Source organism: Phoenix dactylifera, chromosome 6, assembly GCF_009389715.1.
Source record: "Phoenix dactylifera cultivar Barhee BC4 chromosome 6, palm_55x_up_171113_PBpolish2nd_filt_p, whole genome shotgun sequence".
In the NCBI taxonomy this organism is placed as follows: Eukaryota; Viridiplantae; Streptophyta; class Magnoliopsida; order Arecales; family Arecaceae; genus Phoenix; species Phoenix dactylifera.
Window position 1 is genome coordinate 3,277,276 of NC_052397.1, and position 116,125 is coordinate 3,393,400.

Here is a 116,125-nt window from a genome sequence, read left to right on the forward strand (position 1 = left end):
TGAATTCGGTTCATGACACGGCCGTGTTATCGCCAAGTTAAGCATACAATAACACGCAGCCACTTTAAAACTTCAAATTGTAAACAACTATATTCATGAAAGTCATTAAATGTTCATGTATTAAAATGCATATAAAGCTTCTAAAAACAATATCTACATTTAACATTCGTCTTTTCCATAACCCTGGAGCATGTTACGCTCCTTGTTCCTATCATCTCCTATTCATCTGTAAAAACATAAATAAAATGGTGTGAGCTATAAAGCCCAGTAAGTAAACAAACATAATCTTATCGGATCAAGCATAATATTCTTCATACTAGTGCATTATTTTAAGAAACTAAAGGTTGTAATAAAGTAAACACTTTATACAACATATAATCAAACCAGACTTAAAACTTGTCTTTATTCCATGCTTTGAAATCCATACTCATCATTATTCATGCTTTGAATCTGTGCTGTCATTATTCATGTTTTGAAATCTGTGCTAGTAATAAAGTAAACATTTCATATAATCCAACTAGTCATAAACTATGCAAGTCCATTTATGCAACTTCATAAATATGATTATGCATCATAAAACTTTTGTCATTATTCCATACTTTGAAATTCATACTCTCAGATGGTAGTGTAGCTATGGCCGCTCTTATTCCCACGGCAAGGCCTTTACCACTGCAGGGTCATCTTCCAGTTACTATTATCCACTGACGGGGGTCGTAAAGCCAAGTTACTTTTACCCACTGGTGGGGGTCATATGCCTAGTTACTGTTACCCACTGGCGGGGGTCATACATAGCGATCTGAGAGTTCTTAAAACATATCATGCTTTTCATAAATCTTTTCTCATAGATCCATTGGAAAGTGAATAATGGCATCATGCTAATAAAACTCATGATCATGCTGAAAACTTTATTTTTCCATGCATCTTTCTACATCATCATAATCATGTGTACATAACATAATAATAATAATAATGATGGATGCTATGTATCCAAAATCATGTAATCATTTGCTAACACATGCTTGATCCTAATTTTGTGAAAACATAAATAATCATATACAATTTTATAATCGAGTAATCACAAGTATTTAATAAAACATAAGATTATATCAGGTACTTTTTCCACAATTCTTATACATAATTCCAATTGCATAAATAATACCTTTTCATCTTATATAACGCGATACATGATCCATAATAAGATTAAGACAGGTTACTTACTTTAATTTGCTCACCAAATGCCAATTCTCCAATACCTAGCAAGATCATTAAATTACATGTCACTTGCACATTTAATTTCTATTTATTTATAATCTTAAAGTCATTTACAACCCATCCATAGGATTCAATTTCATTTTCGGGTCCATAGCCCAATTTAATTTCTGGTTCAGGCCCATGGCCCAATTTAATTTCTGGTTCTGGTCTAATCTACTTCCTGGTTCGGATTTGATTAAATTCCTGGTTCAGGTCTGGTTCACCTTCTGGTTCGGGTTTGACCCAATTGCTCTCTGGTTTAGGTCAGGGCCCACTTGCATTTAGGCCCAAAGTTTAATTGGGTTCTGGATCAGGCCCTTGGCCTGATTCAATTACTGGGCCCATTTGTATTCAGGCCCAGAAATACAATTAGTTAATATATAATTAAACCGTATCATTTTTAATTAATTTAAAGGGAACCTAGCCTCAAAATATATTCAATTTAGTCCCTATATTAAAATTTGAGCTCTTCAAGCCCAGTTAGTTTTGGTTTTAGGAACACTAGGCTTGAATCAGGGCCCAGCCCGGCTTCAAGCTTCTAAAGCCAAGTTTATTTGAAGCCCACTTCGGAATCAAGCCCATTTCGGCCCACAACCATTTTTTATTTATTTTTTCTTTCTTCTTTTCTTCTTTTTCTTTTTCTTTTCTTTTTCTTTTCTTTTTCTTTTCTTTCTTCTTTTCCTTTTTCTTTCTTCTCCTCCCTTCCCGAACCTTCTCTTCCTTTCTTTCTTCTTCCCTTCCCGATCTCCTCTTCCTCTTCTCCTCTTCTCCCATGAAACTAGGAGGTGAGCTCGGAAGGCACTCGGGAGGCGGTCGGCCCGAAACCGGCGGTGCTGCAGCCAACCGGCGGCGGCCGTGGTTCCACCTGCAGCAGCCACGGCCCAATCGGGAGCTCTCCTCCTCCACCTCCGGTGGAGGAGATGGAGCACGGCCACCCGTCGCAGAGCGGCAGAATCGGCCGAAGCCGGTGATGCACGCCGACACCTGCGGTCGGCGCAACGGTGTCACGACGGCCACAACGGGAAGATCCCCCTTCGGCTCGTCTGCTCCGACCACCTCCGGTCTAGGTCAAGCCGGTTTCACCCATGGAACCGGACTTGCACGAGCCGAGGACCCTCCCCATGAATCGAGAGGTAGGTTCATCTTTGGATTTTTAGATCTAGGGTTTTAATGGAAAGGGGAAGCCACTGTTGAGTGGAGGGGAAGGTTCTTCAACATGGGCCATCAATGGTTTTCGGTCAACCGATTCAGTGCCGGATGAATGCCGCCCATGATGAGATCTTCCCCTCTACTACATCATCTCCCTACCCATCTTTCACTATTAACCATCTCCTAGCTAGGTTAGATCTAGCTTAACAGCATGTAAATGGAGAAGTTAGAAGTTTACCTAGCTCCGAGGAGCCGTGAAATGTTTCCGGCAAGCTCCTATGTCTGCTCCGGCGGCACAATATGGTGGCGAGTTGGAGATCCTCCCCCCTCCGGCGCCACTGCTCTCGGTCCGGCTCCTTGCACAGAAGAAAGAGAGTAAGGGAGGTAAGAAGGTGATCAATGGAGTCCCCTACAGCAGACTCCAGGGCTTTTATAAGCCTCCATCCACCTCAGAGGGGTGGGAGACCGCGGCTGTTAGGCAGTTTTAACTGCCTCAACAGCTGCCGCTCTCCACCGCCTTATTCCTGAAATCACCCGATGGACCGCCGACTTTGGTCCATGCCGGTCCATCTGGTTCGGGGTTTACAGTCTCTAATGGGTCAGATTATTTTTGCCATACTGGCATACTGCTAACATCATAATTAGCTATAGACTTGGCAGGCTGATTAGCTTGACCATATTATTGATACAAAATCCTTGTAACATGAGGGTTAGGGGTACAACAATGATATTATAGAATAAGATGTTAAATTTCTTTTACCTAATCTCCTTTTCTTTTTTTGTTTCATCTTTAATAAAATATGCAGTGGTCACCTTCACCATTTTAATTAAGAAAAAATAAAGCTAGGACAAGAGAAAGCACGACCAAGAATAAATGTGGATGTGATTCGAATCCAAGTTACTTGTAACAACATGCACTGACTTTACCAACTGACTTGATAGGCTTTTTTTTTTTTTTTTGCCTGACATATTACAAGAAGAGGAAAACAAGAGTGAGGAATTTTAAGCATAAATAGGAGATCACCTATTCATAATCTAATGTTTTTTTATGTGGCCAAAGATGAGACGAAAGATTTTAACATCATGTGCCCAAATTAATGGCATTCAATTTTGGAACCGAACTGTAACAAAAGAAGGATTCATCTTTCTTCATGAGAAACTGCCATTGATCATCCACCATACAGATCTCAAAGCACTTCTGACTCTATAATTCATTCTTCATCATAGATATCAAAACTAGCAGTTGATGATCCAATGGTGGATTCATGTGAAGAAAAATAAACCGTTCTTTCATGCAAAAGATGCACCCCTGTCTCTGTAATTTTAGGACTTTTCTTTCTTCACCCTTCAAACTAATGTCAAATTTAAATTGCAAAACTCTAGCAGATGACAAATTAATGAGCACCGTGCACTCTCCTTTGTAGATGAAATCTTTGGTCACAAACTTGATCAAAATGCAGGATAGAATATTGTCGTTGAGCTTTTCATTTCCAAGGTCCCATGGATTGGCCCTTGTCCTACTCGAGTGGAATTGTAGAAATATATGTACAAATGGAAAATGAGGGCATCGACAACAGGACGAGCATTTATTTAAACAAGTTCCAACTTTGTCTGGATGCGACATAGGGGGGACGGCCCCAAATCTAACTAATTTGACAAAAAAAACCTACTTCCGGACAAGGATGTCTAACTAATTTGGCTTCAAAAATAGCTTCAAATGCTTGTTAGACATGGACCAAATCGTAATCCCAACACCAAGTCCCGAATGCAAGTATGATCCTAACTTGGCCCAATGTACCCATCAAAAACCATGAGTTCAAGAAAAGAAAAGAAAAAGACAGTGCTCCATATTTTTTTTCTTTATCGCTGTTCCAAAAAATGTCGAAGAATGGTAGTCCTAATATATATATATATATTATTTGGTACAACGGTTGTTTATACTATTTTAATATGAGTACAACCAACAAAATTAAGAGATAAAAAATGACAAAGCAATGAGGAAGAGACTCCATAGTGTGTCCAAAGGATCTCCATGAAATTAATACTAAGCAGCAGAAGAGGCGACCGTGCTTATATATTTTTTAACCTAACCATCTAAAAATCTAAATTTTTAAACTGGATCTTAGCAAAACAAAAAAAAAAAAGAAAAGAGCAAAGAAGAAAAATATAAAAGAAAAGGAATCTTCCTATAGTTCGAGCCCATGACAGCATTTGTTGCATGATTATAAAATTTCCAACGGCCTCCTCAACTACCTCACCATTGGAATAAGTCCTTTGTTGGTTGGAAGCAGAGCACTCAAGTAGTTGAAAAGTCGGAAAGGTACGTGAACTTGTAACCAATAAGTCCTTTGGCAACGTAGGTTATTGGTATAGAAGTACCATTGTAACATTGTAATAATCACAGTTATAAACTTTGGTAGAGGGAGATAGATTCTAAGATATATCATGCAAGAGTTAGATGTTTCATTCGCCAAAACAGCCAATTTACCTTCGGATCGCTTCGAATCCAAGAGTCCAAGGACATGCGCTCTTTTTGCCCTAGCCGTAGGGGTAGGCAACTATTAAATGTCGCTTGTGGAGACCCCTCCGGTTGTGGTGAGAAACTTCCCATTCTTTATTAGAAAATAGAGAATAATTACGGAGGGTGGGTTGAGAAAAGAATTGAGGAGGTAGGAACACCTGGGGAGACGATAGCCTATTGGAGATGATCCTATTACCGTTTCGAGATTTAGCCGGTCAAAGATCAGCCACATGGTGAAAGAGTAAATGATCTCGTATGAGGACCTGTACGGATATGTGTTTAGTTTCATATCGGTTATTCACTGGGCACATCTTGAGTAATTATACAGGATCAAGAAATCCAAATAATACATTATCGCTAGCCATTTTGGATGAGGTCTTGGGTTATTATAAATGGTATCAGAGCGAACTCAGACCATAGCCTACATGGACTAGGAGATACTGTAGCACGAGTTCATAGAGGCTGACCACGGATAGATCGTGGTGCTTAGATTTGAATGGATTTGAACCCTTAACCCGACGAGAACGTTAGGACTCGAACGAGGAAAGTATGTGAGAATCCGTGCGGACGTGTGTTTAATCCCATATCGGTTATCTGCCGAGAAGATTTTGGATACATATATATAGAACTAAGCAACCCCAAAAATATTTTCCAGCTAGCTATTTTGGGTGAGGACTTGAGTTGTTACACCTTGCGAGAAGAAACCGAGGCTTTTCTTTTCAAGAATATCTTTGCATTTCTTTCATGCCAAATATGCTGCATAAGAGCCATAAATAGTTGGTCCCAAATTACTCGAGGGAAGGAACAATTGAAGAAGAGGCGAGCAGCAGATTAGAATAGAACACTGACATAGGAGGCAACCAGGACTAACCCTCCATCCTTTTCTTCAAAGTTCCCTTAGTGTGAAGCTTTATCTTCAGATCCAGCCACAAACATTTTGACCTTCTCTGGACTAGAGCTTTCCATATTATCTTGTAGAACTTCCACACTGGCATTATGTCAGATGAATTGTATGGATGAACAGAGGAAAGTACCCCTATAGCTGATCCATCTAAGGTATATCAAAAGGAAGAAAGAGGCCCATTAAAATAGACGTGATCTTTGGTTCCAGAATGAAGCAATCTTTGGATGTCTCCAAAGAACAAGTTTGGGAAAAGAGGCAAGAGGAATCAGACCAAGCCATACATCCTCCCAGAATCTAATTCCCTCACCATTTCCCAATTTGAAAGACGTGCAATTCCAGGAACCCATTCATGCTCTCACACGCATGCCAAGCATGCACCACGAATACTAGTAGGCTGCATTGATTTGTCTACTCCATAATATCTAATTTACCAAGCAATGGATACCTCCATCTCATCCTCAAATTAAAGAGGAACCAAGCTCTTGCCCAATTGCTTGGTGTAACTTAAGGTTGGCAGAGCCATATTTGAAACCAAAATTAAAACAAGGTTAGGCAGGTAATTTCCGCATCCCGGCGGGCGAGATGAGGTTTGGGCTAGCTGGCTCAAACTATACTTAACATGAACCGATATATCATGTCTCAATGTCGCATGATCATGACTCATTGCCAACATAATTTGATAAAATCTGAAACCTTACCAAAGCAACCCTAAATTCAAATGCAACATGGTTATATTTATAGATTAATGTTATAATAACTCATTTATGTGTACATGTGGGCAACTCTAAGTAAATATGCAACATTGTTATATTTGTCGATTAATGTTATAATAAATTATTTATGTGTACATGCGGGCAACCCTAAGTTAACATGCAACATGGTTAATTAATTACATGGCCTAATTGCATAGCCAAAGCTAAGGTGGCTTGGATTGTGACTCGAGGGGCGGACCCAAAGTGTTAAATATCGAAAACACGAACCCAAGCACGAGACCATCCCCTTGCTATTGCTTAGAGGCCTCCCGCAGGCGGTGACCCGACCCACCCTTCTTCTTTCCAATCTGGCATCCGGGGTCTCAAAAAATTCTCTTCCGTCCTTCTGCCCTCAAAGCCCCGCGATTGAGACGTGAGCCACCCGTTCGACGGAAGTCCGGCCGGCGGCGCGCGGCGGAGGAGGCGGCGGAGATGGTGTCGTTCCTGAGGGCGCTGCTGTACGGGGCGGGGGGTGTGGTGGTGGTGGGGGTGGCGACGCTGGTGGCGTTCCAGGAGAAGCTCGTCTACGTGCCGGTGCTCCCGGGACTCCCCCGGTCCTACCCCATGACCCCCGCCCGCCTTCGTCTGGATTATGAGGACGTCTGGATCCGCTCCTCCGACGGCGTCCGCCTCCACTCCTGGTTCGTCAAGCACGATCCCCCAGTACGAGGTGCGACTTTAGCTTCTCGAACGATCTAGGGTTAGGGTTCTTGGTATTCTTCTTTGCTTAAGGTTTTCTTATTCATTTTCTTTGCGTCCGCTTTGAATTGCTTGATTCTTGTTGGGTTTTCAGTTTCTCTTTCGTGGAAGTAAAGAAAGTCTCATTCTTCTTTCGTGGAAGCTTTGAATTGCTCGACTCTTTTTCTATGTGATCCCCGTTTTGGGGACGGAGCAAAGATTTGAGAGTATCTCTGATGTTCATATTTGCGTTGGTTTATTCTTCCGGACTGCTAGGTTTTTCTTGTGTGTGTTTATTACTAGTTTCTAAAAAGGATTACTTTTGCTTTCAGTTTGACCCTCTTTAGTTGTTAATTATGCACGTTGGGGCTGATTTGAGTTTAAATTCTGGTAAGGTTCGGAATGTTAGAATTTGGATGCTGTTCGTTCTCTCTGTGTTGTTTCTCCCGATAAAACTAATACCAACGTATGTTTATCCTAATGCTCATTTACTAATTCGAATAACACATACTTAAATGTATCTGTTATTCTTCCCCCATTAGCCATTGCTGGATGCTTGGCGCCGTATCACTGTTGTGGTCACTTTTAGCTCAAAACAAATCAACTATCAGGATTGATTGGATGGCAATTATACATGGAGAGCCTATTCAGTGTTATAACAATTCCCGCCCCCCAACACCACCCAAAAAGAAAAGAACAAACAAAAAGAAAAGTACTGTTAAACTGATTGACATTATCTTTCATCTGGTAGATTTATGCAGTTTCTCTGGAATCACATTATCATTTTTATTTTGGCCCAGTTACCAGTTTGTATTGTGACAGGCACTCAGCCATTCGCGTTAAAATACCGACCGATAAAATTAGTTCTTTCTGAAATATCGGCCTATTCAATTTTGATAACTTATGCAGGATATCTTAATGTCCTTTTGGCTATCTTAATTTTTTTAATGCTACATATTAAAGACAATTCCTTGAATCATATTTGAACTATTTATTACTATATTAAAAACAATATCTAGATCATTTTGTACCTGCTGAGGTATCTAAATACCTTGGTCCTTTTCAAACTTCTTCAATTTTCCAGCTTGACAAAGATAAATTGATACCTCAGTTCATTTTCGTATTGTTTACTCACCAGATAACTGAGATCAAAAAACCTTTATCATGTTATGAATAATCTTTTACTAAATTTCTTAATACCTTCCTGTATGGTTTGGGTTTCTGTCTCCATCCATGTGTTTGTTGCAATTAAATCCTTCTCTTAGTTTTATGACTATCTTCACTTAATTACCGATGTGCTGCTTGACAAAAAGGTTTCAGCCCTGTGGATTGTTACCGGACCGCAAACTGCCCTCACATGGGACACATCATCAAAATTTTATCTATAGTTATTTCTAGTCAGGTATCTAAAGGCAAAGGAGAAGAGCAGCATGGACTAATGTCTTGGTAATTTTGATTATTATCAATTCAAGGCTTATTGTGATCTAAAAAAATGGCGATCACCAACAGTGCACTGAGTCTAATGAATCTAATTTATCTAGCAAAAGAAGATGGAACGAACATATAAGAGTGCTATACACCCTACTTATAAGGTTTACAGGTTGACAAAATGTCCCCCTTAGGTAGAAGGCATGGAAGGTATTTAAAAAAAGAAAGTTTAATAATTATTTTTTATACAAAATCTATATAAATGCATGATATACCGGAAACATGAATTGTGCAGTCCCAAAAGGCAAAGTTCCTAATTCAATTTATCATAAACAAGCGCTGCTAAACTTAGCAATATTTTTTACTCCACAAATTATCTAATTGAACCTTGCAAGGGCTTGTGCAAACTTGACCTTTATATTAATCAGAAAATTCAATTAGACCTGCAGGCTAATCCTTGTAAGTAATCTCATAGGCTTCTCGACCAAAGTACCTCAACTAAAGGAAACTGTAAAGCATGTTTGTTATCCAGCTAGGAGTTTCGTCGCTCAATTTCTCAATGTGATTGTTAGATGGGATCACAGCTTAATTTATTATATCTGATGTGATTTGAATTTGTTTGGAGAAGAAGATATACAGTAGGAGACGAAATATCGACTCACTAGAGAGCTTAACATTCATAGGAAGTGGTTTGGGAGGTTAAAGGGTTCTCCTCATGGGGAAGGTACAGGAAAATAAAGTTCTGTGCAAACAAGAGACAGCCTTCCATGTTGAGAAAGACAGTGTGGACAGCACCACCACCACAAAGGTATGAACCTGTACCTCTCCCAAGTGGAGAGGGATGCCAACCAGTTGAGGTAAGACTGGTTAGCAATAATCCTGTTTCTTCCATCTAAATTAATCTCATATTGTAGGACCATATATGTAGACACCAGGACAGCTTTAAAATTCCATCTTACTTGAGTGAGTTTCCTAACTTGACACATTACTGACTATGAGCTGTTACTTATAAGGGCAACTTCGCTTCCACTGCACAAACCTTTTCCACAAGTTTGATGGTATAAATCACAAACTAGCCATCCTATCCCTTTATTTACTTTGCACATGATGGACAATACTCAGCATTGTATCTTTTTTGATTCCTCCAGATGATGTTAATCTCCAATTCTCCTTATTAGCTTGTCACTTTGGTATGTTATACAGCATGGAGATCACCTGCCCCTGGACCATCATATTTTCGTTTGATTTTTTTCAACAAAGATTAAATATTTTTTTTTGGATGATGGCTACGGGTTTCTTTGGGTTTGTGTGGTCTGTGATCTTCATATTTCATGCCAATCCTTAGTTACACTCAATATACTACTGTTTGTCAGTTGTTTTCTCAGTTTGTTGCTAACAAACAGAAATAGGTAATAAAATTTACTTGGTTGATCTATTTTTCCAGTTTGGTGAGTGTGAAGTCATACCATTTTTGGCTATTGTTTACCTTTAACTCTTATAATTATTAAGTTTCTGAATGTGTATTTAGTATGAAAGAATGATAGATTTGATATAAGTTGTTATTCTTATGTGTACTAATTCTAAGTTTCTAATGGACATGTCACAAGTTAGAGCTAGTCTACTAAATATTGCCTGTCATCTGGAACTTGTTTAAACAAATTTCCAGTCTTTAATCAGGTAATCCCCTCTCCCCAATATCCCTGCACACACACACAGAAGACATCTTGTCCCTAATTTTATGATACATCAGTTACCGTCAAAGTTGAATGGATGACTCAATTTCCTTAACCACCATTTTTTTGGAGATCTCTGTGATTTATATCTTTTAGTGCACAGTTTACAACAACGGTATCATTATTATTGCAGGTCCAACGATTCTCTTCTTCCAAGAAAATGCTGGCAGTATCCTAACTTGTACTTTTCTACGAGAATCTATTTTATACTAAGGATGTTAAATTTACTGGAATTAGTTTCTATCGAGGACCTTTATCCAGCTTTGTAGATATTGCTCACCGTCTTGAATTTGTCCGTGTGATGATGCAGAGACTGCATTGCAATGTGTTTATGCTTTCTTATAGAGGGTATGCTTCTTCTACAGGAATTGATTAGTTCAACTTGTTGCTTTTGGTATTTATACCTTCATGGTCTTTATGCATGTCTAGAAAATTTAGTGATTTTCAAATGTTTGTGTTTGCACAATAGGTATGGGGAAAGTGATGGTTACCCATCTCAGCATGGTATTATAAAGGACGCTCAGGTTAGCTGATATTCTTCATAATTTTCTTTTGTCTCATTCTGTATCTGGCTGTATCTATTCTAACCACTCAGTCCCCTTACCTTGCTTACCCCATTGACTAGGCAGCACTAGATCATCTAACTCAGAGGAATGATATCGATGCATCCAGAATAGTTGTTTTTGGGAGATCTTTAGGAGGTGCAGTTGGAACGGTGCTTGCAAAAAATAATCCTGATAAGGTGTGCCATTACAACCATATTTCCTTTTTGCATGTATCTTTGACATCCTGATTCTGGAGGTTGCAGAATATCTATTTGAACTGGTCCAAAACTATCACATTGGTATTATTGCCTACTTTTTCTTTCTCTGTTTTCTGCTGTATCCACCTTTCTGTTTCTTTTGTATGGTATACGCATCTTTTATATATATGAATGTTGTCAAAACATTATGCTGTCGAAACTTGCACTAGGGTTTCCTCCCTTTGAACCATTTTGCAATACCAAGGTTTGACTCGTAGACATTCTCTTCATGATGGGACAAGACTTTGGTAGTTTTCACAGGGAACCACCCAAATTGGACTCTATTGATCCTCAGTTTTAAGCATATGAAATGGAGCAAAAGGACCAGCTATCTCTCTTTTTCTGCTTTGGAAAAAGTGATATTTTCATCGAATGACAAGTTGTTTGGGCATTGAATAAGGTGACTGATTAACAGGTAGTTTTAGTATTTTAATATGCTAATGTTCAGAATTGGTTATAGTGAACAGATTGTACCAGAAAATCTGGTCATTTTTTAGTTCGTACTTCATACTGATATTCCATTTGTAATTCAACTTTTAGATTTTCCTCATTCTTACAAACTGATTGCAGTCGAGTCAGAGTTTATATGCTTTGCTTAAATTGTTACCCATATTGGTCACAGCTTTTAGTACTTTGGCAGGTTTCTGCTATCATATTGGAGAATACTTTCACCTCTATATTGGACATGGCTGGTATTATGATGCCCTTCCTAAAATGGTTCATAGGTGGCAGTGCGTCAAGAGGTCCAAAGGTTCTCAATTGTCTTGTAAGCTCACCATGGAGTACCATTGATATCATTGGGCTGGTGAGACTTCATATTCGTGCAAAATTTTCTTGAATAGGCATTTTATGAGCTTTTGTTTTTAATGGGAATCTTCTTCCTTTACATGCCTCAGTGCTCATTTACTGATTTGCTTGGAATGATGCAACTTTGACATCTTATGTCTGAATCAATTGACTCCTCATTTAATACTTGAAAACATGAAATGCTGTCTAGTAGCCATAATCTGACACCCATACATGTAAATCTTGTTATATCATTGTAGAGCCCTCTTAGCCATTCTTTTTCTACTGTTTGTTTCTATACAGGGTCATAATCTTTTCAAAATGAAGTTTTGTTCATTTAAATCCTTGGTCCAAATCTGATCTGTTCCTCATCTAGGCTAGCTCTAGACTCACTAGATTTCGAGCCATCTAGATCACAAGAAAAAAAGGTTGTCCCATTGTGAGGATTTGCATATAAATCACACTTACCAATTTTCTGTTAGAATTACTAGGTTAGATATAATTCTTGCTCTCAGGAATCTGAAGTTGCTGAATTGTAACATTTTTTCCATGGTTTTCTTGAATTTGCAACATGTTCAAATGCTCAGCTGAACAAATCCATTCAAGTAACTTCTAGAAGATTTGCAGATTTTTGGAAATTGTTGATTAGAAAATGCTAGGATTCTGGCCATTGTTCAATGCAGTTTCTACTTTCTTGAAGCAGAAGTATATAATCAAAGAAAGTTCTTTGAATCTTTCACTGAGGCTGGAATTTAGTTGGGCTAGGTTGGGTTTCTATGCAGCATGGACCCGCATGAAAAAAATTTGGGCTTTGGGTAGGTCTAGGCCCAAAATTTCTTTCAAATTCTGGCTAAGCCTGAACTCGAGTTCAACCTGAAGCACAATTGGCTAGCTCAGATCTAGGCCCTAGTTTCTCCTGCGGCCTATGCGGGCTACAATGCAAAACGAGAGAGAGATGGGAATAGAGAGTGTGGAGAAAGAAGACAATGGAGGGATAGATTAGGAGGTAGAGGGGGGGAAGATAGATTCGGAGGGGGAGCGAGAGGAAAGAGATTGTGAGGGAGAGAGAGAGGAGATAGGAAGAGATAGATTGGGAGAGAGAGAGAGAGAGAGCGGGATGAGAGATTGTGAGCGAGAAAGGAGATCGAGAAAGAGAAATCGGGAGGGATTACAAAGAGAGAGGAACGAGAGGGGAGAGAGATTGGTTGGGAGAGAGGGGAGAGAGATTGGTTGGGAGAGAGATGGGAGAGGGGAGAGAATTTAGAGGGCAGATAGATCAGGTAAGAGAGAGAAGAGAGGGGGAGAGAGATCGGGAGGGAGAGGAGGAGAGAGACATCACGTAGGGAGAGAGAGAAGAGAGGGGGAGAGAGATTGGGGGGAGAGGAGGATAGAGACATCAGGTGGGGGAGAGAGAAGAGAGAGACTGGGTGGGAGAGAGGAGAGAGAACATAGAGGGGAGAGAGAGCAGAGAGGTGGGTTGGCTCAGACAGGTCCATTGTTAGGCTCAAGCTTTAGACCTGATTAGTCCAATCATCGGCCAAAGCTACCTATAATTTATTTGAGCCTTATTTTTAGGCCCGAGCCTGACTTGAACAGTCTCAGGCTTCACGTGAGATTTATATGACATGAGTAGCCGTTTCTAACAAAAAAAAAAGGTAGTCTCGGGCTTGGTCCAAGGCTCGATGTGAAGCTGGCTTGGCTTGATGGGCCTTGGGCCATCTTGAACCCATTTCCAGCCCTATCTTCTATAGGTGGATAGGAACATTTTACCGGTAGGTCCAGAATGACATGCTTCTTACTTCAATTGATATGTTTTCATACTAGTTCCTCAAGTTCAAGGTTTCCAATAAAAGAAGATCCAATTAAAAAATAACTTTGGCGCTTGACCTGAGAGCCATAACTATTTGACCTGAACCTGCATTCATTAACTAACAAGCTAAAGTAACTCCAGACTTCAACAAATGAGTTTTTGTAGAGTATAGTTAAATGTTGTATCGCCATTTAGCAGTCAAAATAATAAATTATGTGTAAATACTGACCTGTATGGAAAATTTGTGTTTTTTATACTAAATGAACCTATAGAATGCACCTTAACTGTGCATGATATCGGTACCAACATATGGTGTTTTTTGTCACCCCTAGGAGTGACCCATTCGGGTGTCCAAGGCTGTCTCTCAAAAGCCAGGATGGGTAAAGGGAGGATTCAGGCTTAGGGTGCATGCAATGCTACATATTCTCCTACTGATTTTTTTTCTTTAATTTTATTCTCTCTTTCAGTGAAGTTCAAATAAAGGATAGATCAAATGTACATCAAGGTCTCTTTGTTGCCAATCTCATAGCAATTGGCCATTGGATTTTGTGTAGGTGATCATAATTGATGCCTGATCATTTTGAAAGGCTAGCCATTGGAATTAGACACTAACTACACAACACGTAACTGTCAGGGAACCACTAAGCTAGCTCAGAAGAGAGCGGCATCCAACTATGGCTGGTATAACTCAGAAAAACCACTCAGTGCTGGTAATGGCAATTAATCTTGACCTGGCCAGCCTGCACCTGATGGTTGACTGCTGGTTTTAATAGGCAATCTACAAACTTTGGATATATCTTTCATGAGGATAGAAGCTCACACTGTTGCCAGAGTTGTGGCTTGTTAGGTGGAAATGGTAATATAAATTAAGCTTACCATTTGTAGCTTGCATTCTTATTAGAGCAACTTCCTCCGAGCCTTTTCAGGAAGGGTTTTGTTCGTCCTCTGGAGTGCTTCGGATGTTTCTGAGAATTGCGATTTTTGCCCCTTTTTTATTGTGTTCTATGTTCTATTTTCCTAATGTTTTGTCCGTCATGCAGATCAAACAACCTATGCTGTTCCTATCTGGGTTGCAAGATGAGTTAGTTCCTCCATCTCATATGCAGATGCTGTATTCTAAGGCAGTAGAACATAATAGAAATTGTAGATTTGTTGATTTTCCAACTGGCATGCACATGGACACTTGGTTTTCTGGTGGAGATCGGTATTGGAGAAATATTCAGTTATTCTTGGATCAGTATGTTCCAGAGATACAGCAATGCAAATCAAGCTGCAAAGTCGATGACGATGACGATGACAATGGTAAAAATCTGTCCTGTTAGTTCTTCTAACATTTTGAGTTGTCATGTTCCATACTTGTGTGTACAATGGAATCAACTCAACTCTAGTTGACTAGTGTGTTAAATCACATACATACAAATTGTCATGCCGTTTATTTTATGTGCACATACAGATGCATGCATACATATGATCAAAGCTAATAGATTAGAAACTTGGGGAAGTTCATACTTGATAATTCATGGTGTTGTATGTTTGGTATGACAGTTGTTTTCTATTCAGATTTGTCAGTTGCATAGTCACTCATGCCTTGTGACCTTGAAAATATGGAATTTAATATTTTATCTTCTCCAGATTTGCAATGACATTATGCATGCCCTTTTAGATACTGCAGCATGATGATCCACAGCATTCTCTTAAGGCAGAGCCTGCCTTTTTCAAACCATGCCTATCATATATATCTGATGCTGCAGCAGTTAAATCTATCAATGGGAGTGACAACCAGTCTCAATGTGCAGCGCATTCAGTCAAATTTGCTAGTCTTTCCCAGTGCAACGTCCAGAAGATGCCAAAGATGTAAATTTGTCTAACTGGTTCCATTATAGTGACACACATTCTCTATATGAAATAAGATGAAAAGATTGATGTTCTTGAGATGAATGTATTTCTAACTCGGTAGTTACACAGGTTAGATATTTATACATAGTCTACAGGGTCAATTATTTCTGGCGTTGTGATTGCTTTTCTTTTTCTTTTGCATTCAACATAATTTGTAAAATTACCTAATATCTTGATTGTTAAAAAAATAATAGTTTTGCAAATATGTGATGCTTGAGCATACAAAGTTCTTGTATCATATACTTCTCTATGTTTTTTCCCCTTTCTGGTTCTGCCAAGCTTTATACTGGAGAGCATCTCGAATCTTTTACGACCGAATTGGAAGAATCAGGTGGGTAAAAGTTAATTAGGCATCTTTCAGCACATAATAGTCTTACATGGCGTTGGAACACTGCTTTGGCCAACTGGTCCTTAACCACGTTTGCTTATATAGCTGATTTATGTCTGAAATTATATTGCTAAGCTACTCTGGTTTTCCTCAGGAACATGTTCTAGCAATCTTGATTTAGATGAGTTGGAACTTCTTCCTGAATTTCTTTTCTCGGTAGGAACTCCGCTTGCTGATTAAACATCCTTGCAATGTATGTGCCAAAAAAAATTTCCTTACAATGCATGCAACCATAACTAAATAACAAGGTCTTGGTTACATGAATATCTCCTAGTAATAGACCTCAAAACCGTTACTTAGAATTAACAGGAAAGCTTGGTCTGTTCTTTGCCAAATTCGATCAGAAATGATTATTATAATGGGCATAATTAGTTGTTCCAATCTAAAGCTACATGTGATAACAACAAAATAACAGTTTGTTTCACTGCCGCTATTTATGCAATAGCTTTTTAATTTTTCGTCTTACAAATGGACATTTAAATAATTAATGAATCAAGAAAGTTCTGTAGAAGAATCCTCTTCCTTTCCATTTTTCACTTTTCCTTTTTATCTTTTTTGAAAAATAATTTGATCTGAATTTTCTTATCGACCTACATGTTATTCTATTATAGCAGTAATGATTACATGGGAATAATTGTAGAGAAGTGTCTTTTTTTTTTTTTGCGAAAATAAAAGTAGGATAGATTTTTTGTTGCAAGATTCCCATGAATAAGTTATAGCTAAGGGAGAAACATAAGGTCTGCTAATTCAAAGGAATCCCTTTTAATAGGTTGCCTGCATCAAAACCTATTTGATTCAAGTGCCAGGCTAACTCAGATATGTTTGGAACCCTCTGATTAACATACTTAAGAACAAGCTTGAGGGATGGAAGTTAGAAAGCACTCTCTCCATCCAGGTTAGAGTTGCATTAACCAAGTTTGGGCTGATATCTTATCAACACCAAGGAGCAATCTGCTGATCAGAAAAAAGTTGCATTTGATTGCTTGGGGGGTCATGTGCTCTTCTTATAATGATGGTGGTGTTGGTTTGCAAAGCTTGCAAATCAAATACCGTGTGCTTTCGTGGGTCATGCTGTGCTGCCATCAAGGTGGTTCTCACGCCTCAGTGTCGTTTCCCATGGTTCATGGCAGGGATATGAACTCCTGAAGGCTGCTCCACAATTTGGAGAGCCATCTTCTAGCAACCTCCTCATTAATTGGCAACGGTAAGCAAATAAATATATAACAATTCAGGACCTCATCCAAAATGGCTAGCAGAAATATATTATTTGGATTTCTTGATTCTGTATAACTACCTAAGGTCTATCCAGTAAAAAATCGATTTGGAACTAAATACATACTTGCACGGGTCCTCATAAAATATTTTCGCTTAACCTTGGTTCTCCTCGATACCAACTAATCTCTGGCCTGTGCCTTTCAACATCGAAGAAATTGATGACAATCTCAGAGTGGGATAATGGAAAGATTCTTGCTACTCTGACATTGCTTCTTTAAATCATATGGCACCAGCTCTCCCATTACTAGCTCCACCTGATATGCTTGAATGGGGTCAGCCACAAAAAAATCAGTTGAAGGATGGCACCAATTGCTCTCTCATGGTGAGCCTCCTTCTCTGTCTCTGCATATACATCTTCACACACACACACACACACATGCATACATGATGAATTTTCATGGATCTGGAAGTGTAAGGTGTAAAGTAGCTCCGTGGGATCGTTTCTTTTGGTTGATGATAGAAGATTACTCCGAGGATATTAATCATTTTGGATCACGTTGAGAATATTAATCATGTGATCTTTGCGTATCCATTTGCTAGATTTTTTCAACCTCTCTTATTAGATGGATGCTCCTCCACCTGTAAGTCTTCTAAAATCAACTTCCGTGGTGCCGACTCTACTCACAGTACCAGGTTTGGGGTTGTTTATTAGAAATAATGAAGGTCAGATGATATTTGTAATGTCCAAACATTTGACTCATTTTTTCTGTACCTCGGACTGAGTTGCAGGCTGCTTGGAAAAAGGGCTCACTGCGACGTTTTATACTTCTCATCCTGCAGCTATAAGCTTGGAGAGAGAGACTGATTAATAATTCTTCTCCTTTATGGTATTTCCAAGCTTTTTTATTTTTTTTTGAGGCAATAATACCGGGCTTCATGAGAATATAAATAATAATAGAAACTTGCCTCCTTTCTAATAAAAATAAATATTCCTTCTCCCCAAATGAGCGATGAAACAGAGGAAACCGCACACGTGTCCGGTCGCTTCTTGGGGCCGTTCCACAGGAAGGAAATTAAAGAAACCCTAAAACCGGCGGTTACCCCACGCCCGCCCCGGACTCGTCCCCTCAAGTATCCAATCCAGTTTATTCCCTCCCTTTCGAACCCCCATCAAGCCTATGTACCAACGAAAGAAAAAGAAAAAAAAAACCCTCTCGAGTCCGCCCCTCCTCCCCGAGCCGCCTCTCTCTCTCTCTCTCTCTCTCTCTCTCTCTCTCTCTACGGCGTCAAAGTGTATAGTTATTTTTTCTTCGCATCTTTCCCTCCCTTAAAAAATAAAAAATACTGTCTCTCTCTCTTTCTCCTCTCCCACCTCGAATTCCTCTAATTTCCTATTATTTTGCTCTCAATCTTCTCGCTATCTCTCGAATTCTGTCTTCGTTTTTGTCTTTGGAACTGGGGAATGGACGGGGGATCGGCGCCGTACAACCCGAAGACGGTGGAAGAGGTCTTCCGGGACTTCAAGGGCCGGAGGGCCGGGATGGTCAAAGCCCTCACCACCGGTGAGCACAAATCTTCCACTTCGTCTTTTCTTAGGACTTTTCGAGAGAAAAAAAAAGATGCCATTTTGGTTCGTTTTTGCTGATTTTTCGTCGATTTAATGGTTTTTTTTCGGTCTGGGGTGATGCAGATGTGGAGGATTTCTACCAACAGTGCGACCCTGGTGAGAAATTTGCATTTTTTTGTGTTTTTTTTTTCATTTTTGCCTTCCCCCCGTTGTTTGTTGTCCTTGCATGTGTGGGTTCTGGTACTTCTTTTTTATTGCCGTATTTGTTTGTTCTTTTGAGTTTTAGTATATTTTATGTAATTGTTTTCTGTTTAGTTTTTGTGCTTTGATGTTTTTTGTTTTGGGAAAAAGGTGCAGGAAGTTTTATAGGGCCCATTTGTGCAAACCTGTACTGTTTTCTGCGGAGATAATTTAACTTCTAGAAACGTTGTTACTGGGAAATTACAGTTACCTTGATAAGTGCGAACTATTTTAGGCTCTCGGTAGTGCTAATAGCAAGGAATTCTAATGAGGGATTTCCTAGGGTTGCGGTAGTTATAGATTGCCGTTGTTTTATGTTGGAGGTTTGAAATTTATGGCCAGGTTTAAATGGTAAACGTTATGTGGTTTCTAAATGCAATGAAACATTTCCACCACTTGTTTTTCCTTCCTGTGATGTCTACGTGCTAAATTTTAGTAGAAGCCTGCTGATTAGATATGTATAAGCAATAGCGTGCGTGAGTTTTTTCTCCTTTTTGAATATGTACTTATTTTTATTTCATTCTTATGAACTGCTCATTTCTTGTACTTTTTTGCCAGACAAGGTTACAATGTCAAAGAAAGTAACATTAGAAAAGTGGAATATATCACTTCTACCTGCACTTTATATAGACATACTCATATACACTAGTTAATCTAGTGCCACACCGGCCCTGAGGCATGCAATTGTGCCTTTTTCTTTCTAAAATTATTGATTGCCTACACATGTATCAGGAAACATAGTGGTGTTCTGAACCTTTGAAAATTGAAAGAACCCCTTACGTACATATGTATGTGTGCATACACGCAGATAATAAGAAGCAGTAGAAACTAATTACTGAAGTGATGAAAATTAGTATAGCAAAAAGAAGAACAAAGAAGAGTAAGGATACAAAAGATAAGGAGGAAGGAAGATGGAAAGAGATATCAGCATTGTTATTACAAGCTGTAATGATAGTTTATGAATTTTAATGTATAAATACTTGTCAAGCATGTGAAACAAAGAAAAAGTCGCATGCAACACTCATGAGGAATTGCAAGTGACATACTGAAGACAACTAAGGATTATGTGATGTCAGGTCTGTGTGGCCCTTATGGCTTGGTCCATGCACATGTTGCAATGGCAATGACAATGCAAAAAGGCAGGTAATTTTTCTTACTTTCCCCTAGAGACTTCAGTATCATTTATGCCCGCAAAACCAAGGTTTTCATTCTGGCCAAGATCTTGAACCATATCAGTTTTGGATGCCTACCAATACAATCATACAAAATCTTGGCCCTCATTATCTTGGCTGCTATAGATTATTGATTTATCCTGATATGTCAACCAATATGATATAAATATTTTGGTTGAGATTTTGTACTTCTATTTTATAGCTTTATTTGAACAACTTAGTGATTGGCCTATTCTAAAGAAAAAAAGATCCAACACTAAAGTGAATGCTTTAAACTGATGATTAATCTAGATTTTACTAAATTTGCTGATATTTCATATTATCTTGGTTTTGATAATATCGGCTGAAATCTTATAATATGCTGGTCCTTTCCATAATTTCCCTACTTACCGTTTCAGGTTAGATAAACCAAGATCTGGGTTCATCTTGGTATGGCCACCCACCATGGCGTCTGTGATCTCAATAATTACCAACCTTGCCTAAAACAATGAGCAAAACAAATAGCCTGGAGTATTACAAGACCTATAACTAACAAAATTAATTGAATTCCCAAAATTCTAGTCAATTTAATTTCTGTCTTTCCATAGATCACTGGATTTGTTATTGGTTGTTTAGGGTTACTTCTAGGCCATTCCAATCATGTGGCTTTATACTTTGTCATGGGAGTTTTAAGACATGCAAGCATGTTTACTTTAGGTGAACTTAGCTATCGAGTCTTTAGTAGGAAGTGCTCAAATCAGTTCTACTTTTGGAATATTAGGTTCAAGAATGCTTAAGATCATCATTATTGAATTTATGCTATTTTTTTGTTCATAGAATGAAATAGAAACATAATGAAATGGGAATGAAAGATACGTAATTGGATCTGCCATTCCTATTCCATTTTTTGGGAATGAATGAGGGATTGCATAGGAAAGGACTGATAATTCCATTTAATTATTCAATTAGGTTTATTAATCTATTGAATATATCCTTAACCAAAGAATATAATCAAATTTAGGGTAATGATTGTCTGAATTGTTTTGGAGGCCTTCATTATCTTATACATTATACATACTAGAGTCTTCCACATGCACATATGTTTTTTTTATTTTTTATTTTTGTATGCTGAGCTAGGTGAGGCTAGGGATGGAGAAATTTTTTGCTTTTTGAAAATGAGTGAGAGGAGTTTGTGGGAAACAGAGCATGCATGAGGTTTTCTACTCTTTTTTTTGTGCATGGTGGGGAGGGGTTAATATATGTTAAAAAAAAAAAAGAAATTCAGTTTTGTAGGGGAGGGTATGCGTGTGTATTTTTTAATTTCTTCTCTTTTTTTTTGGGGGGGGGGGGGGGGGCACGGTGAGAAGAATGGGTTGGAAACTGAGGGGAGCCCTTGAACTGTGAAGGCCTCGGACACTGAGAGAGGAATTTTTTTAACTTTTAGTGGTGTGGTAGGGCCCTGAAAAGATATATGTGAGCCCCATTTTGTGGAGATGGTAAAGTCTCACACCCAAATTCACCCTTTATGAAGCCCGCTGTTGAGAAGCATTTAGAATGAACTGAAAAAAATGAAGCCCTGAGGCAAAAGCTGCAAGAAGCAAGCCTCAAAGGCTTTCCTGTTATAGACAGTACTTTTAAATGACAACCATTAGTATATTATAATGGTCATTATTTTTAAATGACAACCATTAGGATATTCTAATGGCCATTATTTTACATTTTCACTTTTCATCCTAATAGCATCGGCTTTTTTAGATTCAATTGTTAATTAAAGTATTAATTTCCATGTTATTCCATGAAATTTTTTAAATTATTCATATCAAATATGCCATTTGTTCCCATTTTATACAACAAATGCTAGTAGTTAGTTCATACCATCAATATCATTCATTCTTGTTCTTATTTCAGTAATGTTCCTTCCATTTAAGAGTGGAAACACAATTCCTCTATTTGAGGGAATGGTGATTCTAAGCAATTGTGACTACTGGAATGGGGCTAATGCTGGAATTTCCATTCCATTCTAGCTCTCATTCTATGATTCAGATATAGGGATGGTTTTCAAAGTCTTATGTATTTGACTCTTTTAAGGTGCCATTTCATTAAGTTTTCCCTCTTAATCTCATTTCCCAAACTACTGAAAACCTCAAACTAATGTTAGATCCCTAAGCATGTTACTAAATTTCAGTTGAATCTCTAAAATTACAAAATATTTCAGATTTAGCTGATGTCGATATAAAGCTGGGGCCATTCTAGGAGTTTGTGCTAAAAGTGTCTTATGCAGCCTAACTCATTGTACATATGTCTATTTATATTAATTTGTTTGTCATTTCTTTCTCCCATTTTTTTGATGTTGGAAATAATGTTAAATTTAGATTTTGTGAGTTTTTGATAAGATTTGCAATGTTTTGTTTCAAATATAACTAAAGGAAAGTAGACATGTTACATTGGTATGGCCATCTGAAAGCCCAAATGTCATATGCATTTGGATTGCAATATCTTGGATTGTCATTAAACACTAAAATGAAAAATTGCACTCTAAACATGGTTTTTTTTTGTTATAATTTTTTTAAACAATTTTTTGATTGTCTAGGTACAAAACAATAAAAAACTTAGTTAACTTAGATATGCTTCAGAATCTTATGTTACAATGTTTTCAACGAAATATTGATATAGGTCTATGGAGATGCCACCTAGTTCTTTTGTGATATTTTAACGAAGTTCTGGAAAATGTTTCTGTTGACCAAAATTTAAAGGGTTTCCAATGGAAATTTTCCCATCTTGAGAGTTTTTGAGAGGTAATATAGGAAAATTTTGAGCATCAATTGTTGATATTTTTTCTTCAATATTCTTCATTGTGTTTGATAAATTTGTAAATTGTCCATTTATATCTTGATGATAATGATTTTGTTTCATGTAATATCCAATATGCCCTTTATCTTGCTTCACTTTGGTGTTAACTACCCTGATATTTTTGTTTAAATACAACATTTGAATGATGAGCTGAGGAACACTATCATTTAATATGGCAGGCACCTCAAGACATGGAAGAGGCAAAGATCCTTGTTAAAGCCAAATTAGCTTATTTTACTGAAATGTTCTTGTTTACATATTTTTGTGGTGCTTTAAATATAGTAATTTGTAATTGTAAGTAATCATTGCTGGGGCATGAAGCAGCTTGCCTGTTCTGTTTTTGCCACTTTACTAATATATGTGTATGCACAAATTACTTTGACCATTGCCATGTTACATAAGATTACCGTAAACCGTGATATTCTGTCCATTCTGAGTAAAATCATGCAGTTTCATACTTTCATATATAGTAACAAGTTGTTTCACATGCCCCAATGATTTACCGAGTTATTTATTTATTGACCAAGCAGATTGCTAGCATTATAGTTTTATAAGATAGATTTTTATGGTTGTGCTTCTCATCTAAACGAGTCTTGTTGCAGAAAAGGAAAATTTATGCCTCTATGGATTTCCCAATGAGCACTGGGAGGTTAATTTGCCTGCGGAAGAGGTACCTCCGGAGCTCCCAGAGCCTGTCTTGGGCATTAACTTTGCGAGGGATGGAATGCAAGAGAAAGATTGGTTGTCTCTGGTCGCTGTACACAGTGATGCGTGGTTACTTTCTGTTGCATTTTATTTTGGTGCTAGATTTGGATTTGATAAAGCTGACAGGTGATTAATAGAATCATGCTTGGTGGAGAGATTTATTGTAATGACTTCTTATGTTCACTTTTTACCAAGGTTTTAAAACTGGCACCGGAGGGCATACCAGTTTTTTGAAAAACTGGTAGGATACCATGTATCAACAGATGGTGCAGGACTGCATCCTGTGCCAGCACACTATGTACCCGTGCCCCTTTTTTGCTGGACTGGTATGGTACCAGACTACCAGCCATAGTGTCCTGTTCCGGTGGTTGTTAAAACCTTGCTTTTTACCAATTTTATATGTCCATTAGATTTTTTATTAATGTTCTTGTCTTCATTTTTTCCTTTACGCACCTCTTCTGGTTAGATGCTTAAAAGTCGAAAAGTTTCATCTGTGTATTGCTTACATGGTGTACCGTATTGAAATTTGTGACCCTTTTCCTACTTAGGTTGACCGTGTGATTATCTTTTGGTTTACTGTTTAATATTTCATATGTATGATTTCTTCCATCCTGTCACAGCAGCTTGCAAGTTGCATGCTGGATGTCAGTTTCCTTAATATGAGTGCTGATTTTTGCTATAATAATGATGCTATAATAATGTCCTCATGGCTTATGTAATAGTATCATTCTGTACAAGGTGTCAAGGTAGGTAGAATGGAAGTTTTCCAGGACATCTTTATTGGAGACCTGCAGATAGACTACTAACAAGGAAGGAAACCCAGAAAAAGAAACAAATATAAAAAAATTGTTGCAGCTGTTTGGTTGCTTAATTCCTTCTTGGATTAGAGTTGATGCTTGCCTGAGGCTTCTATTATGATAATAATATTCCCCAGCTGCCGGACCATCTATTTCATAAATCTGCTCTTCTTTTGGTAAATACTAAGTTACTAACCATCCATGCCTGCCACACACAAAGTTCATTCTTTTAATAGTTAAATATATTTTTATATTCAAGATTTATTTTATTATGAAGAGATTTTTACCCTGAAAAGGGGGAGGGGTGTTCCAGTTGCAGTTTTTCACTAATTTATGACATATGCAAATCATGGTTAACTTTCTTTAGCAATGCTAGAGCTTTTTTTTTTAAGCTCTCTTTTGCAGATTTAATTGGATCAAGTGATGAAAAGATATGTGTTTTTATGCTAAGTATTGCTTGAAGCTAATGAAGCAATCTTTAGTTTTTTTTCTTAAACATTCTAGAAAGTCAGATAATGTAGGTCTTCAAGAAAAACACTTGCTTTGCGCAGTTCAAGCAAATAATAAAAATGTTTTATGATTTTTTATCATTCCTATCTTCAAGTTATGGTTACAAAATACTTGCCAGCAGATATTCTTACAAACTCTGCATCTACACACGTAATATTTTGGTGATATGATGGGAATATATGTTTGTAATTTATTTTATTTGTTTAATAGGTCGGATTCATTAGTCAGTAGTTTGGTACGGCACTTAAATATGTCAGTGTTGTTTATGTTATATACTTTGCAGTGCTCAGTGGTTTGGTAGCTGGTAGTGTACTCTAATATTTTGTTTTGCTATAGTTCTTATTCTGGCATTCAGGTCTCAACATCTGATTGCTATGGAGTACAGATAGATGCACATACATGTGTCTGCTTGTTTATGTGAACAGTGTCATTTAGAGGTCTGCACATATGGTATTTAAAGAGGATATTAATGAACATAATAAATAACTGGAAAACTCTTTTTTTGCTTGAGATTGATATGCTAATATACTCCTATCCCCCCCCCCCCCCCCCAAAAAAAAAAAAAAAAAAAAACCAATATATGTATGTATGTATGTATGTGCTGATATTCAAGTAGTGCTTGCAATTTTTGAACAAAATTTACGCATTACGTATGTAATTTTTTAAATGCATATTAACAATATTTGTATGTTACAGAAATAGAGTATTTGCTATAAATATTGAGCAGTCAGTGGTATCGATTATGTCTCACAGTGTTCTGTGATCAGCTTATGCTCAGAGGTTCAAGAAAGTTTACAGGGCTTGGGCAGGTATTATTGGATAACAATAATGGCTAGGCAATGAAAAGGGCCCAAGCAGGTTTCTCTTCCGATTTGAATGCTGTACCTGCACTGTCTGAATAGAGAAAGATGTAAAATAACAAAGATTGCTGACAAGTTCTTAGAGATGACCGTGCTAAAATTAATGTATCATGTGTGGTAATAAGAGGATGGATTGTGATTGAATTGTGTAGGTTATACGAAGCTTAGGTGTTGCTCGAAACTACAGAATATAGAACTGACTGCGATGGTACGTGCATGCACTTAAGAGAGAAGGCCCAATATGGACATGGATGTGGGTCTTTTCTTGAAGAATCTTGATGAATCAGCAATATGGAGGGGAAGAATGAAGATCTAATTGAAGTTTAAAGCCTGACTGAAAGCTTTGGTGAAGGATTGAACTTGATTGTTGATAGGACTTGATGATTTGTTGATATTTCATATAAATAGGATTTAATTCTCCCCTTGGAACTAGGTTATGAGATTTGGTTGGATATCCTTTATTTACTATTATTTCATAAAACTAATTTGGTCAGAAACTTGGAATAGTATGCGACCATTAACCAAACGGTCCTGATGACAAATTATCAAAGAAATAAGTAAAATGTAGTTATATGAGGTATAGCATTATAAAAGTAATTTCTTCTGGAACCTGACTAGACTGTGAAATTTGATGTAAGTGATGTTTGTGTCAAACTTGCTAGCTCGCATTGCTATTTCTGAATTGATATAGTTATGCATGATTTGATAATTAACTTCGCTTTTCCAATATTTTTGGTTTCTTCTTATTTCTATTCCTCTAGAGCATGCTCATCTTATCTTGTTACATTTTTCTGATGAAATCAAGTAATGGCAGATTCCAACCTTTAATTTTATGGCACTCCAGTAAGTTTCTGTTGGTATTTATGATGCAGGAAGCGCCTGTTTGGCTTGATTAACGAACTGCCTACCATATACGAAGTTGTGAATGGGAAGAGCAGAGTGAAAACATCGGGTACCAACCACAGCAGCAAAAAATCCAAGTCAAACTCTAAAGTGGTAAAGAAGTTTTCGGTCCTCCTCTCGATGGTTTGACCAAACTTTGTGATTGGTCTTGCATGTTTGTCACCGTCTCCTTATATGGGAAAAAACTAACTTCTCTAAGCCAAAGGTTTAATTGGTTATATGGTATTAGGTGACAATTTTTTTGTGCCCTAAAACAGAATAGCTTTTCTCATAAGTTTCACAATTGTTCAGTTTAGACATGTTTTTTATGCAGATTTTGATAAGGGGGAAATATTGATTGATTTTTATTCACGAATATATGTTTGCATATCTGTTCTTGCTCATTAAATCTTCTGATAATTTGTGGGAGCCCAGTAATCTATATTGAGTGGAGACAAACCCCAGGGTGGTGAGTAAATCACATTTTTCTGCAGAATTAAATGGGCATGCAACTCTTCTTCTAGATTGGCCACATCATCATCCCGGCAGATTAGTATGATTATATGGGATTGTAGTTTCGAGTACCCTCTTTTTTCTTTTCTTTCCTACAAGGTATCCCTTTTTAATGAACGAAGGCTCACAGCATGCATATGCCAACTGTTTTTTGAAAATTATATGGGAATTATGACCTTCATGTCATCTTGATGGGGTGCCAATCCACTCATGGGCCCATTATCTACGTGAAGGATGGAAATTTGCTACTTCCATCCAACATATCATTCATCTGCATTGATCTATGTTTGCTTGCGGTCAAATTACTATCTTCCACTTTCTCTTTTTGATCACCTCCGCCCTTTGTGTTGTCCGACTATAAAGCAGCGCACATCAGAGTCCCAGGCCAAGTATCCAAAGGGGCAGCCAAAGGAAGAAGATGAAGGTCTGGACGAGGAAGATGAAGAGGAGCATGGAGAGACCTTGTGTGGTGCATGCGGGGATAACAATGGATCAGATGAGTTCTGGATCTGCTGTGACATATGCGAACAGTGGTTTCATGGCAAATGCGTCAAGATTACCCCTGCTAGAGCTGAGCACATCAAGCAGTACAAGTGCCCATCATGCAGCAATAAGAGAGCTCGCCCCTCCTGAGAGGTTTGCTGCAAGGTCCTCATCCGTGCATCTTGGTGGGGGCTGCACTCGATGCCGAATTTGCTGTTAGTTTATAGGAAAAAGTGGTTCATCTTGTAAACTAACTCGTGTTAGAATCCTCTTTTTTAATGCCGTGCACTCTTACATTTAGAACACTTCTGCTGGATGTAGAATGATCTATCTTTAGCTGTCATCATATTTATCTGCTTTACCGTAGGTATCATCATTCCCCAGTGGTTAATGGATGCTGTTTTCTTTTGTCGATTTTTCTTATAAGAAGACTGTTCCCATTCTTATGGTTTGTTGTTGGTTTCAGGTCCAATTATCTTGGGACCTGAGGTCCGGACAGTAATTTTATTTATATAGTTGTTTTCATTGCTTCATGGCGTGTCACTGATGGATAAAGGTCGAAAGAGCAGGTTTGGTTCGTGCTGAATTGGTGTTAAAAATTTAAGATTCGGGTCTCTGATTCCATATAAATAATTTTACGGCTTTGATCACTGGAGATGATTAGGAAAAGGAGATGCGCCTCTAATGTGGCATTCACTGCACTCCAACTCCACTGCGAGGGTTTTGTGGATGGATTCCTGCCTACCCAAGTGAAAATGATGGCATTGATTACTTGAGTGGATTGTTAAATGTATTCCTGCCTGCCTGTTCTCGTTGCCCAGTATCGCCCATTATCCTCATAGTTTCCTGTACAGATAGATGCAGGTCTACATGAGTTTGATAGAACTTTTTCAATTACACCGAGATTAATTAGATGTTGGGGTGATGCAGAGATGCAATTTTGGACATGCATGTTTGTTGGGTTTAACGCTGGAATTATATTTGCTTCACCAAGTTTGATGGACTTTTAAGTTTTAAGGTTTTTTTTTTTTTTTTAGCAGTTGTTGGACTAATTGCAGCTGTTATCTTATTCTGTATCTAATGTTCAAAACATAAATAACTGCAGGGTGGGCAAAGGAAATAGAAACCTCATCAATTGCAGGTTGCTGAATCCAGGCATAATCACAAAATCAGGCATATGGGACAACTTGACTGGGAGCAAAGATTTGAAGTTTCAAGAAATAAAAAGACCATCTAGATAATAAACATTACTGAATAAAAACACAAATGACTGCAATTTTAATAATTATTAGGGTCAGTCTATGATGCACTTGATTATATTTAGTCCCACTATGCGTCTTTTAAAAAGAAAATCAGCATCATCGATTAAAAATTTAAAAACGTTCATTTTGAATGTTCTGCTTCTATGTATCAAGCATGTATGTTTCCAACGAATAGCAGCCATATATGCGGTAAGCTAAAATATGTTTACATTATATAATTAGAAATCTAAACCGTTAGTCTTGATTTAAATAGTTTAAAATATACAAATCAAATCGCTGATTTGAATGCTTTCAGACAATAGATCAAATGAAGTCATGATATCATACCATTCAAATTGTTTTTTTTTTTTTTTTTCGATTCAATGCATAGGTAAAAAACCTCAAAATTGCATAATTTCTTGTCCTAGCATTTTCACAACTACCACTGCTACGAGTGCTACTATTATTACCATAACCATTGGGCGTACTCACATCAGATATTGGACCCAAATTTGAGAGGAGAGGTTCTATATCTTGAAATTGCACTCTTATACTAGGGAGTTTCCTCAGCAGTCATGCCAAGTGAGACGAGTTTTTGTAATTTTTATAATCAAACCTCAGAATCTCGGTCCCTCGTATGAAATAATTCAATTAGATTTTGATACAATCTCGCAGAAGGGTCGGTGCTTCCGATCACAAACCCACCTACAATTAGATCGGTTATCATCTTCTGAGTAGAAAAAGGCTGAAGCATGCAAGTCTTTCATTCTATTAGGTAGAATTTAATTCTTTCATTCATCACGCTGACTAAGCCCACTTCCATTTCCCAGTTCTCCGCCCCTCTGCCCATCTCTTATAATTTGGTCCACCTCTACAGCGAGCACGATCGATGACCTGGATCCTATTGACGAATCTTGGAGGCAGAAGGCTATCTTTCGAACGCAGACATAGAATCTAAGAAAATATACTGTCGCCCTCTTGGTTCCAAGAACACATCCCATCTGTCCTAATATGATTACATGATGCAACATACGAGCGGATGAGACGACTTCAAGATGGCAACATGAACGAGAGGTCGCATGCCTGCGTGGAAATTTTTCATCATGCGATATGAGGATAGCATTGCCTTAGTAAATTGGGAGGAAACTTCCGATCTAAATTGTCAACAAAGCGAGGACAGGAAGATGGTGAAAGTGATAAGGTTCTTTTCATCAGAACTTTTCCTTCCCTTGGAAAGAGGGCAGAGGGGACCTGCGGAGGCTGGATGCCATGTTTTGACACAATGTGGAGAGGAGTGATGGTATTAGGAACAGTCATAGCTGTAGTAAAGTAGTGATGCTGATAGGGGAGTTGCTGTAGGCTGATTACGATCAGGGTGATCGGTAAAGATGAGGGATGGTAATCGTTGTTGTGGAATCCGTGACCGAGGCTGGAGCTCGGGTCTAATAGCTCTGAGGTCAGTGAAAAATGAACTATATGGGTCGACCGATGTGTGGAATAACCGGTCTTCTTCGAAAATGACCTACAAAAAGTCCGCTTGCTGGAAATTTTTCGGTAGGGGACTCTCTAATATCTAAGTCGGAATGGTCAAGCAACAGTGTAGAAAGAAGAAATTTTTATAAAGTAGAGTCTTTGAAAAAACTTACTTAAGGACCTTCGAATTATTTCTTAATTTATATAGAGTAGTCAATCGATCCGTTACCTGATTTGGCGCGATGTGCCTTTATTCGCTAGATAACAGCCAGTTGCACATTTATAACGAGGAAAACGTTCCACATGAGCAGTATATCGAAGTGATCACGCTAATCGTGCAACGTTGTCATAATTGCTAGTTTTTATTAGCACGTGCAGATTGGCTCCTCGGTTTTTGCCGAAGTTGTTCACCTCGGTTTATACCGAGGTGACGAAGGTCCGTCTAATTTGAGATCGAGATGTCCAATATTTCCTCCATAGGAAACATGTAATGATAAAATTGATATAATATCGAGTAATTAAAGATGCTAAGTAGTTAATTTTGCATAATGCTTGTGATATAATTACAGCACAAAAAATATAATTATTGCTTGAATATAACCTTTTGATATCCTTGAATGGTTGCAGCTCAACCTCCTAGTCTGGTCACAATATGCCAGCTTCCTTCTTATACATGAATTTGTAAGAATAGATGAATTACTCAATGAAAAGGTTCGATTGAGGTAGTTGGCCTTGCAAGCAATAAGGCATACACAAAAGAAGCATGTCTAAAGGGGATTACCGAAATTAGTGACAAAAAAAAAAAAGACAATGACTTATATCAAGTTAATGCCGTCATAATCTTTGAATTAAACACATTAAGACTTGGCATATTCAATGCATGCCATAGAACCGACGAGGAGGAGGATTTCAAGAATGATTCTTACGTTATTGGTCAGAATATCTGATAAATGACTGTAATCCAACTAACAAAAATATAAATTGCATGGTAAGTATGATATGTAAGTAATCATTTTTCTTAACTTTTTTCTACTATGTTTCTTGATCAATACGCTCCTAAAGCAGGACGCCTCTATTCTATTCTATTATATAACGCCAACTCCTTATCGAGCCATATCTAACTGCCTCTATCTTCCAACTCCTATTTTCTTATGTGTTGCTTTATATTTAATTGTAGGGTTTTTAGCATGTATACTCTTCAAAATATACAAAATTGTATGAATATTTTCGTAAATTGCTATTTACATGTATATCCTGATAAAATACTTATTTTGCATGTATACCCTTTTTTTTCTTTTTTTTTTTATATATGTACCCATACCATTTAATGCTGTTAAAAAATAAATGATTTAAATTTGAAATGACTGAAATATTCTTACAGGTAGACACATAAAACAAAATTATAAGGATACATATGCAAATAACAACTTTGCAAGAATATTCATGTAATTACGTATATTTAGAAGGGTATAGAGTTAACAAAATTTAATAAAAAATGATCAAAATTCAGTAAAGATAATTCAGTTGTTCTTAATAAAAAAAGTGGTAAAAAAATTAATATTATCATGTCATATGATCTCATGTTAATATCAACCTTTATAGAATGAATCATGTTGCTTTTACGAAATTTTTGCCTAAAAAACAAACATCAACTCAACATTTATAAATTACTAAAAAATATTGTACAAATCTAAGCATCTATAACTAATTTAAATCTTTTAAAAATAATAAAGAACATACAGATGTCATAGATTCAATAACGGTAATTATATCAAAAGTAAATGGAGAATAGCATTATCAAAATGATAACCTAATATTCCAACTTGATCGAGTCATGATCTTTATGAAAAAAATTGATAATGTGATTCAATCTTTTTTTGACTTGTCGATCCAACTAAATCATAAAAGACTTAGCAAGTTCTAGCCGAGTTTTATTTTTTTAAGTAATTTTTTTTTGAATATATACCCTTCTAAATATAAAAAAATTGTATGAATACTCTCGTAAAATTACTATTTATGTATATACTCTTTTTAACATTTTTTTCCTAGATCTATCCTTAAGGGTATTTCAGTTATTTTAGTTTTAAGCCATTTATTATTTTACGAAGTCAGACGGTACAGGTACATATACAAAAAAAGAAAAAAAAATACATACAATTAATATTTTTTTAAAATATTTTGCAATCTTATATAGAAAGGTATACATGTTAAAAAAAAATAGAATTTCAATCCATCCTCACATATTGTTACATATTTATTTTGACCAAGCCTATCATTTTGTCAAAACAATAAGACTGCTTATGCATGCACCAGCCATGCTTACTTATAATTAATGTTTTTATATCTTAAAAAGAGAAGTTTTAAATACGACTGAATTTTTCACTAAAACAAGATGGCCTCATAAGAACATGTGAGCTTTGATCTCAAGAACTAGAGATGCCCTAATTATCATTAACAAATGGATTTCTTTAAAGTATAGTTAATGATGTTCGTTTCTCGCCTTGGAGCTTGCAACACGGAAACAAGAACGGAAGAACCTCTAGCTTTCGCGAATTCTGGAAGCCCACGTGGCAAACTCTGCCCGCTGCCGCCTCCTGCCACAGCCATTGATTGCCCACGTGAAGCCCTGCAATCTATGGGCATCCCTTTTCTCAAGGACCACCAATCCAACGGCTACTGTTCGTCCTACCCACCCACCGTGATGAGCCACAGCCCACCGTTAATCCCACCCCCTCCCTTTTACGTGGGCGCCACCTGCCCACTGATATATATAAAGCATCACACTTTTCGCACACCGAGTGCCACTCAAAAACCGTACCCCAATAAAAGCACCCGTCTTTGTCAACCAAAACCTCATTAACGGCGTTTACAAAAGACTCCGCTGAAACCCTGACCTGAATATCCATTTCGTGTGTGGGTTAATTGCTGGGTGCGTACTTTGGGTGTTCATATAATTAAACGTTTAAACTGGAAGTGCCGGTAACCGAGGGTACGGATACCACATAGATATGGGGCTCGGCGCCGCGGTGCAGGTAATTGCTCTCACCGCCTTCGCTCCCCGACCGCAAACGGCCCACAGACACGTCTCCTTCAAACTCCTCGCTTACCGGTGGAACGAATCTATAAAAGTGCAAAAAGCCCCCTGCGATCCTGAAAAATCTCTACTCTCCCTCGCGCCCTATCCGCCAAGCCGTTCCCTTGTCTTTCTTCTTCCATCATTCTCCCTTTTCTTCGTCTCCTCTTCTGCTCCTCCCAAACCCTCACACTAGATCTGGAGTTCCGCGGCGGGTATGGCGGCACCGGGGGATGAGCACACCGGCGTCGGGTACTCCTCCCGAGAGACGCTCCATTCGCTTCTTCTTCGGTTCTGAATTGCTCCTTTCACGGCGAGATCGCGGAAAAAGGGATTTTTTTTTCTTTTTTTTTTTTTGTTAGGGTAGAATAGTGTATATAGAGAGATGATTAGGGTTAGGATTTAGTTGGGAATTGTATAGATGGAGGAGAGGTTGAAGGTATAATATAATAGGTAGGAAGGAAGACAGAGACATGAGTTTGGGGGCGGAGGAGGAAAGCGGGGCGGCGGCGGAGATCCACCTTCCAGCGGAGGTGAACTGGGAGATGCTGGACAAGTCGAGGTTTTTTGTCCTCGGAGCGGCGCTGTTCTCAGGCGTATCGGCGGCCCTGTACCCCGCGGTAGTCCTGAAGACGCGGCTCCAGGTGACGCACCCGCCACCGTCGTGCCTCCGGGCTGCGGGGGCGATCCTCCGGCACGAGGGTCTCCGGGGGTTCTACAAAGGGTTCGCGACGTCGCTCACGGGGACCATCCCCGCTCGGGCTCTATATATGAGCGCGCTGGAGGTGACCAAGAGCGCCGTCGGCACCGCCACGGTCCAGCTCGGGGTCCCCGAGCCGGCGGCGACGGCGGCCGCCTCAGCGGTCGCGGGGCTCAGCGCGGCAGTGGCCGCCCAGGTGGTGTGGACCCCGATCGACGTGGTGAGCCAGCGCCTTATGGTCCAGGGCGGCGGCGGCGCCGCGAGGTACCTCGGCGGGGTGGACGCCTTCAAGAAGATCCTCGCATCGGACGGCCTCCGCGGCCTCTACCGGGGCTTCGGCATGTCGATCCTCACCTACGCCCCCTCCAATGCCGTCTGGTGGGCGTCCTATTCCGTCTCGCAGCGGCTCATCTGGGGCGGGATCAGCTACTACGCCGGCGGCATCCGTCGCCTCTCCACGGCGGCGGCGGACGGCCGCGGACGCGGAGGCGGGGGAGGGGCGTTGAGGCCGGACTACGGGACTGTGGTGGCGGTGCAGGGCGTGAGCGCGGCGTTGGCCGGGGGAGCGGCAGCGGTGGTGACGATGCCGCTGGACACGATCAAGACGAGGATGCAGGTGATCGACGGAGGGGACGGGGGGAGGGTGACGATCGGACGGACAGTAAAGAGACTACTGAGAGAAGGTGGTTGGGGGGCGTGCTATAGAGGTTTGGGGCCGAGGTGGGCTTCGATGTCGCTGTCGGCGACCACCATGATTACTACATACGAGTTCTTGAAGCGGCTCTCAGCCAAGGATGGATCCATTTGAGAGGCATGGATATGGAAAATGTAAAAAAAAAAAGGCCAGGTTTTGCAATTTTTCCCCGTATATTTTCTCTTATATATATATATTGTATATTGGTTTTTTTTCTTCCCTTTTTTTCTCCCGTTTAGATAGAGAAAATGGGAGATGAAAAAAAATATCACGGATGTAATTCCCCTTGCATGATGTTTCAATGGAATCTAATCCAATCTATGTTTTCTGCTAATTTTTTGGGGCGACTAATTTATTTGGAAATTCATGGGTTTGTGACTGGTTGGTGAGAATGGATAAGAAAGGTGATGATGATAGTTTGAATAAAGAGAAAATCTAGGATGAAACGAAACAAATTGGCACTGTTTGAGCTGCAAACGTGTGTCAGTGCTTTTTCAGCTTGAATGCTTTTAATGGAGTCTGTCCATTGGGAGCAAATTGGTGATTTTGGGCGTTTGGGAAGTGAGTGTACAAATGGAGGCTCTCTGTCTTTTTTTTTTAATTTTTTGGTGCTGCAGGCTCTCGTAGATCTCTTTTTGTCTTCTGAAGCTTTGATGGGCTTCAGAGCAGATAAAAATTGGGAAGGTGATGGGGGAGAGAGAAGGTTGGTGGAGGGAAAGACAGGAATCTATTCTGTGGATCTTGTCTCCGTTAGTGTTTCGGTTAAATTACCAGAATTACTTGCCATCATAAAAGAACCGACTTGAAAGGAAAGGGTGCAGAGCATAATCCCACGTCAGCATCAAAACCTTATCTACTTGGAATTATCTACGCCAGATTCTTATACAGCTGTTTTGTTTTCATATGTAGTATGTTCTAGCGGCTGCAATGTATGAAACTTAACTATACAAATATTAGATGATTTTGGTTGTTGAAAAAGTGAAAGAAAATAAAAATAATTAGGATGAAGCAATTGAGTTCATAGATTCGCCAGCAACTATTTAGGATGAAGCAATTGCGTGCAAGTTGAGGATCACGCAATTTAGAGGACCAGGGGATGCTCCGTTGTCATGGGAAGACTGTATGCTCTGACTCTCATATTGAACCTGTCTTCTGACTTTTACTTTACTGGCCATAAGTAAAATAAGAAATTATTAGATGGACTAGATACATCATGAATCTAGAATAAAAATTATTCTAAGCGAGTTTATTTTATCTTAGGGTGAAATTATTAGCTAGATTCATTTCTCCATGATTCAATAAATCTAGTCCACCTAATAATTTTTCGAGTAAAATCGACTACAGATGATTTACAGGCATGATTGTTCGAGTGATTAGATATGATCTAAAATCTCGAAACAACTTAGTATCCATTCTTACTCTTTGCATCTTCAGGTCATACCATGCCATAGATGTGTATGTTAAAAAAATTAAAATTATACAATTTTTTTTTTGGAAGTTTAGACATTGTAGGTCATACCATGCCATGGATGATATGTGCTTGTAACTAATATAGAAAATATTTTATTTTATTTTATTCCCTTTTTCTCGTGAATCTATTCATGCTCCAAGCAAACTTTTCTTTCTTTCTTTTTTTATTTTATTTTTTTGCCCTCAATGCTCCAAATCCCAAGTCCTTGGGAGAACTAGGAATCGATTCTCCGAATCACCCACAGAGCTTCATGATCTATGAACAGTATCCATGTGGGCCAACCTTCTGCGCACAATTGTTTTAGCCCGACCATTTCGGATTGGGTTTGGTAGCGGTGGGGGCAATGACGTGTCCCGTCGGCGTGGGATTGTTTTTGTTATCTTTAGCCCTACCCCACGCTCCATCACAATTCCAAGGGGTATACCGTAGTATTATCCAAACAAATTCAGGTTATCGGATCCAAAAAAAATTAATTTCCTCTGCACCCTCTTCCCCGCTAACCTATACGGTATATCCGGCTCTTAATTCTTGCAAGTACTTGGTGTCAGATAACAAGTAATCCCACGAATCCAGCTGAAACTATGGGTGGTTTCCCATTTCAAAACTAGGGCTCTTTTAGGCTCTATCTCAACTATAAAAGTGGGATGGGGTCCATCTAACAGGAGGCCGTCCACGGATGGCTTTGTCTAGATAGCGGGCGCTGCTCACTAGGGATTGTCTGCTGGCCGATTTTCTTTTATATCGACAGTTCGTACTAATCTCATGTAAGCACAACCAGTTGAATTTTAAAAAAATAGGCTACACAGTAATAGAGGAACAAAAGCATATTTAGTCTAGAAAAATTCTGCTGAATGACGGATAGCAAAAGAGGTAACTCAATTAGTAGTAAAGAATGAAAAATAAAAGAAGTGTAATATGAGGGCTTTTTAGGGGATCACTCATTCTAATACTATTTCTGTCCAAATACGTTTAAGGGCTCGTTTGGTTCGCGAAAAAAGAAGGGAAAAAAGTGTGGTCAACGGAAAAGTAATGAGATGTTTTTTATTTGGTTGGAGTTTTCGGGCTCGTTTGGTCCGCGAGAAGCATTTTTCCTCCTACGGATATGATTCCTGGGAAACAAATTCCTAGGAAGAGAATGCCCGGTAAAGTACTTTTGGCATGTTTGGTTGACCATGGAAAATTGACAAATTTCCAAAGTGCTTATGTTTGGTTGACCATTCACTTTCCTAAAAAAGTTATGTATAATTTCTATTATGCCCTTAATAAAAATTAGGTCTTTAATGCCTCTTTAATGCTTCTTTAATGCTGAAGGGCATTTTTGAAAAAAAATAAAAATAAAGTGATTCCCACCTCATGGGAAATCATTGGAAAGACTTTCTCATGAAGGGCTCGTTTGGTTCGCGGGAAGCATTTTCCTTCCTAGGAATATGATTCCTGGGAAACAAATTCCTAGGAAGAGGATGCCTAGGAAAGTACTTTTGGCATGTTTGGTTGACCATGGGAAAGTGACAAATTTACAAGGTGCTTATGTTTGGTTGGCCATCCACTTTCCTAGGAAAGTTATATATAATTCCTATTATGCCCTTAATAAAAATTAGGTTTTTAATGCCTCTTTAATGCTTCTTTAATGCTGAAGGGACTTTTTGGGAAAAAGTAAAAATGGAGTGATTCCCACCTCATGGGAAAGTAACTTTTCCATGTTTCTCATGGGAAAGACTTTCCCATGAAATGTGGGAATCACATTCCCATGGGAATACAACTTTCCCTTCTCTCTCATTTGAAAACTCCAACCAAACAAGAGGCATCTCATTACTTTCCCGTTGACCACACTTTCCCCCCTTCTTTTCCCGCGAACCAAACGAGCCCGAAATGTGTAAATCATATTCCCATGGGAATACAACTTTCCCATCTCTCTTTTTTGAAAACTCCAACCAAACAAGAGGCATCTCATTACTTTCCCGTTAACCACACTTTCTCTTCTTCTTTTTCCGCGAACCAAACGAGCCCGAACAAAGGAGAGAGACGGAAAAGTTGTATTCCAATGGGAATATGATTCCCACATTTCATGGGAAAGTTATTTTTCCATGAGGCAGGATTCATTCTATTTTTACTTTTTTCCAAAAAGATCCTTCAACATTAAAGAAGTATTAAAGAGGCATTAAAGACCTAATTTTTATTAAGGGCATAATAGGAATTATATATAACTTTTCCAAAAAAGTGGATGGCCAACCAAACATAAGCATTTTGGAAATTTGTTACTTTTTCATGGTCAATCAAACATGCCAAAAGTATTTTTATAGGTATTCTCTTTCTGAAAATTTGTTTTTCATGATTCATATTTCTAAGAGTTAAAATATTTTCTGCGAACCAAACGAACCATAAATGTAAAGTTCTAATTGGATCTGGTGCAGACTTTCTGCGGCCTTTCGGTGCCGGAGAAAACCATTAGATTGTTAAAACAGGATAGGGTATTTGGCATTGGATAATTTGGATTGAGTGAGAACACGGCAACCAATCGCGTCGTTATGGATGGGACTGGTGACGTTTCTTTTGGAAACTTGTGTGACTGAAACGTGTGGGTTGTTTCCAAGTTAAAAAGGGGGTCCATTATTGAAAAAGAATTGGTGGTTTGTGGGCCCATGTGATGCTACATTCCATTCATGTTTGCTTGTGAGGCTGAGCCCACACAAAGTCATCATAAATAAATCTACCCAAGAAGAAACTTACGTATTAATGTTTATTATTTTCTTACCGTTTCTTTTGTGAACCAATTGAGAAGTTATGGAAACATTTGGTATATTTATATTTGTTGCTTTTATTTTTAGAATTGCAAAAGAAAGAACAATAAGACTGAGAAATATTGTTTGGTTACACCTTTTTAATTTTCTGTTGCTATTTGTAAGATTTTAAAACAAGACCAGAGAATAATTGGAAAAAATTGGCAACACCACTACATATGGCCTATATATCATAGAAGGCTTAATGAACTAAGATTTGCTGCAAATGGGATCACATCATTGATGAATTGAGGCAAGTGAAATATGCAACTTTGTATTTGCTCGAAAAGAAAAAAAAAAAAGGAACACTCGGGCATGCTCCTTTTTTTTTTATAATTTTGAACTACATGGCGAATTATATCATAATTACAAACAAATATACTCTGAACAATTGAAAAATCATCATCTTGTTTTTTTCGCCTTTTACCAATTGCTTTGCTAAATTTTTTTTGTGAACGAATAATTCAAAATTATCACTAATTTATAATTTATTTAAAATAGATTCACTATTTATTTTGACTGATTTGATTTAATTTTATACTGGAGTAAAAAGATGACCTTATTTTAGGCTGGATCAACAGCGCATCCAACGTGAACACGCCCACACCCTAACCTAACTTGATGTTACACTATTAGCCTTTTTGACCAAGCAAGTTAATGTGGAATAATTTGCTCTTCCATATCCATTTGTTTGATGAGTCACAATCTCATGTCGTTATCCTATCCCACCTTTTGTTTAATCTAATATCCGGCCTTAATCTAATCTTGATGGTGCAATTTGCAATATACAAGTGGCTAAATTAGAAAGTATTGCCTTCGTCGGCAAACCCAATTTAAATTGTATCCAAGTTCGAAGGCATGAAACCGATATAGATCCAGTTTAGTGTCCCCAGGATTTGTTTAATTAGAGATTGTTTTAGGGTTGGACCTATCAGTGGTTTGGCTGGACATTGGTGATGCTTAAAGACATGGTTATTTTGCTCGGCCTTTCGGAATTCAAAGACTACTCTGATTTTATTATACGTTGAAAGGGTAAATGTCTCTTATGGCACAAAATAGTCATAAGCAACTTGCCTTTCCCATTAATTTGGAGTCCACTTCGCAGCCTGCCTCCCCATGGCTTACCACCGAATCCCGTATCCAAAATAAAATGTCTTAAATCACCTGCTATTGACTTATCCTGATTTAATATGATGAAATTGTATACGTGAAAGCTTGTTGAAGGTTAATTAGGTTGATAAGCTAACCGATAACACATACAAGTAGAACGATTGCTCATTTCTTATTCATTACGTTTGCAGCTTTGGAAGAATACATGCATCTATGTAATATAATGCACGCATAGCTTTCTTTAAAAGATAATTTGGATATAATAATGGAATCTGTTGCTGAATTTGTTGACAATTGCTTAAGTGACATGCAGCAAATGCGTCACACAAGTACTGTAAGTGAACCTTTATGATTATTTTCTTTCTTCTGTTGGGGTTAGAATTACAGCAATACAAATTGGCCATAAAATCATAAGTAGGCCAAACACTTACAGCCAGCCTGCAAGGCAGGATCTCATATTCCATGTGGGAACTCGCATGCATGCAATAGTGTTTCTTCTTGATCGTCTTTCTTTGTCAAATGGGTAAGGCATCGCTATAAGGTGTGGCGACTATGGTGTTTGATGTATGAATTCTGCCCTGACTGCCAAGAAGCTACTACTCTTGCAGCTGGTCTAGAAAAAGATCGAGGATTTTGTTCTTTTTTTTCAACTACCAAAATATTCTATAACATTTTTTTTTTCTATGTTTTTGAGGTATGCAACGACATAATCTTCATTTTGATAAAAACAATATAGTGCTGGATATGTCTGTATCTGGACCAGCCAAGTCTTTAGGCAGACCTTAGAATATATTTTTGGCCTGTGAGGCCTAGCTTTAGCTCTAGAAAACATTTGTTGGAATTTAACATGGTGGCCTGGCCTGAACACGGACTAAAACTTAGGACCTACGTAGCTGTTCTAAGCCATGCTTCGCATTACCCATTTTGAGAGATCAGGAAACTCTGTGGGGAATTTATGGTGACACACTAACTTTGATTGAGGTTCATTATTGCTAGGATAAAAACTCATGGTTTGCCAACAATAAATATATTAAACTCTCCATCATCGAGACCTTAGATCTCACTAGCTACAGGCTAAGCGTTATACTTAAATTTGATGCATTGTATGGTCACTTGTTTCAAAGAGCTGACAAAAACTATCTTTATCTATTGCTGAGCAAAGTGCAACTCTAGCACAAAGAGTGAGTTTCTTTTTAGATAAAATGGAAAAAAAAGAAAAATTCGCCATATATATTGCTCTTCTTTGTACATAAATTTGTGTGTGTATTTGATGATATAAATTGAGACATTGGGCCGTTCCAGAGATAATATAAGCACATGAAACATGTTCAAGAGGTATAAGATTAAGACTTTTGAAGCAAAGATGCATGACATTAGCCAAATCTCCTGCAGTTGGCAGCTGGTTTTGAAGGTATCAGCAATCCACAACGAGTGTCTGCATTCTCCAAGCGATGATGACCATGTCTTGTTCGATAAATTGAAGATGAGACTGTCACTCGCAAGTATGCATCCTACTATTGGCTGCAGTCTTGAAATCTTGGCATAATGTTCGGGCGTCGACATGAAGGAACGGATGGAAGAGATTAACTTAAATCGTCATCCTAAAACCAGTCTTTGGATTCTCCAAGTGATGACCTCACCTAGATCGACAATGTGGAGTGAGATGAGACAATCACTTACAAAGTATCACCTTTTGCATTCTACCATCAGGAAAAAATATATTGAAAGACGACAGGCTTCGGGTGACTCAATCTCAACATGAGAATTGAGCATGTATGTCATTATACTTGTAATTACATGATTCTGTATATCATCAAGATTATAAAGAATATTACATTCAAAACTTGAATAAGAAATACTAGAAAAATCTTTTCAATATAAAAGGAAAGAATCTCTAATGTTGCTATAAACGTTACATAATCGTAGAAGATTTGCCAGATTTGGAGAATCATTTATGATCTCTTGTAATCATAGAGGATTTGTCCGATTACTTACCAAGTTGATGAAGATCTAGAGATTCATTTCGACTCTTTATAGCCCTAGAGGATTTGGTTGGCTTATTAACAAGTTGATGAAAGATTTGAGGATCAAATTGATTTAGACACTCAGTTTAATCCTTTGTATCATTATTGTAAGACCCATGCGGGCATGTATTTAGTTCCACATTGGTTATTTGCTGGATAGATCTTGGGTACTTATACAGGATCAAGAAATCCATATAATACCTTACGACTAGCCATTTGAGTGAGGTTTTGGATTATAATTTTGATCTCTCTCCCGCACGCATAATGATCGGGCTTCAAAATGAAGAGATGAGACTTGCCCGTCATACCACAAGCCTAATTGTGGTATAAGGATTTGATTTGAGCTTAATTGAGCTGAACATGAGTTGTTTACAAGCAAATTTGAATGAATTGCCAGCCTAATGTGGAACTAATGACCTCCGTCAAAACCTGTCTCGTCTTCTCTCGGTCTTCCCACACGTGCAGTCTATCACGCAGATAAGCGTGCCAAGCCAGCAGTCCAAACAGACCAAAGTATTTTATATGCACATCTTGGGAGCTGAGCCTTGACCTGGCGAAGAGAGGTAGGGAGACAAGAAGGACTCCTTTATCAATAGGTTGCTGTCCCATTAAATGGTGATCAGTAGACCTCAGTTTTGTCTCCTACTGTACTTCAAATTCCTCAACTGCGTCTCACTAAACAATTTACCAGAACCCAGATCACATTTACGTTAGTCAACGTGTCTAATATTTCTATTCGTTCTTAATTTCCCATCCACCATTTATGGGGATGGGTGGCACAAATGTAACTAGGGAGAACAGCAATACAATCCTAATTCCGATCCTTCTTGGACGCAAACACCATTTACCCAAACTAAATGTAGTCTAGCCAATCCTCTTATTTCTAGCTACTTCAATAGTGCAGTCTATCTTAATTACTAATGCGTGATTGTGACCGTAACGAACCTGTTCCACCTCGTAATACGACCATGCTATCGAGGGATATAGTCTATGATAACACGAAGCCAACAATTACATTTAGCTTTCAAAACTATCTTAAATAAAAATATAATAAATAATAATCTCAAAAATACTTGTAAGAACTAGTTGTGATAGTTGATGTTTGTAATCTTGTCCTTTATCGAGAATCTTTCCATAGTGTTAAATCATGAATGCCAGCTCTCACCTATTCGTCTTCTGCGGTGATTTTATTTTTACTATTTGTTTCTTCTCTCTTTTGGTTGAATGAGTAGGAAATTTCAGTTCTGTTCCTAGACTTTGGGTCGCATTGATTTAGTAGCGGATAAAGAATGGAGTTAGGATAAAATGAAATGCTATATTGGTTCAGCTTACTCATGAGAGAGAGTTTATTGGGTGTGAACGCGACAAAGAGGCTGATGACTCTATTCAAAAGTGTAAATGGTTGGTGAGAATTGTCTGTCAAAGATCTCTGGAGTCTTGGTGGAGAAAGATCCTACAGTCAGAGCAGATAGCAATTTGTAATCAGATTGACTGAAAATCTTACCTAGATTGTCTATTGGCATGGTGCAATTTAGGTCTTCTATGAAGTAAAAATTGAGTTCATGCTGCAAGCTCATCTGCAATACATGATGGACTTTTAGATTTACACACGCTATCGGATGCTTAACAATACACTAAAAGCCAAAAGGTTATCATGAAGTACCTATGAGTCTCAAAGTTTGCTGCATATTTTAGATAGGCTCGGAGTGGAAACTAGGTTTCAAAGCCAAGCAGACTTTGGACTGTGCCATATTAAACCCCGCAAAAATGGAGTTTAAAGAAAGTTAAAGAAGGAACTGCTGTCAGATCTCTAGTACCATGTGAGAATGGAGGCATGGTGATGAAGATGGTAGGGTAAAATGAGGAAGAAGATAGAACAGGTTATGCACACATAAGATCATTTGAGGTTATGAACTATGAAGCCAAATGCGAACAACTTAAACTCTTTGGCGAGGAACTTATGCCCAAACCGTAAGCTAATCAAACTTTGGGACCTAAAACCTTAATCCAAATGAGATGAGTGGGCCACGGTTCTGAGTTCTGAGCGCAAGCTCACCAAATATTTTGCCAGCACAATTAACTCCATTCCTACCAAAGTAAAAAATAATAATTCCATTGTTGCCATAAACCACATGGCGTGTAGAAAGCCAGCTGGGAACAGAACCATAGTCCACGCTGGTGAGGCCAACCCCATTAAAGTTTTTCACCCGCTTCAATGGGCAAAAGCCACCACCCTCTAAAGTAAAGGCCCATCCTCCTGGAGTCCAATTCTAATATAGAATTCCACGCTCTCCCACACTTACTATTTTCCCATTAAGGGAGTAATACCTCTGTCTCTCTCTCTCTCTCTCTCTCACACACACACGCACGCACGCACGCACACGCACGCACACACAATTACATTCCCCAATGCCCTTCTACACGACTACACGTCGCCTGGCTCTATTTTCATAAGGTTCCGTTTTGGGCTCCTACGTCTGCAAGTCCAAAGCCCCATGGCGGGGCCTCCTTTATGTGCACCCTGCCAAAACAACAATGGACCACTTTAAAGGCCACCGGACTCTTTCTCGTAAGCCCTCTGTGGTCACACTATAAAGGGCGCCCGAGAGGGTGGCTTGGTTCCCTCACACAGCAAGCATGGGTCCCTGGGGCTCCCTTCTTGTCCTACTCTCTCTGTTCCTCCTCCCCTCGCCATCCCTCGGGAACTTAGGCCATCATTTTCCTCCATGGGATTTACCCTTTTTGCTGCCCTACCACCGTAGATCGCCGCCGCCGCCGCCGCCGCCGCCTAATGCTTTTTTTTGGTGAAAACGGCAATTCATATTGCTCTAACCAGAATACATCCTGCCGAGTCAAAAGAAATAAAGAGTACAAAGGGGGCGGGAGCTCTGCTATGGATGTCCACAAGAACTCCCCGGAATGTCGTGCAACATAGGAGGCGACCCAGTCTGCAGCCCTGTTCGCCTCCCGAAAAGCATGTACAACCTGATGCTCGCCTAGCTCAGCAACCAGCTTGCGGGTATCGCAAATGAGTGGGTGGCCATCCCCATACCGGTCTGCACTCCGAATCCACTCGATCACCGTCGATGAATCTCCCTCAATGTACACCCGCTCAGCACCGAGCACCCGTCTCGTATAGGTAATCCCCTCCCAGGCAGCTCGAAGCTCTGCCCCAACTACCGTAAGGCCTGGTATATGACGGCCCCCCGCTGCAACCAAGCTGCCACGGTGGTCTCTGATCACAAAACCAACCCCTCCAGACCTCCCATCTGCCGCCACACTGCCATCAAAATTCATCTTGAGAAAACTAGGGGGTGGGGGCACCCAAGAGACAAAAACAAATCTGAGCGCTGTAATAGCGAAACGAGTGCCCCAGATGTCCCCGGCCGTCCCAAGAGAACCCGTAGCAGCGCATGAGATCACCTCTCTAGCCTGAAGCACTGCACTAACCACCACCAACCTCGGCGAGGACCTCCTGCCATCAAACAAAACCGCATTCCTGTCCAACCAAATGTGGTAGGCCAGATATGCTCTGAGAACCCCTGCCTCCACTGAACTAGGCTGCCGGAAAGAATCTCTCACCAGCTGCAGCAGATCCTGTACCGACACAACCGACCGGGGAAGAGGGACTGGTGACCTCCTCCAAATCTCCCTAGCCCTGGGACACTGCAAAAGAACGTGCCCAATAGTCTCCTCACTGACCGTACACACCTCGCAGCACTGCAAGATCCGCATGCCCCGCCGGACTAGCACACTCCTAGTTGGAAGGCAGCCCCAGGCCACCTTCCAAAAAAAGAGCGCCACCCGCGGATGGATCCGCATCCTCCAAATCCACCCTCCCTCTATCTGCCGAGCTGACTCTCCCCTGAACAAAGCCTGTAGATCTCTGGCGCGCACCTGCGATCGCCCCGTCGGTGCCCACACTAACCTGTCAAGCTCCCCTCTAATCGGCACCGGGAGGGCTAGAACCATCTCCGCCAAATGCACCCCAAAGACCTCCCTAATCATCTCCTCCCTCCATCGGCCCTCCTCTGAGATCATCAGGTCACTAACCGTGTGGCCCGCCAATCGTCCCGAATCCACCAAGGTCGGCAGACGGCTGAGCGGCTGTGCAGTCACCCAGCAATCCTCCAACACATCAATAGAATGACCGTCACCAATAGCCCATCTGATCTCCTGAAGGACCAGCATAGCCCTGGCACACATCTCCTTCCACACCGAAGAATGATAGCGAGTGGCTCTCACACCAGGCACCAACACCCCATACTTCGCCCTCATCAACGAGGACCACATACTGCTAGGCTCCAGAACAAATCTCGCGACATGTCGGGCAGCCAACACCTCTCGCCTAGCCAACAAGGACTGCACACCCAGGCCCCCAAACCTGGTGGGCTGACACACCACCTCCCATGCTAACAAATGGATGCCACCTCTGCCTCCATGCCTTCCCCATATGAAGTTTCTAAGAAGCTGCTCAATGGGCCTCAAAACCGACACTGGAATGAAACAATTGGAAAGTAAATATATGGGGATCGAAGAGAGAACGGACCGTACCAAAGTAATCCTGCCCATCATAGACAGCGAGTGCATCTGCCAGCCCTCCAACCTCTGCCTGATGCTGAGCTCAAGTGAACAGCAGTCCCTACCTCGCAGCCGTCGGCCTGAGATCGGGACTCCCAGATATCTCATAGTGCCATCCTGCTCACCCACCCCTAATATCTCCATAATGGAAAGCCTCACCGTCCGTTTGGTCTTCGGACTGAAACAAACTGCTGACTTAGAAAAATTCACCCGCTGGCCAGATGCATCACAATAATCTCGAAGAATCCTGGCAATGACCCGGGCGTCCTGCCGCGACGACCGGGCTAGCAACAGACAATCGTCAGCAAACAGTAAGTGGAAAATCGGGGGGGCACCAACCGCTGGCCTGTACACCTCCAACTCCTGGGCAATCACCGCCTGACGCAATGCTCTAGACAGAGCATCCGCACAGATAATAAATAGCAGGGGTGATAGGGGACATCCCTGTCGCAGCCCTCCCGAAGGCTCGAAGAAACCAGATGGCGTGCCATTTACCAGGATGGCAAATGACGGAGCCCTAACACATCCCATGATCCACTGAATCCATACATCATGAAATCCGAACCCCAGCAGAGACTGATGCACAAAATCCCAACGCATCCTATCGTAGGCCCTCTCCATATCAAGCTTGACACCCATCAAGCTCCTCCTCATCGTGGCCCTACCGAGATCAAACATAAACTCCTGTGCAATGAGAACATTATCGGAAATACTGCGCCCACCAATAAAAGCCCCCTGCTCAGGACTGATCAATCTCGGAAGGATCTCCCTCAACCTAACGGCAAGTATCTTCGCCGTAGCCTTGTACAAGGTGGTGCACAGGCTAATCGGACGAAAATGACCCGGCTCAAAAGCATCCTGCCGCCGTCTAATGCTTATAGTCCACCAAAGCCTCCAAAAACACCATCAAATATGTGCAAGTCTCCACCACCGCCGCCGGAGTACAAGCCACCCATATATAAGTCTCCACCACCTTCCAAGTATCCACCGCTGCCGCCCAAGCCATACAAGCCTCCACTAGCGCCACCTCTAATATATAAGCCACCACCACCAAAATATAAACCTTTGCCTCCAAAGCCCTACAAATCTCCTCCACCACCACCACCTCCAAAATACAAGCCACCACCGCCAAAATATAAACCTTTGCCTCCGAAGACATGCAAGCCTCCATCTACGCCACTTCCAACATATAAATAAGCCGCCATCACCAAATTACAAACCTTTGCCTCCGAAGCCATACAAGCCTCCACCACCGCCACCACCTTCAAAATATAAACCTTCACCACCGAAGCAGTACAAGTCTCAACCACCTCCAGAATACAAGCCACCACTACCACATTATAAACCTTCACCGTCGAAGCCATGCAAGCCTGCATCACCACCACCGAAGCCATACAAGCCACCATTGGCGCCACCACCACCACGACCAAAAAATAAACCTTTGCCGCCGAAGCCAAACAAGCCCCCATCACCACCACCAAATCCATACAAACCACCACTTCCACCATTACCACCAAAGTATAAGCCTCTACCGCCAAAACCATACAAGCCCGGACCACCCCAGCTTCCAAAATACAAGCCGCCGCCACCACCTGCACCAGCATCAACAGTGCATAAACCTCGACCGCCACCCAAGCAAATGCCCTCGCCAAAATACAAGCCACCACCTGCACGTAAGACCCCGGTGCCCCTACACAAGCCCGGCTACAAGCCTCCGCCACCGCCATATCAACCATATCCTGCTTACGAATATATTTCGCCGCCCCCACCAGGAGAGCCAACAACAGACCGGGAGCCGCTGCCACCTTACTATCCTGAACCAGGAGTGCACAAGTGATCTGGAATTCGCACGACCAAGGGATTCTTTACGGGCATCTACTCTTGAGCTCTCTCTCCCTCAGCAGTCATGCTGAGAGAAACTAGTCATGTTAAAGTCCAGTCAAGAAGCATGCAACTAGATCTTTTAATCATTACGTGTTCGATTTGTGATGAAATGAAGCACTTGAAACATGCGAGCAGCTCTATTTAAATAAAAACAATAGCGAGCAAATCCTGCGCCAGTTCAAACTCCTCTCCATGGCATTCTTGCCGATCAAAAAACGCGCTCACAGTTACGCAACCGTGAACAAGCATACATGCGCGCACACAATTTTGACCATCTACTGAATCCTGTTGGCATCCTCTTGACCGCTGAAAACGTGATCGCATCGTTGCTACCAAGCCAAGAGGGATAGGGTGTGCTGATAACAATAACCTGAGTTCGAATCTTGCCCCCTATCCACCTGAAAAGTGGTTCAGGCTTTAAGGTCGTTCGCTCTGACAAACTTCATTTCAGATCGATGATCTCATGTTCCCTTTCATCGGCTAAACTCCTTCGAGCACCATGAAATTTCTCCATATTTATTTTTATAATGCAGCACGCGAGCGTATCTCAAGACCTCTCACAGATAAACCACGTAGCTGCAATACATGCACTGTTTAAACAATGAATGTCACAAGATAAATACCGTAATTTGGTTGATCTGACTCAACCTTGCAACCAAATCGAACGGACATAACAAATAATATTACAGAAGATTAAGAGTCTCCTGCTAAAGTTCTTAAGTTTCTTTCAGTGTCATTGAAAGATGAGTGGAATGTAATAATTTACAATTTCATGACATTCCTGATGGCATGCACCTGTCCCAGGCAACTGCAGAAGTTATTGAATCCTATGGGGCACAAAATCTTCATCCATGTGCCATAAGAAAAGTGGTGATTCAACCCAACTGTAGGCTTCGGGTTGGCAACTCTTTGGTGGAGGTCCATGGAAACCACTGGAGGATGAGCCAAGGCTGTACTAGAAATTCCTCCCTTTATATTGCATTTCCTGTAGCATTAAGATGGTAAGCCAAGCTCAACATGAGATGGAATAACTAAACAAAAAAAATCAAACAATAAAGAGAAGGAATGATGAGGTCATAATCACAACAATGTAACAGCATAAATATACATGACTTTTTCAATTAACATCATTCTTTCTTTCATACATCGGAATTAAGATCATGGAAGAATGAATAGCTGAAGTCGGCACTTGGGAGTGCAATGATTTAGAGTTCTCATGCCGAAGTATAAAAGAAGTGTAATATTATACGGGTAAAAATCAATGGACAACCAAACATGGAAGTTTATTTCTATGGAAATCGAGTAAATAAATCTTGCAGACAGCCAAAGACGATAATGTATCTAATGATTGAATAAATACATGATTGCAAGCAAAGTTATATATTTATTTAAGCTCTTTATTGCATTCCTTCTGAAGCAAAACATTATGATTGGCTGCACACAAATGGCTTCAAGTTCTCAACCAAGCATTCTCTTCAAAATTCACAAGACATTAAACAATCACACAGATGTTTACTTCCTGTCAAGACAGCAACACAAATTTTTGCGAACAATTAAGGGTCTTTCTTAAGAATCTGAAGTGAGATTGCAAGATTAGAGGATCAACCAGCTAACCAGTTCATACTAGGTTTACCAAACTCGTCCACAAGGACATGTTAACAGATGCCCGCAGGGCAAACAAAAAGAACGATGTATTTTACTCCAATTAAGAAGTAAAATATGATCTCAGCCACCGCACATAATTTTGTCATCTTGCTCATAAGTTTATAAGCAGCATTGCTCCTTGGTTTACCTATTTTCTGTGGCATCTGTTAATGATCATTTTTTGCATTATATTAGTCTCACAATTTAATGATCAAGATTGGTCTAGTTAATCAATTGCATTTGTATTGCATCATGTGACAGAACATGTAAGTTGTCTCTTTCTTGTGTCATAGCATGATCAAGTTCAATCTATGTTAGGTATGGCTGTTATTGAATCCAAAATTATTATAGTAAAGCTAAAGCAGCCTTCAGGATCTCAAGATACAGTTCTTAAAAGACAGTGGCTTTTATAAGAGTCAGAAATAATCAAATAACACAAGTTTGATGTCTAAACCCAAGCTCATATCTGAAAACTATTGCATAATTTTATAAATAAAGTGGAAATCTTGAAGACGTCTTGAATTATTCAAGTTTTATGCCTCCATGATTGGATCACAGACATAATCTTATAATGGTAACCAACCTTGAAACTTCCCGATCATGTGCAGAAGAGCCTAGAGGTTGACTGCTGATTGACCATGACCAAAGACTGGTCATGCACACTTAGGAATTCAAAGAAACACTGAGGAATAAAATAAGTGGATTGCCAAGTTGCTCATAATTTTCGAACAAACATAAACCGCCTCATTAACTTGAAAATATTGCAACAAAGTGAAAGACTGGCAATCTGGACACTACTCAGTAGCTGTTAGCTTTAGATGTAAGAATTTCATCATGAGACTAGATTCCTCATGATCTTTCTAATTATAATCACTTACCACCATCGGAACAGTTATTGACTTTTAACCAATAGACCTTAGATTGATAGATTAAAAAAATTTGATGATCTTCAGCAAGTGGGTTTTTTTCCCAGAATATATACAAAAGATAGATCATAGAACCTTCATCAACCATGTCTAGTTTGATCAGGTCATAAACTAAAATTTAGTGCGAACAATCAAACCTTGATATCATCAATAACTTAACCCAAATTTTAATTATATTGTGACTCTTCCAAGGTACCAAAACATTCACCATATCACTGGTGGAGATGGGAACCATTAAAAGATTTGGTTCATTTCTTGATATTCTTGTATTTTTAAAATATTTTTATATTGGTATTTTTTAGGTTGGTTTTAGAATCTTGTTTTAAGTCGGGTTGCAGCACAACAATCCTCCTTTAGGTATATATAGTGCTGAAGTTGTCACAAAGTTAATAGGATTTTACTTTAGCAAATTTAAGTACAAGGTTTAATAGGTTTGCATTTTATAGAGAAGGCATTCGATGTCCATGTGGAGATTGGCTACTAAGTGGATATTTGGAAGTAAACACTACAGTGTACCTGTAAAAAGCATCATGAAGAAGCTATAAAAGGATCCCATGGCTTGCCACTAAAAGGCATTGAATTTGGTTTTTATTGAAAAACAAAATCTTTTGGCCACGTTTGGACCTCCTAATTTCCCTCTTCCTGATGTCTTGATCTCTACTAACAATATCATACCCTACACACACTATTTACAGAATTTCAGTTATAGATCAATTATGGACTGTTGTTTAGTCTTAAACCCTTCAAACACTATTCCTCCAATCCTCCCATCCGAAAAACCCTATGTCAGATTTATTTGACCTCTTGTTTTCCCTTAATATCAAAAATTGACCACTGAGGCTCCTATATGGAGGTTCAGCAAAACAAAGAACATAGCCCTGATTTAATCCTATTCCAAGGTCAATGCACTACAGGACATCCCTGACTGGTCCTACATCGCTTCATGTCTGAAACTCATCCACATTTGAATAGTTTGCCCTAATCCATGTGTCAAACAATGGCCTTGCTACTTTGATACCAAATTGATGTAGACCTTCATGATCAAGAACACAAATGAGACTCAATATATTCTTATTCAGATCTTCAAAAAAGAAAAACACATGATCATATGGATAAGACTGAATCAGCAAAATACATCACCAGTATGAGTCTACAAGTCCAAGAAAAAAACTAGATCTAGCCACAGCTCCCACACAGGAAAAAAAGAAGATAATCAAAAAAAAAACTGAAATTCAATTGAATGTAATCCATCTCTTGTGGGAATGGCCTTACAACCCACATAAAACCCTCAAGAAAACTTGAAGCCATGAGAAACCTTGACAAAGCCCTTAAAATGAATAATCCTATCCATCAAAATGAACTTAATAAATATGCATATTCAACTCTTTGTGGCACCTCCTTCTAACTAGATAACTTCAATCAAATGGACCTCTGAAATGCGTCACATTGAGACAACCTGAAATCATACATTACAAAATCGAAGTACACTCCTAGGTGTAAGCTTACGGCCCCAAACGAAAATATGGCTATGCTTAGCACCAAAAATAAACTATTCAAATTAAAATCTAGATATAAAGGCTCGTCCATCTCTTCGCAAAACAAGTTTCAGGCTAAAAAAATGATTACAGAAGAAGAACGATCCCTATTGGTTTTTAAATTTATTCTCTTCAACAAATGAGAAGCTCACATCATATGTCTAAATGATGTGCATTTCTTTAAAGATAAAATTGCCCATATACAAATAGATATTAAAATGAATTTTTATGTATGTATGTATATAATAAATTTCAAAAGTTTCAAGGATAGAGATATAGTTCTAGACAACTAGATTATCAAGTAATAGATTTTTTTCACATAAAAATGATAAGGTGCTGCACTGTATTATAGAGAAGCATTTTGCAGATCTTCCCCTACCAACATTCCTTGCTGGAAACATCTGCAAGCACCAACCTGGCAATGACATAATTTGGCAGTTCTAAGACGCTAACAGTAATGTGTTTTATCGTATCATTTGTTCCTGAATAACGATGAGGAAATTACCTAGGTGACAACGTTGAAGATGATTTAACCTCAGTCTAGTGCATTGACCAAAATTAAACATTTTGAACAAAACATTGCGAGTTTTGCAAGGACTAAACCAGAATAATCAGTCAATCTAGAAAAGGTTGTTTTCTCAAGAATTGACCAACGTCACTGAACCATTTTAAGAGTCTGGTAAAGCATAGTCAGGCATAGCAAAACTAAAATAAAATTTCATTATCAAATTCACCTATAACTAAATTGACTTAGAAATCACTGGAGCACTGAAGATTGACACTATAAGAGTAATGAAATTCAACGAAGCTCAAAAACCTAGTTTTTACATTATCAGCTTTTTTCTAATACTGTACAGATCATCAATTATTTATCAATTAGTTATAAGACAGATGGAACAGTCCAGCATTATTTGATTAAAGTTGATCTGATTAAGTCCTAGAAACTTAAAAAATACACCTTACTTGCAAGGCCTACACAAGTCCAACAGAAATCATAATGCATGTTGAAATTTAAGCACCAATTGTCAACTAAGGATGAAGACATAGTAAGATATCAGGTGATCTAACTTGTAACAACAATCTCAATTATTTTTAGGTTACAGGAAAGATTGTCACAAAACCTAAAGATTATAATATTTCTTAGGCATAAAGAGCTCGAAAAGGAATATGTTAGTGTGCATATCTTGGTCATTTGGATAGCCATGTTTAGTTTAATTGTTCAACATTAGGTATATAATAAATAAACAAATGATCAAGATTTTGTAGGAAACATAACATCTTTTTGAATACATCAATTTTCAAAGAAGTGATAATCCAATCAATAAAAACTGAGAATATTCTAGGTAAGATCTCAAAAATTCCATAAGAAAATAAAACTATATAGCATTATTATCAAGTCTAAGCTACATTATACATTTCTAGCAGTCCTTAGCATAGTTCAAAAACTCAACTTCAAATTCAGCTGAGTTTGGTTGGCTCAAAGATTTAGCCGATTTCTCGATAAATCTTGAATGTCAATACTTGATAATAAATTAATAATGTGAAAAATACATATAATATTGTAATGAAACACTAATTGTGTGTATGTATAAACTGCAAATGCAAACATGTAGGCATAGTCCCCGGTAGGGGAAAATGGATGCGAGAAGCAATACTTAAGCAAGAATTTTAAAAAAATTTCGAAAACAAAAAACAATATAATTATATGAAATATATGAATAACATTGAATATTATAGGAAAACAACAATGAAGCTAATATGCAATCATTTATATTGGCTGGGCCTAAATAAATGCCAATATTGACAGGTTGTTAACGATGGAGTTTGACCAATAATCCCTTATTTTCACTAAAAAAAATGTTTCTCACTTTTTCCCCCATGAAACAAAGAAATGTTCATAAATGACATATGGGAATATGTTTAATTTATCATATCTCATCTTATCATATATAATGTGAGAAAGGCTTTGTAGCAGGACTCCCCAGCATTTTCCTTTCTTGTTAGAGCGATCATGATCTAAAAAGGTCGAATTTTTCACTACTTAAAGGAACTCATCATGAAAAGGTCATTGCTAATTTGGATATTTTACTATTTTAGTAATATTATTCCTATTGGGTAAGCAGAGAAAGAATCCATGGCAGCCCGTCTCCTCAGCTCCGAACAAGAGGACAGACAGGAGAAGGCTATAAGTGCCTCGTTTCCTTCCGCTCATCCCCTCTAATATAGACACCCCTTTATGTAAATACTCCTCTTTACATTCACTCCCTTAGAAATCATAAAGCAAAGTTTGTAAACTAAAAGATGAAGTTTATTATCAAACCAGGTCCTAATGATCATGTTTGATGGGATTACAACCTTCCATCTAACACTCCTGCCATTTTAACAAACATCAAAAATCTTGGTATTAGTGTCATTTTCAAGGGAGTAGGGTCATCACTGTCATCCTCCCCTTTCTCTCTAGGATTGCAACACAAGACAGTTGGTATCCACAGAGGCTGCTGATTAGAAAGGGATTTGGGCGAGTGGATTGGCAAAGGTGGACTGTAGCACCACAAAGCGGTGAAACAACCACCAAAAATAATAGTGAGCTGTGGCAGCAACCTCTCTCTCTCTCTGTGCAATAGTAAACAGCTCGTTGCGATCACCTTTTTTTTTATTTGTGAGAGATGGCAACCAGTGGGCACAATAAAAATGGGTTAATATATCTAGAACTGTCAATTGGCTAGATCGGAGCTAGAACCAAAACCAGTCTAGGGTTTAAAACACAGGCCTAAGTGTGACCTACCCCAAACCAAGCCTGTGGGTACCATGTCTGAGCTCAACTTGACTCAGTGTTTTCTTGGACCAAGCAAATCTTCAACTGGGCAATTATTCATTTTCTACCAAAATCCCAGCCCAGGCCCATTTCTGAAATTAATCAAGTTTTCTAAAAGTAGGGGCGAGTTGGGCTCCCAGTTAAAAATTCTAGCTTGAGGCCAGGAGCCAGATTTTTCCAGGTTACGTCTTTGTGCTGCTAGGGCAAGCCCAGCCCATTGACAGCCCCAAATATATTGCCTCAAACCCAATTTAATGGAACAATCTGAGCCAAGTTTCACCTTATCCCAAAACAATACTGGGATTGAAAGTTCTATGTACATCATGTCCAGCATTGAGCCGAATCTTACCAAGTCAACTTGGCAGACTTTTGAGTCCACTCGGCGAGTTTGTGGACAATAAGCCTTTAGCTACATCCTCACCCACATCATATAAGTCATATTAAAATTACAATTCTAGAAAAGCAAGCCTCAAAATTGCTTTGTATGAGCATTTCCTTTTATAATACTTTAAATATCGAATATGTAAATACCTAAGCAGCTGTTTGAATTTTGAAATTCTATAAGGCAAGCAGTTTTAGCATTATTCATCCAGAAAAGGGGGAAAAAGGAGTCACTTTTCTTTTTCCACATGGAAAGATACAAACATAAAGCTTAACTAGGAAACTATGAAGAACTCACCTTGTGACAACATCTAACTTCCTACTTATCAAATATTAATGTTAATTTATTTTCAGAACTGAAATTTTGCAAAAAGAAAATTAGTATTACATGCATTACAAAATAGTGTTTTACTATGAAAATAATTCACTAGAAGGAGACACTAATAGTGGTAAGAACAAGAGGGAAAAAGACATATAGATAGCTCACAGGTGGATAAGTTGGCATGTAATAAACTGGCCGAGGCTGCCCAAGAATCATCTGCTGTCCATACTGCAAAAGATGATAATGATGATATCAGTATAACTGCTCATACATCAGGCAGGTGAATCAAAATCACGAAGTTGCACCCTGATACACAAATTCTACATATATTACACAAATTTAAAGATATGCAGATCGCATACCAAAGGGCCATTTGGATGGATATATGCCTGGGGAGATTGCATTGGTGCAGCCTGTGGATTGTAAACAACAGGCTGCTGTGCACCAAATGATGGTCCGATCTACAACAATTGTTCCATGTTAATAAGGGATCTTGATGTGATAGAAATTTAAAACTGTAATACAAGCTACAACCAGAGACAAATTTGACACGGCAATAAAAGATATAAAAAAACTACAAATAGCAATAACTGTTCTGAACTTCTAATTGAAGGGAATGCAAGAAGAAAATAAATCATTCCCCATGAAACTCTGCAAGAAGACACTGACATCCAATGTTTATTTTGGAAAATTAGTAGCTCACAGCAACAATAACTAGGGTGCAAATGTAACCTATTGGTACCCATCCTGTTGAGCGCCAAATCAGTATCAGTTGAGTGGAAATTCTGGAAGAACAATATCCTTCTTTAAAAATTTAAAAAAAAAACTTTGACAAGCAGGAAATAAAGAGCTTATGGAGGCATAGTGGAAAAATAGTTCAATAATTCAACTTATGAATTTTCCTTAAGTTTTAGATGGCCAATCTGGCAAGCCTCTGGTGCAAGCTCCAAACAAGTCGCAAGCAGATATAATGACCAAATTTAGTTAATACTTTCCCTTTCCATAGCAGAAATTTATAGTATAACATGATAAACATCATATTTGTACAATGCATATTCAACAACATCATGACTAATTGAGCGTTCCACTCCCAGTTATAAGAATACAAATTACTCGTACTAATTTGAGACATCACATGATGTATAGCAGTTTTCGACTTACTGAAACAGTGCAAACCTTACTGAGAGTCGCCAGTCATTGTCTATATAGTGTCGGGTATGACTATATATTGGCTTGTGCAAACAACAGTGCATAGCAAAAATTATGAAGATATTGTTACTTGTGCATACATTAACCCTTTTCTCCTGGCTGACAATAAGAAACTAAACTAGATAGCACTGCACCATCATGAATTGCTGTCCACTAACAACATGAGAAACAAATCAGATTTGTAGTATATCTATGTCAAACAAACAAAATTTGACTAGACTGATGATCTGAACTGGTAAATGGCCATTTCTTTTCCACACATTTTTGGCTAAAATTAATATATGATGGTATCAGCAACCTAGTATTAATCCCAATAACAGGCATTTAAACAAATTTCAACTGATGCAAGCATCATTTGAAGCAGGAATTGGAAATACAACTCAGAATATGAGTAACCTTTATTCAATAACACTGTTGAAAGCAGAGAAATAAGTTTTGCAAAAAAGCATCAGCTTCGTACCAATCAACAATGTTATAAAAAACAGTGTATGCGGATGCATAGGTAGATGCAGTCCCATGACCACCTTGCATTCCATATGCACACATACATACACACATACATACATATGCATACATATATATACATGCATATGTGTACATATATACATGTGCATATGTGTACATATATACATGTACGTATGTGTACATATATACATGTACGTATGTGTACATATATACATATATGTATATATAAATGTGTATACATATGTATGTATGTATGTACATATGCATGCATATTTATATGTGATTTGGCCCATTTATGGGCCATGGGCCCCCTTAGCAGCAACATGCAGCCACATGTACTGTCCACTATTATGTAGGCCTCGACAGAATAGCAGCATCAGGTAGACGGTTGGGTTGCATCTTAGATGTGGATTTTGGGCAAGCCAGATGCAGGCATATGTAATAAACTAATAAGTTCAAGTCATTTATAATATTACAATTTTTATTATTGAATATCAAAAATTCTGTTGTAAGTGCTAATCTCTAGTTATTCTTAATAATGTTGCTGTAGTTATTTCTTTATGTATTTCATTTTTAGAAACTGTTTGAAAAAATACCAGTCAAATATCTGCCCACTTACCACAGCTTAATTTAGAAAGTTGCTAATCTAGGCTTCAGATAAGCATAATTTTGGCAGCAATGAGATTTTACTACACATGAACGGATTAAAACAGATTTAAAAAAGATGAAGTAAATAATGACGTTATATACAAAAACTTTTTTTGGTCAAAAAAAAAAAAACAGGGTTCGAATGGAAAGGTCGTCTTTAAATACTCACCCCCACGCTAACAGGCATGCCATGCATATGGGGGACAGCTGGCATATTACTGGCATAATAAAACGATCCATCACATGCCGGTGCGTGCGGCCTTAACGGAGCAGATGGCGTAAAACTTTTAGCATTAGGATTGAGCTTGAACTCCTGGATCACAAAAATAAAAGGGAAAATAAAGTACTATACAAAACATAAAGAGGAAAAATAAAGGGAAATAGAAGCTTGTCAATCAAGTCAGGAACCAGCTTGTAGTGAAAAATTACAGTTGAATTTTAAGCATGGTCAATGATCCACCTTAGCATTAGGATTCAATGTTGACTTTTCTGAAGATAATGATCCTACTGAAGAGCTTGGTGAAAGACCAGGACCACCTGAAACTGAGCCAGCACCTACACACTCAGAAGTGGATGACGTAGAACTAACAGGTCGTAGAGTAAGATTTGCAGCTTCATTAGCAGAAGACAATTTGCCAGATATTGCAGAATCTGAAGATTCATCAACTGGACATTTATTTCCTGGAACAGAAGATAGAGGATCATATGTAGTGGCACCAGGGGGCAGTCCTTTCACATGCACCGATGGGTGTATATCTGCAAAAAAACACGTCATTTTGCATATGAGAAGCCATAATGATATGTTTGCAAAAGCAAAACTAAAGCAACACTAAATCACCATGGACAGGGTAAAAACATAATGCACAAACAGGTAGAACTGCATAATAACCAATCCTGCAGGAAAAATATTGACCAATACCAACTGAGAAATTTGCAATCAATATATTGCAGAATGGTAGCAACATAATGTACAATCTTTGAGCAAATGAGAAAGTCAGTTATAAATAACTTCTTCAAGTTAAATCGTGACATATATACATATACAAATATACATATTTTTAAATATCTATGCCTGTATATGTGTGTGTGCATATAGACATGTGTATATTTAGAGAGAGAGAGAGAGAGATGTCAATACAAGTTGCAGACCCTGCCCCTCACAACTTAGGTGATAAGGCAGGGGAGATTCCATTAGAATCACTATACACTTAATTAACAAGTTAAGTAAATCTGGTTGCTGAAAGACCATATGATTTCAAACCAAACTGCATCTTCCTTGTTCAGAATATCTAAAATCATGCGGTGCCTTTTATTCCAATAGAGGGTCATATACCCTTTCCGCAACCTTTCCTCACAAAAGTTTCTTTATGGTTTTAATCATCTTCTTGGCTATCGACTATGTGAAAAGCTACCCATCAACCCTTAGTAGGTCCATCTCTGATTTTACATAAGCATCTGCGTGGGTAATTCATTAGGGATAAAAAAGTTCTATAACATCATTGAAATTCTCATCTCCATATGAATTTATTTAGCATGAAACCCTTTGCAATTCATAATATCCTAGCACCCAGCACATGTGATGCATGTGAGAGAAAGGTGTAGTTCCATTAGTTGGGGCATTTTTGGATTAAGGGAGAGTGGAGTCAACACTTAGCAGTGGAATCACCACCAATCATTCACAGTACAATAGCACGATGTGCAAAGCCCGTAGTTGACCTGATAAACTTCACATAAAGCAACATGTTTTTTAATATGAGTCCCTAAATCCTAACATTGGAAACAAACCTTACATATAATAAATACATATAAAAGATTGGAATAAACTTTCTCTCATGTTTCACCATTTAATACTACCAACCAGCTAGCAATAAATATGTTTACATACAACCGCTTCTTCAGTAGCCAAAAACCAGTTTTAAAGGAGTTCTGCATACAAAACCCATAATAAAGTATATGTTCCTGATAAACCATTTATATATAAAGTTAAGACATGAATCTGAGCCTATCTTCGAGTCATACTTACTAGCATGTTTTAAACTTCCAACACGTATTTAATTATTTCGTTTGCAATATCATGTATGTAAAAATAACTGCAAGCTCAAGTGAAAAATACTTGTTGTTTAGATTTTTGACCCACAACACCCATAACAATCAATTATATTAATATCACACACACACACACACACACACATATATATATAAGAAAAGGCAGAAATGTAAAGAAAAAACATATAGGACTTCTACCAACCCTCAGATTTTGATGTTTGAGCTTCCTCGAAAGCCTGAACAAGGAGAAAAAATGAGTCAGATGCAAGTGAAGGGGAAAAGAAGTTCATGTATTAATCTTGAGATAAAAAGTGGTGTTTCTCAAAGTTACTCACGACTCTATCTGTGCACTCATTCAACAAACTCTTTTCCGCATCCTGATCTTTGGTCTTCTTCTTGTCCAACCTAACATACAGAATACAAAATTAAGAATTAATGTAATAAAAAGTTACAAAATTTCCATCCATCACACAGCTCATCAAGGTATGTTGTGCCGGTACAGGTTGCCCAATGGCACAGTTCGGTACAGTACTGCGCCATCCAATGCCGAGCCCATACCGATACAGCAGAGTCGGGGAGGGAGGGGACGAGAAGAAGAGAGAGGAAGAGAGAGAGAGAGGGAGGGAGAGGGAGAGGGGGAGAGAGAGGGAGAGGGAGGGGCAGGACTAGAGGAGGCTAGAGGAGGGCCGGAGGAAGGGCTCTGCCCTCGGTTCACCTATCTTGAACGACTTCGCTTAAACACATCAAAATAAAAAGAGGTCCATGTTTCATTCAAAACAGGGAAACCAAGGCGGAGCTCTTCCTCCGGCCCTCCCCCTCCCTCCCTCTTTTCCTCTCTCTCTCCTTCTTCCTCTCCCCCTCACTTGCCAGTACCGAGGGGCAGAATCGTGCCGGTCCACCCCAAGTACAGCTTTGTATGCCCCGAACCAGGCAGTATGCCAAACCATACAGCTCATTATATGATTGCCAAGTTAAAGGAACAAGATTAGGAAATTTTGAAAAGAAGAATACCAATAACGATAGTTAGGCTGCAAACCTGTTCTTATCATCCATGAATGACGAACGTTTTGCAGGAGAGTTGGATGTTGGCTGAGTAGCATGATCAGTGGAACCAGAAACCTGTACATCCTTATCAGCAAGGATTTGTGAATCCTCATTCTGCACATTACAAAAAATGCAGAAGATTCTGCTCATGTAAGACAATATTATTTTATTTCATCTACTAATCATTATCAAATAAAAAATCAGACAAAATTCTTGCCAATTATTTTCCTGGATTTTGGTTTACATGTCAAGTTCTATATAGAACCATTTAAGAAATATTATTAGATTATATTTTCTCCAACCTCAAGTGTTTCTAATCAAGTTAAATCATAAAATCAGACCATATATACATTATTGTTGCTTCAAAATACTACAAAATCTGATGGCAGTGTTAAATGTAAAAGATTGCAAGCTTTAACCGAATAGTTTAACACTTTAATCTCCATAAAAACTACAAGTAGATTTGCAACGCTATTTTTCATTTATATATACTACTAACAATCACAGAATGCACATATAGGGAAAGATCTGAGAATAAAAAAATGTAAAAACAAAGTTCCATAAAAAATCCATTTGGACCTGTCACAGTATGGGTTCGAAATTAAAAAAGTGTGGAGCCCATATTAACATCTCGATAAATGATAAGCGGCCATATAACTAACATCATCACAAGGAAACAGAAATGTAGCTCTTCAAACATTCAATAGAAAGGGAATAGAGAGGGAGGGAGAAGGTACTCAAAGCCGTACCACTGATGGGAAGGTAGATGATGCCTGGGCTTCACTATTAACTTTCTTGCTGTCTTCACTATTAATTTTCTTGCTTAAAACATCAGAATATGACCTACTAACCACAGACCCGAAGGAGCCTCCACAGGTTTCTGCATTGCAGGCATCCAAAAAAGAGCTTTCATTTTCTTCATATCTGCCATCATCATCTTCCCTTCGTACTGCAGAATATCTGCTCTCCTCATCAAGATCAACATTTTCAGGGAAATTGATACCTCTTTCCTGTTGAATGAATTTAAATAAGTTAACCAACATGCTAAGAAGCATGGCCCATTAAAGCAATCAATGCGGCGTCACAGAAAAGTAACCTCAGCTAAATGAGAATCATGTGTTTCCTCTCCCTCAATTTCTCTAGCTATTCTTGAAGCTTCAATTTCGAGTTCTTTCATTTGAGGACCTCTCTCAAGCTTTGTTGTGTAAAGTTCCTCGTTAAAGGTACTCTTCACTCCAAACAAAGTTTCATTTGTTTCAAATTGATCCCAATTCCTGGGAAGTAAGTGTTTGCAACATAGTGGTCAAATTTATTATAATAAAGTTGGTAAAGATGCTATTGTATTGCTTCAGAATGCTAACATAACAGGTAAGCTTAAAACAAGAGAAGTAATCCAATTTCAGATAGATGGTGGACATATAGAGGTTCTTAACTTGAGAAAGGGAAAACTCTGATTTTTAAGAAAATGCAATTCTGAAACTATGTATTGCAAGCATGCCTTATTTAAGAAATAACTAGACACTGGTAAGTCATCAATGTCATGCTTGAGAATGCATATAAAGAATGAAGTGATGCAGGATACATAATCTAATAAGAATCCAAAATGTTAAAATATATTTATGTCTGGGTTAATGTTTTGAAAAATAAAAGTATAAATTGGACAATATTTTTTAAAAAAATTAAGCCATCATAATTTTAAAGAGAATAAAACTAGAAATGTTGTTAAAGATGACCTAGTTACAAAAAGAAAATTCTAGCATGCTGCCATTCATGATAAATAAGTTAGTAATCCCCACCTATTCCAAGTTCTGTCAAATATATTCTCCAATTCAGGGCATGCTGGATCATCTTCATCAGGAGTCCAGCGCTCAAGCTCTCTCTCCACTTCCACTTGATGAGAATGAGAAATAACAGAATCTATCAAGAGATCCTTGCGCTTCTCCTTTGGGTGCCCATTCATGAGTTCATCGCTACTTAAGGATGCCTCCTGATATTTGATTAAACATCAAGTGCGCCATTACCAAAAGTGCTACCAGAAGTCAGGCACGTGACATAATTATACAAGAAATTGCTAACAAAGTAAAATGAAAAATCATTTACTTGTGTTGAAGTTACGGTTCATATTGTATGTGTGCAAAGAGAGCAACTTTAGAATGAGATCAATATATTATACTCAAAATTCTTAGAGAACATGAAATAATAGAACAGCATAAACAAGAAGCTAACCAAACCTTTGCAAAAATTTGGACAAGTTCTCTAGAAGGTATGATCATAGTTTGAGGCCTTTTAACAATATCATTAATCGGCTTATGTCCTCTGATGGAACCATCCTTAATCACTTGAGCCATTTTCAAAACAACTCCTGCAGAAAATAATCAAATACTTAAAGGAGATACAACATAGGGAGGTACTGACATCAGGAAGGAGAAGACTATTTGCTTTGCAGGCAAAACAGAAAGAAAGCATCTACAATACTATCTAAATCAAGATCCTTCCATAAGAAGGAAGCATATACAGAAGCACATAAGCATACCGAAATCTTTGTCAGTAGTTGCTGAATGAAAAAATCCAGATATTATAGACCCATTTTTCACAAGAACTTCCACACGCTGACCAATAAGATATGATATGACATATATTAGTCGATCACGTAAAGGACCTGCAACACCTCCTAGTTTGCTTCCATTTGCTAAGCCTGAAATGAGAAGTCTGTTAGAACTAGGCAGAGGCAGCACCACAAGCCAGACTTGAATAATCTTACCTGAATTACTGAAATTAGCAGAAGATGGCTTTCCAGAGTGCGTCCTATTATCCATCCTGGCCCCCGTCTCTCTATCAACTCTCCTACGGCCGAAGCCATTGGCAGAAGATCTGGGCGCCACAGCTTGTTGGACATTCATTCTCCGCTAGAGATTCTAACCATGCAGGAACAAACAGAAGATAATCTAACAATCACATCTAAACAAATTGATTCTGATGCAGGGTAGATAAAAGAGCAAGCAAACACAAGGCTCCCACCACTGCAGGGTGTGGGGAGGGTCAGATGCGCACAGCCCCTGCATGCCGAGAGGCTGTTCCTATATTCCGAATCCGTGACCCCCGGGTCACTAAAAGAGCAACCTTACCGTTGCGCCAAGGCCCACCCACCAGTCAAAGAATAAGTATTTACAGGGAAAAAAATTGTTTGCAAGACTGTAACTCATGAAGGGATTAGGGAAGAACCAGCTTTCTAATAGTCACCAGAGCCCCTACAAAAAACTCTTTTCTTGAAGGAAATATATAGAAGGCAGGGACTCCTAGAGTGGAGATCCTCGTACAGCATAAATTCTAAGAACATAAGAACAGCAATCAAGAAATCAAGAAACTTAAAAGATGACATTTGTAGTTTCCAACGGGCAAGGATTCCCAGTGCCACAGATCATCAGAAGCAGAACCTCACTCTCAACCAAAAAAAAAAAAAACAACAAGAAGAAAAAGAACCAGAACCTTACCACAATTATCGAGCACTTAATTAGAGGTAAACCGGAGTCCATACAGAAAGCCTATAGGCTGGAGCATGAGGGGCCCAGCCCGGCCCGATCAAAACTAGGGCACAAAGAATCCATACGATTCCATGGTCGGTGGAAAGAAAAAAAAGAAAGGGGCGGGCAGCGGTGATCTTGAGCGGCAGAATGGCCGCCGTAACCCGGCGAAAGAGGACCAAGGTAGAGAAAGCTAGTGTATATGTGCATGCATCTGTGAGAAATAGAGAGGGAGATGGGGGGGGGGGCCTACCAGATCCGGCGAGGGCAGCGTCCTTCGGTGCGCAGCAGGGGAAGAGAGAGAGGGGGAGATATAGAAGGAGGAGAAGAACGACGATGACGACGAGGCGGCGGCGGGATACCAGATCCGGCGTCCTCCGTGAGAGACAGGGGAGAGAGAGGCGTCCTCCGCGGCGGCGTTAGAGACCCGGCGAGGCGGCGGCGAGGCGGAACAAAGAGATAGAGATAGGGAAAGGGAGGAGACGGGGGACGGTAACCTGGTCGACGAGGAGGAAGGGGCGCAGGGGCTTTCTCCCTTTCTCCTGGAACCAGGGTAAGTGGGTGATCAAAGATATATTCGAACTCGGATTGTGTATGTATATTAACAAAAGAATATTATAATGTTTAATTGTTTATATTTATTGTATTGCGTTTTAATTAAACTTAGGCCGGTCCAGACCGGGTAGGGCTTGCATGGGCCTCAGGGGATGGGAAGAAGACTGGGAGAGACTGAGTAGTAGGGAATGGTCTTAGAGATTAGGTATGGCCGTTGTGAGATTAGCAAGGGGTAAAAAGGAGTAGGCATGGATGAGACTGGTGTTATAGTTAAATGGATAAAGTGAGGTGTAAAAAATAGGATGGTCAAAAATAATGATGGATGATGGAATAAGAATAAATATGGATTTGAGAAATGGAGTATAGAAAAATATAAAAATTATCGGTTGACATGCGTATAAAGGTTTGTTTTACAAATTGAGTATGAGGGTAAATATGAATACGAATACAAAGCTAGTATGTGATGGTAAATGAAGATCCTTAATGTTATGTTAAAAGTGGTCCTCTATTTATACTGAATTAGCTTTCTGTAGGCTACTTGCTATTAAATAGATATAATACGACACATATTATTGACTCAAAAGCACGAGGGACCGGGGTTACCTGCAATAATGCTAAAAACTCTCTATGATTCAGATCAAAAATTTGATAAAAGAAATGATTGGAAACTTTTTATGAGATCTGTGGTGATCGCAGAGGAGTTGGGTCTCTCAAAATCCACCATTGACTTCTTTCGAGCATGCAAAAGTGGCCTTTATAGGGATCCTCTCGATTTTGATATACGCCTTCTTCTGTCTCCTTAAGAAAGAATACGAGACGACATGTATTGAGGTTAGAGTTTTATGGAAAAACAATTTTATTCTTGTATGTATTTCATTCTTTTGATTTTAGTAGAATCTTTGCTCCATCTTTGTCCATGGATGTAAACCTATAGCCAAACCATATAAATCTCTATGAGCATTATGTTTCTTTCTTACTACCTTCTTGAATCTCTTTAATTTCTTCAATCATATCTACCCATATTCCAACATATTGTTTTATTATTATAATAACAGTATCAAGAGTAATGGTTATTATTTAACATTTGTGCCAATTGAAAACATTTTCTTATTTACCATAAAAATAATACTTGCACAACGAATAGCCAATTGGTCAAGTAAAATCATTATTTGCCATTACAACTACATTTTTTTGTTACAATGATAAACAACATCTACTGTAATAATCATTGAATTATTTTTAATTGCGTAATATTAGTCCAAACAAATTCAGATGGATAACAACATTAGTGACCAGTACAATGGTCAATAAAAGAGTTGGAGAGGGTATTATACTAGGATTTATATGTTGTTGGAATCTTGATTTATACAACAAACCATTCTATTGCAGGGGTTCTACGCATAGCTTCTTTTTGACAAGGAGTGAAAGAGAACCAAGAGTGGCTGATCATTATACTAACACAGAAATATTTATAATCGATATTATTAAAGTTTAGTTTCATCTTAGTAGCAGCCCTAACAAAACTTCAGCAAGAAAAGTGCAACTAGTAAAAAAGTAATATTTAACAAGAATCTCACAATCTAAAATATTTTCAATCTGTATTTGAATAAATATTCTAGATTTCAAATATCAACACCACTATCAGTTCTGTAAGTGATATAATAATCAGATAATATTCTTTATGTATTGTTTATAATAAAGGTTAAAGTGGTAATAATATTCCAAAAGATATCCGGTGCAGGATCACGGACCCAAGCAGTCCATCGCGAGCAATCTCAAAACATATTAAGAGAGAAGACTTTACCCCTTTCTGAATTTCAGAAAAAATTAAAACAATTATAGGAAAATCATCTAAAATATCTATAAAATTTTTAAAAAATAACTGTTAACTAGATATATTAAAGTTATGTAAATATGTTAAAATTTGAAATGAATTTTAAATTTGAGTGGGACTCCTCCTGATTATTTTTTAAAAAAGGTGAATTTAGAGTTCTTTAGAAAGCCATTTATTATTTTATGAAGCTATGTCAAAGTTAATTAAGAAAAATTTCCTTTCAAGAATATTATCCTTCATTTCTTAATTATTTTTGGAAAAAATATTGGTTGTCTAGAGGGCACATAGACAGAGGAAAAAATTAGTTTTCAGAGTTATTTTGAGAAGCCATTAATTAATAAAATTTTCCTTTCATGAAAATTTTCTTTAAGCATGTAAAGAGAAAGATTTTTTTCAGAAATATTTCCATCCACGTACATAAAAATCATTAATTTTAATTATTTTAGGAAAATTTGTTGGTTATTTAGAGTCCACATGCATTGGAAGAAAAAAATCGAAATCAGAGTTATTCTAGAGAGCCAGGAAGCTGTGTCAAAGTTAATTATGAAAATTCTTTTAGAAATCTAATTTTTCTCCATGAATATGGAGAAAAAAATTGAAAAAATATTTTAAGAAACCTTTTAAAGTTTGTTTAAAAAGCCATTTAGAGACTTCCGTATATTTCTTCCTATATTTAACATGCCAATCCTCATTTGAGAGTGAAATTTACTAAAATAAAATATTCTTCACCTCTATTTCTTTCTCCATGGAATGAGTGTCACCCTAATTGAAGTAATTGGGAAACCAAAATAAAATCCTCATTTGACATGTCAGCTGAGATCATGGCGATCAAAAAGATTAGATATATCTATATAAAAAATATATATTTATCTTACTACAAACATTCAATTGTTCCGTCAAATAATTTATTTTCTTCACAAATGCTGATATTTTATTAGTAATATATTGGAACCAAAATAATTATTAATTACTAAATAAATTCACGCAGAATTTATTTTTTTATTTTATTTTTAAAAAGACTATTTATTATTCTGTCATGTAAATTTATTTTTATATTTTTGTTATCTCCTCGAGCATTATTCAGGTACCATTATCGTACACCTGAAAGGCCCTTTCACTACAATTCTTGGTTGCGAGAGAGGAGACTAACCGAACCATGACCCTGAAGACGAGCTATCCCAAACAGAGGAAAATTTCGCAGTGCTGCCTGGCCTCGCTGGCATGGGGCCCTGAAAACCCCCAACCCATCAAATTGGAACACTTCTCTTATCATTGCGTACTGAAGACATCCAAATGGACGCAATCAGAAGTTTCTTTCGCCTCAGAAATTTTACACTGGCGAGTATGCTTCAAATCTTCATAGTGGAAGCAGCAGTAAGTAACCGGCACATAAAATGACAGAGCTTAGCATCTGTGAAAAAAGAAAAGAGGCCAAGAGAAACGAGAAAGAAACAGGGACGCTATAACTTGCCATACATTAACAAAAAGAACAGTGACTACTTGCACTACAACTCGAGCTTAATTATCTGCCTACATATAAAGGTTAAATCCAAATGATCACAAGGCGGAGATTGGACTGAGTTATTTCAAAAGTTGGCCGTCCAACCAAGGTGACCGAGTTGGGGTTGCTGATAAGTTCCCACCTGAGCTCCTGGCGCCGCCACGCCAACCCCTACATTCCCACCCAAACCCGGTTGCATTTGCTGGTGAACCAGGGGATGAGGGCTCGCAATGGAGGCCATGGAAGCCGGCTGTGGGGAATGATACATGCCTGGGTACTGCACATGAGAAGTCTGTGCTGCTGCATTGAAAGAAGCATGGCCGGCGTGGGTTGGCAAGTAAGCTGCATGGGGTGCCGCTGCTTGTCCAGATAAATTATAGAATGGGGCTGATTGCAAATTTGGAAGGTCCCTAGGGGTCTGGATCCAAATATCAGAAGTCTCGGCCTGTCGATAACCAAGAAAAGTCAGTATTCTCCAAATTACCAAAGCACCGATGCAGCTAACATCAAAACTTTCAGTCTTACATAAAAATTATTCCCAATATTCGATATCCAGAACACAACAAAAGCTCACAGCAGATTCACGGTTTCTGAATGACAGATTCCAATTCACAATGTAACAACTAGTGTCGATAATTAAATAACGATGCTAATTGTTCCTTCTATTATTGCTTTCTCTTCTTGTTCTTTTCATGCTTGTTTTAACCAGGACAAGTGATAGGCCCGAATTGGAGATGCTTGCCTTAGAGATGTGATACTTAAACCACACCTTTACTTCCCGTATCCCATCCCTTGATAAAGATACCATCTTATAGGCACCAATCATGATGCTTACATACCACTATTTTTAATTGCAAACAGAACCGATTCTAGAACAAATGACATCGAGGTTGTACCTGTGGGTTTGGGACATATGAACTGTTGTCTTTGTATTTAATCCTGGATGCTTCATCAAGACCACTGGTGCTCCCAACAGTGCCAGGGGCACTCATGGTGAAGCCAGATGGATTGGTATAACTTCCATACGCATTAGGACTTCCAGCGGGAACTGGCTTGTACTGTGATGTTGCATACTTCATGCCACTGGCAGTTATGTGGGAGTTTCCACCTGGCATCACCAGATAGTTGCTGCCATTTGGAGGGTGAGGGTATGCAGCATTGCTAGAATAGTTTGGCATCGCCATTGGGGGCACATACACTGGAGAGAAGACATGACGGTATGGCATAAAATTAGGGAAGTGTGATATGTGGACCTGTGGATACAGTTGCGCAACCTGCTGTTGCTGCTGTTGGATCGGCTGCTGTTGTTGCACCGTGGTCACCATGGACATCTGGGTGCTGTTTGTTGGGTGCGAGCTGTGGACCTGCTTCAGAAAATGCACAAAACAGTCGAATCATAATACTCCTACAGCGCTGTTGGTAGCGGGAGAAAAAATTGTATGAATCAGAAGGAACTGGTACGTCATCACCAGTATCTTAAGTGCAATGCTAATTTCTCACTCCAAACCAAAGACATCATTTAGATATAATGCATGGAGAAACTAAAAGAACAACATAGCACAATTATTGGATTACATGTGACAGCCATAGAATAAGGGATTCTAGCTGCACAAATTTAAGCTAAAACAAGGTTACCATGCGTTAAAGGCACTTTTCTATGATTAAATAGAGAATCATAACAAAATTTATGTGAGGATGTAATTATGCAACGGAAGTGGATAGCCGAGATAATAGTACACAAACTTTAAGAACAGAAAACATCTCTCTTGAATGAGGATGATGATGATAAACTTTAAGAACAGAAAACATCTCTCTTGATGATGATGATGATCAATAAACAAGTGGACTGAATAAGGAAAATGATTTTGTCCACAGCAACAACAAAGGGATCATAAAAAGAGATTGGGCAGTGAGTTCAGTCACCTCAGTAGCTGATGCTATATCCTGCCCCTGTTCAGTATCCTCAATTGCTGTTCTGAAAAATGGCAGATCATACCTAGTTTGGGGGTCATATGCCTGCTTCAAACAAATTGTGGAAAGAGAATATGATTACTCATTTACAGAATTCAACAGAGGCAATATAGCCCCACTCCACAGAAGCAAGTATAAAAGGCATATATGCTTTGATTATGTCAACTAAAAGAAGCGTTTTCTTCCAATCGATGTAACTGCCTCTATATCTTAATTAGCAGCAGAAGTCCAAAATTAATTTCTGACGAATTGCAAGTGCAAAAACAAATGAAAACTAGAGTTTTCGATTGATTTGAAACAAAGATTGTTAAACTTACAGTGAAACTTGGCAAGCTTGGATTATTTTGTAGTTGTGGTTCGGATGCACTGTAGGAAGGACTATTGCTTTGAACCAATCCAATATCAGCATAACTGTCAATATTTTGAGGGTTTAAAATATCCTTCTTTCCAGGCACCAATTTCTCTTCTCCTGCTGTTGCTGGAGAATGAGATCGAGAAGTTCCTAACTGAGAGTCCACTGGATCTGTCTTAGCCGCAGATGCATCCTCACTGGAACCTGCTGGAACTGCTGCGGATAAACTACAAACATCAAAGCTTAAGTGTAAGCATACAGCTTTTAAGTTTTTAAGGAACATAAAAACAACCAAAGCCAAAATATTAATATATGCAGTCAAAATCCTCACTTTATTTTAAAGGATTTAGCAGAGGAAATAAGATACAAATAAAGCAGTTCTGCATATCACCTCATGATGATTCATAAATGGATCATCAAATTAAAAATCTAAGTATTCTAATAATCAATAGATTTATTTTGGCCGTAAATTATTGATAGAAATGTTAGAAAGATACACAAATATTGAATCATATAAAAGAGATAAATAACATAGGAGAAACAAATGTGGACTGGAAAATAACCTTGCAGAAGGTCCATCACTCAACTCTTCTGCATTTCCTTGTGCCTGTAAAGCAGATGGAAGGCCCTTTGTAGAATCAAATCCAGCTCCAAAACTGCCAAAGATCAGCTGTGTCCATTCAGTCTCTGGGACTCGAAGATGTTCAGGTATGATCACATGTTCATCTCCAAAAAAGTCAACTTGTGAAAGCTTCTCAGACAAGCCAGCTAATTCTTCCTGGTTTGAGCCTGAAGAAATATTAGCACAAGATGGAGGAGGAGTTGTTTCATTAACACCAGGGCTGACAGTACCAAGCTTTGGGCTTGGTTTTGGCTTCCACTCCATGCTGGGTTGTGTTGCTGCATGACCAGATATTCTTGTTTAACAGTAAACATCATGACCAAAAACAAGTACAATGTCCAATTTATTCACAGTCCAATTTATATATAAACAAAATCTTACAGCAACACATCATGACTGTGCACCAAAGATTCACTACACATTTTCTTGCATGCATCAGCAACTTCCACCAAAATATTTGTTTGCTTTACTTTTTGGAAATTATCTAGTGGTTAAACTCTTTTAATTGCTAATAAGCATTAAATACTAACAGAGGTACTTAAGTATTAAATAAATCAAAGGGCTATAACTATAAGAATTAAACATAAATGATAGTGCTTCAATCAAAATGAAGCATCATGGTTGGCTATAATGACGAGAAAACAAACTTCAACCATACAGGGATGCCATCAGTAATATGGGTTCTAAACTGCAACAAGGGACACCACAATATATATATATATATATATAAAATAAACAGAAAAAGTTACCATCGAGCACTTGCTCGGATGGTATTTCCTCTCACCCTTGGATAAGAGGATGGTGGTTCGATTCCAACTCTCTCGGCGCTTGGTTCAATCACCGTGAGGTGTGGAGGGGTAGAAGATGGGGATTAGCCCCTCCTAGTCTACAAGAATGAGAAACCAATTTCAAACCTTACAAGGATTCCATCAGTAATATGGGTACTAAATCGCATCAACAAAAATTATTAAAAAAAACAAAATAGAAAAGTTAACACCGAGCAGTAGCACTTGCTTGGACAGTACTACCTCTTGCCCTTGGATAGGAGGACGGTGGTTTGGTTCCAAGTTGTGTTAGCACTTGCTTCAATCATCATGGGTTGGGTGGAGGTAGCAGGTGGGGATTTGACCCTCCTAGGAAAAAGAAGAAGAAGAAAAACTTACCACTGAGTGCTTTCTTGGATGGTTTTACCTCTTGCCCCCTTGCAGAAGAGGACAACGGTTCGATTATAAGTTGTGTAGGCTTGCCCTTGGGTAAGAGGATGGTGGTTCAACTCTAAGATGTGCAGGCTTGTCCCTTCGGTAAAAGGATGGTAGTTCCATTCCAAGTTGCTTGGCACTTGCTTTGATCACCATGGGGTGGGGTGGTGGTAGAAGGTGGGGATTAGCCCCTCCTCGAAATACACTCTCCCCAAACCAGTAGCAATGGTTGTACAGAAGATGAAGAGTAATTCTCCTCCACTAGACCAGCTCCAGCCCTAACTAGTCAATAAAAAATTGAATCTGTTTTTGTAATGTATATTTATGTGTAGCACTGGCCATTACTATAATCTAAAGGCATAGCTTAGTCACATTCATTAATTCTACTAACAATCGCCCCATCTCCCATTCATCATGAAGGGTAACATATCTACTAACAAACATCACATCCCAAATCCAGAAAGACCATTCCTCAAACCATAAAGACCAAATCACGAGCAATACCTAAAACTTTCACATGTAACTTAATGACCATGCTAGAAAAAAGTAATAGTTGCCTAGAAGACCCACTCAATGCTTTCACATGTTAGTCAAACCATACATTTGTTTGCCCTTCCATGTTTTCATAGGATTAATGGTCCCATATATAACCAAATTCCATACACGACTATTATATTAACTGTTCCTGAAGTATAATCTACATGCCATGTGTCTTAAAAATGTCTAAGATGCATCAGACGTTCTTATCTCATGCAGAGTCATCTTGATCACGACCACAACATGACCCTGGAACAGATTTTGGGATTTGAATCTACAAGGTCCCAGAGCATCTCAAATTTCTATTCAACTTGCAGAAATTTCTGCACTTGCGAATGTTAAGTTGCTTATGAAGTAATTCCTCAAGCTCTGGATCAGAGAAAAAACAACCATAAGAGAAAACAAGGGGAAAAGTGGGATACAGAAGAATTCCAGGATTATAGAAAGAAGAACCTTGCATTCCTTTTTGAAAGCCTTAGATGGTCTCAAGATTAATATAGTGAAACACAATGAAAACATAAACAAGCAGATAGACACAATAAGAAAAAAAAGACACTTGGGGAAAAATTGGTTAATAAGGAGGAAGGCGGCTATTGGATAAAGGCTAGCCAGCTCTTTTTCTCAATTGGCCAGCTCTTGTTTCTTCTTTTCCTTTCATTTCTTTTCTTTTCTGCCCCCTTATCCTCTCTCTCTCTCTCTCTCTCTCTCTCTCTCTCCCCCCCCCCCTTTCTTCTCCTATTTTCTCTTGTCTTCTCTTCTACTTCTTTTTCTGCACCAGAGAAAATCAAACACCACTTCATGTCATCCATAAGTTGAGAAGAGGGCATGCCCTTCCTTGTGTCTAATTGAATGGTAAGTGGAGATTGCATCATGACCCTCCAATGGCCACTTCTTCCACTCTTCCCGAATGCACAGTCCTCAGCCCAGGACTACTTTGTTATGTCAACATGAAGAAAGCTCTCCTTCCAAAAGCATGCAGCAAAAACTATTTTTTTGGTGTGTGTGTGTATGCGTGCATGCGCATGCGCATGCACGTGAGAGAGTGAGAGTGTGTGAGAGAGAGAGAGAGCAAGTGTGCATGCAACCATTGGTAAAGCCTAGGAACCAAAGAAACCAACAAAATGATAGATATCAGGCACAAAACGCAGCTGCACCAGCCAGGAATTAAATATTTAATTAATTTGATAATAATAAGGTGATCAAATAAATGCAACAAACGCATAACAAGTGCAACACTTGTAAACGACAAAAACATGCATGACGAAGAAATGAAAAACACAAAAAATAATTTTCATTTGCCAAAACTTAAAACAATAGTTGTACAAAGATAACTAGTAGGGCTGAAAACGGATCGAATATGGATTGGATATTGATATAACCATATTTGTATCTATATTTTTCAATGAATATCAAAATTAATATCCATATTTGTTCTAAATGGATACGGATACGAATCGGATATTAAGCATATCCATATTTGTTATAAACGGATGCGTATCGAATATTAAACATATCCATATTTTTTTATCCGAATACAGATATAAATTGAATACTTTTTCGGATATTAATCAAATTTGAGCAAAATTCAATGATAAAAACTAGCAACAAAGATATAAATATAACAGAAGATTTAATTTGAAAAAATAAAATTTTAACAAGCATTTCTCAATAACAAAAACTAACAATTTCATAAATGATATACGGCTCAAGGTTGCTCATCATTGAAGTAGACAGGATCTATGAAGCCTCTAAGGCGTCACACAGCTGTCGTCGGTTTGCAATCGCCAGGTGGAAACTAGAAAGTAGACAGAATTTTCAAAACCCTAGTTGCTTGAAGACGACGAAGAGGAAAAAGGGACGAAATAGACGAACAAGAGGTTTAAGCCTTTCAGCTGTGCGGGGTGATTTGAAAGATTTTATTCCAATCAGGTATTCCGTATTTGGTTTATTGTCTTAAGTGATGGTCATCCGATATCTAGATTCTTTTAGTTTAGGTCTGGTTAATCACTTAATTGGTTTTCTGATTTAAGTTTAACTTAAACAACTTCTTTTCACGCACTCTTGTTATACGGATATCCGGATCCAAATCCGAATCCAGAAAAATCAGGTGCATCCATATCTGGGAGAATTTTAAACCGACTATTCGGATCCGTATCCGAATCAGATCGGACAAAAAAAAACAGCATCTGAATCCGACCCGAATCAGATATGGAAATGGATACAGTCGGATATAATCCAACCCGTTTCAGCACTAGTGACAAAATAATCCAACCAACTATCAAATGAATAAATAATATTTAAATGTATAATATATTTTCATTTCCCCAGCTATCTAAAGATAATGTAGTATGACAAGATTTGCTTTTACCTTTCTGATGGCCCGCAGGCAGATGATGTAATTTTCCAATAGACTGGCCAGATGAAATTGATCTGCTAATAGACATGCTAGGCATAATAGGCTCCAATGAAGAGGACTGAGTAAATTGGTTGCTCTTTGATGTGGTAACAGAGCTTCCAGAAATTGCTGTTGATGAAGCATTATCCTTCAATAATGCAACTGAAGCTGAACTACTTGAAAATGAAGATTTTATTGCTGGACGATCAGACGACTGTCTCCGAACACCAACTACTCCAACTTCACGTCGAATTGCCCCTACTGTTCCAGCTGATCTGGAATCAGGAGATGGAACATGAACTGGGTCAGAGGATGAAAAGGACATTCCAATGACAGAGTTAGTTGATGCCAACGTTGGAGAGAGCACTTGAGAATCATTTTCAACCCTTCTTTGCCCTACTGTAGTCAAATTTGAGGCAGTACTATGATTGCTAGTTGATTTCACGTCTTTGGCATGACCTGGTCCAGAATCACACCGACCATTCAAACCTTGAATTACCGTTTGTTCCTCTGAATTTCTGACAGCTAATTGCTTTTGGTCAGTTAAAATTCCAGGAGAGCTACAGAGAAAAAGTAATGGATAAGCAATTATACAACACATCAAACATATCTACAGCCACGATCCAGCATAAGATATGCTAACATTACCAGCAGTATAAAGTTGTTGCACTGCAGAGCAAACAATGGCTCATGATATTGAATCTTGCAAATTAACTAGATAGTAGATAAGCATGCCATCTGCTTAAGCAACAAGAGCGGGAAAAAGAAAACAGATATGCTACTGCTGGGCGCATCATAACCAAGAAGCTGTTAGTTCTAAGGCCGACATTATCTATGAGATAATGAGGAGCATATAATATTGCACAGTACAAACACTACAAGACAGCATGATCTTAAAATGACAACATAGTAGAAATGGATCAAACAAGCAGGAAATGCAGAAAAGTCAAATGCACGATATATAATCAAACAAAAAGTCTTCCAATGTTCATCAATCACTTGATTTCAAGAAAAAAGAAGGATTTGAATGATATGAACATTAATCAAAATCAAGGAGTTTTCTGAAGATATTTAAGGTTCAATACGGAACCAGCATTTTTCATAGTAACACAGACAAGAGACTCATGACCAAAAAAAACATAGAAATGGATATCTACCAAAACCAAGAGAACAATCAACATAAAATAACATGGAGCAACAATCATGCATTTTTCCTACTCAACACTGTCCATCAAAGAAAAGTTAGCTAAGGGAATGTTTTGGATGCAATAAAACTGCTTGGAAAATTCATTTTTTTGGAAAATCTAGTTTTCCGTCCATTTGAAACTTCTTTAGTTTTTCCTTTTTTCCTTTTCCATGGATTTCTTTGCAACCAAACGAACCCTAAAGGAAAATGTAAATATGAGCATCAAACAACATGACAACATTGCTAAAAGATATATGAGCAATTTGTGTAAAGAATTGTGCTTCTGTAGGAGTATAGTTTGAACATGGTTGGTTGTTTAGGAATCATGTCAAAGAATGACATGAAGAGATAGATGTTCAATGGTTCCATTTGATGAAAAGACAACCGCAGAGGAAAAGAAGATCAAAAAAACAAGAATAGACAATTTGCATGTGTATAAATTATTTGTATTCCAATCCAAGGGGCCATTGCTTGGTGTAATGGTAAAGGCTTAGGCTGACAAGTACAATGGCGTAGGTTTGAGTCATAGGGCAGCCACTTTGTGCCAAGAAAAAAAATGTTATAAGTATCCCCAATTCACCCCTCCCACAATCCTAGATTGTCGGGATCATAACTGGGTAATGGCCTAAAAAAATATCCCAATGCAATATAATATAAAACTTCCAATTTCATAACATCAATATACCGAAATGAATTGCATTCTTAAATAAAATTTCCAAAGTGCATACCCCGTTTACCAATAGGGTGGCCTAATGCACGAGGCTCACGCCATTGTAGGGTTCAGAAAGGGTCAGATGTATGCTACCTTACCCCTACATGTGGAGAGGTTGTTTCCATATTTTGAACCTATGACCGTCAGGTCACAATAGAGCAACCAGACCATTGCACCAAGGCTTACCATCTAGTGAATATCCTGTTTATTACATATAATATTTTAAAGATTTAAGACTTGCTAGAAGAATTTCTTGAGGTAAGAGAGTTCAACTCATAGTAAATTCAGGATATATTTAGAGTCAATTTTGGAGACAGAATTTTGACATTATGAAGATACATCACCCCAAAAATAAAACAGCAACACAGAGGTCTGCCATTCTGTGCAGCAAAACAAACAAAAGGCTCGTGGTTTAAGAAAGATTTCAAGTAGAGGTGCTCTTCTAACAGGACAGAAAGATACTAAAAAAATACAGCAATTTAACTTGGATTAATTTAAACAACAGTGCTCAAAAATAAAACAAATTAAAGGTTTTTCTTGCAAAGAAATATTTATTTACAGATTGCAAATAAAAGAACTATACCCCTTCCCTGAAACATTCGATATCATGTGCTCATTGCTAGAAGATGAATTATGAAGTGATTCAGGTTTCACATCCTCACTCCCCCTCTGATTCATTCTATTGTCCCTCACAATGCGGAATTCTCGGTTGGGTCCTGCACTAGACATATCTTATACATCAAATAGACGTCTGTAAATGATATAGCAGTGATACCAACTCTCTCATTGGCAACTAATTATCACATAAACAGGATTTGTATTACCAGGTACAGGACTTCGAGGATAACCCCCTCTTTTAGCATTTTGACCCCATGATGCTTGAGATTTTTCCCGTTGTATCTTATGGACTGTTCGAATTCTTGTATCAACAGAAGCCCTGTAACCTGTACTCTGAGGCCACATATCAATAACATGTCAAGCACAATTTAACATATGAAACTTACAAAACAAACATAATAAGCTTCAGCTAGCATTGAGCATCTGTTTGAACATAAATATGCTGATTTTTTAATTCTTAACATATTTTTTATGATGAATTTACTACCAGAAGTTCAATGTGTAATCTCAGCATTCAATGTGTGTTCCATAGCTAGAGCAAGAAACCATTTCATTTACCAAGTCCAACATTAGCCAAAGCAAGAAACGACAGTAAATATCGCCATTAAATTATTGAAATTTTAATAATATTTTTGAATATCAAATATTAATAGAAATATTATTAATATAAATAAAAAGTAAAATCAAATAAAAAAATAAAAATAAACTCATTTAAATTCCTATAATCTCAGCTTAATTTGTTCTCTTTGTAACTAGTTTAAACTCATCTTTATGGAGCATTAAATAAGGTGTTACATATTTATCTCACTTTTACATTGCACATCTTTCAGTATCATATAAAGTCACCCCCTACATGTCCTACATCACCACCAAGCACTCTTGTTTCCATGATTATCCTTTTTCACATGCTTACCCATGACTCTGTCCTATATTTTTTTTTCTTTTTACCACTGCAATTCCTAGCACCCATTAACTCACCTGTCTCAAATTTGCAATTTTGCTGTTCCAGTTAAAAGAGAGAAACAACTGCATGAATATAATTAATTATTACTTTCTTCAAAACTAAATATACAGGTCGCTAAAATTAGCTTCATTTCTATTTGCAACAATTCACCCTCTTTAATTCCATGAGCTACCTTTCACCTCTTGCTCATGATCCCGGTTTTGGTCTCTGCATTAATCGGGCATAATGAGTTCCAATTTCAAAAATTTTAATAGTTCCAACTTCGGCTTTCGCAGTTTTGATAACTAACATAAAAAAAGAAAACCATTTGTACTCCACCTTTTTCTTTAGCAATTCCATAAGAGGGGCGATAAGGCTGCTAACCCTGGTAAGAACCTTCTCAAGTAGGAAAGAAAATTAATAGAAAAATAACAGGAATATTAAAAAAAAAAACATACCTCTTTCTTTCTGTCCCTTTTCCTTTTGACCTCGTGAAATGTATCTGCAAGGTCAAATAAAAAAACATGCATAAAATTGTATAAAGGTTGTTGTGTGCAAAGCATGTACATTCAAATATAAATGTGAACTCACAAAAAGGCATTTGTGTAGGAAATTTCATCAATGCTTAAAATCATTGGCAAGAAAATAAGTTATTACATCTACTGGTATTTGTCCATGAAACCAACTAAATAGTCAAAAAGAAACTATGAATAATGCTCCTGTCAATGTGACCAAAGTTCTAAATAGATGAATTATGAGATAATAAGAATATTAGAATATTAAAATGTGAAGAAGTGTCAGCCGTCAGCGTCACCTCACCATACTGCAAAGAGAGCTGTAAGGGTCTTCTTTTATTGAAAGACATTTAATTCATGCCAGAACATTTTTTAAAAAAAAAACAAAGGCGGAAATGCCATAGTATATTGCAAAAGGGGAGCAGCTAAACAATGAAATGTGTTTCAGTATCTTACACCCAGACATAGGGCTCCCTCAATATCCGCACACCAAGAACTGGACCCCAATTAATCTTTAAGAATTTAAAGATAAGCTCGACCTAAACTTAAACAACAAGCCACTTCACATCCATAAGAAAATGACACGATGTTTTCTTGGTTTTTTTTTCCAGGGCATCAAACACAACAATTTTTGACATTCCCTTTTCACTGCCCAGCAAAAATCCCATGAACAACTTATAGCCCTTCCACAAGATTGAGAAACAAAATCAAATCAATGTATCTACGACAATATTTGTATCTCAGATGGCCCTTAGAACTAGCGCTGTTGCATCTTATGTCAAACCATCCCTCCTTCCAGAATTCAGAGCCACTGGTACATATGCCTCGAACAAAATGCGTCAAAAACCTATCCCAATAATAATCCCTGTTCAAATTCTTCTGACAAAGATCCTTTCCACATTTTCCTAATCCCAGCAGCTTCCAAAAGTCTCATTATCCTCATATTTTATGCACCATTATCACTAGTTTCCCTCTCCCCTCATCTTAGGTAAGTAGCATACTGTCAATGTCCCTCTCATCTCCTCTTACATTCAAATATTTCTCAAATAGATCATAATAAGGCACATATTTGGCCTTACATGATATCTTCCATCTCCCCTTTGTCCTCCTTTTATATGATCAGACGCCCCATGTTACTATTCTCACCAATCCTTAATTCAGAACGTACATCCTAGGTTGACTTTTAGGTATCAAAAATTTACGACCAAGCTTCTCTGCGTGCAATGCTGCCTCTGGACCATTACTCTTCGCACAAAATCCGCTATTCAGTCCCGTATCATATTTTTTATTAAAAAATAATAACTCCAGGTTGAGGCAGGCATTGCGTGTACTAAACTCGAGCAACGTTTCATCTACGCAGAAACAAATGCATGCATGAAGGACACACGAATAAATGCATGAGTGGAGGATTGCACGTGACATGCACGCTCAAATGCACGCACCTTTTTACATTTCTTTTTTGATATATATATATTAGCTAACTAATTCTTTTAGTTGCGAAAGCATTTATAAAAATAAAAAAAATCTTAAAAACAACTATCCAACTACGTTAAGACCAACTAAGGATTCGTCAACGTAGTTCCACATTGAAAAAAAGTAGTTAAGGATAAGGCAAACTAACGCTACTAATCTCTTGCCATTATCGTTCACATGGATCTTAAATCAAAGAAGGGACAGAAACAACACATTGTGAGCAAGCATTAATTAATTTCCAATGCATCCCGAACCCAGAAAGAGAGTGCTTTCTAACGATTTCTAACGGCAGCGCTTCAATTTAAAGTTCAGACAACTTCCAAGACCTTGAAAATAACAACTTTACCACTTCGAGCATCACCAAACTAAGTCCAAGCAAGTAACTTGAAAGACCACCCAAGTCAAACCCTAATCGCTACACTCTGAAGTCCACTCCACACGAGATAAGAAAGAGAGCATCAAGGCGATCCCAAATGCACCCCTCCCAAAACCCTAATCGGCACCAACTGACCTTGGTTGAGCAATTTCTGCGCGGTCTCGTTCGGATCCATGCCGGTCTCTCTGAGCACGGCGTAGATGTCGGCGTCGGAATGGTTTCCGACGATCTCCTTGATGGATTGTATGGTCTTCCGGACGCGGAACGAGATTGTCTGCGTCCCACCGTCGAGCTTCGAAGCCAAGACCATCTCCCTCGAGATCGGACGAGTTGGGGACGGGGAGGACGGTCGGAGAGAAATCGCAGACCGGCGACGAGGGACGGAAGAGCGTACGAGAAGAGGCGGAAAGGATTGGGCGCGGAAGAGAGGAGAAGGGAGTGGGAAGCGGCGGTGGGGGCGGGGAGAGGGGGAAAGGCTTTGGAGGAAAGAGCGAGGGTTTTGAAATCGGGTTCGCTTTCAAAACCCGAGGCCAATGGAGAGAAAGGTTCGGACTTCGGCTGCCACGATATTTATTTTTTTATTATTTTTATCTATTGAAGTGGGGTCCTTCTCCAAGTAGGATGCCGAAGACGCCCGGGAACGGTGGTGCCCGGTGTGACGTACTCACACGTGGGACTCGAGCCAGAGCTCAGAAGAGTAGCTGAGCCGGACCTACGGGTGGGGAGAGTATGAGGAAAACCGGTCGGAGTGCCCAACACACGGCCATTTCTGCCCGCATCGAACATTCTCCTGGCGGGGCGGGGGCTCAGTGGGGGCTGCTACGCGGGGGTGGGCTTGTCCCTTCCTCCCCCCTACCCTTTATCCTTTAGCAAAAAAAAAAAGACGCCCCGGAACGTCCCAATTTGATCATCCATAGGATTATTTTGGTACCAAATGGAAGACATGTTTCCATCGATGGTTGTGATTTTATCTTACAAGTATATATGCATCTAGCACCTCACGGACACATGATCAGGGACCTCGATGCACTATTTTGTTTGTTGGGGAATTTTATGAGATGGCGATGACCATCAATTTTGAGCTAGTTCCTTCTCCTTCATGGGATTGCTGAAAAGTGAGAACTAAATAAAGAATGTATTTGTTGTATATAGGATATTGTGTTTAGTCTTTATAATTTTTCATATTTATATATCAATCTTTCTAATCATTACACTTGCATGTTAATCCCTGCAAGTTGATCTAGTTGCATGCATACAGGTTCCTAGGATTTACTTAATCATGCATAAACCAATTATTTATAATTTACTCTTTTACTAGCGTTAGTATTGTAGGGCCACTTCAATGTTGGAGTTTTAATTGAAAAAAAATATTTTTTTTATCTTCTAATCTTTAGTTATTTTAAATATTTTAAAACACTATTTTGTGAGATGCTTTTTTTAGAAGAGTTGTAACTCTTCGAAAGAATATGGTGTTTTCGAAGCATTATGTATCAACCATCGCGTCTCTTCGGTCTCACTGGTATTCTATCGTTCGAGAATTTTTTTTTTTACTAACAGAGATTTTTTTTCACTTTTCAACTTATTCCTCTCTTCAACTTTTAGCTACATAAGTTTTTTTCAATCTTTTGAATATTTTTTAGTAAATTATTTGTTTATAACATTATTATAAAATAATGATATAGTAATTTTTAGACAATAATTTTTTCAACATGGAGGAGGGTGGGAGTGTTGGAGAAGAAAAGTCCTTTGTCTTTGTTTTTTTTTTTCAATAACGAGTATTAGCATTAACAGATAGAAGAGATCCGATAATAGCTAACTATTATAAAAAATTGTATTTGTATTGGAGACCTCAAACTAGAGAGCCAATCGGTAGGCTGGTTATCTTCCTTGTAAATATGGATAGCAAGAAAGGCTATCGTAAAGTTGTTGATATGATTGACATCCTACGAGAGTAAGTTATCTGTCCAATTATTGGCCGACAGATCATTAATCCATGCAATCACTATTTTAGAATCACTCTCCAAAAAAATATTCAAATGACTGAATTACTTCCTAGTGTTGACCGACCTTCCCATAGTTCTGCTTGAGGAACAATGCAAATTAGTAAATACTTCTTCGCCACATGGATACAAAGCCTTCATGTTTAAGTACAATGCAAACAGGCAAAGTCCTCGATTTCCTTGCGTCTCAGCCAACTCCAATGGTTTTTTTAGTCCTTTTCTAACTTTAATAACTCTTAGTCAATCTTAAGGAGGACTAATAGTAGGACTAGTATAACAACAAAGTATAGATTAACGGTTTACCCATGTAAACATTGGAGAAGTAAACTCCACCCAGAAATTAAATAAATAAAAGTTTGGAGAAATCGGTAGTCATGTATAAAATATATTAAAGATGAATTTGCCAAAAATCATTGCATATGGTATCCTATATTATAAGTTTCTTATGCCAACTTTGAGCTAGTCTTGACGTGCATATCACATATGTGTAAAACTCTCTTGTTAGCTTAGACCACTCCCACTCTCTAAAGCACTGCAGATTGCCAAATTGATTATGATGATCAATGCATATAGTTATACATACAAGTGAAGTACTGCATTCCTCAAGATTGAGCATATTTATTTTTTATTTAGATATTTTATCTTGGTACCTGGACCATGTAGATTTGCACTGGGTAGACCCAAGAACTAACTAATTTAGTTCGTACAAAGATTAAAAGCCACATTATCATCTCTACAGGTTTAACTAGGTTGGGCTAAACCCAAATTCGCCTGCTTAACCAGCTCATTAAGTGGAGCCTCCTTGTGCTCTTAAAATTTTGGATTAGTATTAGATGCAAAGTCTCAACCTAACCTCAAATACAGTTAGTTTAGGATTAATCTTTATCCCAATCCAAACTCAACCCTCACCCTATCCTAACCTAACTTAATCTAACAAAATATGATATATCGATAAACAAATAATTTATATTTGTTTTCATAAAACTAAATTTTGTCCCAGTCTAATGTTAAAATTGATGAATGGTTGCGCCTCGACTTAGCTAATACTAATCCAACAAATATGTTCCAAATTCTTCTCTCAAATTCTTACTCAACTAGATCTAACTTGATTGATATGGCACAACCTAGACTGACTCTAACCAACCTGGCCCAATCCGAGCTTAGTTTAAAATACAATTAGGTTCCAGTGCAAGAGCAAGTCATATTGTGAGATCCAAAAATTGGATCAGTTAGGGTTCACCCTCGACTCGACCCAACTCACCTGAATTGCACGCATGATCGTAGCACTACAAAAACAACTCGACAATATATGATTCGACAATATATGATTCGGTGTTTGTCTGCCCTTTGTTTGAATGCATTCACCTTAAAAGCAAGTTGGTGGATGGATATCCAATTGACTATATCATTCAGCAAGCTCACAATCCAAGCACACTTTAATAAATATAGACTTCTCTTTTAAATGCATTCAATTCCTTTAAAATTCATGTATACAATATATGATTCGACAATATATGATTCGGCATTTGTCTGCCCTTCGTTTGAATGCATTCACCTTAAAAGCAAGTTGGTGGATGGATATCCAATTGACTATATCATTCAGCAAGCTCACAATCCTAGCACACTTTAATATATATAGACTTCTCTTTTAAATGCATTCAATTCGTTTAAAATTCATGTATCTAGCCGTTCTTCTCATATGAGTTGTATGCATCAACTTCTAATTTAGTATGTTATTTTTCTTATATACAAAAAGAGTGTGGATCAGGGAAGCCGAGTAGCTGGGGGTGCACCGAGTGGGCCAAGTCTGAGTTTGACACAGTAACTCTCAAATGCATCCTCTCCACTAGGAAACACGGCTGGGGATCCATCCTATGGCCTTAACAAGAAACCAGAAAAGTTCTGCTATCATCGAAGATCACCAAGAACAAGAACAAAGCTCGACAATAAACAAGAACCCCTTCCTTGCTATCATCGAATCCTCTTCCTCTGCTATATATATATGGAGAGAGATCAAAATCCAAAGCGAAGGGCCCAAGGCCTCACTTTGTCTCTCTCTCTCTCTCTCTCTCTCTGGGAGAACCGTCAATCCCCTGGGGCTTGGTTGGACGTCGGAGATGGGCGGCGCGGCGACGGTGGTGGGCGTGAAGCGGGTGAAAGAGGGAATGCCAGAGGAGGAGTGGGACAAGTCCATGCTCCTCCCCGGCGACATCATCGAGGGCGTCGCCGCAGTGGTTGCCGACGCTGACGAGGACAGCGCCACCTTCACGTCGGCCAAGGGCCGGTCCGAGCTCAGCTCACTGCTCGGCCGGCTCGGCCGCCAGTCTGGGTCGGTCTGGGTGAAGGTCCGGCGGGGGAATGAAGTGTTCCTCCTCCGTGCCCGCGTTGCACCAGACCGCGGCTCGACGCTCCACCGCCGATTCACCCTTTGCGCCGCCCGGGACGACCGCCACGTCGCCAAGCTCGCCGACCTCACCCTCGACCGCTGCGCCGAGCTGCAGGGTGAAGAAAACCAAACTCTAATGGATTTGATCATAAGAGAGACATGGCAATATATATGAACATCGAAGTTAGCACGCGCATTAGAATTTTAACAAGACGTTTCTATACACGTTTCACTTTCTTATACTATATAGAAACAGATATCCATGCACCAGTAGGACTCGTTTGGTTCGCGGGAAGTATTTTTCCTCCTAGGAATATGAAGAATCATATTCCTAGGAAGAGGATACCTAGAAAAGTATTTTTGGCATATGTTTGGTTAACCATGGGAAAGTGACAAATTTCCAAAGTGCTTATGTTTGGTTGACCATCCACTTTCCTAGAAAAGTTATGTATAATTTCTATTATGCCCTTAATAAAAATTAGGTCTTTAATGCCTCTTTAATACTTCTTTAATGCTGAAGGGTCTTTTTGGGAAAAAATAAAAAATGGAGTAATTCCCACCTCATGGGAAAGTAACTTTTCCATGTTTCTCATGGGAAAGACTTTTCCATGAAATGTGAGAATCATATTCCCATGAGAATACAACTTTCCCATCTCTTTCTTTTGAAAACTCCAACCAAACAAGAGGCATTTCATTACTTTCCCGTTGACCACACTTTTCCCTCTCTTTTTCCTGCGAACCAAACGAGCCCGTAGTAGCACGACGTGGATATCTAAAGCCATCTCTTAAGTATGTGCTCGTTGCATGCAGAAACGAGCAGAAGGGTTGTCAGTGTAGATTTCGTTGCTTTCGACATGAAGAAGGGGATCAAATATGATTGGAAGAAGAAGGTGGGCACCAATTTGCCCGACCGGCACTCGACGGTCATCAGTTCCATCCTATTCAAGCCCTTTCCCGACGAGCACAGCGTCGAGGCCGTCACGACGAGGTCCATGGCCTGGTTCTCTGCCGCCGTCTCCTCCGGTGCCCCACTCATCTTCGTCAACATTCAAACCGAGCAAATCGCTGTCTCAGTACGTATATAATCCTCTCTTATACCCTTCCAGTGGTCTTTTTCCCACCAGAATCCACATAAATATATACTTTGATCACGTAGAATGAAGTCAATAGGATTATGTACGCAATTCATGAACAATTGGTTGGTGTTGAATAATTGAGTCTGATTTACTTTTCCATGTGCATGCTATTCCATTAATTTGCGATAATTAAGGACAAGACTGCATCGTCTGCTGAAGGCACCAGTGGTCAGAGTTACTGGAGAGAGAGGAGCTGGTACAAGCAACAAAGCTCAAAACCAAATATTGAGATGGTGCAAGGAATCCGGTTTTGGTTCCTGCCAGGTGCTGCAGAGGTGCCAGTGGTCTTGGAGCTCAAGATGGGCGAAACCCGTTTTGGAATGGATATTAAACGGACCGAGGAGGTACTATGATGCTATGAAAATCAAACAATCACTGCAACTACAAAATTCATGCAAGAACTAATATTTATGTTGCTATGGATAGGGTTTCTTCTGCATCAATGCGGTGTCGAAAGGGCTCGCAGCCGACCGTGCCGGCCTTCTGAAGCTCTATAAGGAAGCGAGCGACGCCGGGCAACTTGTTTTAATCTGTCGGCTGGAAGGAAGAAGCCTAATTCCATCAGAGGTCTCGACCAAGGGGCTCATCCGCTGCTGCGACCACGCCGATATCAAGAAGAGGCTTGCAGCTGCCATTGAGCAGATGGAGGAAGTTCATCTTCACATCATGGCCTGGTCTGACCAAAAATCTTTTACTCCCATTCCTAGCACCATGGGTCCTTTAACCCTTCTGCCTCAACCCACCAATGAATCTCGGACAGCATCTAGCGATGAGCTCCTGATCACATAATGTATATCATGATCATGATTATCCTAGCAACTTGACCTATGCTAGCTATTGGACCTTTCTGAAATATGTATCTATGCTGATGTAAATCTAGCTTCCTGCTTGTTACGTGCCTTGCATGCATGGGACATGTAAAATTGTAAGTACTACGTATCATCTCATCAGAGAGAACGATGCACTTTCTCTCTGACCAATTTAAACTTGTCCTGAGTTCTAGAATGGCGGAAGGTTCCCACAAGTTCAAACCAGAACATCATGCCATCGTTCTGTCCACAGAAAGTTTCTGCAATCTATTGATAAAATCGGCCTTTTCAATGGTATGTCGAGATTGTAGAAATTAGAAAACTCTGGCAAAAATGATGAAGACACGAGAAATTTGGCCTCCTTGAGCGAAATTAAGGTTGAATGATAATTATTTAGTGTGCATAGTGCTAATTGACAAAGAGCAGGTTCCACCAAAATTAAAATAAAAGGGTAAGGCAAAGAGCAGTGAAGAGATACAAAGTCTGTGGATGATGAAAAATTAGGCCAAGTTGCACCCGGTTATACTTGCAAAGCTCATTCTGATGAGTCTTTCTGCATTATTATTTATTTATGATAAAAAATAGCAAAACTCTTAAAATAATAAAATCAAACTAATTAAGTTAGTAAGATTTGCTGCTACATAATTATGTAAATTGAACCATTTTTATTTACACTATGACCATCATAATAGTATAAATTGTTTGAAAATTCAATGCAATAGGAGGCCCAAGCCATATTGGGCTAATACGTAGATCTAAGTCCAAATCTTGTTTAAGACTTAAAACTCATTTGGTTCGCGAGAAGAGAGGAGAAAAAGTGTACTCAACAAAAAAAAAGAACAAATGTCTATTTGAGTTTTCAAAAAAAATAGAAAATTACTTTTTTGATTTTTATATTTAATTAAAAAAACAATATAGAATATAAGAAAGTCTAATTCCCGACCGCTAAAAATTGAAATTTTTTTTTTTTTAAAATACCTTCAAACTTTTAGATAGAATAGAATAAGATCTTTTTATTTATTCAAAATATACTAAATATTTTACACATTTTTTTAAAAAATAAATATTTAACTAAATAAAAGTAATTTCTTAACGAAAGCTATTCTGAAATTCATGATCAATTAAATATATAACAAATATTTTTCCAAACATCGTGTAACAGCTTTTTTTGGATAAAATATTTTAATAAAAAAATTCTTCGTTCGACCTAAGTACTTAAATTTCTCCGCGGGGGATCTCACCACACGTCGCCTTCACGCCACCCCCGCCCTATTTGGCTATTTCTCTCCCTCCCCAACCCTTCCCTTCGAGCGATGAGAGCAGGACTCGGCTTCCTCTCGTCATCCGCCGCTTTCCTCGCCACCGATCTCTTCCCCACTTCTCACCTCACTCTCAAACCTCTCCTCTTCCCTTCCCCCAATTCTAATCGGATCCCGGCGAGGAGGCCGCCGCCGCCGCCGACTCGCCGGACCCTCAACGCCGCCTTTTCCGCCATGGCGTCCGCCTACAAGCCCGAGGAAGCTAGGGTTCCGCCTGCCCTCCAGCTTCCCACTCCCCCGGTCTCCAAGGTGCGGTACTTCTGTTCCGCCTCCTCGATTCCCGCTCTGGTTTTGATCAAAAGTTTGATCTTTCCCCCTTTTTTGGCAGTTTAAAATCGCTCTTTGCCAATTGGCGGTGACTGCGGACAAGGAGAGGAACATCGCCCACGCTCGCAAGGCGATCGAGGAGGCCGCCGGAAAGGGGGCAAAGCTCGTTCTCTTGCCTGTAGGTTCTATTAATCTGTTCCCAGATCCTTGTAATGGATTTCTCTTTAAAAATGAAATATTTTTATCTGGTCTTCTGCTCTGGTGATAATAACATTTAGTCACACTATTTTTGTAAAAAAAGTAATCATTTCTTTCATCAGAAACACCAAGTCACTGATAACGAACTCAGCTTTGAAATGCCCGTTTTAGTGTCTTGAATTCAGTGTGATGCTCGTGCGAAAAAAACCTGCAAAGCTGATTTCTATCTTTTGTATTGCTACCTTTTTGCCTGTCACCTTACAACTTACAAGTTGCTAGATCGAGGAGCAGTACAAGAAGTCAGCATTAGCTGTGCAGACATTTCACATGAAATCTCAATGTCACGAAAGCATTTCTGGCTCCATCTATGAAAGCATGGAGATCAAAGTTTTAAGGTATAGTTTTCATTTGTCTCGGCAATGCCAAGACAATGAATTCAGCATTTGAAGTGTCACTTCACTTTTTAAACTGAAGTTTGGTACTTCAATTGATGCCTTTAGCTCAGAGCTATAAATTTAGCATTTCAAACACTAAAATCCTCACGAAGCATGATAAGCCAAACAAAAAAACAATATCTGATTTTGTGCATGCATTTGCAATGCCTACTGGACAATAAAGAAGTGGGAAGTCATTTTTAGTTTTAGTAAGCCAAAAGAGTTTTGGTTCTGGCAGTTTTGGCAATTTTGTAAGTTTCAACTCCAGTTTTGTCAAGTTAAACCACAAAATAGAAAAAATGAAAAACAGTGAAAAAGGGAAAAAAAGTGAAGGAAAATAGGTCCAGATAATTTAATTGACATTATTTTGAAAGTACATTTTATGGTTTTGGACCTTTATGAATACCGTTTTGGTGGTTTAGATAGATAGATAGATAAATAGATCTTCAGGTTGTTTTGAGTCTAAGTATCAGTTTATTTTTCACGAAACAACTTAGACATATGATAATCTAAATGTCTTCTAGGATGGTGAAACCTACGCCAAAAATTTGGCTCATCTAAATTACTATGGAATTTAGTGCTGCAATTCTCTCAAAATGGCAAAATCTAAGTTTAACCTGTTAGTGTTGACAAAAGGCTTTGCAATTGTAGCACAAATGAAGAAATGAAAAAATTATATTGATAGATAGATAGATCAAAAATTTAAATCATTCTTCACATTCTTTTGAGTGTAAATATCAATTTATTTTTCACTCAACTTAAACATATGTGAGGATCTGTGCAAGCGTGTACTCAGTCTCCAATCAGCTATGCACTGGGTAGATCTTGGGTACTTATATAAGACTAAGAAATTTAAATAATATCTTTCAGCTAATCTTTTTGGGTGAGAAACTAGGTTGTGACAAATAGTATCCGAGCGGACTTGGCCCATGGCCCATGTGGACTACGAGACACTGCAACACGGGCTCATTGAGGCTAGCATGGTAAAATCTATGCAAAAATTTGACTCATCTGAATTACTATGAAATTCAGTGAATTTGAGTTTAACCTGCCAGTCTTGACAAAATGCTTTGGAAATTCAGCACAAATGAAGAAATGAGAAAAGTTCCACACAAATGGCTGGCAACAAAAGATAGAACTTGATATACATGTCATAATCCAAGAGATCTCCAAACATACAGAGAACCTACTTCAGAAAGCCCCATCAAATTTAGTTGTAAGCTTGTTCCTTTTCCATTTTGATAGATAAAAAAATTCTTTAATATATGGAGCTTCTTGATTTAATTTTTTTAATTATAATAATTCTTATCAACTTTAAGGTCATTAAAATTAGAAAGATTTATAGGTGACCAAGTACATGCATAATATATGTTCTACTGTGGAAAATTTATTTTGACAGCTGTATATAATGGAAAAATTATTATTTCTTGTTTTTACTCATTATGATAATCACAATTTAATCTGCATTTCTTTTCTTCATCAAAAAAAAATTTCCTCAGCTTGTGGTGAGAATTTTTCCTTATAACATTGTTTGGTATCATTTATATCAGGAAATATGGAATAGTCCCTACTCCAATGATAGCTTTCCAATATATGCTGAGGATATTGAAGCTGGTGGTGATGCATCTCCCTCATTTTCAATGCTGTCAGAAGTTGCTCGGAATCTGCAGATTACAATTGTTGGTGGATCTATACCAGAACGCTCGGGTGATTGTTTGTACAACACATGTTGTGTCTTTGGTGCAGATGGGAAGCTCAAGGGAAAACACAGGAAGGTGCAATACATGAACGGTTCTGACGTTGGCTGCATCTCATATAAGTCGATAAGTTTGCTATGTCGTAGACATAAAAAATTCTTATAACTCTGAAAGTGTGGTTATAGATTTTAGTTTTAATTTTAGTATACAAAACTTAGGATAAGCTTGTGATTCTTTTAGGGTTCTTCAACAAGCTATATCTTTCCCCGTGGACATCTATATTTGATGCCAATAAAAATTTATTAAATGGCAATTCTATATTAACCACATTGTAGAATTTGCATTGTTCTTCATTTTCAAAGATATGTATGGTTCATATTGAGCATTTGTTTCATTATCTCTTGTTTCTCCTGCAAAAATATCCTGCATGATAAAATTTTATGGACTCATATCTGATGAAATGCATTTTATGAAACACAGATACATCTTTTTGACATTGATATTCCAGGAAAGATTACCTTCAAGGAATCGAAGACTCTTACTGCTGGGCAGCACCCTACCATTGTAGATACAGGTTTGAAATTATGTGGTGCATTATTACCAATTTGATAAGGAGTCCACATCTTGCACGAGGGATGCATCCTAAGATAAAAATGTCATATACTAATGTCACCAACAAGTATACCACTCTTATGTAGTTAATATATTTGAAATATATGTTGCATCTCATTAATCAGAATCGTAAACCATGTTATTGCTTATCAGGTGCTTGCGGTAACTTGCAAGGGTTTTTTATGCTGTCCACATAAAGCGAAGAAGTTTAGCAATCTGTTCGAATAGTTAAGTTCATGTGTAGAAGGGTTTTAGTTTACAACATGATTAAAGTAGCTCAATATAGATAAATCTGATAATTCTTGATTTGCATTGCAAATTATGAGTGTTAAGTCTGAACCTCTACAGTATATATGATAGCAAACGGGGCATCATGGTCCATAAAAATCTTACACAGTCACTTATTATAATCCAACTAACAAGACATTTCTTGCGTATGGGTTTGGCCTTATCAATCTATGTCTTGAGATTTGATCCTATCAATGGGATGCTTGTGATTTTGATCTTTCATTAGACTTTTCATCCAACTCCTTTTTCCTGCTTTTTTGCTGAACTTGTTTTGACTATCCCACTCAAATACAAGTCTCCATTGAGTTAGGACCATAGCTTTCCTAAGGTGGAAAGTTCATCGTGAAAAAATACAAATGAAGTTGAATGGATTTTAGCTTGTTTGTGGTATTATGCTTCCTCCCCCTTCTCCATGCATTTTCACACTATTATGAATGATTATCCAATCTTGCACAATCAGTCGAATTATGAAAATTCAAATATGTTCACAACATCACACATTAAATATCTTGTCTCTAAAATGTAGTTTGTTTTTAAACTCAGGGATGAGCTTCTAACCTCTAGAAATTACACCATTGCCGGAAGCATTTCTGGTATGATCTGTGATTTGGATGCATTATACTGGATTGCCGAGGGATAATGAGCAATAGCACCAGAAGTAACTCTGGCAGTGTGTAGTGTCTTCAAGTCACATAACTTAAACATCTTGTTCTAACGACTTGCAATCTACTTTTAATGAATATAATAATAATGTTAAGATCATAATGAATGCCTTATCTGTAGCAATGAACTGAGCAAGTCATAACCAAATCAAGTCAAACTGTCAAAATTATTCACATTGATTACTAGCACCTACATAATCAAATTATGCACGACACTTGGCTGTTTAACCTGTTGCTATCTCAAGTTCTCAGTTTATAGCATTTTCGAGACCATGCAAATGCAAAAACCCAAGAGCTTTGAGAATTCAAATACTATCCATCCACCTAGCACAAGCTTGATGGAAATTCTACAACATTTGTGCTGCCCCATTTCGCTATCTACACAATTTTTCACATTAGCACCCACTTGATTGTTGCAGCAAATTTTACCTTTCTATTCCATTTTGGGTATTCTGTAATATTATATTTGCATATAATTGCTTGTCACCTTTTTTAATTCCTTTTAAGATATACTGTTCATTATATTGCTTTGTCCTATTTTTTAGTGCCGGTAGTAGAGATTCTAATAATTTGATATTCTGAATCATAAGTTTTAATTCTGTAGTCTTCCTTTTCTTTTTTTCCTTTTATTTCCTTTTCTAGTAAGAAATATAATCATCTAAATATGTATACACCTGCTTAACCTTAAATCTCTGCTGCAGATTGATTCTGATTTGTGGTTGCAGATGTCGGACGTATTGGTATAGGTATATGTTATGACATCCGTTTTCAGGAACTAGCAATGTTATATGCAGCAAGAGGTATTTTCCATTCATATATTTGCAATGTGTATGTGCTTTCAATTTGTAACTTGATTTCTTCATGCAAATAAATGAATCAATGTGCTTTTTTTGTATTTTGAATTTCTGGAAGTACTTTGTGTGGAAAATAATTAATTATAAAGTTGTCGACATTTCAGAGAATCATTCACTAGGAAAACACAAGTTACAATTTTCAATCATTTCTAGCCTAAGTCATTAGAGATGCTGATTGGATTTTGTTCTTCCATAACTTTGGAACTCCTTGGAATCATCTTTGGAAGGAAAAAAAATCCTAACTTGGCTTAAAATTTGAATTTGTGATTCATGAGGTAATTGATAAGCATTAGTTCAAATCTATCTATCTATCTATCTATATATACACACACACATATACATACATATATATATATATATATATATATATATATAGATTTATACATACATAGATATATATAGATTTATACATACATAGATATATATAGATTTATACATACATAGATATATATAGATTTATACATACATAGATATATATAGATTTATACATACATACATATATAGATTTATACATACATACATATATAGATTTATACATATATACATATATATCTATATACATACATTTATATATAGAGAGAGAGAGATTTGGACTTGGCTACACTCAAGTGGATCTCCACTAAGATTCGGTTAGTTTAGAACGGATAATGGGATCCCGTATCAATGATCCAAGCTGTGGATGTAATCTACTACCTCTAAATTGCTTACACACTAAAAATCATATAATTTGGAGAGAGACTCCTAGCCTATGCATCAAGTGGTCAAAAAACATAAAATTGTTTTGTGTTATTTAGACTATCCAATTTTTTCACCACTTGATGCAAAGACTAGAGATCTCTAAATTCCAAGATTTTTTATATGTAAGGAGTTTAGAAATATAGATCACATCTAATGGCTTGGATCATCGATGTGGGATCCCCATTGTTCAATCTAAACTTGATTGGATCTAAGTAGAGATCCACTTGAGTGTATCCAAGTCTAGCTTGATGTCTCTCTCTCTACATAAATACACACACACATAAAGTGTAGTTTGAACAAATATTCTAGAGGCATGTGGGGGAACATTTTCCTTTATTCTTTCTGTAATTGGGAACTTTACTTGAAAAATCAGATATTAGATTTCATAGCAATGCCAGCCTTCACTATCTATTGGAATCTGTGGCTTTATATTATTTCATTGATGTTCTTTGTGAACTTCAATGCTTCAAATTGGAAAGCAGTATCCCTTAATGACTTCTTTAGCTAGCCTTTCCAAATTTGTGCATGGTAAGTGCTACTAATCTTTCTGGATCTAGAGAGGATTATCCAGTAGAGATTTTGCAATGTAAAAATCATGTGATTAACAGTTTGGTTAAATTCATGGGTTTTCATATGTAAGAATACGCTTATCTTGGGCCCATCTATAATAGGATGCAGAATTTCCATACTATTTGATACATATAGATTCTTCGAACTATTCACTTTATTTTCTTGGATCGGATGACAGCTGGCAAGGTATCTCTATATGAAAATATCCCACCATCCCTAAATTTCTGGGTTGTGACTAGCATAGCCAACCAGTTATTAGTAGTTATAAATAAGGATAGTTGTTAGTAAGTATTTTTTGTTTGTTTTATCATGCTTTGTTAGTAATGTATCTCATACTTCTCTGTTTCTGGCTAGTAATGCTTCTTTAGTATAAGAAACTTTATTCTTTCTGAAAAGGTTATAGGTTAGATACTCTGACACAATGGCTATCCACATTAATTATAATATTACTGCATGATCATGCTGTTTTCCTATTTTTGTTCTCTGTTCATTCTCTTATTATAAAATTTCTTTTGATCACAAGTATCATGCCTTAAATTGCCTGATGCTTTTTTTCATGCTTGATGGTCTCACATTTCAAGCATTTACTGATCCTTGGACGACTGGCACTTTTGACTTTAGGTGCTCATTTGCTGTGCTATCCTGGGGCATTTAACATGACTACTGGTCCATTGCATTGGGAATTGCTACAAAGGGCAAGGTAATGCTGCATCTTTCAGGACTTGAACTAGTGTTTTACATCAGTATTCTGTGATTGCAATTTTTCTTTTCCTTCCTGTTTTTGCAATAATTTTGTTGAGAGGTTGTGACGACCATGAGCCATTACTCTTTTATATCTTAAACTATTTGTTTAAGTATAGATAAATATATCCATTGGAACAACTATAATCAGAAGCGACATCTACCAAAATCCCAACCACGGCTACCCCCAACCTCCCACCGCACATGCACGTGCAAGGGGGAGAAGAAGAAAAGAAAGCATGCAACCATCTCCCTGCATATATATTCACGTTTGTGTATGAATGACTTGCCTTGGTATTAGGATCCTTTGACTGACGGTCATGTGATGCTTTTGAGTGTGATTGGTTAAATAGGAATTTAGTACTCATTTGCAGGAAGCCAAGAACTAAGCTGAGAACATGATAACAAGGTTTGGTATACTGATACTGAGTACTATACTAGTACCTTACCAATATGGTATGATGCTTCTGGTATAAAATGGTACAACCCTTATATTGGCACAAGGTTGGGAGACTTTTTCTTATGCCCGTCCACATTTCTACTTGAAACCGGGTGCTATGGGTTAGTACAACATGAAATCATATGGAGCCGGTTGATTCCACTCAATACATGTTGGTATGGCCCTTGTGCCATATTGAATCTCAGTACTGTACCAGTATCTTGTGGGTAGGGTACAATATGATGGTACAAGACGGTATGGATAGGTATAGCGAACCATGCATGAAATATAATATTGTGCTATCACGGAAACAAAACTTAGAGTTAAGACTATGAAGTCATAGGAGAGGGCATATCTCTTGTATGCTTGAGCATACATACCTCAAGCAGCATATCCTTACCATCTATATGTAGCTAGGTACAATCTATTGGACTTTGGGATATTATTTCTCTCCAGTTCTTGGCCAGACAGTGAGTTTTACATTCTAGCCAAGGCATCTTCAGTCATAAAGGTGCCTGCCGAATGACCTACAAGGCCTGTATCCTTCCTAGATTTTCAGTATGCTATGGTGTGCAAGCATGTCTTATTGCAGCTCATGTATAAATTAAATCTAGTAGATATTTCTATTTCTTCTGTTTACATTCCTAAGTTCGCTGATGAGTTTCTATTTTCTTTCCAGGGCTGCTGATAATCAGGTATATGAATCTCTATGGCCTGCATATTGTTGAAGTCACTTTTAATTGCCACCCTACTGCAGATATTTTGAATTTGGGTCCATTACTTTCTTTCTAGTTTGTTTTCCATCCTTTACTAAGATCTTTGTTTGGTTCACCATCTATCTTTATGGCAAAGTAAACTCTACCTTTGGAAGAACCTGTCTTTTAATCTTTACAGTCAGTGACTGATTTATATTTAAGTCTAACAAAAGTGCATCACATGCATCTTATAAAAAGATTTGGAAATTTGTCCCTTTTTTTAACTATTTTTTGAGAAAATTGTAAATGACTAAATATGCCTATCAATATTAAAGAATTGCTCTAATTTTAAATATGAATAACCTGAATGGACTCTATGATGTTTTCTTTTAGTGTATTACATAAAAGTAATGGTGAGTTTTTATTTGCGGCAAATTGTCCAAATAATTGCCCAAGCATATTAAAGAAATGCTCTGATTTTTCTTTCAGTTATTTGTGGCTACTTGTTCCCCTGCTCGTGATAGTAGTTCTGGTTACGTTGCTTGGGGTCATTCCACACTCGTTGGACCTGTAAGTGGAAACCTAAAATCTCAAGCTACTTTTTCAAAGTACTTCTTGAAGAAGACTATGTCCATTGATGTTGCGCAGATCACGCTTAACATCTTTGATCTGCTAGATTTGTCTTTTTCTTCCAAAATATCGGAATCTACTGTGCTTAAATTGTCAAATTCTTGAAACTAACACATTGTTGCTTGTCTGTCCCATTCGGTTGACAGTTTGGAGAAGTGATTGCAACCACTGAGCATGAGGAGGCAATCATTGTAGACGAGATTGATTATTCGTTAATTGAGCTTAGAAGGTAGTCTATTCTCTGAGAGGTTTATTATTTTTTAAGTGAAAGTTTTCAGAATCATAAGATTTATTATTCAGATTTTGTCTCAAATCTGATTAAAGCATGAAGTAGTTCTGGAATTATCAATGTGAATTAGATTGAAACATAAAATAATTTGAATTTCATTCATGTGAATGATTTAAGTTGCATTCACAAATCAACCAAACACAAGCTAACGATTAATAAATCGAATTGTTTTACATAAGCATGTGGAGTTGTATGCAGCTACCATGACATGGTTCTTTGTTTGCTTGTATCACTTTGCGCGCATCATTTTTTGGTAATATAAAGATTACGGTGAAAAATAAATGGTATAACTTAGTATAATATATTTGGAATGTCAGTGAAAAAAATGATTTAATGAAACCTCAATTCTCCTTTAATATTAAGAAAATCACCAGATGTTTCAATGCAATTTTAACAATCAGAAAGATACGTAATAAGAGACTGCCATTTGATTTTATCCATCCCTCTGGCATTTCTCTTTAGACAATATTTTGAATTTCAAGCGTCTTGCGATAGCTTTGAAAGTTATGGCTCCTCATATGTTGTTTTATATGTCACACTCAATGCAGGTCAAACCTTCCACTTCAAAAGCAGCGCCGTGGGGATCTGTATCGGTTGGTAGATGTCCAGAGGCTGAATTCTGAGTAGACAAAAAGGTGGGCTTCGCTGTTTCACGGGTGAATGACTCAACCTGTCCTTGTCCTTCCTGCAAATGCTTGAATCAGATGAGCTGTCGGTTTAGACTTTTGTGAGGGGATTTAATGGACCTGATAATTTATGTAGTACCTTTCATACCTAGAATCTGTGAAGGCTCATCTTTCCATGGATGCTGTATTCAATAATGGTGTTGACACTTGAGCCATTTCTTGACTAAATGGTAGTCTCTGTATCATGATAATATCAACAATTTTTTATATTACAGCAAAACATCCATATGGCCTATTATGAGACTACCGAATTTGGTGTAAGGTTGATCCATTATGACTTTTAAAGTCATGGATTTGAAATATGAAAAAAAGCTTTTCTATGCGGAAGTAAAGGTGTATATATTTGATCTTTCTCGAGATTCTGCAAAGATGGGGGCCTCGTATCAGGGAGTACTTCTCAGGAGAAAGATGGAAGAACCTGAAATTTTTTTTTACGAGATCGACGAGGAAGAATGCAAGAAAAGCTTGTTTTGTTTTGACAAAGAGCAGCCATCTCTCAACAGGAATAAATGCTGAAAGGATATGATAAAAAGGTGCACGATTACTAGCTATCAGAGAGATCCATTTGGACAGTCTTGTGTTATATTAGCTGAACGCTGCTCATTTAGGTGTGCTGTTTGGATCCAACACCACCCCGTGTACCATTCTCAAGTAATGATCTCAATTTCTTCACCCCTCTACCCTGTGAATGATATTGGGGTCCGGATTCAGACCCAACGCAATACGTGACTGTGCATGGGTTGGGCTGCATGGCCTCTTGTTGGTGGGATATCAGAGACAGCCATGGAGGTTGTTAAGGTGCCAACAGTTAAGGTGCATGTCTCTGTGAGTGAGAAAGCTTGGCACATCAAATTTGAAAGCCTGGCATAGAATTAGAGTACTTACTGGACCCAAGCCTGAAACCTTTTCGCTTCTTGAAACAATGTAGATGGTTCTGCTGTTCATCTAACTTTGCAAGTAAAGACTGAACATGAATCAATTGCAGGTGAGACGTATCATCATGAAAACCAAAGTCCTGACATCTCTGTCTCTCCTCATCCATATATAAGTTTCCGAGAAATAAGATGTCCATGGCTGAGTTGCTAATGATTTGAAAGACATCTCAACAGTATGGTTGGTTAGCAAGCCAAACAGTATTGGCGAAAAATGCAGCAGTTTGATCCACATCCCCTGCCACCCTCGTGTCGCCTCTGCCTCCGGATCGTCATACAAGAGAACAGTACTCCAAAAAGTCATCCAGCCATCAACCACCTCCTCGTGAACACATCACAGGGGAGAGAGAACCCCATTAAAGCACAGCAGGGGCCTACAAGCAATAGAACGACACTTTATTTTATGGCCAAGTTTTCGAACAGGGGAGTCATTTCACGGGATTTTTGCCCCTGTAAACGCAGTTGAAGTAAAGTAGAGAGAGAACAGAGAGAGAGCAATGGATGAGTTAAAGTGTGGTGAGATGCACGTGGGTGAGCTCACGCGTGGCAGACAGTGTCAGAGGAGTTGCAGACACTGTCCTTGTGGTAATGAGGATTTTTTTTTTTTTTTTTTTTTTTTGAGGTAAAGGGCCTTGGGGTGATGTTAAAGTACGTGTTATTAGTTGGGGAACATGACAAGTCACTCTCACCGCAGGTGTATCGGATCCGATCCCCGATCCTTTCCTTCCGGCTTCTTCCCTTTCCCACCTTTGATGGTGTTTCAGTATCAACAAAAGAAAAGAAAGGCAGGACTGGAAACAAAAGAAGCAAGACTTCTCCTACCATCTCTCTTTTATTCCTCGGGATCGCCAATTCCTGTCTTATTCTGTGGCTTTTGTCACCTCATGCACTTTTTTTTCTTTCTTTCCTTCCTTTTCTTCTCTTCCTCGCCTTCATTCCATGCCTCTTCCTCTGTTTTGAGACTTTATACACTAGATTAGAAGCAGAAGTTTCAAGATATTAATCCTGTTTCTTCATGCAGTTCGACTATTATTTTACTGGCTTAGCCTTGTTGGAAAAAAAAAAAAACATTTCTTGAGTTTTGCAAGGGGAGCTATATTGTATAGTTCAATAATTGTTTTTTGAAGACATTTTTTTTAACAAAAAACATATGGCAGGGTCCATGTTATAACTTATTTGTTACGATGTTGATGACTATTACATCGAGTACTAATTGCTGTATGAAATAAAAAGATCTATGAAATTATGGAAAAATTTAAGTCCGTACATGATAGCTTTTATGGTTGGACTATTTAATGTAGGAAACCTATCTTACGCTTGACATCTCATATAGACTAAAGCATAACTCATGCGATCTCTATAAATGCTTCAAGAGTAATGAATAGTTTTTAAACAACTATATAATTTCATTAATTTTATGAATAATAAGTTTCTATAATCATTTATTGTAATGTATATAGATGTATAAACAAGCTTTATTTTTTGATAAATTAATATACTTCCGATCTCGTTTATATTTCCTCCTGGTTTCTCTAAAATATATAAAACTTTATCAAAAAGACAATCAAAAAGAATATCCACCGATAACAGAGCATTGCCATGCTAATTACCAAATTATCCAGTCGTTCATAGCAGTGAGAGATTGGTGGATGGATTCACCAGAAAACTCTAACACACTTCTTCCATCTTGCAAGCACCATATGATGTAACTATTTCATTTTTATCTTTCAATGGGATATTAGTTTTCAGATGAGAGAAATAGAAAAGTACCTTTCTATTCTTATGTTTCATGGAAAAAAAATCCATATAGGATATGAAAAACTCAAATTCCCACTAGCTGAAAATTAACAAATATTTTTTCAAATATACCATTAAGTTTTCAGATAGAATAAGATAATATTTTTTTATTAAGGGCATATCATATATTTTACATATTTTTTTAAAAAAAATTAATATAAGTCATTCTATAATGTGTCAATTTTTTATAATCAATCAAACATACAAAAATTGTTTTTTCTTAAAACCAGCTTTTCAAAAAAGAAATATTTCAATGAGATAAAAATAGAACAAACGGTAAACTTTGTTATCACATGACATGGATAATTCATGATTGCTCTCTACGACAAACGAACGAACGGTAGGGCTTGGAAGACAGCTTTGCACGTTTCATTTGAAGTGCTGTCTTCTAAAGTGTTTCCATCCGACATTTCCCAGTTTGCATTGCCTGGTTACGTAGTCTCCAGCTTTGGTTATTAGATGATGAAGTCCAGTTACATGTCAGCCTCGTGGAGCACAAAAGAACACGTCGTTTTAGGCCTCTCCCTCGACCAGCTAATCTTTGACTCCAGGTGTTGTGTTGTGACATGGCGATGTCGATGAGGCACTTAGAAATTTGGACAATATGCTACACATCAGCTGCTCAAAGTCTAGCCCTACGTTTAGTAGGTTGTGGTGTGTGTATATATATATATAGTCTCTGAACTTTTTTGTTCTATGTTTAAGATTTTTTTTGTGTTGGGTCTTTGGGAGGTTGTGTGATTTCTTCTTGGTAGAAGAGGAGAGGAAGAGAGCTGTTTCACAGAGTTCCATATGAATAATTCTAATGGTGGTACTCTAATCACTGTCTCTTCTTTGAAAAACTGGCATTCTCCTGGTTTTTTTTTTCTTTTTTCAAAAGACTTTTGCGTACTAGAACTCGGCTATAAGATATTTTGAGCCATGTGCTGTCCCGTCCTACAATGGCACCCCTCTAAACAATTCAGTCTCTGTCATTTTAAGATAAACATCGAGCAAATCACTAGCTCTCACTTCCTTCACAGATCACCATATTAAATGTTAACAAGAAGGATGAAAAAACTACCACATTAAGAAAAATAAAAAAAGAAAGGAACCAAAAAAGAATCCCATGCATGCATGGAGATACTTGAGCTAGGCTGCAAGGTTCAGATAACGAGTTGCTTAACATTGCCATTATAATAGTTCCAAAAGTATATCTTGTAATGAGAATTTAAATATCAACCCGACATAATAATTAAGAGCTATAACCATTATCAACATTGTACCATTGAAATAAAACTTCAGGTTGCCAAGAAAAAATTTGAACAAGCTCTAGCAAGTAACTTTATTGCTTTATTTTTAAAATACACTCTGCATATCGGATAGCAGCATATGCTGCCGATCACAGTGATTCTTCTTCTGAATTATTCGATATTTTATTTTCAAATGCTTACAAATATATTTACTTTATATTAATTTAATAGTTTCTTCATTTTACCAAAAAAATATATATTCAAATATCAAGCTGGTCGACAACAAACAACTACTACTGCCATTCCTATGGTAAGGATTCATAGGTTTGGTGACATCTTTTGAAACCTCCGTTTGCCAGGCAACAAACAAGCCAAGAGACAAAAGTTATTTTCTGAGTTACAACTTACTCCCACAAGCATACATATGCATGCATTCTACCCCTATCCTTTGGTCCTCTAATGAACTGTCGTTTAGGTCACCGGGGGGGAATGGGCGAAATAAAAAAAGGACGGCGGGACCATGAGGCTATCAGCGGCTCGCTACTAGACGCGGCGCGACACTGTTGAAAAACTACGTCGTACGTGCTCACGTGCCGCCCGTGGACGTGGACGAGCGCGTCGCGGACCACGCGGGGGTCCGGCCACCGGCGCCTGCTCGTACCAACAAAATCCTCGACAAACCTAAGATTCTAGAGCTACTGTTTCACATATTAAATCCCATGCGTACCATGCCCTCGCTATTGGCTAAGTCTTCCATCTCCTAATATTAGAGGTCGAAAAATATTTAAGGTCACTGCCCAATTCGCCTGACACAACAACCACTGATAGTCTGAGCAGTAAATAAATCCTAACTAATGCCACTGATTCTACCACCTTCTTATCAATTCCAAGGCCAATGATGCTTGTATTTCACTCATTCAATTCATTGTAGATCGAGTTAGGTTATCCCTGCAATAAAAATAATTATATTCGAATTTAAATTTTGTGATTCGATCTGTATCTGATCCAATTTGACCTGACTGCCATATCAGTTCGATGAACAAAGGTACCATAAGAAAGACTACGGCGAGCTCAAGACAACTCGACAACTTGCATGACTCGATCTAACCACTTTGAATATGGCATGTGGGAAGAAGTCAGAAGGTGTGGAATTGTAGTGTGAACATTGTGATAAAGCAATTCGAATCTCATGCGATGCAACCATGTGCAAGTATAGTGCTGCCACAGCTAAGGTTTGAATAATTTGGCCGCAATCTCTCGGTGCCTTCTTTTTCTACTTTGCTGCAGTGTTTAGAAACTACAATAAACTAGAGAAGTCATTGTGTTGCAAAAGAAAATTTGATTGTTTGGTAGAGTATCCTACAATAAACGAGAGAAGTGATTTTGAGTAAATTTATTCATTTTATTTTGGATGATGCCTTGTGTGGCTTCGGAGCATATGATTATCATCTCTCTAAATAGTATACAAGTACAATGGCTTTTATTAGATTAATCTCTTTTGTTAATTCTTTAACTAAAGCTAATGAGAAAGAAATGATGAAAGAAAGTGCATATCCATCTCTACTACAATTTTAGTGACAAAAGGCTTTGAAACCAGATTCAAAGTGGTAACTGAACCTTTTTTTTTGTGTAGCTGAACTTTTAAAATTAGTTTTTTATTCAATTATTACCAGAAAATCATTAGAAGATAGATTACATGCACCATCTTGTTTCCTCAATTCCATAAATCATTATTTTTCCTTTCTCTCAAATAATCTAAGCGCATGCAGAATACTAGTTTGATTAATTAAACCACAAAGTCTATATAACCTAACAGCTCATACTTATGAAAAGAGAATTTTTGAAGCAAAATAGGTGCCCTAATTGGACTTCACAGGCTTTTGCATTTTGCATTAGGTCTAACAAGTAGCTTCAGATTTTCATAGACAAAGGGAATGTAGTGTCACCTAGCCTGCCCAAGGTTCGAATATGGTCTATAAAAATAGGGCAGTATTGGAGTGTCATTACTTAAGGATACTAATTATAATTATATTGTGAATATAGCTAGAGTTGCAATTGAATTAGTAGGGCTATCATTTTCGACTATGCTTCATTTGGTGTGGTGAAATTGGATCAGGCAATTTGCTGAACATAAAAAAATACTTGGCAGCGAGGAGCATCGTTTGGGCAAGACATTTGTTGCTTACCATTTTTACAAAAAAAGAAGAAAAAAAAAAACACAACTCTGAACAACTAAAAGAACTGATATTCTTTAGACTATGCTCAGTATTTATAGCCATCATATAAATGCCATATTCCCTACTATGCCACATCGCCAATAAATAGTTATTTAAACTCGATAAGCAAATCGGATACCATATCTGTATTGCTTTTGGTTGACAGATATAGATGTAGAAACAAATCAGATATAGATAACATGAACATAAATATGGATATAAATTGAATAATTAAATTTTTTGAACTACTAAATCAAAAATAGCTATATATGGGAGATAAATTAAGTTACAGAAGTGTCGACACTAGCATTTATTTTTCTTTAAAAAATAAGAAAAGCATACAAATTAGATGTAAGTATAAACAGAATCAAATATGCGGATATAAATCAAATATTTATTTGTCCATATTTATATCCACTTTTCTTTGATGGCTATGAATATAGATATAGATATAGATATTATTCAGATGCTAAAATCTGCATCCATATTCGGATAGTTTCAAATACCAAAGAGGATCTAGATGGATATTATCTGGTCCATTTTCATCTCTAGTGTAGAATAGATTGCTTTTGGCATATTCTTTTCAAGTTGTATCGTTCTTCTCCATAAGCTTTTCCTTCTATGTCTTTTGTAGGGTACTTCTCAATTTTATCATTCAATTCCATGATCGATGTTTTAGTATTTAAGCTAATCTTGCTTGCAATGATATTCGAACATATGCAAGGATAAACCATAAAGTCTTTGTTTCTCCTATGATAGTTTTCATTGTTTCAGCGAATCAAGTGGAGTTCCCTTACCATTCAAGAGATTGTGGAAAATCCCACACTAGGGTATCGACTAGTGCTTGCCATAGCCTGTCATCTAGCCATCAAAGCATATGAAACTATGGAATATGAAAAAAAATCAACTTACTACCATGGATAATAGCATGTGGTCATGGCAGTGTTGCTTGGCAATATATATGTTTTATTCAAGCCTAGTAAATTGCCAAACATATGATTACCAACCATGGCTATTCTAGTGATAAACTTGGACTAGCCATTAGTTTGAGTGAGATCTCATGCTGCATGCTGGATGGGTACCCCAAGGCGCATGGGCTTCAAAGAGGTTGGAAGATGTGAGAGTAGGTCCAGTTAATATCAGCTCCTGTCAGCTGATATAGGTCTACTTTACTGTTGTAACTTTGACTACTAGTAGCCTTTCTTGGTCTTATCACGACTTCCTCTCACACTTTTGGTCGAGGTAGTGATGGCTCGGGCCCTGCAGCAAGTCCCTAAATCCTTTGCGTCCAATAACCATGTTTAAGAAGTAGATACCACTTTATTCCATGTCTCTTTCGTACTTAGGAACAAAATTATATATTAATCATTCTTTAGAGTAAATTATTGGATAAAGTGACATGATTCAACGTGTAGTTATTATATATGAATAGCTAAAGAAGAGTCTATAGCTACTAATGCCCCAAAAGGCACTCCTAACGTAGTGTTTCTAGGTCATTTTAGGAGTGATCATCCAAGATAGGATGTGAAGGAGTGGTCAACTCGAAGGGCGAGGATACCCCCAGTGTACAATATGTGGGGACGATGAGACAGTAGACCACGTGCTATTTTAGTGCGCGTGGGCGAAGAGGATCTGGCATCTTTCTGAGCTTCCACAGAATGCTTGGGATCCGGGGGACAGTTCGTATAGGTTATCCAGCATTGGTCAGGTATCTCCCAGCAGCGCCCCGTGGCTATTGGAGCTACCTGCACTACTTATCAAATCTAGTTGGCTAGGAATGTTTGGACTTTCGGTGAACACAGCTTGTCTCCAAGGTTTGTGGTGGAGTGTGCACGGATACAGGCAGCGAAGCTCAGACATGGCCCCTCTTCAGGTGGGTCTTTGACAGTTCGAAACATCTGGGACTCCTCTTTTGCTCAGGTAGCGCCTCGTACGGTGTTCTTCACCTAGGAGCCCCCACCTCCGAGCTTCCTCAAGGTCAATTTCGATGGATCGGTACTGGATGGAGGGTATAGAGGAGGCACGGGTTTTGTCATTAGGGATCCGTGTTCGTGGGTGATGGCGGCTGGTGGCTGTTAGATACCTGATACATCGGTTTCTGGTATTGAGTTGCGAATTGCATGGGCATGTCTTCAATATGCGCGGTGCATCCTACAGGACAACTCTACATTATGGAGGGTGATTCGGCCACAGTGATAAGATTGATTCAGAGGGGCTCGAGCAGGATGGGGGGACCACCCCTTGATTCGAGATATATGGGCGATGGGTAGGGATGGAAAGGCTTTCCAGGCCAAACATGTATTTACGAAAGTCAACAAGTTCGCAAATTGGGTGGCTGCTTACGTGGTCGGCCATTCGGGCGGGTACTCTATAGACCCAATAGGGAGAGCTGCCTAGGGTATTTCGTGATATTTTGTTTTCGAATTTTATTGGATATGTCCCAACTCGTACAGTATGATGCGCCCACTCTTAAAAAAAAAAAAAAAAACAAAGAAAAAAAAAGGTCAACTCTTAAATGGGTCGGTATAAATTTTCTCAGCCAACGCACTAAGACTTCCAGTACTGATGCCAACCAGTGCCTTAAATCCCTATCATTGAATGCAAGTTCCCCACTTCTCATCAATACCGTACGTGGGCTGGAGAGTATAACGCATAAAATTAATCTCTTGAAAGATCCTTTTCATGTTGGGGACCATATTCCCTTTTTCCTCTTTAAGAACCTTAACCATGATATTTATGTAGATAGGTAGACAAGTAGGAATGATAGCCCTTTAAAGATGTAGAGGACGGCGAGCCATATTATAATGCATAGAGTATGTACGTATGTATACATGTAGCTGTGGATCCGAGGCTGTTCAGACTATTTGAATTAATGAATCCTCACTTGTGTTTTTTGGGCATCTCCATCTCAAGTCCCCATCCCAAGAGCCAATGGCCAATTGCCAATTTTATTAGGTTCGGGGCTGGGGCCCTTGAGATTACAACTTAAGAGAAGAAGAGAAAATTTTCGACATGATGCTTCTGTTGAGTCTTAATATTTCACATTCAACCGGCCATGATTATAATTGGATCATTACGGGTCCACCGTATGTTTGCGTCGCTAATCTAGGTCCTAGTGTCATAAGCTCACTTTGATTTCTTTATACCATAATTACAATTTCGCTCATCAAATGAGAAATCATGAATTAGCATCAATGGAGGTTCAAGTTTGACTCTATGCCATCCCAACAAAGAAGCATAACAAAATAAAGGTTGTACGTAAATTATTCTAATATATCTACTATGACAATGCATGTGGTTTGCTACTCTTGTTTATCTTCAAGATGCTTTGCTTGCAATCATCCTATAGTTTGTAGCTTGCATACAATCATTTGAGTAATTTTGGCTAAATAATTTGTGAGATACTATTCACTCAAAAGGTGAAATGCAAAAAGGATTAGTATAAGCTCATTATGGACCAGAATCTGAGTTGATCATGAGCACACAACTGGTACCAATTAACCACACTTTTCTTTAGCTGGTTAGCTTGGCTTCCACTTGGTGAGCCATAGAAGCGAAATCTTGTTAATATATAGGTCAAGTTTTTGGGTGCGAGCCACTTTAAAGGACCACTCTGACCAACTAAACCAAAGAACGAAGCATGATGTTTGCCATCAACTTCCATGCTTTTATTTTTTCACCCCCCCAGCTAAAAGCATTGGAATCAATTGATGGGATGACCGGATTTCATTGCCCAGGTTGGATTGAGCTCTCTCTTTCTTTTTGACTGATGGTCACAAAAGCTGCAAAAGGAGAGGAAAAGAGATTATTATCTCTTCATATAAATTACACTCGGATCGGTTCACACAAAAAGAGGATAAACTTTGGATTTTGTGTATAATATCACAATGATGACTGTGACGCCATGCTATTAGCAAGGGCCCATGTACAAAAAGAGAAGCAAAAAAAAAAAAAAAGGAAAAAAATGGATCAGAGAGGATTACCTGTGGCACAAGGTAATGCACACAGGAGTTCAAGCTTGATTTATTTTGGTTCCCTGGTTGTCTTTTGGTTCATTTTTTTTCAGTTCAAGGGTCTCTGTGGACTACTTTCATGAAAGCAGGGCATCTTAACTGTGATTTCCAGTAGTCTTGTTAACATTCTAACTGGGTTTATGGCTCGCAATGTTGAGAAAAGCAGGGAGTTCAAATAAAGTTTTCCCCTTTTTTAATATTAGCCATGACATGAAGTTGTGCTGGCCGCCACTTTAGGAGATTACGCTCTGGCTGCCTTAAACGCTTACGAGGTATGCTTTACTAAAGATTTTGGTTTGCACCTCAGATTCAAGAGAATATAATCTAAAAGTTATGAGTTTAGTCCGATCAGGCAATGATGAATGATAGTTACTGTTGGTAGAGAAGTTAAAAGGCAAAGAAAAAAAGTAACCAAACTCATTTTCTAATGGTGAGATGCTGCAACTCGACCATAGGCTGCAGGAACCAACTTTAGACCCTTGTAGCCCCTCCATGCCTTCTACTTTGCTCCTACCAACATTACCACCAGCTATGCCTCACAACTCAGGATCTCATTCAAAAAGATTAGCAAGAAGGTATTATTTGAGTTCATTGGCACTATATAAATATTCAAGATCCATCAAGTACATGGCCGATATGGGACTAAAGATGTGTCCGCATGAGCCCTCACATATTTTCTTGTTCAAGCATCCTCGCCATTCAAATATAATCATAAGTGCCATAAATTCAATAATAAATACCACGATCAACTCGCAATCAACCCTAATGGGCCTATGCTACATTGTCGCCTAGTTTATATGGATCATGGATTAGGTTAGTTCTGGTACTAGCTGTCACAACCTAGGACCTCGCTCGAAAAAAATCAGACGGACAATATTATTTGAGTTTTTTGATCCTATATAAGTACCTCAGATCTATTCAATGCATAGCTAATGTGAAACTAAATACTTGCTTGCGTGGATCCTCACAATTCTACCTCTATCTTGATCTTCTTGCAACAGTAACGCCTTGACATTATCAAGGATGAATCACCATGGATTTTACCCACATCAATTTTTTGGCTGGCGATGTTCATGGTAGGAGTAAGGGCTAATGGAGGGAGGGGTGTCCCAATCAAGTCATTGATGGAGGATAATTCTCCCCTTCACAACTCCTCATTGTTCAACCAAATAGGGAGGTGGAGCTTATATTGGTTGACTGCATGCAGTTCAAGTTGTGTTATAGCTTGAGCTACACTGCAGGATCACCTACGAGGTTCCAAACAACTCCTAATATGTATCTAGTTCTTGCTCGCCTGCTAGGTGCAAATTTCTGAGCCTTTTTTTCGACAACTCTTTATACAAACAACAAAAGCGATGATTTGACTCCTATGCGAGACAACATTTTCATTATGCTAAATCAAATTTGAGCTTCATTTTTTTTCTCTAGATATCGGTAGTCTTGGTAACAATCTTGCAAAGAAAAGCTTTTCTCCAAGATACCTCACGAGACTAATTGAGAATTCTTCCTACTTAGCTAAGCGACAAGAACTATCATTTTGCAACCTCATCGCCATTGCTTTCCAAGGATTTCCTAACAGGTAGCGACAATAAGTAGCTATCTCAACTTAATGTGACAACTCCTTGAAGACGATTGCTAAAGATATATGCATGGACTAATGATCTGGTAAACTTATTCAAATTGTGTTATATTAAGCACATGAGACTCGTATGCATTAAAAGCACTCGCTTTCTTTTAGCTCCCTTGATGCACAACTTCACTGGTTTTTGGTGAACAAAAGTCATATAGGCGAGCATTATAGAATATCATATGAGATAGAACTTTTATTTTGTCATATTCCTTTTAGCATCCATTTTAAAAAGAAAAGCTAAAAGTCAAACATGGACAAAACTCTTCGTACTAACAAAATCCATTAATTCTATAACTTAAAAAAAAGTAAAAAAAAAAAAAAATGCACGTACCAAGAAAGATTGTCCATGAAGAGATCGTCCGCATCTTTTTTCTTTCTCGTCTAGCTTCTCTATCCATCTTCTTTGTTATCAAGTTGTCTATCTTATCTGCAAGGTTTTTCTTCTTCTTTTCTATGATCTTTGCATCTAAGAGTTCATAGAATCTAAGCAATGGTATGTATATAACTTCTTATATTAGATAAAGCTAGAAAATTGTGCACTGGTATTGATGAACACCATGTTCTGAAAACTATATGTCGATTTGCTTTGAGATATATATTGGCTTGTTAGACGACTAATTTGCTGGGTGTATATCGTCTGGTTATGCAGTGTATACGAGTAAAAAACATGCTTTAGAAACTGTATATCTATTTACCTGAAGATGTATATTGGATTATTGCTAGGTATATATTAAATAAGCTTGTAGTATATATTAGAAAGCCGACGAATATATGTCACCAACTATGTAGTGCATACTGATGAGCATGATATTTTGAAAACTATGTATCAATTTGTTTGAAGATGTGTATTAAGTTACTATATGATTAATTTGATAAGTGTATATCATCTGGTCGTATATTGTGTATTGGTAAACACTATATTATAAAAACTATATATTAATTTGTCTATTTATAGATATTCACTTGTTAGATGATTGATTTTTTTGGTATATATTATTTGGCCATGCAACATATACTAATAAAATGCATATCTTATAAACATAGAAGAAAGAGGGCACCATACACAATTTTTTTCCTTTTTTTTTTGGTTTTTTTTAATTATGAGTCTGATAACTCAATTAGTAAAAAGAGTTTATAACTTTTGGATTTGTTCTTTAAAGATGGATACTGAAAGAAATATAACAAAATAGAAAATTTATTTTATATTTTTTTCTCTGGTGCATGTCCCATGTAATTTTTTTTGCTCGTTTCAGGTCCACTCTGCAACGAGGAATTGAAGTTAACCACCCAAGAAACCAGTGTTAAGCATTGTAACCATAAAAGAATCACATCCCTTTCTTCCAAGTATTTTCTTAAACATTCTTTTCATCCAAGCAGCAGACAACAAAGCGTGTGCAGCTCTCTCTTTCTTTAGTATCTCCAAATCCCTTCTCCCCTGCTTAAACTTTCTCCTCCTTTATTATAATGCGATCATTAGCATTAATCACCCTTCTAATTCCCTTCACCCAAAATAAATATATAAATAAGAAAATAGATGCAAAAAAATCATTTTGCCCCCAAAACATAAACAAGTTCATCGTTATTCTTCCCATTTAACCTCAGAACCAGTAATTAGCACCAAAAGAAAACACTTAATTTCCCCAAGAAAATTACATACTTCTTTTTGTCCCACCATAACATTTTTTTTTCTCTTTTCTCTCTCTTTTTTTAAAAATAATTACAAGAAGAAACCGTGGGAAATGGCGCGATTAGTGCCAAGATGAGTGGTCTCGTACACCGGAAGTTCATCCCTGTATCCTCGCCCTCCGATCGCCGTCAGGTTCTCCAACTCGAACAGATCTGAGCTCGAATCGCTCGCCTCCTCGTCCTCCTCCTCTTCCTCAAACCCTCGGAGAAGCTCCTCCACCCTCTTCTTCGCAATCGTCGCTGCCTCAGGCGGCCGCCGCGCCACCGCCGCCGAATCCCCTTCGTACAGGCACTTCTGCCCGCACGGCCGGCAGTCCTCGTCCACGATCACGCTCACCGGGTAGAACCTCACAGACCTCTTCACACCCTGGCCGGCCGCCGCCGCCACCGCCGGCCGCCCCCTCGACGACGGCGTCTTGCTCAGGCACGACCGCGAGTACGATGTTGCCGTCGAACACGCCGACTCCTCCCCTCCTCTCACGCCGCTGCCGCCGTAAGCGGCAGCGGCGGATTTGGACTTCCTCGAGTTGCCGTTGGCGGTGAAGAGGGAGTTGAGGAAGCTGGCGAGGCGGGCTCCAGGGGATGCCGGCGCCTTGGCCTTCCTTAGATCCCGGAACTTGCTCCGGATCGAGCCCGACTTCTTCTTCTCCTGGTGGTGGTGAGCCGAGGGCGACCCTACAGCTGGCGGCTGGGGAGGCGCGGGGTTCGACCGGGCCCTCTCAGACCGGTAAAGAAGACCGCCGGTCCGGATCGGCCGGAGCCCGGAAGGGCGGGGCACCGACTCTGCCTCGGAGGACGAGAACCCGCCGTAACTGGAGCAGTCGGAGGAGCTGGAGGTCGAGTTCACCGGGAACCTGGGGCGGTTTTCGGGCTTGCGAAGTCGTGTCACCGCCTTTTCGCTCACCACCGCGGTCCTCCTCCCTTCCGCCGGCCACTCGTCGGTGAAAAAGCTCTGCTGCTTCTTTGCTGCCGCGGGAACGGAGGCGTCTCGGCGGTCGGGTGCTCCGCCGGTGAAGTGCTCCCTCGCGGCTCCGCCGTCGGCCTCGTCGATGGAGCGGTAGATGGCGTCGAGGAGAGTGGAGGAGAAGGACGGGTTATCGTTGCCGCGCCGCACCGGCGGCTTCGCCCACCTCTCCATTACCACAACCAGGCAAAAAACCAGACAAAGACAATCAAAAAAGAAAAATGGTTTTTTTTGACCGTCTCCCCTCCTTTTCTTTTACTGTTTATTTCTCTATTACCTCCACGAAAATTAGAGAAATTTGATTTCTTTTTTTTTTTTGGCAGGAGCGAAGCAGAGGAGAACAGAAGAAGGAGAGTTGGAGAGCGAGCAATGACGAAGAGAAAAGAGAGAGAGAGAGAGAGAGAGAGAGAGAGAGAGAGAGGAGTGCGAAGGGGGATTGGGGAGGTGAGGAGGGCTGGCCGCCCTTTTTAGCTCTCACGCGCGAGGCTGGACGCTGACGTGGCATTTCTCGCTGTTCTTCATGGGTGGGCCCCGGGTGATGTCGTCCGTCTGATTGTCTTGGATCTGCGGCTGATGTCGGTGGGGGTGTTCCCGTGGGCCCCCTTCATCATGCGGCTCGTCGGATTATCGCCCGTCTCACCGCAGGTGCGCTTCACCCCTTTACTGTTATCATACTCCGTAACGGAAGTAACGGTCAGTATTTATCCCAGCCACAAGAAAATTGCTATTAATTATCATAGCATCGACAATATCCATGACGGCCGTCAAGTTAGACGATGGCGTGGCGGACGCATATAGATCCGGTCACCGTAGGTGAGTATGGACGGCAGTTTCGTGATAAAAGGGCCGTGGGTTGATACATATGGGACTTTGGGAGGGCTCGCGAGATGGGGGGGGGGGGGGACACAAAGTTCATTCCTCGAATGACCCTACTCGCTATTTTTATACGTATCCCAATAACATAACGGGAATTTTTGGAGGAAAGAGGCGTACCCAAATGGAAAGGGAGGAGGTGATTCTTTTGCTATTTCAATGATTTTTTGCAAGCTTTTGGGAGATTAAGTTAACGAGGGGAGTAGTTTTAGTAATTTCACACTGGAACCATTACATAAGGTTAGAGAGAGAGAAAGGGGGCATGTGAGTGGGTGAAGGGGTAAGGGCAGGCGCACGGGGATTCCAATCTTTGCTTTTATTATGGTCAGTTATGGATACCCAGCTGTCCTTTTCAAGCAAGGAATGCTCGTGCCCCCGTGCTGGTGTCTTCGATTCTGTCTCAAATTTTGCTTATTTATGTGGAAGGGGTATATGATGGACAACGTGGGCTCGGAGATTGGCATAAATCCGAAGATGGATGTTTTCATTGAACCAATAAATGCAAACAAAACTGGCATTTTGAAATATAAATTTTTCCCTCTCTTACCTATATTGCACCCCAGCAATCACAACTGCTCATTTTTGTAGTGGTGTACTAAGATGCATGCTCCATGAATATTGTGCACACAGTTTAGAAAATAATATCTTATGAATACACATGCTGCAGGTGCTGAAATAGCTAGCATTGAATGTCATGAAATCACACCTTTCATATTATAGCTATTTACTTATATGATGATTCTAAATATCACTATATTTTTAATATAATTTTCTCTTTTTCTATGCTAGATCACCCGATGAATGTACACTTTTTCCTTGGTATATTTAACCTCCCAAACTTTGTTAAAGGCAAAATTTGATGAACAAGGTGCTCCACTTGCGAGTTAGTTATACTCTTATAATCTATATGGTTTGTGACCTAATTAGTTGTGTGGCAATTAGTTTTAAATGAAAATATTTGCTTTGGTTTTAGAATAGTGAAAGTATCGACCTGAAGAGATGCTTAGCCAGAGTTAATTTTTATCTCATGAGATGTGTGAAAACCTCTAATATAATTGCTTTGATGATATCGAAATTTGCTAGATAAT

At 38.5% G+C, this 116,125-nt stretch overlaps 8 protein-coding genes across 19 annotated transcripts; 5 read left to right on the forward strand and 3 right to left on the reverse strand.

Annotated features, from left to right (window-relative positions):
- Window positions 1–6,825: 6,825 nt before the first annotated feature.
- On the forward strand, window positions 6,826–15,932 carry LOC103712877 (alpha/beta hydrolase domain-containing protein WAV2-like). Of its 5 annotated transcripts, none has more exons than XM_008799569.4 (8): window positions 6,826–7,247; window positions 10,550–10,585; window positions 10,686–10,764; window positions 10,886–10,940; window positions 11,042–11,158; window positions 11,859–12,023; window positions 14,855–15,116; window positions 15,566–15,932. In XM_008799569.4, the coding sequence occupies exons 1-8, from the start codon at window positions 7,010–7,012 to the stop codon at window positions 15,670–15,672; spliced, it is 1,059 nt and encodes a 352-aa protein (XP_008797791.2). In that variant the 5' UTR covers window positions 6,826–7,009; the 3' UTR covers window positions 15,673–15,932. The 5 variants fall into 5 exon arrangements, with proteins under 5 accessions (XP_008797791.2, XP_008797808.2, XP_008797800.2 ...); XM_008799586.4 differs by having other exon boundaries at window positions 7,010–7,247; window positions 15,447–15,915; XM_008799578.4 differs by having other exon boundaries at window positions 7,010–7,247; window positions 15,478–15,915.
- A 2,543-nt stretch (window positions 15,933–18,475) lies between these two features.
- Window positions 18,476–28,322, forward strand: LOC103712845 (PHD finger protein ALFIN-LIKE 3-like). Of its 4 annotated transcripts, none has more exons than XM_008799522.3 (6): window positions 18,476–18,875; window positions 19,004–19,036; window positions 23,301–23,321; window positions 23,724–23,952; window positions 26,866–26,989; window positions 27,752–28,322. In XM_008799522.3, the coding sequence occupies exons 1-6, from the start codon at window positions 18,776–18,778 to the stop codon at window positions 28,019–28,021; spliced, it is 777 nt and encodes a 258-aa protein (XP_008797744.1). In that variant the 5' UTR covers window positions 18,476–18,775; the 3' UTR covers window positions 28,022–28,322. The 4 variants fall into 4 exon arrangements, with proteins under 4 accessions (XP_008797744.1, XP_008797762.1, XP_008797753.1 ...); XM_008799531.3 differs by having other exon boundaries at window positions 18,484–18,875; window positions 27,755–28,322; XM_008799540.3 differs by lacking the exon at window positions 23,301–23,321 and having other exon boundaries at window positions 18,482–18,875.
- A 5,387-nt stretch (window positions 28,323–33,709) lies between these two features.
- LOC103712840 (solute carrier family 25 member 44) lies at window positions 33,710–35,386 on the forward strand. The gene has a single exon (XM_008799510.4). It carries the CDS (start codon window positions 34,132–34,134, stop codon window positions 35,164–35,166), a length of 1,035 nt encoding a protein of 344 aa, XP_008797732.2. The 5' UTR covers window positions 33,710–34,131; the 3' UTR covers window positions 35,167–35,386.
- Window positions 35,387–49,472: 14,086 nt separating this feature from the next.
- Window positions 49,473–66,017, reverse strand: LOC103712838 (polyadenylate-binding protein-interacting protein 4-like). Its single transcript, XM_008799494.4, has 15 exons — window positions 65,709–66,017; window positions 64,696–64,849; window positions 64,468–64,629; window positions 64,166–64,296; window positions 63,731–63,921; window positions 63,031–63,208; window positions 62,684–62,944; window positions 61,927–62,048; window positions 61,226–61,295; window positions 61,093–61,126; window positions 59,305–59,600; window positions 59,014–59,157; window positions 56,885–56,983; window positions 56,688–56,750; window positions 49,473–49,884 (listed from the first exon to the last, which is right to left on the reverse strand). Exons 2-15 carry the CDS (start codon window positions 64,832–64,834, stop codon window positions 49,855–49,857), a joined length of 1,920 nt encoding a protein of 639 aa, XP_008797716.1. The 5' UTR covers window positions 64,835–64,849; window positions 65,709–66,017; the 3' UTR covers window positions 49,473–49,854.
- A 3,266-nt stretch (window positions 66,018–69,283) lies between these two features.
- Window positions 69,284–82,769, reverse strand: LOC103712805. Of its 5 annotated transcripts, XM_039127135.1 has the most exons (11): window positions 82,380–82,769; window positions 80,339–80,382; window positions 79,144–79,270; window positions 78,903–79,035; window positions 76,775–76,981; window positions 76,395–76,696; window positions 72,232–72,568; window positions 71,634–71,895; window positions 71,269–71,361; window positions 70,242–70,709; window positions 69,366–69,790 (listed from the first exon to the last, which is right to left on the reverse strand). In XM_039127135.1, exons 1-11 carry the CDS (start codon window positions 82,552–82,554, stop codon window positions 69,431–69,433), a joined length of 2,508 nt encoding a protein of 835 aa, XP_038983063.1. In that variant the 5' UTR covers window positions 82,555–82,769; the 3' UTR covers window positions 69,366–69,430. The 5 variants fall into 5 exon arrangements, with proteins under 5 accessions (XP_008797669.2, XP_038983063.1, XP_026662883.2 ...); XM_008799447.4 differs by having other exon boundaries at window positions 69,284–69,790; window positions 76,395–76,981; XM_026807082.2 differs by having other exon boundaries at window positions 76,395–76,981; window positions 78,903–79,040; window positions 79,144–79,263; window positions 82,380–82,458.
- A 3,592-nt stretch (window positions 82,770–86,361) lies between these two features.
- Window positions 86,362–88,555, forward strand: LOC103713657. The gene is made up of 4 exons (XM_008800664.2): window positions 86,362–86,746; window positions 87,441–87,703; window positions 87,901–88,110; window positions 88,193–88,555. Exons 1-4 carry the CDS (start codon window positions 86,362–86,364, stop codon window positions 88,553–88,555), a joined length of 1,221 nt encoding a protein of 406 aa, XP_008798886.2.
- Window positions 88,556–89,826: 1,271 nt separating this feature from the next.
- LOC103712796 (omega-amidase, chloroplastic) lies at window positions 89,827–99,979 on the forward strand. Its single transcript, XM_008799425.4, has 10 exons — window positions 89,827–90,143; window positions 90,223–90,339; window positions 92,344–92,568; window positions 92,971–93,064; window positions 94,778–94,852; window positions 96,836–96,914; window positions 98,074–98,089; window positions 98,579–98,659; window positions 98,866–98,948; window positions 99,557–99,979. Exons 1-10 carry the CDS (start codon window positions 89,889–89,891, stop codon window positions 99,633–99,635), a joined length of 1,104 nt encoding a protein of 367 aa, XP_008797647.1. The 5' UTR covers window positions 89,827–89,888; the 3' UTR covers window positions 99,636–99,979.
- Window positions 99,980–113,049: 13,070 nt separating this feature from the next.
- LOC103712787 (protein BIG GRAIN 1-like) lies at window positions 113,050–114,562 on the reverse strand. The gene has a single exon (XM_008799414.4). It carries the CDS (start codon window positions 114,336–114,338, stop codon window positions 113,232–113,234), a length of 1,107 nt encoding a protein of 368 aa, XP_008797636.2. The 5' UTR covers window positions 114,339–114,562; the 3' UTR covers window positions 113,050–113,231.
- Window positions 114,563–116,125: the final 1,563 nt, after the last annotated feature.

Excerpts from the sequence above, each read along its gene's own strand:
- LOC103712877 (XM_008799569.4), top strand. The coding sequence starts at position 7,010 with ATGGTGTCGTTCCTGAGGGCGCTGCTGTACGGGGCGGGGGGTGTGGTG. Across the intron at positions 10,765-10,885 it reads TTTATGCTTTCTTATAGAGG|GTATGGGGAAAGTGATGGTT; the intron begins GTATGCTTCTTC and ends TTTGCACAATAG. Across the intron at positions 15,117-15,565 it reads TGACGATGACGATGACAATG|CAGTTAAATCTATCAATGGG; the intron begins GTAAAAATCTGT and ends CTGATGCTGCAG.
- LOC103712845 (XM_008799522.3), top strand. The coding sequence starts at position 18,776 with ATGGACGGGGGATCGGCGCCGTACAACCCGAAGACGGTGGAAGAGGTC. Across the intron at positions 23,953-26,865 it reads GGATTTGATAAAGCTGACAG|GAAGCGCCTGTTTGGCTTGA; the intron begins GTGATTAATAGA and ends TTTATGATGCAG. Across the intron at positions 26,990-27,751 it reads CCAAGTCAAACTCTAAAGTG|CAGCGCACATCAGAGTCCCA; the intron begins GTAAAGAAGTTT and ends CCGACTATAAAG.
- LOC103712840 (XM_008799510.4), top strand. The coding sequence starts at position 34,132 with ATGAGTTTGGGGGCGGAGGAGGAAAGCGGGGCGGCGGCGGAGATCCAC.
- LOC103712838 (XM_008799494.4), bottom strand. The coding sequence starts at position 64,834 with ATGAATGTCCAACAAGCTGTGGCGCCCAGATCTTCTGCCAATGGCTTC. Across the intron at positions 62,945-63,030 it reads ATGATTCTCATTTAGCTGAG|GAAAGAGGTATCAATTTCCC; the intron begins GTTACTTTTCTG and ends TTCATTCAACAG. Across the intron at positions 59,601-61,092 it reads TCAAACATCAAAATCTGAGG|ATATACACCCATCGGTGCAT; the intron begins GTTGGTAGAAGT and ends GTTTTTTTGCAG.
- LOC103712805 (XM_008799447.4), bottom strand. The coding sequence starts at position 82,554 with ATGGTCTTGGCTTCGAAGCTCGACGGTGGGACGCAGACAATCTCGTTC. Across the intron at positions 72,569-76,394 it reads GCCTGCGGGCCATCAGAAAG|CAACACAACCCAGCATGGAG; the intron begins GTAAAAGCAAAT and ends CTGGTCATGCAG. Across the intron at positions 71,362-71,633 it reads CAAGCTTGCCAAGTTTCACT|GCATATGACCCCCAAACTAG; the intron begins GTAAGTTTAACA and ends TGTTTGAAGCAG.
- LOC103713657 (XM_008800664.2), top strand. The coding sequence starts at position 86,362 with ATGGGCGGCGCGGCGACGGTGGTGGGCGTGAAGCGGGTGAAAGAGGGA. Across the intron at positions 86,747-87,440 it reads CCGCTGCGCCGAGCTGCAGG|AAACGAGCAGAAGGGTTGTC; the intron begins GTGAAGAAAACC and ends CGTTGCATGCAG. Across the intron at positions 88,111-88,192 it reads ATATTAAACGGACCGAGGAG|GGTTTCTTCTGCATCAATGC; the intron begins GTACTATGATGC and ends TGCTATGGATAG.
- LOC103712796 (XM_008799425.4), top strand. The coding sequence starts at position 89,889 with ATGAGAGCAGGACTCGGCTTCCTCTCGTCATCCGCCGCTTTCCTCGCC. Across the intron at positions 90,340-92,343 it reads CAAAGCTCGTTCTCTTGCCT|GAAATATGGAATAGTCCCTA; the intron begins GTAGGTTCTATT and ends CATTTATATCAG. Across the intron at positions 94,853-96,835 it reads AATGTTATATGCAGCAAGAG|GTGCTCATTTGCTGTGCTAT; the intron begins GTATTTTCCATT and ends TTTTGACTTTAG.
- LOC103712787 (XM_008799414.4), bottom strand. The coding sequence starts at position 114,338 with ATGGAGAGGTGGGCGAAGCCGCCGGTGCGGCGCGGCAACGATAACCCG.